The sequence below is a fragment of the Thamnophis sirtalis genome, unplaced genomic scaffold, assembly GCF_051295495.1.
Source record: "Thamnophis sirtalis isolate CommonGarterSnake01/CBP01778 unplaced genomic scaffold, rThaSir2_p1.2 scaffold_8, whole genome shotgun sequence".
Lineage (NCBI taxonomy): Eukaryota > Metazoa > Chordata > Lepidosauria > Squamata > Natricidae > Thamnophis > Thamnophis sirtalis.
Genome location: NW_028261388.1, coordinates 22,348,157 through 22,469,814, shown reverse-complemented (window position 1 = coordinate 22,469,814; position 121,658 = coordinate 22,348,157). Strand labels below are relative to the sequence as shown.

At 39.4% G+C, this 121,658-nt stretch overlaps 3 protein-coding genes across 10 annotated transcripts in view; 2 read left to right on the top strand and 1 right to left on the bottom strand.

The window, feature by feature from the left end:
* Positions 1 to 30,960: 30,960 nt before the first annotated feature.
* CDK8 (cyclin dependent kinase 8) lies at positions 30,961 to 99,643 on the bottom strand. 5 transcript variants are annotated; one of them, XM_087721237.1, is made up of 14 exons: positions 99,202 to 99,643; positions 85,880 to 85,955; positions 84,399 to 84,509; positions 82,708 to 82,848; positions 65,574 to 65,631; positions 63,414 to 63,545; positions 61,110 to 61,253; positions 57,538 to 57,607; positions 56,646 to 56,718; positions 55,922 to 56,019; positions 51,016 to 51,094; positions 48,956 to 49,114; positions 36,497 to 36,634; positions 30,961 to 31,189 (listed from the first exon to the last, which is right to left on the bottom strand). In XM_087721237.1, the coding sequence occupies exons 1-13, from the start codon at positions 99,333 to 99,335 to the stop codon at positions 36,530 to 36,532; spliced, it is 1,380 nt and encodes a 459-aa protein (XP_087577363.1). In that variant the 5' UTR covers positions 99,336 to 99,643; the 3' UTR covers positions 30,961 to 31,189; positions 36,497 to 36,529. The 5 variants fall into 5 exon arrangements, with proteins under 5 accessions (XP_087577363.1, XP_013908664.1, XP_013908663.1 ...); XM_014053189.2 differs by lacking the exons at positions 30,961 to 31,189; positions 36,497 to 36,634 and adding an exon at positions 42,390 to 43,846 and having other exon boundaries at positions 48,956 to 49,111; positions 99,202 to 99,633; XM_014053188.2 differs by lacking the exons at positions 30,961 to 31,189; positions 36,497 to 36,634 and adding an exon at positions 42,390 to 43,846 and having other exon boundaries at positions 99,202 to 99,626.
* A 4,212-nt stretch (positions 99,644 to 103,855) lies between these two features.
* Positions 103,856 to 112,349, top strand: RNF6 (ring finger protein 6). 3 transcript variants are annotated; one of them, XM_014053194.2, is made up of 4 exons: positions 103,856 to 104,674; positions 106,967 to 107,171; positions 107,770 to 107,862; positions 109,852 to 112,349. In XM_014053194.2, the coding sequence occupies exons 1-4, from the start codon at positions 104,513 to 104,515 to the stop codon at positions 111,120 to 111,122; spliced, it is 1,731 nt and encodes a 576-aa protein (XP_013908669.2). In that variant the 5' UTR covers positions 103,856 to 104,512; the 3' UTR covers positions 111,123 to 112,349. The 3 variants fall into 3 exon arrangements, with proteins under 3 accessions (XP_013908669.2, XP_013908668.2, XP_087577362.1); XM_014053193.2 differs by having other exon boundaries at positions 103,858 to 104,674; positions 109,501 to 112,349; XM_087721236.1 differs by having other exon boundaries at positions 104,547 to 104,674; positions 106,981 to 107,171; positions 109,501 to 112,349.
* Positions 112,350 to 121,124: 8,775 nt separating this feature from the next.
* ATP8A2 (ATPase phospholipid transporting 8A2) overlaps positions 121,125 to 121,658 on the top strand; it is a 379,008-nt gene continuing 378,474 nt past the window's right edge. For both annotated transcript variants that reach the window (XM_087721235.1, XM_087721234.1), the window contains exon 1: positions 121,125 to 121,201. In XM_087721235.1, coding sequence (XP_087577361.1) covers positions 121,126 to 121,201 — 76 coding nt within the window. In that variant the 5' untranslated portion in view covers position 121,125. The remainder of the gene's footprint in view (positions 121,202 to 121,658) is intronic.

The window sequence follows — 121,658 nt, the reverse complement described above, 5'->3', positions numbered from 1 at the left end:
ATGGATGGGGGGGGGAGGGGGAAAATGGTTCTTTACGAGCAGCAATTGCACACAGTTCCATTTGCACAAGTGATGGGCACTCACACATGCACGTGAAGCTCTATTTGCAGGCACAAATGCAGCTTCACACACAGCGCAAGTGCCCGCTCCTTCTGCAAATGGAGCTGTGTGCACATGCACGGTTTTGAATGGGCTGCAGCCCAAGGGTTGGGGGCTTAAATTTTTCCAGTGGGCATAGTATCATTTATCAGTCCAGATTTTGGAGAAATCTTAAACTTTTAGTACTCCTGAAATATAATCACTCTTTTTAAGTTTGAAATTGAACAGAAGTTGCTAATGCATTTATTTGGCTCTTTTATTGATCAAATTCATTTGGAATGTAATTGGATTCCAATTAAAAATGTAATTGGAAAAATTACTGCTAAGTATTTGGCTACTGTATTTTAATAGTTATTTATTTTAGAAATAATGGAAATTATTTCATTACAGGTACAATAACAGTCTCAAGAGTCCAAGCTGCTAACTTTTGCTATAAGGAAGTTTGATCTTTAATAGCAATAGCACTTAGACTTATATACAGTGCTTTCCAGCCTTCTCTAAGCGGTTTACAGAGTCAGCATATTGCCCCCAACAATTTGGTTCCTCATTCTATCGACCTTGGAAGGATGGAAGGCTGAGTTAACCTTGAGCTGGTGAGATTTGAACTGCCAAATTGCAGGCAGCAGAAATAGCCAGCAGTACTGCACTCTAAGCACTGCACCTCCACAGCTCATTAATATAATATTCTCCTAAATACCAGCTGGTGAGAAGAACATATACCACTGGTTTATGCAGCAGTTTTGGCCATACAAGTTTTGCAAGTCTTAACATTGCCTAACAGTAACATTGCTTAACATAACATCTGGTCATCATCTGATGGTCAAATCACAAACTTTAGTGAACTCACACACACAATCATTTTACCACATGACTGCATATATATATATATATATATATATATATATATATATATATATATATATATATATATATATATATATATATATATATATATATATATATATATATATATATATATATATATATATATATACATACATACATACATATACATATACATATATATATATATATATACATATACTTAAAGTCACAACCCCTGGTATGCCCAAGTGTGGGAGGAAGGTCACACTTCCACTCTCTGTCATTAGGCTCGTCACATATATATATATATATATTGCAGAAGATGGCTTTACTGCAGAATATAATGGGATTTGCCGGCAGAGATAAACACAATCAAGTGAAATAAAGATAAGCTAACCGCTAATGTACTGAATCTGCAAATCCTGATACAGAATCAATATTGTCAGCTCCCGGGAGAAACAAGGCATATTCTGGTTTACTGAAAGTAAATAGGAAGCTTATAGAGAAGACATACCCCACATGCCTCTAATTCTTTTTCCAACTATGGTTCTTCCAGAATCTCACTGGCAAGAACATATTAATTTACTAAGAAGTAAAGGCTCAGGTTACATGAATACCATTAACTGACATATTTCCTGACATATATCCTCAACAATAATTACATAGATCTTGCTCATTTTCTTACTGCCGTTCTATGACCTGGCAAACTGGTGAGTCTCTTTACTGATAACAAAAGAGCTTATAAGTGGCTGTCTATCAAACTATATCCTGATTTTTCATCAGTAGGGAAGAATTATACTTAACTGTGTCAGACAATTACCAAACCATTTTCAGACAGGGTTGTTGAAAACGTGATTAAGCTTTAACCACAGACTTTCTTTACTGAGACAGATTATTTGGATCCCTTCCAATCAGGATTTGTGTGTGGAATAGAAATTGTATCAACTCACATGTGGATGATCAGTGATAGCAACTGATCAGGAATGGCACATACTTTCTTAGTGGCATTCGGTATCAACAATCATGGTTACCAGAAAAGGTTAAGTACTGAAGATCCATTGGCCAGTACTGGACTGCGGCCTATAGGGAACCAGGCCATATAAGCGGTAGACAAGCGTGCGAAGTTCCATTTGTGCGAGCAGGGGGCGCACACGTGAAATCATCCCTTCTTCCCGCCACCGTTGATCCATGGAGCCAAAAGGTTGGGGACCATTGCTATAGTGGTTCAACTTCTTTCTGGTGTTATGGGAAGATAAGCCTTTGGACACCGTAAAGAGGTATACTTTAACAACAGGATTAACATCAAAAAAGCACTCTAGAAATAAATACTGGAATCAAAGAACTACCAACTCAAACGATCAGGTAGTAAATGATAGCCTAATCAAGGAATTACAAAGGAGAAAACATCCTTGACAGGGCAAACCACTATATATATAAACAAAGAGCAAACGCTACTCCCTTTTAGCACTGAAGAGAAAACATCCTTGACAGGGCAAACCACTATATATATAAACAAAGAGCAAACGCTACTCCCTTTTAGCACTGAAGTTATTACCTAGTCTACAAGCAAACAACCAAGTTCAGATGGCACAAAGGACTCCATAAAGTGGTATACTCTAAGCTTGGCCCTCCCCCCCCTTCAAGGATCAGACTAGTGGGAAAAGTTATCCGTTGTTTTGGATACATTTGCCCTTTTTCATTCTTGTCCAGTTACCTAAAGTAGCGCAGTGGTTAGAGTATTGCAGGCTAACTCTGCCCACATCTGAAGTTCAATCCTGACAGGCTCAAGTTTGATTCAGCCTTCCATCTTTCCGAGGTCAGTAAAATGAGGATCCAGAGTAATATGTTGACATTGTAAAGTGCTCAGAAAGTGCTGTAAAGTGGTATATAAGTCTAAGACAGTGCTATTGCTATTACCTCTTCCCTATATCTCATTTGGATCCAGTTTTTCCCCAGCCTTTTTCTTCCCTTCCTCTATGCAACTATCTTCATGTTTATGCTAGAAAGAAGAATGTGTGATTATGTGTGGTTTGCACTTGTGACAATGTTTTATATATGTAAATGAGTAACTTACTTTTATTAATGGTATATTTAAAATGAATTTTAATCAATAATTCAATTAATACACATTTATTTTTTGTCATTCCCTTACCCTTTGGAGCATATGGGAATACATGTGTATAAATTTACCAGATACAGTACCTACCTACCTACCTACCTACCTACCTACCTACCTACCGAGAGAGAGAGAGAGAGAGAGAGAGAGAGAGAGAGAGATAGTTTGTAAAATACAGTCTTTAGGATTGTTTTCAGCTGAGACTAATAGAACAAATTAACGAGTTTGGGGAGTTGAGCACTGCCCAGGATTTTTGAATTTTTAATTTGTTTCTGTTCTACTTTTTCTTTAAGCAAGGATCATGTGGCAAGATGGGCAAAAAACCAATTTAACAAACTAATAAAAACTTGAAAGACTTTTTTGTGAATACAATGCTTCCTAATACTAACGAGAAACAAGTAGAAACCAACAATAGTTAACAACTATGTTATACAACATATTCCTCATAAGTGCCTCACTTCTGTAATTACTACTACACTGTACAATCAATAATGCAGAATTAAAATATGTCAATTAGGGAATAACAAAATGCATTAAAGTGTCAAAAGTTAAGATAACTTATTAATTGTGACCGAGGAAGCATCAGAACATTAAATGTACAGTAAAGGTCTCATTCTTTTATGATGCAAAAACACCAGAGCTAAGGAAGGAGGTTTTTAGAACTAAAGCAGTATATTTCTGCGACTAAGTTCAATATGAAGGCAACTTATAAAAATTAAATAAGTTACTCTGGATTCACAAAGGTGCTTTTTCTTAAGAAAGTAAAGTTGTCTCTTGAAAAAGCACCTTTGGGACAACCATGACCTGGATGACTGAGAATCTCCATAGACATTTGCTTTCAATTCCCCTTTCTTCTATTGATAACAGACTTGGGATATTGGTGATTCATATTAGCAGAACAGATAACCAAACACATAGCGAAAGCAATACTGAAAAGGCTGATCTGTATGCATCCCATGATTAAGAGAAATTGTGAAGCTAATGTGTAGCCAAATATGCACAAAGGCTATTCAGCAGTGTGAACAATTTGTCCAAGTACTTTCAAATTAGTTATATAAAAGACCAAACACTAACCCAAGTAGCTCTGAATAGAAGCTTCCTCCAAATGAAAAAAAGACACCTGTGTAACTTCATTTATCTGATATCAACAGTATACAAACACACATGCACAAAATAAAGAACCTTTTTTCCACAAAACTTCTTCATGGTTTTACCCATCATGAGGTTGAAATCAGTATAATCAATATACAGATATTGACGATATCCAACTTTACATAGATATCCTCGCCACAGGGGGTCTGCGAAAGCTTGAAGAAATGTTATGATTTAAATCTTGAATTTAAATCATATTTTTGGAGTATAAGACGCACCTTTTTTCTTTAAAAAAAAAGAGGTTAAAATCTGGGTGCATCTTATACATCGAATACAGCATTTTTTGCCTCCTGAAGCCCCGCCCCTTCACAAAAATGGCCGCGCATACCCTTATAGAGGCTTTCAGAGAGCTCCTGGGGGCTGGGAGGGCAGAAATGAGCAAAAAAATGGGCCGTTTTTCACCCCCCCCATCCCCAGCAACGCGCTATAAGCCTCCATAAGGCTATGCATGGATTTTTTTGACAAAAAACGGGCCCGTTTTTGCAAAATACAGGCCATTTTTTGCTCAGTTTTGGGGGGGGCGGAGAGTGCTCCCCCAAAACTGCAAGCCCCCCCAAGGCTATTCATGCCTTTTATTTGAAAAAAAATGGCCAGTTTTCACGAAAAATTGGCCGTTTTGGGGAGGTTTGCAAAGTGCAACAACTTTTTTTCCCCCTTTCGGAAAGCTCTTTAGAGTGATTGATGAGAATTACATTGATCAAATGCTGTGCCAGCAGAAACAAGTCTTAGGTGCTGGAGGTTGCCAGCGATTTCCTTCTCCAGCACATGGATAAATACACCTGGAAACATCTACCTACCTACCTACCTACTACCTACCTACCTACCTAATTTCTCCCTCTCTCTCTATCCCTCTATCTACCTACTTACCTACCTACCTACCTACTCTCTCTCCCTACCTACCTACTCTCTCTCTCTCTATCCCTCTATCCCTCTATCTATCTATCTATCTATCTATCTATCTATCTATCTATCTATCTATCTATCTATCTACCCTCTCTCCCTACCTACCTATTTATCTCTCTCTCTCTATCCCTCTATCTACCTACCTACTAACCTACCTACTGTATTTCTGTCTCTCTATCCATCTACCTACCTACCTATTCTCTCTCCCTACGTACTGTATTTCTCTCTCTCTCCTTCTAACTACCTACTCTCTCTCTCCCAAACCTGCTGTATTTCTCTCTCTTTCTCTATCCCTCTATCTACCTACCTACCTTCTCTCTCTCTCTCTCTCTCCCTATCTACATACTGTATTTTTCTCTCTCCCCCTCTCTATCCCTCTATCTACCTACCTACTTTTTTAAAAAAAAATGCCTCTTCAAAACCTATTGAACAAAAGGGAGGCGGGGGAACCCCTGCAGGGCAGAGCTGAAGAATATGCCCAATTCTTAGCGGACAAAATTGCTCGGTTTCGGTCGGACTTGGACTCCACACCTGCAGTTCCAGCTTCATACAAGCACAGGGGGACCAAGTAGAACAGCTCTGGGTTGAGTTTCAGGACGTTACCCCCGGGGATGTGGACAAGGCCATGAGAGCTGTAAGTTCCTCCACCTGTGTTCTGGATCCGTGTCCCTCATGGCTGGTTACTAACTGCAGTGAGGTGACACGAGGCTGGATCCAGGCGGTTGTAACCGCCTCCCTTCGGGAGGGGAACTTCCCCGCCACACTGAAAGTGGCGGTGGTGAGACCCCTCCTGAAGAAACCATCCTTGGATCCAGCTGTTCTTAATAACTATCGCCCGGTCTCCAACCTTCCCTTCTTGGGGAAGGTTGTTGAGAAGGTGGTGGCCTTCCAGCTCCAACGGTCCTTGGAGGAAGCAAACTATCTAGACCCCTTCCAGTCAGGCTTCAGACCCGGTTACAGCACAGAAACCGCTTTGGTCGCATTGATCGATGATCTTTGGAGAGCCAGAGATGAAGGACATTCCTCCATCCTGGTCCTCCTTGACCTCTCAGCGGCTTTCGATACCATCGACCATGGTATCCTACTGCGACGACTGCGGGAGGTGGGAGTGGGAGGCACCGTGCTACGGTGGTTCTCCTCCTACCTCTCGGACAGGTCGCAGTCGGTGTTAGTGGGGGGGCAGAGATCGTCCCCTAGGCCCCTAAATTATGGGGTGCCGCAGGGCTCGGTCTTATCCCCCCTACTATTCAACATCTACATGAAACCGCTGGGAGAGATCATCCGCAGGCACGGGATTAGATACCATCAATATGCGGACGATACTCAATTGTATCTGTCCACCCCGTGCCAAATCAATGAAGCGGTAGACGTGATGAGCCGGGGCCTTGAGGCAGTCATGGACTGGATGAGGGTTAACAAGCTTGTGCTCAACCCAGAAAAGACCGAGTGGCTGTTGTGTTTTCCTCCCAAAGATTTGGCTAATATTCCAACACTCAGGCTGGGGGGTCAAATTTTATACCCCTCAGAGAGGGTTCGCAACTTGGGAGTCCTCCTGGATCCACAGCTGTCATTCGACCACCACTTAACGGCTGTGACCAGGGGGGCATTCGCCCAGGTTCGCCTGGTGCGCCAGTTGCGACCCTACCTGAATCGGGAGGCTCTCACAACAGTCGCTCGGGCCCTTGTGACCTCTAGGCTGGAATACTGCAATGTGCTCTACATGGGGCTGCCCTTGAGGAGCATCCGGCGACTTCAGCTAGTGCAGAACGCGGCCGCGCGAGTGATTGCGGGTGCACCTCGATTCACCCGCATAACACCTATCCTCCGCGAGCTGCGCTGGCTACCTGTCGATCTCCGGATGCGCTTCAAGGTGCTATTAATCACCCATAAAGCCCTACATGGCAGTGGATCTGGATACTTGAGAGACCGCCTTCTGCCAATTACTTCCCTGCGACCTATAAGATCCCATAGACTAGGCCTCCTCCGCATTCCATCGGCCAGCCAGTGTCGGCTGGCAACTACAAGGAGGAGGGCCTTCTCAGCAGTAGCCCCGACCCTTTGGAACGAGCTCCCCGTGGAGATTCGTACCCTCTCCACCGTCCAAGCCTTCCGCATAGCCTTGAAGAACTGGCTCGCCCGTCAGGCCTGGGGATAGGATAGTTACCCCGCCCGAATGATGAATGTATGTTGGTCATTATTTTCCTATATGTTGTTATCTTAATGTTTGTATTCCCCCCCTTCCCGGTTTTGTGTGAGCCGCCCTGAGTCCCCTCAGGGAAAAGGGCGGCCTACAAATGCTAATAAACCACTAAACCACTAAACCACTAAACCACTTATACTCTGATGCATCTTATACTCCGAAAAATATGGCAAGTCTTGAGTCAAGGTACAGTTAACGACTGTAGCCACGAAAGGTAGGTATTTAAAGAGGGTCTTTAAATAAATAAATTTGGTTTTATAAATTCTATTCTGTTTTCTTTGGTTTGACATTTTAGTTCTATACTTTTACTGTATATTGGTGGTGTGTTTTACCATATAAACCTTTAAGAAACCTTTAGGATTGATGGTCTATAAATGTGATAAATAAATATTCTTCTAATGCCATAATAACCATGTGAAAAAATGCCAGATTTTATTTTAAAGCTCTGGATTTTCATAGTTAAGTTTAACTACTGGTATGTAAGTTTAACTATTAAATTCATAACTCTTTATGAATTAAATAAATATATATCTGTCCCATATTCAGGTGAAAATACTTTCTGGATTTCTTGAACCTTCCTGATATGCTCGAACTTGAATCTATTTTTCTTTGAGATCACAATACCATTTGTTGAAAATTTTCCCTATAACAAAGCTGCTAGATACATTGTTGACATACATGTGGTGTGCCTTGGAAAATGTACCCATCAATCTATAGCACTCATGAATCACACTATCCATCATTCTGTGAGGTCAGCTATTAATGCTTCTGATTCTAATCATCAAACCTATCCATTTTGCAGTTTTTATTATATGTTAATTTAAAAATATGTCATCAAAATTCTAACTACATAAGACATGAATAATCTACACTGTGAATACTCAATGTCTCAAAAGTGTACTTATGCCATTAGCTGTATTTTAACTGTAGAAACAGGCAGCTACTTCAGATGTGTGTATGTGTAGAATATATATTATCCCTGTTGCAGTGCCTAGATGTAGTGATGGCAAATGACGGCAACATCAGAAAGAGGGAATATGAGAAGCTGGAGAAGTACCAGGGCCTGAAGGAGGAACTAGAGATGATGTGGAAAGTAAAAGCTAAAATGGTCCCCAGGGGTGGTAGGAGCACTCGGAGCTGTGACTAGAGAGTAGTCCAACAGATCCCAGGAACATCATCAAAGAGTTGTCCATGTATGTGTGTGTGTTTCCCTAGAATGGTGACATCTGTGAGGCAGCCAGTAGAAATAAGTGATGAAATTCCAGTGATTCAGTGCTGAACAAGAAGCAAGGTAATAGCTCACTTTGAACACCTTAACTTAACTATGTGTTGAGCAGCTCATTGCTCAAAATCCAAACTAAGGTGAAAACAATTTGTTTTCATTTTCTAGCCGCTCAGCAATTGCATTCGTGGCTTTCTCTGTATATTTCTCTACTTTTCCACAATTCTTTGGATGACAAACAGTAATTATAATTTTGACTTTGTTAATTTGGGCATCACCTGAAATCAGTTTCCACAAACAAGGAGTTACAAACAACTTTATGCTTTCCAGTTGTAACCTTGCCAGCTTATACAAAACAGAGTTTATCGGTTCTGACACAATACCACAACTTATGGTTAAAGTTTTCTAATTCTTATTAGGCATTTCTAAATTAAACTGGAAAGGTTAATCAAAATAAAACATTCTGTTTTCAGTAACAACTGCAGACGGAATGCACTTTGACTGTCCAGTCTCATAATCATAACAATGCACAACCTTGTTCTGGAATAACTAGAGTTATATCTATTACTAGGCAATTTAGAACTGATTATTGTTGTACTAATATTCTTTTTCCCACAGTGCTTTAACTCTTCATCAGTAGCCATTCCTAATTTATGTCTTTTAACATTTTAAAATGAAATTTACCTCTACAATAATTTATTTTAGCACCGGGCAGCTAACTTTTCCCATTCCAATTCACAAATTAAACCTACCTACTAAAGATACCATCATCTCATCCATTAAATAAGCATTACAAGGAGTTACCCTAAAGAGACATAAAAATCCAAAGTATGTGTAGTTTTGTTTACAGCTTAGGGTAGGTAGAGAAAACTAGTTTCAACAATTTAGGGTCTTCTACACACAGTATATCACAGGAGTACAGTACACACACCCCTCACATTTTGTTGCCAGCAGTTTATAGACATTAATGGCTGTGTGTTGCATTATTTTGAGGGGACAGGCACATTTACACTAATACAAGCTGTATACTCACTACTTTACATTGTAGCAAAGTGTCATTCTTTAGTGTTGTCACATGCAAAGATATACTTAGATATTTACAAAACGCGAGGGGGTGTACTCACGTCTGTGATATACTGCAGCTAGCAAACTTTTCCCAATACAATTTACTTCCCCTTGAAACTTAATCCGACCCAGTCAAACGCTTCCACGCTTTGTAGCGCCTCCAACGTATCGAAAAAGCAAGCGTCGATTTACCTCTTTCCCGTACTAGAGATTTACAAAAGCTGGAGAAGTCTAGCCGAGAGTATTTGCCCGGTTTAACTCAAAGGTTTTGTAGAGGGGGAAAAAAAAAAAGCTCCAGGATGGGGTTTGGGACGGCCAGAAAGAAAATGCTAATTCTTCCCACGGAAACCTAGTTGCAGAACGGGGAGGCAGCCCGCATAGCGGGTCACATAAAGCCCTGGGATGTGGGGTGGGGGGGTATAGTAGTCTTGAACGCATGGGAAAGCCGAGGCCACTTTGGCCGCAGGGCGGAGTCTCTCCCCGTCTCGTGTCCCCCCCCCCCTCTCCTGTCCCATCGCCGCACTTTTTTGTCTTGAAAAGCGCGGAGAGAGCCACAACTCTCTTTCCACGAGTTGCGAGGCGCCCTTTTCCCACAAGCGGATCACAAGATCGGCGGCAGGAAAAAAAACAAACCCGGTCGGGGGGGAAAAGATAGATGACGCCAAAGCGCTTCACTCTGCGCCCTTTTGACCAGCGCTTTTGATGTATTATCTCTCCGGGTTTCAATTCCCGAAGGGCTGCGGTGGGGTGGGGATATAGGAACCGAGGAATCCCCCCCCCTCCATGTCGCTTCCCTTCTGAGAGGGAGGGGGCCAAAAAAGCGGGACACGGGGTCTCTCTCACGCATACACACGCGCTTGCCTCAACTCTCCGCAATTCCAAACTCACAGAAAGGAGATTATGGAGGCGGCGTAGACACTCGCCACTTGGGATTAAAAACCCCTTACCGCACACCTCGCCTCTCTCCCGAGAATAACGCTGTTTTTAAGCGAAGAAGACCCGGCATTTGTTCCCAAAATAGGTTTCAGGGCTTTCTCCTCCCTTCCACACGTATCCCTCTCCCTCTCTCCCCTCCCCCACACCGCCGACCCCCGGACTTACCTCGCGCCACATTCCATCTGCTCGGTTCCGTCCAGCGCGCGCATGCACGACCGCGCGCAACCGCTAGCCGCGCTTGCAGCCAGCCAGCCAGCCTGTCTGTCCTTGGCGAGGATTAGGGGAGTAGAAAGCCGCTCGGCTGGGCTCGCCAGCCAGGCAATTCCCCTTCCTCCCTCTCGCCCCCCCTCCTCCTCTCCACGCGCTCCCGAGTATACAAGAACTTAGCCCCGCCCAAAAGGAGGCGGGCGCAAATTAAAAAAAACCATCCTCATCATTAATAATAATGCTTCGGCCGGAGGAGTGTGGGATCTGTCTGTCCGAGCTGCAGAACTGATTGGCTGTGGCGGTAAGGACCCAGCGAGAACCATCTTTCCTTGGAGGATTTAAGGAATAATCACAATAGTAATGACATGCACGGTGGGTTTGATGACCCCTAAGCCAGATTCCCCCACTCCTCATCTCCCTTGGTAGCTCTTTTAACTACGAAGTTGAAGTTTGCTCCTCCTCCAGAACAGAACAAAACAAAACAAAACAATGCCAGTGCTCTCACAAAGCGAACTGTTTTGTTGGAAGCCTTTTGAGTTTGGAGAGGACCAAGCGGGATTTTGAAAGGCTGGAAGGACCCGCTGCTTGAGGGAGGGGGGGGGGGCAAACGAATGTCTTTCGTAAAATAGTGCGAAAATCTGTTAATTTGTGCGAAGAATGAACAATTTTGTGATCGAAATCTTTTTCTCTGTCACCTGTCCTGTTTCCATGGTCTTTTCTAGTCCACGCTCCTGCCTTCCTACCTAACAATTTTTGCCTTCTTTCCCCAACCTATTGGCACACGCCAACAGCTTCCATCATCATTCCTTCAACAGTAACGTTATTGATAAAGTTATTAAAAAATGGACACACCCTCCTGTATTCATTCGAACAAAAGACGAGAGCTGTTTATACTCGGTGTGTTTTTCATGAAGAGTAACTAATAGCAGGAACTTCTTTTGTGTGTCCTTTCTCCAGTTTCCTAATCTTAATGATTTACAAATAAAAGTCTTTAAAAGAATACTGACAGATAGATTAAGACATCCATCCTTAGGCAACAGAAGTTTACTGCTGCACAAAAAAAGCAGGAACACATTAAATTGGTATACTTTGCTGCATAATTTACACACTAAAGCTGCTGTTTTGGAAGCCATCCCAAAGTGGGTGTTTTGGGACAGTTTCTTTTTAGTTTTGTTTTTGAGTTCAGGAAATGTGTAACCTCCTGGCAGAAACTTCTTAGAAGTAAGAGCTACAGTATTAAATGTAAAAAAAATAGGACACAGGAGTTGAGGTTATTACATATGTTTGAAAGAATACACTAAGCTAAATTAATAAACAGCATAGTCTTTCTTATAGTATAGTGTAGTCTAGTCTAGTCTTCATTGTCATTGTACAAAATAAATACAACGAAATTGGTTTTAGTCTCACTGGTGCAAAATTATATGGGAAACGAAAAAAGAAAGAAAAAGAAAAAACTAGTCATACATTTCCCCTTGTGCATTTAGCTGCAAAATCTATAATAAGTTAACAATAGAAACTTTAAAACAATTTAGCACTTGAAGAATGGCATTCAGATGTATGCTATGCCTATAGTTGAAAAAATTCATGGTTAAAATTTAGATTGTAAATGCATGGAAGGTGGAATCATAATTGCATTGAAGTTGGAATGCTTCTATAATACAAAGTAATAAAAGTGTAACAATATTGTGGCAATGAAATGTCTATTCCAAATATTCTGAACTTGGAATGTTATAGGAGTAGTATATAGTATATAAATCAAGCAAGATTTAAAGGAAAATGAAAGTTGAATATTTACTTTCCTCCCCACCAACTTTAAGCAACAGATTTTAGCAGGCACAATATTGTTTTTTTATACCTAGGCACGAAAAACCACAGGTACAAGTACAGATTAGGTGAAACCTGGTTTAAAAACAGTAACTGTGAGTCAGACCTTGGATTCCTAGTGGATGATCACTTAAACATGAACCAGCAGTGTGCGACAGCAGTCAAAAAAGCTAATGCAATCCTTGGTTGTATAAAGCCATAGAGAAAAAGAATCATAATCACATGAAGTATTAGTACCCCTTTATAAAGCCTTGGGTCTTTTAAAATTCATAAACGTTTTGAATAAAGTGTATTGTCAGTGTATATCATTTACAAAAGAAAAACAAAGTGAACAAAACAAAATATTAACACATATACTGGTAACAATAGTAATAATATAACAGAATCATTTTGGTTCAATTTCTCTTTATATTAGCTTATTCATAATTCTGTTATCTGTATGAAGCCTTAGTAAGGCCACATCTGGAATACTGCATCCAGTTTTGGTTACCACATTACAAAAAAGATGTTCAGACTTTGGGGAAAAAGTGCAAAGAAGAGCAACTAAGACGATTAAAGGTTTGGAGACAAAAACATATGAACAACAGTTTCAGGAATTGGATACGGCTATTCTAGAGAAAAGAAGGACTAGGGGTGACATGATAACAGTATTCCAGTATTTTAGGGGCTGCCATAAAGGAGAGGGGGATCCACTTATTTTCCAAAGCACCAGGAGGCAAGACAAGAAACAATGGTTGGAAACTAATCAAGGAGAGAAGCAACCTGGAATTAAGGAGAAACTTCCTAACAGTGAGACCAATTAATCAGTGGGACAGCTTGCCTTCAGAAGTTGTAGGTGCATCCTCACTGCAGGTTTAAAGAAAATACTGGACAGCCACCTGTCTGAAATACCTTATGCCTGAATACCTTATGCCACTAGCCTTGAAATTTTGGGCGTGGACAACCTAGAACTACGCTGACTAAGGTTTGACCTCAGCGTAGTACACAAAATTGTCTGCTACAATGTCCTACCTGTCAATGACTACTTCGTCTTCAACCACAATAATACACAGGCAAACAATATATGCAAACTAAAGCTAAACCGCTCCAAACTTGATTGCAGAAAATATGATGTAGGCAATAGAGTGGTTAATGCCTGGAATGTAATACCGGATTCTGATGTTACATCCTCAAACCCCCGTAACTTTAACCTTAAACTGTCTAGCGTGGACCTCACCCCTCCCCTAAGAGCTCTGTAGGGGGCATGTATAAGCGCACCAGCATGCCTACCATCCCTGTCCTATTGCCCCCATTTATTTGTACCCATTTCCTGTGTTCATGTCCATGTTTATACTTAGACCTGGTATCTCGTACATGTTTGACAAACTAACTAAATAAAAATAATAAACAAATAAATAAATAAATAAATGGCATAGGGCCTCCTGCTTCAGCTGGGGGTTGGATTAGAAGATCTCCAATGTAACTTCTGGCTCTATTTTGATTAACCTATTGCTACTGAGGGTGTTTCTATGATTGCAGATTGTAGGGCTCCTGCTTTGTGAAACTGGGGTGGGTGGGATGGAAGACCCCTACCTTGTAAACATTGTGAAAAGTTACAGTGGAAGTAACTTGGCTTTTCTTTCCTTTTCTCTTTCACAACCAACCATTCAACAAAGGCTTTCATCTATCAGTTCTGAGGGGAAAAATAGGTCAGATAGCATGAAAGTAAAACTTTCAAGAAGGGAAGAGGAATTAGCAACATACCAGTATTTCAACAAATAGAGATTAATAAAAGTTAAAATAACAATTTCGCCATCTTAAATTTCAAATGGTAATCAGCACTTTAGCCCATCTGAGACGTTGTGTCATTATAATCTTGTTCATTTATTTAATTGATTTGCTTGATTAAATTAATCCACTGTAAGGATGAATTCCTGAAAGGTTAAGAAAAAAGAAACTAAGTCCTAACCTAAAGGAAGGAAGGCACCTATTCCTAACCTTGTCTTGATACTTAAGCTGTTGTCTCTTTCCCTCCCTATTCAATCCCTCAGACAATAGCCAGAGACAACTCCATGGTGCTGCTAAGATTTTTCATCTTTTATAGAAGTTGATATAATTGAGAAGTCAGATCTCTGAAGTTGTATTTCTTCCACTTTGAGTTGTTTTTGTCTCTGCATTATATACAGTTGTACATAATGGATATTTTTTTTTGCAGATATCTATTACATCTATGTTTGTTGGAATTATATTCAGGCTGTATCATTGCATTCAAATGTCCATTGACAAAAAAAATGAAATGCACAGGTACAGTATAGGTGGTACCTTGCTCAATAGTAGTAACTGTGAGAGGGATCTTGGAGTCCTAGTGGACAACCATTTAAATAGGAGCCAGCCATGTGCAGCAGCTGCCAAAAAAGCCAACACAGTTCTAGGCTGCATAAACAGAGGGATAGAATCAAGATCACATGAAGTGTTAATACCACTTTATAATGCCTTGGGAAGGCCGCGCTTGGAATACTGCATTCAGTTTTGGTTGCCACGATGTAGAAAAGATGTGGAGATTCTAGAAAGAGTGCAGAGAAGAGCAACAAATATGATTAGGGGACTGGCTAAAACATATGAAGAACGGTTGCAGGAACTGAGTATGTCTAGTTTAATGAAAAGAAGGACTAGGGGAGACGTGATAGCAGTCTTCCAATATCTCAGGGGTTGCCCCAAAGAAGAGGGAGTCAAACTATTCTCCAGGGCACCTGATGGTAGAACAAGAAGCAATGGGTGGAAACTGATCAAGGAGAGAAGCAACTTCGAACTGAGGAAAAATTCCCTGACAGTTAGAACAATTAATCAGTGGAACAGCTTGCCCTCAGAAGTTGTGAATGCCCCACCACTGGAAGTCTTTAAGATGTTGGATAGCCATTGGTCTGAAACGATATAGAGTTTCCTGCCTAGGCAGCGGGTTATACTAGAAGACCTCCAAGGTCCCTTCCAACTCTGCTATTGTATTGTATTGTATTAAAAAGATGTGTCCATACACTTATTAAGTATATCGTTCTATTTACCCTTGGAACTTCTCAATTCATAATCATTTGAAAAGAAGCAAAGAGTGAATGAGCATGCAGGAAAAAAGTAGAAAAAAATAAGAATAAATAGTTGATATGGAGATAAAATAACATTAAGTGGATAAAGGAATTAATGAGGTTGTACAGGCATTGTTCAGTATATTGTTTATGAGAAATTAATCATAAACTATTTTAGGTGGAATTTTTTATTCAGATCTATTTTTTTATTTCAGTCAATGCAATAGATTATGATATATTCTAAATAAATTATTTACACCATAAAATATTCATGTAGCTAGCTATTGTTGGTAATCTAGCAATGGTTCAAAAGAGCAAAAGGTTTTAAGTAAATGAATTCTGCAGCTCAAATACAAATTGTACTTAACAGTGAGAATAATTAACAGTGGACTGGCTTCCCTTCAGAAATTGTGGGTGTTCCATAACTGAAGGATTTTAAGAAGAGACTGAACTGTATGGACCATGATGACGAACCTATGGCACACGTGCCAGAGATGGCACACAGCGCCCTCTCTGTGGGCATGCGAGCCGTCGCCCCAGCTCAGCTCCTTGCACATGCATGTGTACCTCCTGCCAGCCAGCTGGTCTTCAGATCTCTGCCGCAAGGCGGGGAGCACATGCAGGGGGCTGCGCGCATATTCGTGGGGGGCGGTGTGCATGCACAGGGGCCGCATGCACATTGAATTTTGGGGGCTTGGGCACGTGCCCACATTTTGGGCACTCCATCTGGAAAAGGTTACCCATCACTGATATAGGATCTCCTGCTTGGACTAGGAGACCTCCAAAGCCCCTTCCAACCCTGTTATTGTGTTACTGTCAGCTTCTGCTTTGCTGTTGCTTCAGCTGCCATGAAGCGGGGAGGGAGGGCATGGTATTTGGGAGGGGTTACTCATTGTGCTGGAGGAAGGTTCTGGAGTTCTCCGACTGGTTGGACTACGCACGCGTGGGTGTTTCCCGCCAGTACTAACGGCACCGACATTCTGTCTTCGTGATGCCTTTTGAAGTTATCTCACACCTGACATTTGGAAGACTTATGATTGGACTGGGACTATGATGCCAAGGGGTGGAGAATGGGCTATTCTATATATCAATCGCTTTCACGCCTAATTATTCAGACTTCGCTATGCTTTGCCTTTAATCATTCTTAATTAGTAAAAGTACACTTGATTTCCACACATGGAGTCTCGTGGTCTTTCTTTCCTAATTAATTAATGGAGAGGAGCTGACAGTTACTTTGCATTTATTTATTCTGATGGTTTAAATCAAAATCAATACAGTAAATATATAAATAAATAAGAAGTAAGTAAATAATAGGTAAACAATTATTATTCTACAGCAATTTGATTTTTTTTAAATTTAAAGGTAAATTGTAGAAAAAAATGACATTAATTTAAGAAAAAAATATTAGAGACTAATCTTATATATGTCTGCTGTACCAATTAGATTTTGATTGATTTTTTGATTTTTGCTCATTTTTTTTTATTTTTCAAAGTTGAAACGTAAGTCCAGTAACCTTGGTATATCCATAAGGGATCTACTGGTTTTGCGCAGATTTCTACATCCTTTCCAGCTTTAGAAAATCTCTATTTTGTTATTTATTTCCTTATTTATTTATGCAAATAAATATTTATGGATACCAAGTAACATGACTGGGTGGAGCGTGAAGAATACATTAAAGAGTTCCCTTAAAAAAATAATGCTTGAAGAATGAATTAAATTAACATTTAACATTTATCATTTTTAAAACATGGTTTAAAAAGTCCCTTAAGGTTTAATTTTAATTTTAGATTTAATTTAAAACTTAATTAGAGTATTTTCTGAAGTCTCATAGCAACACCACTTCTAATATTTTATTAGCTAATTATACATATATCCCATCACAAAATTAATAGTTAGGGTCCCTTTTTCAGGTCAGTAGTTATTGTGGCTACTACTCTATTTTACAATTGATCTGGTTTCTTGAATCTATATATTGCTGAACTACAATTCCCCCAATGCCTCCTAGCATGGCTAATGAAGTGGGGATGTTCATTTAGCAATAAAGAATACTTGTCCTGATTTAAGGTTTGGATATTCAATATAGATATAGTATTTAATAATTAAGATAAAAGTTAAAATACTCATGTTTATTTATCAACTGCAATATATTCATTAAAATAAGATTTTAAAAGATACTAGTTGTCCCAGTAATTTTGTGGGTAGTATGAAAAAAAGGGGGAAAGATTGGAATATTCCCAGGAAAATGAGAATGACTATGTAAAACATTATTATTTGGGATTGTTACTTTTGCTTGAGTATCTGAATTAGAACATTGAAAATATTTGTACTATACACAAGCTTCCTTTTTCATACTGAATTTGAATATATTTATGGTAAATTCACAAATTTGTTTCTGTGGTAAAACTTCATGACTCAAAATCATATATATCTTATCTTTGCTTGTTATTGAGTGATTAACTGAACTACAGTACAATCTTAATTAAAAATAATAAACTGACAATATCAATTAGATCTGCATTTCTTTAACTAGCGATGATTGTGAATTATCCACATTTCTATTGGATTTATATTACCTGTTACCAATAGCATTGGCCTTTTTTATGTTACTGTGCATTCCTTTCATTTATTAATAAGTAATAATTCAATATTATAGTGTTGTGCTGGAAATTGTTCAGCACCTTGGAGAGCATCATATCTTGTAGAGAAGTTAATAATATGAATCAGAACCACTTGCATTACTGTTCTGTATTCTATCAAAGAGAATATTTACATTTTCAGAATGGTTGGAATTAGAATTACAAGTGGGTGTCTTGGCATTGTTATTTCCCTCTGTTGACTTTCTTTCCTTGACATTTTCTCCCTTTCTTTGCTCAGAACTGATCAAATCACTGATCTTTTGAGCAATACACTTATCACAACAGACTTCTAAACTATTATTCTCTAATAAAAGAGGAAGCTAAAACTCTTTTACTGTATAAAGAGAATATAGAATTGGACTTGATCATTTTCCATCTTCCAAATTCATTGTATCAACAGAACCTAGTGTCTTTATAAATGGACATATTTCCATAAAGGTAACTGCTCATGTGTTCATTCTGTAGCAAATCTGTTAAAGTTTAAAAGGTTTTAGACCAATACAGCATTAGTTTACATTCATAATTTGCTTAAAATTGGAGTCTCCATGTATTTTATAACTGCAATTCTAATTAATTTTAAAATATAGATCAATAGCTTCCTCCACATTATACCATTTTTATTTGTTTGATTTTTTTGTTTATTCAATTTCTATGACCATGTGCTAAACAAGTCATTCTTTTATTATTGCTAAAAGCATAAAAGAAATTAAAAACAAATATATGTGGTCTCAATAAAAAATTGATTTGATTTGAAAAACAAATGTTCATCATAATAAAAAATTAAAGAGGAACGAGACCCTTCATTCACTCAGGGTCTGAGGCACATAACCAAGTCTTTGGGGCCTACAAAAGGCCAGCAGGCTCAGGGCCAGCCTAATCTTCAGAGAGAGGATGTTCCATAGGGCAAATGCTACAGCAGTACAAGCACAATTCTTTCCCTCCACCAGCCAGCATTCCCTGGTCAATGCCCATTCTTCCAGAATGGATTGGACAAGTAGAGACAGCTTGGAAAAGAAAACCCTTCCGGTAGTCTGGTCCCAAGATGTGAAGGGCTGTAAAGATGGTAACCAACACCTTGAATTGCACCCAGAAACAGACTGTCAATCAATGCAGCGCACAGATAATAGGGTTACCTTCGTGGAGTAACTGACACCATTTGCTACCTGTGCAACTGCATTCTGCACCAGTTGAAGTTTTCAGATTGCTCTTCAAAGGCAACCCCATATAGAGCTCACCACAGTAATCCAGATAGGAAAGCATGAGGACATGAGTGGCAGAAAGGAGAGCCTCCCAGTGAATGAATGGGTGCAACTGGCACACAACTCAAGGTCCCCCAAGTCCTTCCTAGTGTTGTGATCTGTTGGTGGCCTGCGGAGCTGGCAGCAGAGTCAGACAATGAGGAGGTTGGAGAGAAATATGGGATAGTCCTGGAATCTGGGGAAGGTTCAGACAAGGGCTCTGTGTCGGAAGCAGAGAGGGGGCCAGGGCCATCTGGGAGTTATGTGCTGCCTCCAGAGCTCCAGAGTCGGACATCAGCGAGGCAGAGGAACAGACTCCCCTTGTTCCCACTGCGTGTGTGCGCAGAGCTGCCAGAAGGCAAGAACAGTTAAAACAGAAGGGATGACTCAGGAGTAAGGTTTGGAGGTGATTGGCCCCTCCCATAGGACATAAAGGAGGAGCAAAGGCACATGAGCTTTTTCAGGAAGCAACTTGATTCATGCTGGTCAGTTTACCTTCTGAAAATACATTTGGACTCTTTGCTCCATGTGGCCTTGCCAAGCTAATTGCCAATTAAGTCTTTGGCAGTGTTTTCAAAGAAGATGAAGGTGAATGCTTATCAGCCTTATCCCAAAGGACTTTGGCAGCCTGCTGTAAATCTCTTCACTACTATTTGGAACTCATTACAGGCTGTGAATGAATATAATTCACAGCCTTTGAAATAAAAAGAGGGTTTTTGGACTTAATCCAAATGTTTTACTGTATCAGGAAGCCTAGGTCAGAAAACCTAGCTATGGCTTTTGCCTGCTTTTCCAGCAGAAGCCATGAGTCAAAGAGGACTTCCTGATTGTGCACCTGGTCCATCTGAGGCAGTGCCATTCCATCCATGACGAACAATGGAAAGTCTCTGGCACCAAGGCCATTTGACTGGGTTGAGGAGAAATCTGTTGCATCCAATCCAGATTCCCAAAGGTCATAACATGGAACAGGATGTCCACAGCATCACCCAGGAATCTTGCTTGGAAATATAAAGCTCCCCCAAAACCATCAGATCACCTCATCCATATTGCTCATTAAACAGGAAGAAAAAAGAACTGAACCTGTGGCACATCACGAAGCAGGAGCCATGGGCTAGAGCTATCCCCTCCTATCAACACTGCCTGGAACAAGCCCCAGAGGAAGGAGGAAAACCAACACAACCCAATGCTACCCACTCCCAACTCCCAAAACATATCCATGATCAATAGTAGTGAAAGCTGAATTATGGTGCAGTTAAATATGTAATATAAATATTTAATAATTGTACTTGGGGTCCAGTAAGAAATAGGCATAACTTGTAGGGCACTAATAATTTTACTTTGCACAAATAGCACATTGTGTTAATCGTAAACTCAACTGGTGAATGCCAATAGGATTGCAGCCAGAATAAAACCATTTAACAAGAAGAAGGTATAAAGTATGTTTGTGAAAATTCAAAAAAGAATGACAGAAGCTCCATATTTAAATCCTGGAAAGGGGGGGGGGGACCCTGCAACCCATTTAGGATTAGATAAAATGTCAAGTATCTACTAGGGGAGACAGAAAACCAGAACTGGATTGAAGTGGCATGGGAGATGGAACAGGATACACTGCAATTTTACACAGTGCAATATTTTATTGTAATTTAGTTTATATTATTTCCATCATGCCTATGTCTGTGAAAGAGTTCTCTATTGAGAAGATCAAAAGAGACATGATGATGGTTGCAGCACAAGCCCTCATCCCTCCGTATGTCATTCATCACATGGAAAGGAGCAGGATTCTCCCTCTCCCTCTCTCCCTCCCTCCCTCCCTCCCTCCCTCTCCCTCACACAGACACACGCACACACACACACACACACACACACACCATCCCTAAGGACCCTGCCAGACTTTGGTTGATCCTATTTGCAAGATTTCATACCAATGTTAGAAAAAAAACAAAAGCCCCAAACCTAACACAAAGAACTTTCATTAATGGATAAGACATGTATATATTTTTTAAAAGAAAAGGCACAAATTGCCCCTGTTCCCACAGTATGCTTAACTAGGTCAATGGGAGGGTATAAGGCATCAAGACAGCATAAAGATCCAAATAATCCAGTCAAATGAGATAAAGCAGATTAAATGTATCCCAGGACTGTCCCAGTATGCACAGTGTTAAATTAACTCTCTACTGTCAATTATATCATAGAAACATATAAGCCCTGTTAACCAGCCCTTTGGATTTCAGAACCCCTCGAGGAGAAAGAAAAAGAATCTGAAAAAGCATGCCTGTCCATTACAGATCCTACTGGGCAGCCTAGCAGTACAGTGACATGTTTTTCAAACATGATGGTCTGCAGTGATGCAGTGGAAAAGGGGATAGAAATATCATGTAACTCAGTGGTGGGATTCGACAATGTTTATTACCAGTTCTATGGGCATGGCTTGGTTGGCGTGCCATGCCTTGGTGGGTGAGGCTTGGTGGGGCGTGTCAGGATTCCAAATAGCATCCAAAATTAAATCAGACTCCAATGCAATTGTTATGGCTACATATCATCAACTCCATACAATCCCGCCTCCCATTTTCCCACAATAGAAAATGCATAGTAGAATAATAGAAAGTATGGCAGGCCAAAGATCCAACAGAAAAGATGGCTGCAGGCCTGACACAGGGGAAAATTACTGCAAAATTCCCATTTCCTCCCGATCAGCTGGGACTCAGGAGGCAGAGAATAGATGAGGGCGGGGCCAGTCAGAAGTGGTATTTACCGGTTCTCCGGACTACTCAAAATTTCCACTACCGGTCAGAACCTGCTGAATACCACCTCTGATATAACTGTGCCTATAATTTTCTAGTGCAAGGATTCATGGGCTATCAGGCGAAAATGGATAATGCTGCAATACCTTCCAAAATTGGTGATTTTTTATTTTTGAGTCAATATTTGTGTGCTGGAATTGTGGTTGTAGAGATTAAACTGAGCTAGTGGCTAGCTGGCTGGCTCATATGTGTGGTAAGAATAATGGCCATTATTAATATTTCAGCTGAAAACTCCTTAGAAATGTGTTCCAATGTCATCTTCCATTTCACTTCTCGACGCATTTAAAGGTGCATTCAAGATTCTCCAATCATTTCACTATTTGCACATTTGATTAGTATTGTCCTATCATTCACAGGTTTTCCTAAGTCACCCCTTGGGAAAATATGTCCTGTTGTGTGACACAAAGGTCAGACTTTATGGCACATCTCATAATGAGCTTTAGGCTGCACAGATTTAACAGCTAAAGCTCATTATATTGGAAGTTGTTGTCATGCCCTTTCAAAGGCTATTGTGAAAAGGTATTTTTTTTAAAGGAGCTTATCTTGCAGCTCAGAAATCTGTGAATGAGTGCTATAGAAGTCTTGAGTCAACTAAATGCACTAAGAGTTGGGCAGAGTTCAGTCTTACAAAGAAAAGAAATTCAAATCCTCCTCTTCTAAATGGAGAGCTAGCTGTAATCTGAAGCAAGCAGCTAAAGCATTAGTCACTCTGTGGAAACAGACCAAAAAGAAGAATCTTTCTTTCCCTTCAGAGAAGACACAGAAACCAACATAGTTGGAATAGGATGAAATTTTGTAGAGAAAGATATTGATGACTGACAATCTATATATATAAAAGCCAGGTATCACTCACTCATCATGAAATCTCCAGAACCGTAAAGCCTACAAACTTGAAATTTGGCATATATGTTCCTCTTGGCTTCTAGGTGCTCGCTAAGAAAGGATTTTTTGAAATGACCATCAGATCATTAGTATTTCTTATATAGTAATTAACACGCTTTGATGCTAAGGAGTTCTACTCCTCCACCCCACCTGAAAAGAACTCTGTTTCAACTGCCAGTTGTCTCACATTCTGTTACCTCAGTTCAAACTGGCAGACGTTCCACTCCTTCACTCAGGAGTGGTCTGGAGCTCCTTGCAGTACTAAAAGTCAATTCCTCACTAAAATGCCTATGCCTTCCACCCATGAAACTGCTTCTGGACTCAAGGTGGTGTGAGCGATATTCCCTTATATGTTTCAATCATCAACTGCCACTGTGCCAATGGATTGGGAACCGAATTTCTCCTGCATAGCCCAATCACATAGTTTTGTCGCAAAGCACAAGTATCCAGCTAGTTACAAATATTCCACACTTCAATCTTTTGTTAACAAGTATCAGGTAAATTTAATTTGTTCCATTAATTAAATGTTTTAAATAATGTTATCATTAATGTTGTTGTCATCATCTTATTTTTCCCCTGAGAAATATAATGTTTCCCTGAAAATAATCTCTACTCCAAAAATAAGCCCCAGTTAAGATCATCAGCCAGATGGACACAGTACTGTATTTCCCCCAAAATAAGACCAAACCAAAAAATAAGCCCTAATGCGCCTTTTTGAGCAAAAATTTATATAAGACCCGGTCTTACAAACATGAGTGGGTTGGACTGATCTCCAATTTAGCTCAATAGTTGAAGGGGGACTTAATCTAATTCAATAACAACACTTGCTCTTGGTTTAAAAAAGCTGTACAGTTAGTTCAAATGGTTAAAAAAAGTAAGAGAAAGATTGTGTAGAAACCTGCTGAAACTATAGAAGACATTAAGTTTTTTATGATATGTAATGAAAATTGTCTGGTCTACCATTCAAGAGAAAATCTGAAAGGTTCTGATTGCACCTGTACCAAGAGATTTTCAGATTCTGGTTCAGGTGCAATTCACAATATTTGGGGAGATGTGAAAGTCTCAAACTAAAGGAACACATTTATGACTGCACATATTAACTTACCTATACCATCTTTCCTCTAGTCTTAAATATTTAAACAATAAAGTTATCTTCATCTGGGTGTCCTTCAGATGACTGTAATCCTGAACCATAATCCTCATAAATCCCTATTAGCAAATTTTGGACCACGCTAACTGGGAATTATGGTCCAGCATTTATGGAAAACGCTGTTGGAAAATCTGAATGGCTCACAGCTGCAGAAGAGAAGTTGCAGGCACTCTACAATTTTATTGTCAAACAAAGCAGCAAAGAGCTCGGCAATTTATAGAAGCAGCATTGTTGTTGCTCCATTTGTTTTCTGGCATTTCCCACTTTATAGAGACTCCAAGCATGAGGCTATCTCATAAGCAAGCTCTGTGAAGATAATTCACATATACAATTTGCTCAAGAGATAGATAATATTGGGAGGGTTGTTCTCATCCTTCCTTCGGCACAAGCTCTAGTTAATATTGGGAGAGGAGAGAACTAACTGTAGAGCTCAGCAATATTCTGCTTCTTTTCCTTTTGACATCTATATGAAGAAATCTTGTGAGGTCATCTGCATGGATTGAAATATCATCAGGATACTAATGATACCCAGTTGTACATCTCTACGTCCAGGTTAACCAAATGATCCCACCAACTATCTTTTCTAGCATCTGGAGCCTGTGAGGATCTGGAGAAAAAATAGACTCTGGCTCAGCTCCAATAAGATTGAGTGGACATGGATTCTGAGCCATCATTCTCACCAGGGGTGGGTTGCTGCCAGCGTTGCTGCTGGTTTGCTGCGTGTGCGTGTGCAGTTGACTATAAATTGTTCTGTGCATGCGCAGAACATGAAAAAAATACTAAAAAACATAACAGCAATGGCATCGGAGACCAGGGAACCGATTCAGGGGCGTGGCCAGCCTGGGTCACTCTCCGTTTGGGCGACCAAGGCCAAAATACCACTACCGGTTCGCCCGAATCAGTGCAAACTGGTAGCAATCCACCTCTGATTCTTACATCCTGAGATTGTCCACTTTTATCAGACACAGTGGATCAACATATTAGGCTTTTGATTTGATGGCTACTGCTCAATGAGTGCCACCTATGGCTAGAAAGGCTATTCTTGTCTTAACTTCCTGATTGGACTGTTTGCAATGCCTTCTATGTGGGCATGTCCTGCTGAATGGCCGGCCCAGAAGGCATGCTGGCACTTTAAAGTGCATGACGCCTCGGCCGCCATTCAGCGAAACATGTCCTGGTTTATGGCTGGGCAGCACGCTGGCACTTTAAAGTGCATGCCTCCCGGCCACAAATCAGGACATGTTTCACTCTATGGCACGCTGAGGCAGCATGGCTTTAAAAAATAAAAAAAATGAAAAATGAAAAATGAAAAAAAAAATGTGCCAGCCCGCACGCCAGCCAAGACAGGTAAAAAAAAAACACACACACACACAAATAATAAAAACAAATTACAATCACTTACATTACAAATAAATTGAATTCCCCCTGCCTCCTCCCTCTGACCCACATACCTTCCAGCTGCGTCAAAAATGCAAGATTTGGTCTAGCCAGGGCCAGGCAGGCTAGAATAGTTGCTGCTAGAGTCACCACGTGGATGACTCTACTTAAATGTTTTTAAAAAGCCTCCAAACAAAGTGCCCTCTGCAGGAGGAGGCGAGAGAATCACGTGCCTCATTTGCATATGGAATTTTTCGCTTTTTAACCCTTGCTTAACTCTTAAAAGGCGAAAAATTCCTTATGCAAAGGAGGCCCATGGTTCTCTCGCCACCCCCTACAATTAGCACTAAGCACACTCAGAGTCACTGTGACTTGGAATCTGGCAGCAACTACCTTGGCCTTTTTAATTATTTTAAAAATTCTTTCCTTTTCCTCATGAGACTGGTGAGGCCCCACCTCCCCTGCCTCCAGTGACTGCACGTCACTATCCATCTGCATATACTCTTATATGAATAAATGGAAAATACAGTGGTACCTCAGGTGCCGACTGTAATCTGTTCCAGGACTTCAGTCGGCACCCGATTTGGTCGTGACCAGAAGCAAGACAAACTGCACATGCACACACGCACACACACACACACGCACAAATGGCGTGGCAGGGGAAATCACCACGGCTGTCTTTATTCAGCACCCGAGGATGTGTTCGTGATGTGAGTGAAAATCTAGCAGATTTTTCAGTCGGCACCCAAATAGTTCATCATCTGAGACATTTGGACCCGAGGTCCCACTGTAGGTTATATCAGACAAATAACTGTTTATATGAAGTTATATTATAAAAATGAGAAAACAATAGTACAGTCCAGTACAAATGCTCATATGATTGTACTTGGGTGAATAAAACTTTAGGTCTGGTCTTGCATTGTTCTTTCAGGGCACTCTGTTATATTCTGTGTTTTATGGTTTCACCCCATGTTCCTTTTTACTGACATATGTGAATGAAATGTGAATGTCCCATGTTATAAATAAATAAATGCTCAGTTAGGGAAGTCAAATTGGTTCCAATTAGCAAAAAAGTAACTGCAGACCTCTCTTGGTCTTGCCAAGTTTAGTAGTCTATTTGACCAACTATTCCGCCCAGATTATTTTAATTATCCAAATTCCCATATGTTCCTAGTGCAACTCAGTGGCAAGGAAAATATCAAATTAGGAAATTAGGCTTACTAACATTTTAAGCCTGATGTTCTCCAGATGAGTTAACACTCTAACACATCTAAAATTCAATCGGATGCTATCGCCTGCTAACCATATGTACAGCTGCTGTCAAAATCAGGGAGATCTTCTAAATGAGTTGTGTACAAAACTGAAACATTTCAGATTCCTAGGAATTAACATGAATATTTTAGGAGTCTGGGAAATATTCCAATATATAGGAATTATTCTGTTTTTAATCTAGCACTTTATTTTAGCCATACACACCCATATAGCCAAGTAACAAAAATGTGCAACATTTCATTGTTCTTTTTATAATTTCTAGATTCAAGATTTTGCCAATATAACACATTAAAGGCATTCTGTATGTTTTGGGTTTAGCTAATTATGCATAGTCCATAGTGAGTAGAACCAGAAAAAATATTATTAATTACACTCGTTCATTTTTACCTACTGAATTAATCACTAAGAAAAATACTTCTTTCAGTGCAATGGTATAAACCCGTGATGGCATGCGGAGCCATTTCTTAGGGCATGGGAGGTGTTGTCCTGTCAGCTCCAGCACGCATGCACGGACTGGCCAGCTGACTTTGGCCTTCTTTTAAGGCCATTTTTCACACACAAAAATGGCCTTACGGGCAAACCGGATGTTTGGGAACTTCAGGAGCCTTCAGGCAGCTTCCCTGAAGCCTCCGGAGGGCGAAAAATATCCCTACGAGCAAACTGGATTCCCGAACCTCCGGGTTTCCTGTAGTGCCATTTTTTCTCACTCCGGAGACTTCAGAGAAATGCTTGAAACGAGGGCTTCGGGGGGGGGGGGGGAGAGGCTGTTTTCACCCTCGGCCAGACAGTGTTGGCTGGCAACCCCCAGGGAAAGAGCCTTCTCTGTGGGAGCGCCTTTGGAATGAGCTGCCCCCGGAGCTTCGCATAATCCCCGACCTCCAGTCCTTCCGGCGCACCCTAAAAAGTTGGCTTTTTCAGCAAGCCGGCCTGGGCTGAATAGAATAAATTAAATTATTAATTTTAAATTGTTAATTTTAATCCTAAATTTGATTTAAATTGCCAATGGAAGGTTATTGGATTGCCTATTTAATCTTTTTTAACCTTTGTTATGTGTGTTTTTATGTTGTACGCCGCCCTGAGTCCTTTGGCAGAAGGGCGGCATATAAGCCCAATAAAACCAAAACCAAACCAAACCTCCCCAGGCTTCTAGAAGGCCTCCTGCTTTTGGCACACGATCCAAAAAAGGTTAGCCATCATTGGTATAAACCATTTTTTCCTTTTCTTCACCATGGTCCCCCTTTAAATACCTTTTGTGGCCACAGACTCTCAAAACTTAAATCATAACATTTCTTCAAGCCTTTGTGTATCCCATGTGATGAGACAACATGGTGGACACAGGTTGAGAACCACTGGTGTAATTTTTTCCCATTCAATTGAACAAAGTTGAAGTGAGATTAAATAAGGGAATTGTTTCTTACTTTCTTCACGTAATTCTTCCTCCAAATTAAATCAAAATTCCAAATTGCATAACAGCCATCCTTTCAAACATATCACTATTAAATACGATCAAATCCCCACACAAACATGGACATTCCTGGATATGTGTGTTTGTAAATGTATATACGAAAGCCAGTTTGATCCAGTGGTTAAGACATCAGGGTAGAAACTAGAAGACTGTGAATTCTGGTTTTACCTTTGGCACAAAGCCAGCTGCATAACCTTGGCCAGTCACTTTCTCTCAGCTCTAGGAATGAGGCAATGACAAATCATTAAAAAAAACCTGTAGGGGATAACCTGGCTGAGCCCGAGGGAGGAGTCAAACATGAGTCATGGGTACCTGCAAGCCTACAAGAGAGCTAAATCCAACCTACCTTGAGCTCTTTCTTAGTTCCCGCTAATTTCCCTTGACCATTAGTAGTTCAGATTCTTGTAGAGAGCTTAAACTTTCAAGCTCTCATTTGAACTGCCTGGATCTCCTGATTTTCCTAGTGTTTGACGAAACCTTGCCAAGAAAACTGCCTGTTGTCCAGGCAGTTACTAAAAATCGGATATGACTGAATGGATTTTTTTTTAAATGATACACACTCTGTATATTTGCATGAATAGATCCATGTGGGTCCAGAGAAGTGAAGGGGGTGGGGAAAAAGAGGGCAGCCTTAGAGAAAGATTAATTATCTGAAGCCAAATCCAGTCACACAGAGATCCCTTTTATTCCACTCCTCCAGCTTTTTAGCAGTTTCCTCGCTTCCCAGATCTTTTTACTTTTCAAACAGTCTCCATCTGTCAGTGTTTATGTAGCACTCAAAACTAAGCAAGAAGGGAAAAGAAAGAAGTTATTGAAAAAAAACAAGCAGGATAAACGCCACAAGAATCTCCTTGGATGCCACAAGCTCTCTTTATAATGCTGGAGGTTGCAGCTTCCGGCTCATCGTATTATCTCCCCCAAGGGATTGCTGACATTCTAGTGTGCTTTGTTCCTAAACTAGGGATTTTCTTTCCAACTCTCCCCCCTCTCGGGGGGGGGGGAGTAATAGTGCAGTGATATTTTCCAGAGGCCAAATACAGAACAATAATGGATGGATGCAGCACAACGGCATCTTAAAAATAGAGTGGATACTATTTGTTAATTTTTTTTTAACCTCTGGATTTATCACCCAGTTATAACATACTTCACCAAATCTTTTCTTCCTTCAATTTTTTTACAAAAAAATGCTTATCTTCAAGATGTCCTAGATCAGGGGTGTCAAACTCAAGACCTGGGGGCTGAATCCGGCCTGTCCTTAGATCTGACCCACAGGGCCACCCTGGAAACAGCGAAGGATTGGCCAAGGCTGCCTCTGCCAAATAAAATGGAGCTCTGTTTTTCCTGGCAGAGGGTTGCTGGAAGCCATCGCAACTAAAAACAGAGCTTGTGAGGGCTGTGTGTGGCCATCCTGGGCTCCATTTTCGCTGGCAGAGGGTTGCAGGAGGCCGTCGCAGCCAGAAATGGAACTCGGGAGACTGTTTTCTCTGGCAGAGCGCTCCGGCCACCAAAAGCGCCCCCGACATGAGTGACGTCGAGCAGGCCATGCCCACCCTAGCCATGCCCCCCCTCCCTGAGATCAAACACAACCCTGATGCAGCCCTCAATGAAATCGAGTTTGACACCCGTCCAAGATAGAGCTCCGGGATATTTTTTTCCAAAGAGCTCGTTCTATTTGATTAAACAAAAGAAAAGAATTTGCATTCAAAATTACTTTTAAAAGAAAAGAAATACTGGTGAGATTCTCATGGATAGAATCAGAGGTGGGTTCCTACCGGTTCGGACCAGTTCGACTGAACCGCTAGTAGTTTGGTGGCATGTGTCACTGGAACTGGCAGCACCCAGGCCTGCCACACACCCAAACTGGTTTTCCTGGCGGCGCCATAGGCACCGCCATCTTGTTTTTGGCTTCTGCGCATGCACAGAGCAATTTTTGTTTTACTGCGCATGCATGCACAGTGTGCATCAAGCACATGCATGCACGGAGCACATCTCTGAGCAAACTGGCAGTAGCGGCAGCTGGAACCCACCACTGGGTAGAATGTGGTGTACAGATAGTCCTCGGCTTATGACCACAACTGAGTCCAAAATTTCTGTGGCTAAGCCAGACATAAGCCGAGGACTATCTGTACACCACATTCTACCCAGTGGTGGGTTCCAGCTGCCGCTACTGCCAGTTTGCTCAGAGATGTGCTCCGCGCAAGCTAATTCTGTCCCATTTTACGACTTTTCCTGCCATGGTTGTTAAGTGAATCACTGCAGTCGTTAAATTAGTAACACGGTTGTTAAGTGAATCTGGCTTCCCCATTGACTTTTCTTATCAGAAGATCACAAAAGATGATCAGGTGACCATAGAGATGTTGCAAGAGTCATAAGTGTGAAAGATGGTCATAAGTCACTTTTTAAACTGCCCTTGTGACTTTGAACGGTCACTAAATAAACTGTTGTAAATCGAGGACTACCTGTGTCCTTATTTATAATGGAGATGGCCAAGAGGTGCATATCAGTTACTGTACCTGCCTTCTTTTTCATCCAGCAGCAGGTTGTGTTTTCAATGGCATTCAATTTCCCTGTTTCTCTGTTAAGTGCAAAGTAAAGGGTGCTGTCGGCCAGACAGTGTCGGCTAGCGACCCCCAGAGGGAGAGCCTTCTCTGTGGGAGCGCCTTCCCTTTGGAATGAGCTGCCTGCGGAGCTTCGCATAATCCCCGACCTCCGGTCCTTCCGACGTGCCCTAAAAAGTTGGCTTTTCCAGCAAGCCGGCCTGGCCTGAATAGAATAAAATATAGGATTAATTTGGTTGTTAATTTTAATTTAATTTTTAATTTTTAATTGTAAATATCAATTGGGGTTTTTTTGGATACTTTATTTAATGTCCCTTTTAATTTTTGTAATATGTGTTTTCTTTTATGTTGTTCGCCGCCCTGAGTCCTTGGGAGAAGGGCGGCATATAAATCCAATAAACCAAACCAAACCAGCCTAAAGCCACGGGGAGGTGGGGAGCTGGTGAGATCATTCTATTTCATCTCTCCTTCCCAAAGAAGGCAGCAGCAAGAGTTTGGAAATTGTGGTCCAATTACCATTCCATTCACTTTTGGGGATAGCTCTATTGACCAAGACACAAATGCCATGAATGGCTAATCCAAAATCTCCATCTCTCGGAGATGGGACATAAATAGTAAATGATTTTTAGCCAATTATAATAATAACAAGGAAATATTAATGGTCATTGTTTAACAATATATACATGCTACGGTAACTCGGATATAAATTCTAAACAGTGAGTTGGGGGGAAAAAGGGGGGGAGTTTTAGAAACTTTATTAATTGACTTTTATTTAAAAGATATCATAAAGGTGTAATGTTATTGGAGGATTTTTTTGAAATAGCTAATGAATGCCATCATGTGGTTGTGTCTTTAAGTATGAATGATTTGAGGTAAAAGCATGTTCAAATAATTGTAGTCAAATGAGAATTGTGGTACACTAATAGTAAGATATACAAAGATTTTTGATTTAAAGCGTATAATCTAATATGAACTATAAGTAATGACTATGGAAGAAATGCACGAAAGTTATCTGTAACCAATCGACACGCTTTCTACAAGATGTAATGAAGGATGATTCTTTTTTTGTGTTTTTGTTCAATTAAAATAAAATAAAAATTTCCCAAAATCTCAATCTCTCTCTGGACATAAGTAATTGCTTTCTGCTTTTCTTCTATTGTCCAGCTAATTTTCAAGAAACTGTGAGCAACTGTGTTGGTTCTCCATTCAATTCTCTATTTTGTCAATGAAACCAAGTTCCAGTTTTCTAAGAGAGCAAATATATGAGACCTTAAGGCATATTCAGAGAACATCACTTTTTTTTCATAACTTCAAGCATGCTTCACTTACCTCTAAATGTCACAGAATGTATTTTCCCTTTCTATCTCAAATATTTTTTCTATTATCTTTTGCCTGATGTTGAGAAAACTTTGGAACAGAAGTAATCTACAGACTCTGAATGTATTTTATATATATATATATATATATATATATATATATATATATATATATATATATATATATATATATATATATATATATATATATATATATATATATATATATATATATATATATATATATATATATGAAATACATTAAAATGCTTCAATCCTTATACAATTGCTTATTTCTAAGCACAATTCAGAATGTGGATAATACTGGTAGCAATAGCACTTAGACTTATATACCACTTCACAATGCTTTATAGCCCTCTCTAAGCAGTTTACAGAGTCAGCATATTGCCCCCAACAATCTGGGTCCTTATTTTACCGACCTTGGAAGGATGGAAGGCTGAGTCAACCTTGAGCCTGGTGGGATTTGAACTGCCAAATTGCAGGCAGTCGTGAGTCATTGCATAATATCTGAAGGTGGGCCCTTCAGATGTATGATTGATTGTTGATGACAAGGAAAAGATTCTTCTCAGACGCTATGCTAATCTTTGAAATCCCCGGCATCAAACGATCACACTTCAGTGTCAACACATCGCTTCCTTTTTAAGATGGAAGCCCTTCATATGAACTTAGTTAGATTTCTTTCCTTCCTTCTTTCCTCCCTTTGTTCCTTCTTCATTCCTTCCTTCATTCCTCCCTTCCACCCTCCCTCCAGTTTTGACTCCTGACAACTGCCTGCATTTCTCTTGGCAAGAAATAGTTTGCCACTGACTTCTTCTTCCCAAGGCTGTGAGAGTATGATTGGGCTGGCTTAGAGCTTTGGGCCTAAGCTAGAACTGGAATTCATGATCTCCTGGCTCCAAGCCTAGTGTCTTAACCACTACACCATTTGGTACAAACCCTTTCAGAGCCCATGAATAATGTGTTCCCTCATAAAAGAAAAGGAAACAGAAAAATAGGCAAATGCCATTCTTGATGGTCTCAATTACATCATTTTAATGCCCAAATCCCCACAGCTGTTTACCTCACAAACACTAAATTGCCCAATCTCCCTAAGACTATCCATCTGTTATAGAGGAGAAGTGAGAGGGATTGCAATTATGCATTTCATTAGAGTTTCCCTCTGCCCTTTTCTGGTCTACAGCTCAATAATTTACACATGGTGGTGCACGCTACTTTCCTGTGAGTTGTTTTTTTACATTCTTCTTCCAGACCCCTGAAGCTGCTGAAGATACTATACACCTACCCACCCTACATTCCAATCTGTCAGCAGAAACTATTTTGAAGGTGATGGGAAATTCTTTGCAAATATTATTGACTTTGCCAAATTACTGCTGTTAGAGTTCTTAGAGTTATGTCCTTTGACCTTAAAATAATAACTTGAAATTTGATCTCTAGTGAGTGTAATGTAATTTAAAAGTCTGGATTTTAAAAAAGTACAGTAATATTGATATTTGCCCCCTAGTGGATTCAGAAAAACAAAAACATCTGGAGAACTTGAAAATGTGAATGTGGAATGTGAACATGGAACACGAACATCATTGCTTTAATGGTTTCACTTCCAGGTTTATAATGGTAAAGTTACTGTCAGGGCTCCAAATAGCATCAAAAAGTAAATCAGAGTCCAAGGCAAAGTATTGCTTAAAGTTCCAATTTATTAAGAGAGCCATGTTGGCACATCTGGGAAAACCCAAATCTGAAAGCTTCCCGGTTTTCCCCGCTTAGTTGAAAGTTCATGATCTTGCCCCCACACCCACAAGTCCAACACATGGTCCAATCTTCCACAGCCATGCTGGCAGTTCCACCCATCCAGTTCTGGACAGGTGCAGAGGTGCAAAGACAAAGGATGGCCTTGGCTTTCTAGAAAGAATTTTGTTATGGCTACATTGCATCTCACTCCTACAATCCCCCCTCCCATTTCCCCACAAGAGAAAATGTATAGTAGAATAATAGAAAGTGTGGCAGGCCAAAGATCCAAAAGAAAAGATGGCTGCAGGCCTGACAGTTACTCTGGAAATCTATGCATGAGAGAAAAACCTTGGTTGGCTGATGCTTTCCCCTTTACCAGCTGCATAGACATTTTAGAAGAATTTGTAGGAAGAGACATATATTTGTTATGGTCGCAAGTAATTGGGAGCCTCTACCCTGATCAATGCATTTTATACGTGTAAACTTTTTAAATCCTACCTCCAAAACACTTAGAAAGTACTGTGTTGGGGAAAGCAGGATATAGCACTTCTAAAATATAAAATTTCATGTTGGTTTTGAGCAGGAAATTAACCACCTTTTTTAAAAAAAACTTGGCTTAATCTTAACTAACAGATCTGGACTGTTGAGCTTATTTTTTTCCCCTTTTGCCAGTGGGAAGAGAATCCAATTACTCTTTAGATTTTCCTTTCCCGCAGCCCAATCTTTGTTTTTGATTCTCCAGTCTAGGAGAAGGAGACCTTTAGCCCAGCCCCTGGATGCTATGTCCAGCACACCTTGGCCTCAGTCTGCTGCCATAGAATGCCAGATATATTGGCAATAAGGCTATGGTCTTTTTATTTTGGAGAGGAGCAAACAGACCAGGGATTCAATGCTGTCTGTTTGGACCAGTTTGCCCGAACCGGTAGTAAAAAATGCTACTGGTTTGGGTGAACCGGTATTTCCGATGATCAACTGGGCAACGATCAGCTGTGATGCGCAATTTACATTAGCTAGAATCATTGGATTTCCTGCTTTCTAGCTAATCTAAATCGCGTGGCACAGCAGATTCATCCCCCCCACGCTGTTCTACTTACCTTTGCAGATTCGAAAGGCTTCAAAATGTTCCTTTTTTAGTGCTGCACAAGCATGCTCAGGCTCACCGAACTGGTAGCAGACTTCAGAGGATTTCACCACTGAAACAGACCTGGTATGTATTATTAAGATCTGATTGGATGAGGATACAAGGAAGATGCTTATCTGAACTTTGCTAACTAGGATTTTGAATTAGATATGGGATCTTAAGATGCTTTGAATAAGACCAGAGCAATGATTCCAAGAATGAGAGGAAATTATGAAGACCATTGAGACCTTGGCTGATATTAAGGGAAGGAACCCATCCACCATTTGAGTGAGATTTAATTATTATGACATTGATATCCAGTTGTACCTCTGCTCCCCAAATTGGGCAGAAGATCTAGTATGAATTTGTGTCTGAAATCTGGAAGCAATGAGAAAGTAGATGGAATGAAATAATTTGGGGAAAAAGATGTTGGTGCATGTAACATTATATAGGTTGTGAAGCTCTCCTCTAGCTCAGGAGAGGAAGGAACACATTCTAGAGGAGCAGGTCTATGATATGTGATTTATAAATCTGACTGGGTCACCCAGGTGTGCTGGGCCATCAGTTATATCCCTTTTGACAGTGGGGCCATGCCGAGAGCAATTAATGCCATTATAAATCCATGATCAGGTTACTGTATCTGGACTTGTCCTTGAAGACCATCCAGAAATTGCAATTCTTAACAGAATTAAGCAACCTAAAGGCTGTCAGGAGAGATATAATTCATTAGGAAGACCTGTACAGTATGAAAGGGACGCGGTGGCTCAATGGCTAAAGAGATTAAGCTTGTCGGTCAGAAATGTCAGCAGTTCGGTGGTTCGAGTCCCTAGTGCCGTGTAACAGAATGAGCTCCTGTTATTTGTCCCAGCTTCTGCCAACCTAGCAGTTCAAAAGCATGTAGAGCCGAGGTGGCGCAGTGGTTAAATGCAGCACTGCAGGCTACTTCAGCTGACTGCAGTTCTGCAGTTCGGCTGTTCAAATCTCACCGGCTCAAGGTTGACTCAGCCTTCCATCCTTCCAAGGTGGGTAAAACGAGGACCCGGATTGTTGGGGGCAATATGCTGACTCTGTAAACCGCTTAGAGAGGGCTGAAAGCCCTATGAAGAGGTATATAAGTCTAACTGCTATAACTGTAAAAATAGAAGAAAAATAGGAACCACCTTGGTGGGAAGGTAACAGTGTTCCGTGCGCCTTCGGCATTTAGTCATGCCGGCCACATGACCATGGAGAGGTCTTCGGACAGCTCTGGCTCTTTGGCTTTGAAATGGAGATGAGCGCTGCCCCTTAGAGTCGGGAACGACTAGCACATATGTGTGAGGGGAACCTTTACCTTTCAAACAGTATGATGCAGGTCCTGCACTGATTACCAATAAATTTCATAGGGCAAATCAAGATGGTTGTGTGGAACTGAAGGCCTGTGGGTCTTGACCATTTCCTCCAAACAGAACCTGCCGAGTTTTGTTCTAATCTGGAAAATAAAGAGGAGAGAAGATAAGAGTCAGATTTCCATGGTGATCACTCTGGCCCTCTGGAACAAATCTCCTCTTGTGATTAGAAGATCTACTTTGAGTACATTTGAGAAAGAAGTAAAGATATTTCCCTTCCAACCAGCAATAGGAACTGAATGATCATCTAGAGATAAGGAGTTGCTTTTAACTGTTTTAACCAAAATTTTGCTGAGTAATATGTTTGATTTAGTGTTAATATTTTAGTGCTTCATGTATATTTATAAATGAATAAATAACCTACCCAACCCAATGTAACTATTTTCACAGGAAGGCAAAGATATCCCTCGATACGAATATTTTCGCATCTCATTTTAGTGCAGGTCAAAGAGAATTGGATGTGAACTCAAGTATGGCTTTAGAAATATCTTATATAATCTCCTGCAAAATAATCTCCTAAAACATTTTTAGATTGCAATGGATGACCTTTTCAGCCTAGTGTTCTAATTCACAAAGATCAGAATAGTTAAAGCTGGGTCTTTTCTACTGGCAAATGCATAAATGCAAAAGCTGGACGCAGAGAAAGAGAAAGAAGATAGAGACCTTTATATGTACTGCTATTTAATGTTATGAACTACAGGAAGAACTACTCAGTCCACCCTGGATAAAATTAAGCCTGGCTACTAATCGTTAAGAAAGCAGAAACTTACATATAGTACAATAGCAATAGCACTTAGACTTATATACCGCTTCATAGTGCTTTACAGCCCTCTCTAAATGGTTTACAGAGTCAGCATATTGCCCCCAACAATCTGGGCCCTCATTTTACAGACCTTGGAAGGATGGAAGTCGAAGTCAACCTTGAGCCTGGTAAGATTGGAGTTGTCAAATTGCAGTCAGCCTGCAGTCAGCAGAAGTAGCCTGCAGTACTGCATTCTAACCACTGCACCATCATGGCACTTGGACATGTGATGTGAATAGATGATGGGACTAACAAAGGTTGAGAGGAGATAATGGATGACAGCCATTAGGGTTGGCATGTGTTGGATCTCTTCAATTGAACAGTGAGAACCTTTATGATTCAGGGGATGCACCTTCATTATAGCACCTACACTCTGGAATGAACTGCCCTGAGATCCGATGTCCTATTTCAGAGCTCCTTAAGGACATAGTTATTCTTCCAGAACTTGAACTAGGGTGGTGAGTGGAATGTGCACCTGGAGAAGCAGTGGGGAGAGTTTTGGCAACACAGAGCTTTCCCAAAGAGAATAAAGAGACTAAATAATCCTAAAATGTTGGGGGAGGGGGGAAAAGGTTGAGGGTTGCCAACCCTAGACTCTTTCAGGATGTATCTATCTAGTTTTAGAAGTTTGTAGCTTTAGTTTGTCAAGATTCCGTCCACTGTGTGTAAGCAAATAAAGAAGTGAATTTGATTGGACTTCACTGTATTGTCTCTGGGCTTGGTCCTGACCCATGGTTGGATAATTTTTCAAGTTTTGTTGATACATATTTTTTGTATTGTTGGCCAGATTGTTTTCTATTTTATTATTTGTTTGGCTCGGGTGTTTTTTATGCATCCTACATAATTGTATTTTATTCTTTTATCATTGTGAGCTGTCCAGAGAATGGTTGGCGCTTAAATCAATTAAATTAAATTAGTGGTAGCCAGAATCAAATGGACTATCACATTGTCCTCGGGTGAACCATGAATTATTTGCAGTCACCATGAATTGAACCTGTCTTTATTATGCTATAATTAGCTGTTTTCTACCAAATGCTTTCATAAGCAGAATATGGTTGCCTATGAAGCTAGTATTCAAATATAGCAAAATTTCTAAGTCAACAGTAGTTATTAACTGTACATGCCACTAAATATCACATTATCTTTTGATACTGATTGGTACAGTCCAATTGCCTCAGTCAGGAAATAGATTGGCATTACTCATTCTTGAACCTTTTCATGAACCTGTTGGCTGTGTTCACTCTTCATTATTGAATGCTTTTTAACTGTAACTCTTGGGATTGCTGACTTTCAGGCATGACCTTACCACAATGAAATAAATTACTAACTCATTAATTTTCTTCTATTAAAAGCACATCAGGCATTTTGCTCATAACATAATCAATATATCAGGAACCTTGCTTCCTAAAGTGGCAATTTATCCCATGCCTCCATTAAACAGGAGCTCCAAACTTCCCTTGAGCAGCAAACATCACTGAAGTGTGGTTATCTCAAATATTTATCAGCAGTATGATTCTCTCCGTGACATTTCAGAATTAAAACCCCAAGCCAAATTCCAGGACTGCCTCCAGGTGCAACTGAACAGAAAATGATCTGCTCTTTCTACAGATTTTAAAAGTTATATGTCTCTGGGGAGAGGAGTGGGATGCATGCTAAAATGATTATGACTAATTTTAACACTGAGACTGTAAAACTGTAGCAATGAAATGAGCTAATATTTTATCACTGAATGTATGTTGCTATATTATACCTACCTTGATTATATGAAATTTATGCTGGTTTATAACATAGTCTCTAGGTTAGTGATCCTAATTTGCATGGAATAGAATCTTCTAGATCAGGGGTGTCAAACTCACGGTATTGTCATGTAACATATTTTGACTTTCTCCCCCTTCACTAAACTGGGTGTGGGCATGTCCAGCGCATGACACATTTGACCCGTGGGCCGCGAGTTTGACAGTCCTCATCTAGATTAAAGCTGGGCTCTGATTGCACTTAAGGTTTAGTGGCCAGAATTTGCCAAAATCATCCGATGTTGTCCTTATCACCAACAGGAAAAAAGTGCATATGGCAATTAGCATGCCTCAACCTGATAACATGACTTCCTTTTCCTCTTCCTTACTATGTGAAAGCCTCAATTAACCAAAAGCATAAAGAGCTGAGGTGGCGCAGTGGGTAGAGTGCAGTACTGCAACCACTTCAGCTGACTGCTATCTGCAGTTCGGTGGTTCAAATCTCACCGGCTCAACGTTGACTCAGCCTTCCATCCTTCCGAGGTGGGTGAAATGAGGACCCAGACTGTGGGGGCAATATGCTGACTCTGTAAACCGCTTAGAGAGGGTATATAAGCGGTATATAAGTCTAACTGCTATTGCTATTGCTATAAATGTTGGCAAAGGTGAGTATCTATGAGCCTATCTCGTGATAATCTGTTTCCTTTGTATTTTGTTTTTGATGCCTTCACATTTTAAATTCCTGGTGACTGGACAAATTCCTGCAGTTTTCCTTGGCAAGATTTTGGTAGTGGTTTGCCATTGCCTTCTTCCTAGGACTGAGAGTGTGAATGATCCAAAGTTATCCAGCTGACAACTGTATTCAGCAAACAAGAAATTTCCTATTATATGTACAAATCTAGATAGATTAAAATGCATATTGTATTGTATTATTTTAATAATTTGGATTAATGCACCTTTGATAGATCTCAGTATTCTTACTTCAACTGGCCTTTTTTTTAAAAAAAGGATGTTGGTTGTTTTTTTTTTTGCTTAGTATGCTCTCTGACTGGAGATATTGCCATTTATAAAATATTATATTTTGCTTTAATATAGTTGTGGTTTGTTCAATAGCAAACAATGATTTAGTGTAATGCATAGACTAAATATAGAATAGGATCATGACAATCATAAATTAAAAATTATTTTAGAAGAGGGGATTTCTCCAATTCTTTTCACTGCAACCAATTTAGGATTTTTGCCAAAACATTTACTTTCGCTTTTGACAAACATGTCCCCCATTTGAACAATGGCTTCACTTAACAATCACAAGATTCACTTAAAGATCAGGGTGATGTGCTTAACTACTGCTGCAAAAGTCATAAAATTGTCCGAGTCACATGAACCGCTCTGCAACGGAAGCAACTTATGACAGTAATGGACATGCTCATTACAGTTGTAAATTTGAGGATTACCTGTATATTGCCTTATGCTACAAGAAAGCATTACTGACTCTTGTTTGTGTGCACAATAACCAGCTGTTTCAAATCCTGCAATCCAGCATCTTAAGCTACATATCTGCTTTGACAGGATCTCTTCCATTTTTAAAGACATTTCTATCCCTATCATTTTTAGTTAAATCTTCTGTCCAGGGGAGGCCTTCAAAAAATTTAGCAAGGGGTTCTCTGCCCGGTTGCTGGCTGGGTGTGGCCATGGTGGGCGTGGCCTAGTCAGTCTCCTGCACTACAGCGGGTGGGGCATTTTTGCCCTCCTTGGGCTCCAGAGGTTTTCCTCAAGACTCCGGGAGAGCAAAAACGACCTCCCCAGGCTCTGGAAGCCCTCTGGAGCCTTCCCAAACTCCCATTTTTTGCCCTCCTCGAGCTCTGTGCGCACCCTGTACTTACCTGCATCCAAAACGGGCCACGTGGGGACTCCTGGAAGGGGCAAGGTGGGGTGGGCCAGCCAGGACTGGGATTTGGGGGTTCCCCAAACTGCACAGAATCTTAGCTAGAGGTCTTCCCAAACCCCTGCGAACCCCCAGCAGCCCACTCCTTCTATCATCGTTTGGATTGCTTTGTCTGTTCGCTGGTCTGCATTACACCTTATAGAAGCTGATTTTTCATTATATCAAAAATACAAATACTATACTTTTACAAACATGTTCCATGACCCATGGTACCAAACTCAAAGGTTGGTGTATCTACAATATACCTTTTTGGGTTTTAAAAAAAAGAGACATGTATATATGTGGCTAATTGTTGGCTGGGCTGAATTGGGTGAGCAGAATATTTGTTTTTTAAACTTCTTTAGCCACCCATCATATATATAGTTATGATCCTGTGCAGCTAACATTTAAAATATAAAAAACAAGATAAAGGATAGAACAATTCAAAAGCAAAAAATAAAAAAATAAAAATGTAGAAGCCACCACAAAATTCAAAAACGTACAGCTCATAATCCCATTCATCAGAACAATCAGTACATGCCCTGCACTGGCTCTACAACATCACTGGGTCCCTGTGTGCATGGCAAAGCCATGTCTTCAGGGCCCTGAAAAAAGACAGCCAGGTCGAGGCCAAACTGATCTCTGGAGGGATATTCTGCCACAGCAGAAAAGGCTCCTTTCCTGGTTCCTGCTGCATGATACACTCTGGCTGATGGGACCTGCTACAGGCTCCTCCTGCCCAACCTGATTGGAATTGGTAAGATGTTATTCGGAAGACGTGGTAACCTTCAAATAACCTGACCCCGTGGCCATGTATGTTTTCAGCACCAGGAACTGAACCTGGAACAAATTGGCAGCCAAGGCAGCAGAAATTTAACATGTCCAGATAATGGAGCACATATAATAGTTTGTACAGCTACATTTGAAATTTCTGAATGCTCTTCAAATGCAGATCTGTGTAGAGCACATTGCAGTAATCCATATGAAATAACTGAGGTATGAAGGATCATGAGCAGGGGGTCTCCTGGCCTAGGAGTGGGCACAACAACATTTATTACTTTTTGAATGCTTTTGGAGCAGAGGCCAGGTAGGGTTTTCATCAGGTAGTCCTCATTTAGGAACTGCCTCGTTTAGCGACCATTTGCAGTTATGGTGATGAAAAAGTAGCTTTGCAGCCATTTGTGGCCTTCTCGGGTTTGTTAAGCAAAGGAAAGCTGAAGTAAGATCATAAGCACAGCACTGGTGTCATTTAGCAAAGTCTTCATTTAATGATTGAGCTGCTGGTCCCACTTTTGGTCTCTAAATGAGGACTACCTATATTTTAATTTCTATGCAGAACAAATCGGTATCAGCTGATAAAGCACAGATATAATCCTATACAGATTTATGAAAAATATTTTTATTACATAACACCTTGTTTTCAACAATGTTGATTTCTTTTAAAATTCAGAATACCTGCATCATTCATGTAAAATAGCTTGATACAGTACATGGTATAGTTTTTCCTCAAATTCTAAGGTTCTCCTAACACCGTTATCCTTTATGAAGGGCGACTCCCCGCCCCTACCCACCCAAACCAGCCTTTCCCATCCCGGGGGGCCTCCATGTGACCAACTCCCCCAGATCTAGCCATGCTGGCTGAAAACATGTGGAACTGAAATCCAATTTGTCTGCAAAGTTCCAGGATGGGTAAGAGCGCCCTAAAGAAACGTGCGAACATCTTTAAAAATATTTTAAGAAAGTTTAAAATCCACTACATCAAGCCAGCTCTCAAAAAGTCATGACAAACATCTGGATGAATGCCGCACTGTGTGTTTTGCAAGGGAACATCATTCATGCTTTTTTTTTAAACTTCCAAAGCATGCTCACAAATCAGTTAACACCAAGAGGGGGGAGGGGGGGGAAACATTGCCTATGACAATCAGTATAGTTTGCTGAACCAAACAGCTTTATCTTAATAACACACTCATTACTATCAAATAGCAGCTTTAATACCAGTCAAGTCATAGATCTGAGAACAAAATAAATTTATGTTGAAAATTAATCTTTGGGAAGCTTGTAAATCTGCTGGAAAAAATGCGTATGTTTCTTTTTTTTTTTCTTTTCTTTATTATGTCTTTAAAAAAAATCTCTGCAGCAAATTTGTTGGTCATAAAACATTGCTCAATGTGGAAAATGGATCAACCCACAAAAAAAGTCACTAAAAATCAATGTATATCAAAAGTTCTCTCAATTGAAGCCATAGATAGTTTGTTTTCATCTCATTAACACATACTGTATACTTCAAATACCAGTTAAGAGATTTGTGTGTGCGTGTGTGTGTATTATTGGTCAGATAATGTTGTCAACATCAATAGAATTCACAACAACAAAAATGCTTGCCCCTAGCACATTTCACAGCTTCAACTGCTACAGACTGTCACTGAAAACAATGCATTGGTCAGTCTGAATCATGTCAAGTAAACTATGGAAGTAGCATATCCACAACACAAACTGTGCTAGTACTTTCTTTTCAAGTCTCATTCCATCCACAGGTACAATCTGTGGGAGGGGCTACTCCCAGCCTGTGAAAAGTAGCAGAACGTGGCTATCAGACGTTTTGACAGTTCCAGTACATTCTTGCAGCCCAAAGCCAGGTTCCAGGCAGACAGCAGCACGGCCAGTCCTGCAGTCTCAGCAACAGTGCATTGACTTTATATTCAGATGCAGCTCAGTACCGGTGTGTCTGATGAGAGTACTGTGGAGGCTGCTGGGAGGTAGTTGAATATCCCATGCTATTCTGGGGCTGTGATGTGCTTGGTCCAGGGTTAGGATAGGCAGCATGGGGGTTGGAACGCTGAAAAAGAATTACAACACACTTGATGTTGTATGCAAAGTCCAGTTCATGTTGAGAGGTGACAAAAACATGCTCGATCCAATCCGAGTTGGCTTAACCTTTTCTCCCAGGGACCGGCTCAGATTGGATTCTGCAACATTATCTTGGGACCCATACCGTGTTTCCCCGAAAATACGACCTACTTGGAAAGTAAGTCCGAGCTTTTTTACACGTGCACCCAATCTAAGCCCTACCCCAAAACTAAGCCCTAATTAAGACCCTGCCCACTCCTGGGTCCACGGGTAAAAATTAAGTTAGGGTGGGGAGGGGGGAAGGGTAGAGCTGCCCTACTTACCTCCGGACAGTTGCAGCCTTGCAACCTTGGCTCATTTCTTCTGCAGTCAGCAAGGCTGTCCTGAAGGCCTTTGTAGCCGATAATAGAGCTCCGGATCGATCTGCAGCTGTGTTATCGGCTGCAGAGGCCTTCAAGAAAGCCTTGCTGGCCAAAGAACTTCCTGAAGGCATCTGTAAGCTAAAAGGAGGCCATGGGCAACACACGCAAGTGAGGTGAAACAGTGGACATCCCCCCCCCCCTGAAAATAAGGCCTGGTGCCTTTTTTGATGTTAAAAAAAAAGATCTTATTTTCAGGGAAACCTGGGCATAATTACTATTATTCACAAAACATGCATTCCTCTAAATATTCACAGGAACACGAATGCTGAAGATTAATCCCCATCACAACTACATGTCCTATAACTGGTGTTCATATATGCCAACACAATGTTCATTTTCACATTGATTTAAAAAAAACACACGATTTCTTGCCTATCCTCTTTAAGCAGACTTGATAACAAATGGGTAACAACATTTCAGAAATATTTTGTCTGTCTAATGAAACTACTTCAAATATACTTTCCTGCTCTGCAGCATATGCTGAGTGTGGCAGAATGTGTCCTACTTTAAAATCATATATTTACCATATGGGAGCATAAAAATGTATTTGAATATAAAAAAAACCTTGAGAACTGACAAGGGAGTTGGATGGCATATAAATTTAAGATATTATTAATTTGTCTTCATTTTTTCACACATAGAGCAGATAAAGTAATTCTTTCAAAATTTCCCCAGTATCATTGTAATCATTGTAAGTGTTTAAGATAGCAGGCTGAGATCTTCAACTTGATTATATTTAACAGCTGAATAGGAAAAGGTAAAATCCTCTTTGATACAAAAAGCTATTTACCTATGGCACTCATATTTTACTCTAGCGACAGCTGGGATTTTAACTTGCTCATCTACTTGCATAATCTTTAGCTCTTATCACTATTTACTCCAATATTCCCGAGAAAGTGCTTTTCTGTGTTTGGCGCAAGAGATTTCAGAGGGAAGATGGTAAAACTCAATTCTGCAACTGGAATTCTACTTTCTCAACAGAAGAAGTATTAAGACTTAAGTCAATGCCTTCACACAGTCTTCCTGATTACTTGGATATCAAACATTTCCTTGATCTTGCTTGCATTTTAAAAGTGTAGTCATAATTTTGAACATTCAGATGTTGACTTGAAAGGTGATGCCACAAAGAAGGATCTTCTCTAGGATCATCTGTTCTCATCTTTGGTCCTCAGGTTTCCAAAGGTGTACTATTGCCAGTGTAACTGAGTTCATTCTCCTCGCCACCGGCTGCCCTCTTTCTTTCAACCTTCCCTGGTGTTACAGATTTCTCTAGAGAACTGGCTCATTACATAGTATGTCCAAAGTAACATAATTTGAGCTTGGGTCATTTGTACCTTCAGTGGCTTGATTTGTTTGCAATTCCAAAGGTTTTATTTCTTTTAAAACACAAATATTTCATCATTCGTCAATCATTAAAACATCGAAGTACAAGTGGCTTGATTTGTTTGATGATCCATTTGTTTTCTTGGCTATCCAGGTTATCATAAGCAGACCTGGGTAGTTTACAACCCCTGGGCCACACCCGGCTCTTGGTTGTCACTGTCTGGCCTGCGTGAGGTCAATTGGAAATGAGAAATTAAACTAAATAAGTGAACCACAAGGGGCAGGAGAAGAAGCCGAGTAAAGTTTGGCTCTGCACAGTTGCCATGCACTCCTTCAGTTGGATGGGGACAATGAGTGGGCAAGGAAAGTGCTTTTCTGTACCTGCGCAATGCTTGCCCCACACCTGGAGCTGCCTGAGACAGCAGCAGTCATTGTATAAGGGGATCAAGGTTGACTCAATCTTCCAACCTTCCGAGGTGGGTAAAATGAGGACCCAGATTGTTGGGGGCAATATGTTGACTCTGTAAACCGCTTAGAGAGGGCTGTAAAAGCACTGTGAAGCGGTATATAAGTCTAAGTGCTATTGCTATCTGGGCTCTTTCACCCACTGCCACTTCAGATGAAGTGTGACCTTGCGGGCAAGTAGACAGAACACAGCCAGGAGGCTACTGGTTCGGCCCTCCACAACAATCCCGTTTGTTCATGTTGCCCCTTGAGAAAATGAATTGCCTGCTCCAATGGCAAAGTTCAAAGGCATCAATAATCTTTCTATCCTTCTTTAAAAGCCCTACTTCCACTTCCATAGAATATCACAGGAAAAACGATTGCCTGAATGATTTTGATCTTTGCAAGTCACTGGGGCATCTGATTATGTCTTCCAGAGCCTTTAATGCTACTCTATCAGGGGCTAATTTACAGGGCATTTCTTGTCTGCTGGTTCCTTTACTAGTGATAGTTGACTGATAAAAAGCAAAAGATGTCCAATACTTTGGTATCTTCACTGGCAATTGATCTCATTTTCATTTCTAATGGCTGTAGAATATTTGCACCTGTAGCTATCAATACATAACTACAGCTTTACACACTCATACGCACAAAAACACCCCTCTCTATCGATGCTATACTAATTGGCAATATTTTCAAAATACACAGGAAAGTGAATTCTAGATTAGAAAAAGATTCTGAAATTTGATTATTTGAAACAATAAATTATTCACATGTCTCCTAGGAAGCCTACCTAGAATGGCAGACATGTAAAGAAATATATTCACTTTCTCCTTATTAAAACTGTGAAGTTATACTCCATGAATGATTTTAATAATTTAAAAATAAGAGTTAAAGCTGGTTAATCTTATGATAAGAAAAAAATACACACTGGACAAAATCCGCTTTAGTACATTCAACAGCCATATTTGTCACACATGACTTACATGCATGTTTCTTCTATTGAAAAGTAGTTGTATAAGATTCTTTTTACAGGAACAATATTTATAGAGGAATATTGTCATGGATAAAATGCTGCTCACTAATATTTTGTTTGATCTCAAAGCTCATCTTGTATTTTTTTTTAATTCAACACCTTCTGACTCTTTTTATGTACTTTCATTGATTCCAACATTTTTCTTTGACATAAGGTAGGCAGATGTGTGACAGTCTGAAACAGAAATATCCATTAAATGCCAAATTGCAACATAGCCCTGTCCTTTACTCGGAATAGAGCAGCCTGCCACAAAACGGCACATTCTTTTCAGAAGAAAGCAAATGACTTGTGAAAAGATGGGAGTCTTGACCTTCTTTTGTGTGCCTTCTGCAAATAATTTCTATTGAACAGAGACCAAACCAAGGATATGCTAGATAAAAATAGGGTGAACAAAAGGAAAAAGAGTCATGTTCGAATCTGTCTACTACATTAATAAATCAATCTCCTAAATTGTCAAAAGATTCTAGCATCTGAATATGTAACATGATTTTATTGAATAATACACTAGATATTTTTTCCCCAAAAGCTTTGCTTCCTGAAAAGCATTTGTTGATTATGATAGACCCTTTCAAGCTGAACACATGATTTCAGAACGACTGTATCAAGTGGGAATCTGGAGAAATACAAATTTAACGTTAACGACTGTAACGTATTTAATCGCATGTTTCCAACACACAGCATGAATTCAACAGGGCTAAAAGTGTTTTGCTGCTGGTTTTTGTTTGTGCTCAGTGTCTGATGCATCTCACTGTCTTGTACAACAACAGTCACTCAGCGCTGATGGATTCCAGTTGCTATGATGCTGTTTTTTTCACTGTCCTGGTAAAAAATTTAACCATGTTGTCACTGACTGCACCTAGATTTTGGGGGGAAATGTTCAAACGTGAATAGAGAAAATGAATCTTTAGTGATATCTTGCATTTCATTGTCTTATATCCATAAAAGTTTGTCAATCAGCTGAATATAGTTTAGCGACCTATGGGAGATGACCAGGATGAGATCAAATGCAACATAAACAACAAATCCCTGAATGCCCACAAGAGATCTAAGACCAGCGCATCTTGAATGCCTCTCTTATCTCCTGCTCATTTCCCTTGACCACCAGTTGGTCAGATCCTTGTAGAGAGCTTAAGCTTGCACTAAATCTTTATATTCCTTTGAACTGTCCGAATCTCCTGATTTCCCTTCTTGAATGCTTTCTAGGTGATTTTTCTTCTGGCCCCACTAGATTTTCGAACTATTGTCACTGATGAGGTATTTGATCTGTGGACCAACAAAAAAGCCTTCCTTAATCTTGGCATCAGTTATTCTTGGAAACATCTGTCTCAAAATAACAAAGCATTCACTTTCCTTCTTCATTGCTTTTACAAAATTTGTGCAAAAAATATTCTTGCAGAGTGGCCATTTCTTTTTAATGTAACATGACTCCTTGCACATGTAACTTGGTACAGCTGAGCTGCAATACAAGCAGAAGAGCCTTTTCATTCCAGTTGTACTTGGTGTAGCGGATGTGCTTCAACAACAGTTCCATGTTTTTGTTGGTTTCTTTCATGTGTGCAGCATAGCCAACGGGTACAGGAGGGTGTACATTGCTATTGCGTAAAAACAAGAGATTTCTATAAAATGGTTCGTGATAGATTAAATTCCAGGTTATTTTTCATGATTGGCAGCCAAAAATCTATTAAGATACACTTGTTTCTTGCGCTTGTTTCTTATTTTCAAAAGAAAATAAGACCCTGTCTTATTTTCAGGGAAACACGGTAATAAAAGTGGATTCAAACAGAACAATGATTTACATGAAATCTGTGCTAAAATAAATATTTTGCAGAGTAATATAACAAAGACAAGGAAAGAGAGGCAAAAAAGGGGATACCTGATAATCTGAGGTCATAATAAGTCCACCTGAGGTAGTGGTAGGAGGAACTACTCTCACTTTTTTCAAAGGAGGCCCTTGTGTATGACTGGTGTCTTGATTCCCTGGATGGCCGGTTCCATTTGTGTGGTTATTGCCCTGCTGCTGCTGCTGGTTCTTCTCAAGTGGTTAAAGAAAAAAGAAAAATACAACTCAGAAGCAGTTCAAAGGCTGGAAATATGAAATTATCTCTAAGATCAATGAGACACCAAGATGACACTAATTAAATATCAGTAACTGCACAGATCTAAAGCAAAGACAACCTAGGTAAAGGTTCCCCTTGCACATATATGCTAGTTGTTCCCGACTCTAGGGGGTGGTGCTCATCTCCGTTTCAAAGCTGAAGAGCCAGCACTATCCAAAGACGTCTCTGTGGTCATGTGGCCAGCATGACTAAGCGCCGAAGGCACACAAAACGCTGTTACCTTCCCACTAGAGGTGGTCCCTATTTTTTCTACTTGCATTTTTACATGCTTTCAAACTGCTAGGTTGGCAGAAGCTGGGACAAGTAACGGGAACTCACTCCGTTATGCGGCGCTAGGGATTTGAACCGCCGAACTGCTGACCTTTCTGAGTGACAAGCTCAGCGTCTTAGCCACTGAGCCACCGCATCCCGGTAAAAATGTTTACTTGGAACTAACTTGAGATTATCTGTATAGGTAGTCCTCCCTTAACAATCAAAGTATGATTGGTTAGCAACCATTTGAAGTTACAATGGGCTTAAAAAGTTACTCATGATTTATCCTCAAAGTTACAACTCCAACACCCTGGTCATACGATTGTATTTCAGGTGCTTGGCAACTGGCTTGCAAATATGACTGGTTGCAGCATCTCATGGTCATGTGACCATGATTTGTGATATTTCTGCCAGTTTCCAGAAAAACCTTCCCATTTGGGGGAATGGATTTGCTTAACAATCATGTGTTTTGTTAAAAGACCATAGTGATTTGCCTTACCACTGGTCATAAAAAAAAATTGTAAAATTGAATCAGGTCACATGTGACCTGCTTAATAACTGCGTCAACTTGCAACCAAAATTCTGGTCCCAAGTATGGTTGTTAAATGAGGGCCTTATATAAGTAACCATTTTAGATTTAGATATAATTTAGTCGATTAATAAGAAAAGAAGCTCTAGTACTAAGGATAATAAAAGCTCTTCCTGTTCTCCAGGTGATAATCTGAGTGCAAAGTATTATCCAAGATCTTCTATTGCGTAGCAAAGCCTTGAATCTTGTAAAATCGCACATTGCTGGGACCCCATGTTATTTGCAGCTTTATAAAAACCAATTGTTTTCTAGATTTTTAGATCTGTTTAAGATTCTTGCCACATCTTATCATCAAGCTGGTCACATTATCAAACGATCACGCAGTAAAAGATAATTACAGTACAAACTGAGATTACAAAATTTAGAGGGTTGCTCCAACTCTTTCTGCTACACTTTAAAGGTTTCATTTTGCTATTGTCCTTTGTTCTTGTAATAGTGGTTTGTTTTCACAGAGATTTTATACAACATTGTGAACTGTGCAACTACGCAAATACCAGCATTTCAAATCACATCCAAACTAGGCACCCCCTTCCCCCGCAACATCTAAAGAGTTACATTTGTAACTCTACAAATTACGTGAGTTGTCAAATCACTGACATTAAACTTTTCTATATTTGGTAGACATTCTTAAATTTCTCACTGTCATGTTTAGTACCGGAAATAACTGATAAACGTAACAATGTTCCCATATCATCAAATATTCATTTTGTTCCCACAAGTGATATTTAATTCTCATATTCTGACAAGGAGCAGTTCAATACAAGTAATTCCACTAAATATAGATAGAAAAATACTCCTTCGCATTCTTATTATGTGGCCTTCATATGCTGAATGATTTTAAGCAGAATTATTAATACCAATCTAATTCTCCAAATCACAGACAATTATAAACTATACAAGATGGGGTGGGTGGGTGGGGATGGGTGGGTAGTCTAAATGTACTTGTTTTGTTATACCTCTTGATGTGATACTTACTTTGTCTCCTTTGTCATCAGGCTCCTCTTCAGTTAAAAATTCCCGTTTTGGATATGGGATCTGACAGCCTGCAAACACACTGCAAAAGCCCATTTTTTAATATGTTAATGAAGAAATGTATGAAGGAGGATAACTACAAGTAAGTACAGGTAGTCCTCACTTACTGACTCTCTCATTTAGTGACTGTTCAAGATTACGATGGTGTAAAAAACAAACAAACAGCTTCGTAACCAATCCTCATATTTATGACCAGAGTCCCACAGTCATGTGATCACCATCTGAGCACTTTGCAGCTGGCATGTATTTATATTGTAGCATCCCAGTCACTTGATCGCAGGCTTCAACAACTGGTTTGGGACAAGCAATTGATGGGAGAATGTGGAATGAAAATCAGAAGTCATTGTCATGCAATATTTCTCCTTAAGACCATGGTGACTGGCTTAACGATTGAGTGGGAAGTGATATTGTAAGTCCCAAGTAGCTACATAATTTGTGGTGCTTAGCAATGGATTATTTGCTAAGTCAAATTTGGGGTCACTAAGCGAGGACAATCTGTATTCCTTTTCTTCCCTATAATTTGTAACTTTTATCTTAATAATAAGTTTCACCCCATGATTAAAAGTGGAAATAAAACATTTTTCATTGTGAACTAAGTCCCGCTTCATCAGTTCTTTGCAACTTGATTTTAGGGATTGTGTGTAATGATTAAGTGTTCAATGAGCTTTGAGGTCAGAGGTTAGCAGGCACATGTTCGACACTTAAGGGCTGCTGTATGGCAGGGTGAGCTCCTGTCATTCACTCCAGCTTGTTGAGGTGGATATGAAAAGAGGCCCCATGGGTGTCCCCCAGGCAATGGTGATGGTCCCTGGCTAATCCCTTCAAACCAGAAGTGCCTTCAAGTCTGGAGGGTGTGGATATAACTCTAGAGCAAAGATGGTATTCAGCGGTTCTCTCCGGTCTGGGCAAACCGGTAGTGGTGGCTGTGGAAGGCTCTGCCCACACACCCTGAATGTAGCCCCGTCCACCCACCGGCCCCCATCTTTTGGCCTCTGCCTCCCAGCAATTTACCTCCTTGCAGCAAATGCAAAAATGGGGCTTGTGGAGGTGGCAATAAGCTATGGCTGTGATAGCGAACCTATGGCACACGTGCCACAAGTGGCACGCGGAGCCATATGAGGGCACGCAAGGCGTTATCCTATGTCAGCTCCAGTGCGTGCAGCTGATTCAGCCTTCTGGAGGGCATAGAGAGGTTGTTTCTGCCCTCCCCAGGCTTCAGGAAATGCTCTGGAGCTGGGGAGGGTGAAATATGGACCTACCGGGCCCACCAGAAGTCGGGTAACGGGCCGTTTCCGGCCTCCGGAGGGCATTTAGTTCAGGTATGGGCATGCACACACATGCAATAGCACGTGCACATGTGCGCTTTTGGCACCTGAGGGAAAAAAGGTTCACCATCAGTGGACTATGGCAATGCCTGCAGCCTGAAACAGATGATTATAGGGAGGCCCATGCTGAAACTGAAACAGGCTGTTTGCTGCAAGGGGCAAATTGCTGGGAGGTAGAGGCAGATTTTTTTTTCTTCTAATCAGGCTAAATTGAAACAGGCTGTTTGCTGCAAGGAGGTAAGTCAATAACTATAAATGCCTACACAATGTTCAAATTATTAGACTTATTTTTAAAAGACTGCTTTATTATTGTTCTAGACAACTTAACAAAATGAAGAAGCTTTTTAAAATAAATGCTTGATCTGAAGAGGCCCAGTGCCTCTTCTTTTAAATAGCAGAGAATAATGTATACTTCCAGAAAGCCATGTCAATTTTAACAGCATCTGTACAAGTTTAGTCTGAAACGTAATACCACAAACAGTGTATATTGTCTTTGCTGTTTGCTGCAAGGAGGCAAATTGCTGGGAGGCAGAGGAAGTTTCCCCCCCCTTGTTTTCCTCCCCAAAAGCTAGGTGCATTGGAGCGTCTTATACTACGAAAAATACGGTAATAAATACAGGTAGTATATAAGAGACTTAAAATGCCAGTTTACTGATTTGTTACCAAAATACTTGTTTTTACAGCCATACTTAGATATCTGGCTGTTACCACTATAATTTTAGGATTTTCATCTACAATTGAATTACATTTGCACACTCCAAAACATCTCTTAGATTTAAAATAGATAATGTCCTGACAAAGACTCTTACAATATTCATGATATTGTATTATTCAGCAATTATTCAGATATTCAGCAATATGATCCACCATTTCAGGATCAGTACCATTATAGGGACAGAACATGTGAGAGATGGGATATTTCTTTAAAAAAATTACTGTATAGTATATTTGATGGCAACATATTTAAATCTGGCTTTTGAAAAAGCTGCTCTGTATTTACTAAAATATCAGCTATTCAAATATTTAGGGAATCGAAAAATATAATTAATTCCAAATGTTGCATAACAGGATACTTTATCCCATAGTCTGTTTGATACAATGAATTGCTGATGTCATATCCCTGGAGTATACATAATTAGGATCAATGTCAATCTGACTAATCTTTTGAGTTACCATGAGATACTTTATCTGCAAACACGTATCTAAGTCAGCATAGAGATTTTTCAATTATGAAGTCCTCAAACTTATTACAAATAGTTGGTAGTTGTCAACATACCAATCAGCTAGCCAAAATATAGGTGGTATATTGCTGCACAAAATCACGTACTATATGTGATGGATGGTGATATAAAAGGAATACATCCATTAAAAAAAATAATCTCAGGACGATACAAAATGCATTTATAGATATCATGGAAGCAATGAAATAACCTGCTTGTATTTATTGCCTGCTGTAGACATAACTGTATGTTTTAGTGTCAAGGTCCACAATACAATACAAAGAATGCTGATATGCCCGTGAAGACATTTTTAGCTCCTTGGTCTGTTAAATGGCTTGTCCTAGCAGCATGAGATGGTTCATCAGGTAGTCTGGACCTATGTCATTATGGGATCTAAAGGTCATAACCAACACCTTGAGCTGCACTCAGAAATAGACTGGTAGCCCGTGAAGTTCACTGATATGTTCCTTATGGAAACCATTTAGGGAGTAGACAAGCCCAGCCCGAATGCAATATAACTTTTACCAGATTAGAATGATTATGTTGATGGACTCCAGGCTTTCAGCCAAAGTCTCAACCCTACACATTGGAAAATTACCAGAAGATTCAGAAATCTATGAAGACTCCTTAGTTGTCTGGAGTAGATTTTCCTAGTTCTGGCAGACAGCTGATGTCTTAAATCCAAATCTCAACATTAGACAAAATAATGTCTTGAATCCCATTAATTTTCTTGTAATCTCTCTCGCGGATTACTAAAATCGCATTACATACTGAGTGGGCATGTTCTTACCAAAGACTATAAAAGCACTCCTCTTAGCTTATTAAATGGCATGCCATTTGGAAATATCTCAATAATTATTTTTTCCTCAACTGTTTTTCCGGAACAATTTCTCATTAATGAATCTAAGAATTTTGATAACATGAATACCTTGTCTTCATAACTTATTAATGCTTTTATCTTTTCTATTAAGATGCTAAGGAAGAACACTACTCTTTGGGACTTGAGTGAGAAAAGACAGGAAGTTGTCAAATTAAGATTACAGAAGGCTGTGAGAATCAAATTTAGTATTGCTTAATGTTCTTATAGCAGAAGTCATTGTTTATAATTCTTGTTTGGTTGCCTTTAGTTCCCAAAATGAAACTATCAGCATCTGGATGGAGTGCAATGAAAACTCTTCCCTGGGGTTTTATTGATTAAGAGGGAAGTTAAAAAAAACTTCAAAAATCCCATATATATCAGGCTATTCTGTTGGGGTGACTAAAATAACTTACAATTGACTTGAGATGTTTGCCTATCTATGAAAGTTATAATCTCCGCAAGTCCTTAGCTCCTGCTGACAGATATATAAAAGCTGCTTCAACAGAAATTTTATTTTTACTTGGTATTGTACAGGAATCTTGCATTTCCACGTAATACTAAGATATAAAACATGATCTTTTTACCCTGTCAATATATTTTTTTTCACCTAAATCAAGTATAAACAGCTGTGCTTTTTCAGCATTTAATTTCAGTCCCAATGAAGTCAAACATTAAAAAATTGTTTGTAACTTTTTAAAAATAATTCTTAACCTTTCATTTCATTGCTATCGTTTATATCACTATTCAGAACCAGTTTTTCTCAGGATACAAAGATCATATATCAATTTTACATTGCAGTCTTGAATGAAAAGGCAACATATAAGCCTAATAATCCTTATTCTTTAAAGTACAGGGCCCCATATAGACACAGCTCTTAGAGATTGGAGAGAAAAAATTCTATTTTCTGGGGCTGGTCCACCACTGAAGTGGGACAAGACTGTATAGTAAATAAACAATAACACTTCTGTGCTGAAAAATCAAAGGTCTACAATACCTCGACTAGAAGATCCCGGAAAACCTGAGCTAATTAACATTAAGAATTATTCATTTGGCTTTAATTAATCTATTTCTACTAAATTGCAATTTATATTGCTGAATTTATAAAGAAAAGATATAGCAATTAAGTAATATTTGATATTGAAAGTGGAAGGTCTATCAGGCACTTGGCTGTTGACTATAAATAATGTTATAATCAACTTGCCAACAAATAAAGGATTAATTTTACAAACCAACACAATCAGGGGCTCATAAAACAAAAGAATAAGACATTTTAAAAAAAATAAAAAATGGCATAAAAACATTTGTTTGTCAAGAGTGAAATATCATTCACTGTTAGTCTCAGGAATCCAGCTCCGCTCCCTAATCTTCTCCTAAGCATTTTAATATCCTTCCTAGTTTAAAATATCTAGGAAGCATTAAAGAAATATGAATTCTGTATCACTTACTCAGATGTCGGAAGTGGATCTTCTAAGAAATAAGGATCCTGCATAGCCTGTTCTGAGGTAATTCTCTTTATTGGGTCCATAGTAAGCAATTTCTGTAGCTAAGTACAATTAAAACAGAAGATCTTCACTGTTGTCAAACCCAGAAAATATTCCACCATTCTGTAAATATATGCATCTTCAGAATCAACACTGTCATCGCTGTCATCCTATATACTTTGCACACAGAAGATCCTAAGTTCAGTCCCCAAGATCTGCCTGAAACCCAGGACAGCCATGGTAAATCAACCAATAATAAGGAATTTTTCATTCCCCTCCCCATCTGAAGGTAAACAGAACCAATGTTCTGAGGAGAATAGCTTCTCTCCAGTTGTTTACAGATAAAATTTGGATCTAGCAAAACTGATTGCTTGTTATAAGGTAAAAATGAACAAAGATACAGTTGCTCAAAATTTACATTTGAAGATTTCATTCTCACTGCTCTTTTTTTGCATAATCTCATGCTTAACCAATACCTGCAAATAAGTATATTTATGAAACACATATCAGGGACACTTCAGATTACTTTTTTAAGGTTTCCATCACTTTGAAGTTGACAGCAAATGCATTTAACTCTATAATAAATGCTCTTCTGCAGATGTAATGAAAAGCACTTTAAACATCTCATATGATTGTTTTTTGGAAATTATGTCTGAATTCATTCCTGAGAGATCTGTTATAAACTTACCAAATGGAATGCTTTACTATCCGGCTTAACTTTATGTTTTTCCATATATTTGATAAGGCTGCAGTTGGTATATCTGAAAGAAAATACTGGTTCATAATAACCCTGACATTAAACTGAAGATAACATTTGTGTAAGGGAGTGTTATAGAAGGTAGTAGAGCTGGCTTCATTCAGTTTAATTGCTATGAGCAGTTTATCTGTATTTCAAAATGATTCCAGAACTCTGTGGAAGAAGCCTGAGGATGCACATTCCTTTATATGTGCCACATGGAAATGGCTTCCCATATCACACACAGACACACAAAACCAAAAATGAAAAGTTGTTAGCAGTTATTTAACACATTTGCATTTCTGGAAGTGAGGCATTTGATAATAGTTTCTAAAACTTATCAAAGCCAAGTCTTTACATTTTAAGTCTGCAAGCTAAAAAATTATACTTTTGTATGCAACAATTAATGTCTTATTAAATCAAAATAGTTTCAAAGTTATACAGATAGTTGGCTAAGCAGATGTTATACTCTGATTTGTGGGGCAAGTTCCCTTCTGATCTTTTGATCAGCCTTAATATAGAGATCAGTGTTTCTCAACATTGACAACTTTAAGATGGTTTGACTTCAACACCCAGAATTTCCCAGCCTATCCTTCCTACCTTCTTGACTGTTATTCTGCTTACTTTGCACTGGGCTTCTATAGAAACTATAGAGATATCAATACTATTGTTTCCAAAGTACACATTTATCTCCAATTTTTGGGTTTTTCAACAATAACATAAACCATCTTTGTTGTGGTATGAACAGGAAAGCCAATCATCACAGGGTAGAAATAAAGTTTGCCAAAAACCAATTTAATGATTGTACAAATTCATGAAGTTGTAGCATTGTCACAAAACTTACGTATTTCTTCTGAAATCTTTCATTAAAGTTGAATGTTCAGGCATCTTTTTAATATCTTCCCAATCTTTATCTATGAAGTGAATATCAGTATAATTTCATCTTTCTTAATACAGAGCTAGGATACCATCACTTAATCACTGAAAAGTGCCATCTTCTCTTTCTTCTTCAAATGCATAAGCTTTGCTTTCTTAGTTTTCACCCTTGGTGAACATCCTCTTCTCATAGTTTTTATTAACACAAGGACATGAATCTTCTTTTGTTACTTATTTACATTGCATATTTTGCTTTATTAAAAAAACACTACTTTACTGTAAATAAACAATATACAGGTAGTCCTCGACCTAAACAGTTCATTTAATGACCATTCAAAGTTACAATGGCACTGAAAATATGACTTGACCATTTTTCAGTTACGACCTTTGCAGCGTCCCCATGATCATGTGATCAAAATTCAGATGCTTGGCAACTGGTTCATATTTATGACTGTTGCTGTGTCCCAAGATCATGTGATCACCTTTTGTGATCATAGACACGCAAAGTCAATGTGGAATCCAGCTTCACTTAACTAACTTATTGTGAAAAGCAAGCTTTTCAAAGATCAGCGTTAGCTTAGCTTATGGAACATTGGGTGTGGGAATTGCTTATTTGGCTGGGGGCAATAAATTTCTTTATCATGGTTTTGCTCAGACAAGAATTGGCAGAGAGTGGTTGATATCTATGTGGTGCCCAATGAATGTATAGCCAATACAGACCCTGGAAATTTAAGGGTAAGCCCTTTTGTTTTACACATACATACCTTAAACAAGGGAGAGGCCTAGTTCATTAGGACAATGAAATTCACAGTGATTGCCTTGTTAGATGTTTATCAGGTAGGGATGAAGCCTTTATGGGTGTTACTTAGTTTTCCCCTTACATGGCTGCAGTATGCTTCCAGTCTGAGCCTGATAAATGTATATTCACAAGTGCAAGCACAGTTATCACTCATTGAGACGATGATGATGCCATTTGCATCAGATCGACCTTTGAGGAAAGCGTGCCAAGGTGCAACTGAACCTATGACACTGTTACAAGACATGCTGAGCTATCCTATAAGATGGAAACCATATATGAGCAATTCACAGAGCTGTATGTGACTTATAACCCTCCATATAGAACAGTGGTCCCCAACCTTTTTATCGCCGCGGACCAGTCAGCCTTTGGTAATTTTACCGTGGCCCGCTGAGCGCGCGCAGGGGTGGGGGGGCGTTGTTCGCGACGACACATTGATTGTTTATTATCAGATTGTTTTGATTAAACAACTTTTATTTTATTGTATTTAAACATGCCTTACAAAATAAAATACAATTACATAAATATAAAGTGCTTTAATATGCCCCCCCCCCACCCGGACAGACTTATGTTCCTCAAAGACCATCCTGAACCCTCAACCCGGACCAACCTTTCTGCCCGCCCTCCCCCTCCCCACCACATTCGGCGGGCAAAGAACAGAGCGCGCGCGCGCGAATGCCGTGGAGAGAGAGAAAATAAATATATATATAAATATATAACTGTTTGGGAGTAAAAGCAGGGAGGCGCACCCGGCCGGGGAGGGGAGGAGGAGGAAGGAGGGTGGGAAGGAAGCTGGCAAGCGAAGAACAGAAAGTAATTAGCAAGGATTAAAACGACCTGCCGGAAAAAGGAGAGGGGAAAAAAAAACACCAGATCTGACGGCTAGTGCAGCCTCCACCGGAGGGGCTGCAGAAACACACACCGCCAGTCCTGTCCTTCCTTTCCAACCAGTCTCTCTCCGCGCGCGCATACACACACATACACACCACACAAACACACACCTGCCGGCAGATATGCACGCACACACACTTTTTTTTTTGCAATTGGCAGAACTACGGTTTTCTTTCTTTAAAAAAAAAAAATTAAATGGAGGTGGGGGGGGTGTGGAGAGAAAGGGAGAGAAGTGGACACATAAAACCGAGCCGCACTCGCGAACCACAGCATGCATCTGGGTGACAAAATTGCAGGGAGAAAGCAGGAAAAGCCGAGGAGAGAGCAAAAAAAGAAAAGAGCCAGACCAAGCGCGGCAGGGCGGGAAGGAAGGCGATGATGATTGGGGGAGGTTTGAAAAAGCAGATCCAAGCGCAAAAGTTATTGAGTCATTTCAGCGGCGGCCGGAACAGTTTTCTTGACTCCCTCCCTCTCTCCCTCTCTCTCTCCTCTCTCACTCTCTCACTCTCTCTTTCCCTGGCGATGGATCGGTGCGGGAGGGGGGGGAGAGAGAAGGGAGGAGACGGCGAGGGAGGAAGGGAGAGAGAGCCGAGGGTGGGACCAAAGGGGGGGGAGAGAAATGTATTTAAGAGGAGCGGATTTAAAAGAGCGATCATGGCCCCCGGCCGCTGCGCGGCCCGGTGCCAGGTACTCCACGGCCCGGCACCGGTCCGCGGACCGGGGGTTGGGGACCACTGATATAGAAGATTTAGAATCATTGAGGAAGCCTTACTTTTCCCTTATGATGAAATCAAAGCTCCCTCGAAGCTTATGTTTCTGTGTGGAGGTCTAGGCCTAAAAGATTTGCCTTATGCGTTGAAGGGGAGATGTGCAATTGGATATGTTAAAAGTCATCCCCATATGAGACTGCTACAAATGAGGCAAAAGGGAAATGTGGCTGGACCTCTAAAGCCTGGAAGTCTTACACCAATAGCGAACCGAACAAGAGAGAGGGAAATGTCTTTTTGGATGTAATGCAAATAACTTTGACAATTAACAGCAGGAAATTTGGGCTCAATTGTGGTAATAAAATGAGGACAATCTGCAATCTGATATAATTTCCAAGTTTTGAATTGATTTAACATAAACCTTTAAAACTAATGCAGTAGTTACCAATGACTTCATTATGTTTTAAAGTTTAATTTGGCTCCCAGGATATATAATTTTGCAATATTAAGAGATTAAGATTGAAACATTTCCAAATGGTATTGATACCGGAAATAAATAAATATATGGGATCCCAAGTTTATTTCATATCTAAATCATTGGATCCTTTTTTTTAAATCCATTTTTGCTCTTTTCTGACTTCTACTCTCCTTCCCTCTTAAAATTAAAAATAGCAGTAATGGCTTTAGTTAATTGAACATGGTGAAATGCAATCAAGACCTTTCCGCAACTGCTGATGATAAATGAACTACATCATGATGAATTGGGGAACTAATGTGGTATTAGTTCCTGGGAGTTGGGTGGCATATACACTTAAACCTGAGCAATGATAAAATTTCTATCTGTCAATTAATTACAAAAAGCCACACTGTTTGGATCTGCATATATAGTATGCCAATATATCAGGACATCCTAATTTCTTCGGAATAATTAGATGTAAATGAAGGTCGACACCACTAAGCAATGGGGAGCTGTGATTTCATTTTGTTGCATATGTAATAGCAATAATATATTTACTTTAGCATTGCTTTTTGTTTCATATCCACCATTTGCAATATATTAAAATATTCATAGTGGTATTGCTTTAACCATTTGAAAACTAAAAAATATGTGTAATTTACATATATCAACAGTAACAGAATATGTACCTGCAGGAAATCCCATTACATTGAATATTCTGTCCAGCTGATCATGATGATACGGATTACTAGTTTTTATATCCTCTTGTCGGCAGTGGAATATTGGCTCTGATGTTAGCAGCTCTGCAAATATACACCCTATCGCCCAAATATCTTTACAAAAAAGGAAGGAGGAAAATCAAATAGGCATTTAAAAAAGAAAAAAAACAATGGTTTATAGATGTGCTCATGAAGAAATAAGTATACTTCCAAGCATTTCCAACTAACATTTCAATTGTTGTGCTAGTATCAAAGATTTTCTTGTATGTTCGTATTGCTTATTACAACACTAGTTATAACGGAAGAATAGACAATTGCTCAACTAGGCAAGAACTAGTAAATTTGTAACCTGCATAATTAATGCATTATGTCACCGTCTTCTGTTAAAATATTAAAACTCTCAAGAGAAAATTCTCAATTATAGCAAACATGTTACTATAAGGAAGATGTTTTAAAATGGTATTTTTAGATTCCCATGACTTGAAACTTCAACAATGTATCAAAAATGTAACAATTCCCTAAGGCGATTTCAAAGCTCGTATTTAAATCCTATGGGCATACAATACTACTATTTACAAATTCTCAAAACTGGGCCAGAAAATGTTCAATCTTTGTAACAGATAGCAGTATGGGGAAAGAGATACATTATGCTTGATTTCACTCACTCATACAATTAGGTATAATTCATTACTATGCAAAATTAAACTAACTGGGGATAATTGCAAGCTTGACAAGATTTTATTTTTTAAAATAAATCTCTTTAGAAAACTTAGCAATCATAGGATAAGAGGTCTAATTATGGCTTAAGGGGCTATGGCTGAGAACATGAGTATGACAATTCTCACAGACATGGCAATGAGCAATGCCCAACTCGAAGGATTTACAGTATAAATATTTTTGTTCGTAAATAGGGTTCCAGATGTCATCATATTCAGGACAGAAAGAAAATCTAGTTAGCTGCCTCCATACTGGGTGAATGGGGAACTTGATTTAAAGATAACTAACAGGTAAAAGGTAGTTACCCATTTAGTTTCACATAGTTAAAAAAATAATGAAAAAGACAAAATATTCTAAGAGTATTTGGAAGGGAAGTAAAGTAAGCAATATTGCCTAGTGTTATCTATAGAGTAATCTCTTTTGATAAATCAGTAAGCACGTCTAATTTCTTCATCAGAAATTATAAAGACTACCTTAGTAAGTTGCAGAAAAGCATACCAAAAATGATCACAAATTTAAACCTGGTGACTTCCCTGTAGGTGAGAACTAGTTTATTTGTGAATTTGATTTTGGACTGTCATGAAAAGAGACAAAAGTCTACAAAATCAGAAGTTATATCCAGGGAAAGGAAGTATTTTCCTATTCTTTTGTAATATCAGCAATTATGATTTTGTAAGTTGCCCAGAGTCATCTGGATGCTAATACATATAATAAAATAAAACAAAACTAAATGGTCATTCAATGAAATTATTAAAATCTATAGGACAAATGCATTTTACACAATACTTTGTAAGTCATTCTAGCAGAGACTTTGGGCATTACCTAAATTTAGATTAGGGGTGTCAAACTGGTGGCCTGCGGCCCAGATGCATTACACGCAGGCCGCGTCCACACCAGCTTCGTGAAGGGTAATAATGTCATAATACATCACATGACAGCAACGTGGCGTCCTGAGTTTGACACTCATGATTTAGATGAAAGATAAAGTTGAGGGAGAATTCAGAAACACTTGGTAATAGGAGGTTTTTTTTTTGGGGGGGGGTAATGTAATTAAAACGAAATATATTATTTTAGCTCTAGTAATCAGGCTATCAGAATCATCAAATCAATGGCTCCAGACATGTGCAAGGTGAAGAATGCTTAGAGCAAGGGCGTTTTTGCCTTCACTATTACCAATGAAGTAGTTTTACCTGCATTTGAAGGAACATACTAGCATTGTTTAGAAAATCTGAGGAAACTAAACATCAGCATCCAGTTTTTCTGGATTTGAATCCCTTTGCTCTTAAATCTGAATTCAAAGCCAACTATCTCCTGTCCTTATTCTATATAACACAAATCAATTTAAGTGCTAAATGTTAGAAACATTTATTATCAAAACATGAAACATATCAACAAATTAAATAAGGTTTTTGCTAATTAATTGTGGAGAACATGTCTAGGCAAATGAAAGAAGTCTGTGTAAGATCTGGCATAGTCTTTCTATGCAAAAACAAATTAGTAAGTCAGACTTAAATAATATGATATTCCTAATTTAACAATGACAATAACATTACTTACCAATAGCTTTGGTATAATGTCTTGCTCCAAGCAGTAATTCTGGAGCTCGATACCAGAATGTAACAACTACTGGATCCAAATCAGCTAAAGGCTTCAAAGGTGAATTAAATAATCGGGCAAAGCCCATGTCAGCTGTAAAATGAGGAGGGAAATTAAATTTTAACATATATGTTGCTTAATACATACGGTTTGAATTCAAAAAGGCAGAAAACCTATATAATTTAACTTTTAGACATATTCAATTTATTTTGAAATAATTGTACAGAATATGTTGCATGATTAAATCATGCTAATTTGAACTCTTGATCAAGCAGGATGTCACCCATATTCTGATCAGTCCTTGGAAAGTTTGGAAATCTGGAACTGAATCACTGGGGAATGGCAAGAATACTTTAATGCGTATAAAAATATTGATACATGTTAAGACTGAAAATATTTCTAATACCAACTTAGTAACCTGACAGAAACAGTTCAATTTGTAGCAACTGGCAATAAGGTAACTAGCAGATTAATAGAATTTACTATTCAAAGGTAGCAGGATTCTTCTTAAGCTAGGAAAATAACACATCTGAATTCCTGGTGTGTTCACTTAGCTAGCTAATTCTTCTCCACTTTGATGGATTTATTGCATTAAAATAAAAGATGCTGGCAAGTATTTAAACAGCAACAGATTGGTAAAATATACCACTTGCATAACAAAACTATTGCTGCAGCTAAGTGCAAAAATAATGCATTTTTCAGTAGAAATTCCAGTAGAGCTGAGAATCTGAGTTTGCATTTATAGGACACACAACAATTTAAAAAAACAACAACCCGAAACCTAAGAATGTTCTAGGAGGAAGATATCAAATTTTTGGATATTCCATTAAAAAAAATTCCATCATTTGCTCTACAATATTAAGGCTTCTTTAACTATATGGAACCCTATTTATTTATTATATTTCATTTAAAAAAATAATTTTGTTCTGCATTAGACAATGAACATTTAGCTGTTGAGAAAAATAAATGTTGATAGATCACTTTTGGCTCCATAGAAAATGGGGAGGAAGGAAAAGATAGTGTCCGAATATAAACATCTGAATTTTTTTTTAAAAAAAATCTAAACCGCAAAGGATAACATGATTATCGTTTATCAATCCTCAGCTTTATCACACTTTTGAAAGGCAAACTTGCTGTTAATGGCATTGGATGGCTTAACAGATTTGGAGAAATGCTTTTTAAAATCCAATACTAATGTGTAAACTGTTTGGGGGAGCAATCGTATATTTCAGAATTTTGTAAATAGTTGCAAGAAAAGTATTGCAATTAATGCTTAAGATGCAATCTGTCCTCTGCTATTAGACAATCATGTTTCACTGACAAGAGGACTTAAATCTGTTAATGTTAGTATAATTATGTATTTACAGATCTAAGTGATGGAGTGTTCAATACTGACCTAATTCTATTTCTTTCTAACTGAAACATACATTGGTTTCAGACAGGATCAGCTATTTTAACAGACTGCTGTTCAACAGTCTCGTTTAATTGAGATCATGTAAATTCCATGTAAATTCATTTTAGAAAAGGAATTTAGAGAAAGGGGAATTAAGTATATTTAAATGTTCTACAGTAAAGTCTGGATATATCACCTTAAAGATTCAGGATGCACATTAGGCATTTGCTGATGCACATGTCCTCAGGACACTGCCATGCAGTCATAATGTTTGGTTATAACATGTTGTAAGTTTTACTGTAGATGTTTTAATATTTTAAAAGAACTATTTAAATAGAATATAGAATTTCTATATTACAAAAAGCAGTTCTACCACAAATAAAAATGATATAATTTTCACAGCTTTTTCCTATTAAAAAACATGCTTCCTATGATTGAGGAATTATCAATATTTGCACGAGCACTTTTCTAACCATGACTGTTAAATTTATTATTAAATGTTAACACTATTGAGGAAAATTACAACATTTTAAATGAAAACAGGGCCCAATTTAGGTTCTCCCAGCAGCCTATAACCTGCTCTAACACTGTCCAACATGAACATATGTTACCTCTCTTCATTTGATCTGTGATCCGGTAGATTTTAAGGATAAAAGTATTGACCTATGCACTGTTAGAACATTCTGTCTTAAATGCTACACTGGGACTTATCAAAGATGTAAACATACCAATTTTTACTCTTCCTCGCTCAGGACCTTCACCCATAACTAAAATATTAGCAGGTTTCTGTGGAAAAAAAAAATACACAATACATATACCAAAGTAAACCTAAACATTTGTGGCTGAAATTAGCTTTACTTTCCAATTTTAAATCAAAATGCAGTGGAATATTAAAAGTGATAATGCCTGTAAATTATTAGTTGCTGTAAGGCTACACAAGCAGCCAAATAATTCCCTTCAGAATTTTTTCCACCTCTTTCAAGTGTCCTCACAATCGCTCCTCAGATGGGAAGCTATGTTCCAGAACACAGAGAAAAACGGTGTCGTTCCTCCTGCCTCTCTATCAACATTAGCCAAATACAGAAAAGCAATGCACATTTCCTCCCAGAAACAATGTAAATATACTGTGCAATATTTTATATAGAACCATATATTGTTCTAAACTTAATATAATATTTCATTTTTAGAAAAAATGGGTGCTAGTTTGGATTTTAAAGGCTTATTTTATGGAGTTTGTTTTTCTTCTAATGTTTTTTAGTTTCATCCATTTGCCCCAATAGATTTTCTTTGACAATATTTTTAGAAATTCTTGTAAACAACTTGTGCAATTGCTTTTGAAGTATTACAAAGCTATGCCAATATTAAATTGCTATTTTCTTATTAAAATGTTGCTAAATCTATTAAAAAACCAATACTAATTGAATTATATTGGTCCTAATGGTGTATATTCTGTTCATATTTTTATCTCTGAAACCAGTTTAAAGAAATGATTACTGGTCATTCAAGTAATCTGCCAGAAGACATAACACCTTGAAACACACTAATATTTCAACCTGCAATATTGAGGTAGCTTTATGGCAATATATGAATTTTAAGATCCATATTAACAATTAAATTGTTTAAAAAATATATGACAATAATAACATTACCTTTGACAGGAAAAGGTATACAACTTATTTGAAAAGGGTTATTTATGTCTGCATATTTATGTAGATATTCAAAGAAAGCTGTAGATATGTGTTCATACCTAAAAACTGATGGTAATTATCACAAGGCACTATTAGGCTATGCAGCTCTAATAGTGACTGATATGATTATTAAAAAAATCAAAGAAGAATACGTAGAATTGCCTTTCTACATCAGTTGAGGAAATAATAGGTCTTTGGTATTCCCTAAGCCTGATTTGTTTCCTTGCAGATGTTTCATTATCCAAATTAGGTAACATCATCAATGCTACCGGTAGTAATACTAGTATTGATTATCTTACCTAGTTTACTTAATGAAACATCTGTAAGAAAACCAACAGGCTCAGAGAACATCAAGGACCTCAAACTTCAACTCTCAGGTATAAATATTCTTTTTATAAGGATAAAAATATCTAAAGGTAAAATGTTAAAGTTAAAAAAGCTTTAATTTTTAAAAGTCTGTATATTAGTGTCATCATACCAATCTTAAGTTATAATTATTTTCATATGTTGGAAAAATTTTTTGAATTGCTTATTCATACTATTTCTATGCATAATTTTCATCAAGTTCATAGAAATGGGTTTTCCATCTATTTTAAAAATAGAGAAAACAAATATAAACCTTCTGAGTGATTAGTTAAGTATAAAAACCACAAAAGACTTTGTGATATCTAAGTGACTATTCCATATTCTTTCAGATGCATGCATAAAATATTACTTTCTGTCAGATTTATTTAATCACCAGAAGTAAAATTGGATGAGGAAAAAATCATAAACAGTGAGAATTATAAACCAATGAAATACACATGGAAGTCTCAGTTACTTATTACCAGTAATCATTCACAGAACAATGGCAAAACTGATTTACATGTCATGAACAACCAGAAAACTGCTATTTTGTGTCCTGTGAAAACTTTTGGTCCTCTAAATTTATATATTTACAAGCAACAAATTACATAACTATATATCAAAAGGGGTTTTGAGGAATTACTGAAAATGGTTCTAAAGTGCTTCCTAACAAGGTATTCTGAATGTTTTCATAAATTTGAATACAGGAGTACAAAAAGTTTAATTTAGATTAGAAATGAGTAATCCTTAAAAAATGTCAGAGCTTCACTAGCCAATTATTTAATATTTAATTATTTATAGAGATATATTAGTCGTTTTCTTCCACATCCCCAAACTCAAATGACACTGATTGTGTACATGTTGGGTTACAAATAGACAATAAGAGAATTAGGGGTTATCTTCAGCAATAATTCAACAACAATATTACACTGAACAACTACGCCATATGCAAAGATATGACATTATTCAGATGATTAATTTCTTCATTCAGGAATAAAATAGTTTATTTTATTTTATTTTCAAAGCCTCCAAATAATTTAATAATTTCTTCTGCATTGCATACGCATCATTTCTAGCTTTTTTTGCTATTCTATCTTAGCATAGTAAACAGATAGGTTTGCTAGAGCAGTGTTTTTCAACCTTTTTTGTGCAAAGGTACACTTTTTTCATGAAAAAAATCACGAGGCACACCACCATTAGAAAATGTTAAAAAAATTTAACTCTGTGCCTATATTGACTATATAGCGGGTGTTTTTCCCACGGCACACCTTACACTATGTCACGGCACACTAGTGGTTGAAAAACACTGTGCTAGAGTATTTTATACAAGTTGCTATCTATAATTACTGAGCTTTTCTGCATAAAAAGGCAAAGCCCTACAAGGCATAAAGAAAACCCCTAAAGCAAGATTTCAGTTTACAAGCAGACTTACATGAAATCTAAATTTATATATAGTTCTTTAAAACCGCACAGATTATGCTTACAGCTATTTCCAAACAAAACTCATTAACTAATTGAAAGCAAAACCTGGATTCAATGCAAAGCAAAATAAACATAAAAACATAAATAGATCCTCCTGTGTCTTGGATGCCAAACAAACATCAAGAAAGAACCACCATACTATTTATTTTATATCCTATAGCGCTGCCCAGGTTATGATTATGAATGACTTCTGAACTATGCATTTACTATTTACCATAACTTGATTAAATAGTCTTTGTTACTCTCTCTCCTGCTTAAATATCACTGTATCCTTATTTTTAGTTTATTTTGTGTAAGCCTATTTTACTTAATAACAAGAAATCTGATGAAGCATAATGCCCTTATCATGGCCACAACTTTCTTAAAGGTAATCCAGATGCCTATAGGGGCTGAGACACAAAATTAATTTGCAGATTTTGATGAAAAATATATTTCATTGAAATCTGATGAATAAAATAACTTGGATTATTTGAAGTTGGATTCTTCCTGGAGAATTTATATAGAGTCGACTGAGGAAAACTTGCCTACTCTCCAGAAGAGGATGGAACCTATGAGTCTTGAAGAAGTGGACAGGATCCTCAGAGATTGGGCGTTGGTTCTTACCTGACATGCTCATTCTCTGTTGAAGTGGAGACAGCAGCCAGACTGGATTTACTCCATCCAGTAACCAATGGGACTGAGTCTACACTTATGATGTCATCGGGCCCTTGTGGCTCCTCCCCATTTCAGACGAAGGAAAACTGTAGACTCAAGTGTGAATTGTGAGCAAAAACGTACATGTGTCCTCTGTTTCTCTCTCTCTCTCCTCCGCACAAAACAGTTGTGAATTGCGTGACGCACCCCAAGGTGGGGCTGGCTGCTGTTTCCACTTCAACAGAGAATGAGCATATCAGATAAGAAGCAACGCTCATTCTCCTGGAGACAGCTGCCAGACTGGGATGTACCAAAAACTGGCCTGTCCACTAGGGTGGGGATACTAAAGAAAGTCTGTTAAGGCACAAGCACTTGTTGCAGCACCCTGCGCCTAAAAGTTGCATCAGCCGACGCATACTTGTCTAACTTGTAATGGCGTATGAAGACCACGGGAGACGCCCATGTGGCTGTCCGGCAGACTTATTTCAATGTGGCTTGCAGTTGTCGCAGCACTATGTGTAGAATGGGCTGTAATGTTTAGAGGAACCTGCCAGGACTGATGTTCATAAGACAGTTTAATACAGGCTCTGATCCACCGTCCCAGACTTGACGACGAAGCCTTGTTATCCAAGGAGGCCCAGCGAAAGGATACGAAGAGAGCTTCTGAGTGGCGGAACGAAGCGGTGTGGTTGATGTAGATCTTGAGGGCACGTCGTATGTCAACAGTGTGCCACTTATGCTGCCTCTCATGATGAGGAGATGGGCAGAAATCAGGCAAGGTTAACTCTTGACCTCTGTGGAAGCAGCTATTCACCTTCAGTATGAATGTTGGGTCCAGTCTTAAAATGACTCAGTCTGGATGAAACATGCATGAGTCATGCCTGACTGAAAGGGCAGCCAAATCAGAAATACGTCTGGCAGATGTTATAGCCACCAAAAACAATGTCTTAAAGGACAACAGTTTCAAAGAAGTGGATTTCATAGGTTCAAAGGACGAGGAAGTCAGAGCAAGTCCCAAGTCAGATACCTATGGATGGCAGGATGACACAGGTTGGATGCTCCACGGAGAAATCTCTGGATCAAGGGATGAGAAGGTAGATGGTCGGAGGCAAGACCGTCTAGGACAGAAGCCAAAGCAGCCACCTGACGGCATAACGTATTAGTGGTAAGGCCCTGATCAGGTCCCCTCTGTAAAAAGTCCAATATCTGTGGAATGGATGCTTTAAATGGGCCAATAGTCTTGTTGGTACACCACAGTGCGAATGCCCACCAAGTGGCATCGTAAATGCGGTTAGTAGAGCTTCTGTGTGATGCCTGAATGGTAGCAATGACATTGAAGGAGATGTTATTGGCTGTTAAGGCTTGCCGCTCAATCGCCATGCAGTTAATTGTAGCCACAGGAGGTCGGGATGACAAACTGACCCTTGGGGTAGAGACAGGACAGACCGTGGAATGCGCCACGGAGTGGAGATTGACAGAGTCACTAGGTCAGCATACCAAGGCCGGCGTGGCCAATTCGGCGCTAGCAGCAATAGTTTTGCCTCCTGCTCCAACATTTTCTGAATTACTCTCTGAATGAGGGGAAGGGGAAGAAATGCGTACAGGAGACCTTTGGGCCAATGGCACCTGATGGCGTCTACTCCTTCTGCCATGGGATCCATGAACCGCGAGCAATACCTGGGTACCTGATTGTTGTCTGCCATCGCAAACAGGTCAAGGCCTGGGAGACCGAATCGTAGTGTCAGTCGATGAAACAGGTTCAGATGGACTCTTCCCAGCGGTGAGCAAAGAACGCCAGGCGGCCTCCGATCGGAAGAGAGTCCAGATAGTCATTTTCGTCGTGAAAATAGGCGGTTGCTTCCTCCACGGTAATACTGTCCTGGTGAGATCCCTGTCTGGGAGTGTAGGACTGATGTTGCGGACGGGAGAATGATGTTCCCCCATCCACTGGCCAAAAGGGTGACCTCCTGTAGTAAGGAGCGGGACGACTGTTGTGTTTTTTATATATGGCTGAAAGAACCTTGAGCTTGTCTTTAGGTTCCATGAGGTACGGATCCAAAGGGGTATCAAATAATTGAGTGCCACTGAAGGGAGGCTGCCAGGCGCCACTTGGTATGGACATCCGCCTGCCATGGCTTGAGCCAAAGCAGACGCCTGGCCATGACTGAAGAGGCCATGGCCTTGGAAGCGAACCTGGCAGCATTGTGAGAAGAATCAGCCACATATTCAACGGCTGCTCTAATCTTGTTGAGGTCCCTATGTGATCTAGAGCAGTGTTTTTCAACCTTTTTTGTGCAAAGGCACACTTTTTTCATGAAAAAAATCACGAGGCACACCACCATTAGAAAATGTTAAAAATTTTTAACTCTGTGCCTATATTGACTATATACAAAGTGTTTTTCCCACGGCACACCTTACACTATGTCACGGCACACTAGTGTGCCGCGGCACAGTGGTTGAAAAACACTGATCTAGAGTGAGTAGGAGAAATGCACTCCTGAAGCTATTCAATCCAGAGGACCGCTCTAGAGAAAAAGGAAGTGGCAGTGGAGGCCCTAACAGCCCAGGCCTGATAATTTTTGATTAAGGTTTGCTTGAGGACCTCTTCAGGGGGGCTCCAGAGACTACAGTAGAGGTTGAAAGTGCTGCAACCAGTGCGTCCACTGGGGGAGACTCGAAGAATTTGGTGAGTTCCGGTGCAATGTTACAGAGATGTTTGTCAAGGTTGGTTGGCTGTGAACCCATGCCCAGGGACTCCTACTGCTTCAGGATCACATTCAGAAAGATCTTGGGAACAGGCATCAGCTCCTTTTCCACAGTAGGTTCGGTGAATGGGGTACTGGGACACTCAGTTGTAGCCGGTTCTGCTGGTTTTTCCTGTGAAGTAGAAGCTGAAGCAGAAGATGGTAAGTTAGCAGCTTTAATGGCCTTAAGCAGTAGGGACTTAAAACGATCGGTTTTAAATAATTCGGCAAAGGCCGAGGCATCCGCAGTGACCATCTTGTCGCCAGACAGATCTGAATCCCACAGGTTATCTTGTTCACTACCAACTGAGGCCTGAGAAGTAGAAACAGAGGGATCAGGTTGTTGAGCAGCTGCAGAAGATTTATGCTTGTGGCTATGTGATGGAGCAGGTTGGGGTCGCTGTTGTAGGCCAGCAGCCATGACCTGTTTGATGGTTTCAGCAATGATGGTTCCATATCTGCAGGAGAGGTGTACATGGCTTGGGGAATCCCAGAACCATGTGCAACAGGGAGGGAAGGCTGCTCAAAGGTGCATTCCCTATTGAGAGGAACATTAAAGAAATTGCCTCTGTTGTCAGGTTCTATAGAAGAGAAGGACTCAGAAAAAGACAATTCCCCATCTGTAACTGCCATGGGAGGCAAGACAGGTGGATCTGGGGAGACAACCTGGAGACCCTCAGGAGGAGGAGGGAGGGCTGGGCAGTTAGAACTTCTTGTTGTTTTTGGGCCCGCTGAAATTCTTTCTCAAGAGCCTTCTGTCCTGGTAGTAGCTTTAGAGACCTTGGGATTTACCTCTGAGGAAGGAGCCTCTTTGGCTTGCCTCTTCCTACTGCTCTTCGCCCCCGATGTCCCTGCCTTCTCTAATCCTTTATCTGTAGTCACAGCTTGGTCAGCCATCTCCCCCGACATAAAGCAAGCCGCAATAAAGATAGGCAACAGTCTCACCCATTTGATGGCCAGGCGCTCCTGATCCGGTCCATCTGGAATGATCCTGGGTCGCTGGGCACTTGTAGGCTGCTGCAGAGTTCATGCCTTTTTAAAAATGTCCAAAATGGATGACTTTTTTTCTTCTGAGGCTTTTCCAAGCCTCAAAATGGCCGCCGCTATCTTCGCAGGCTTTTCTGACCCGCAAAATGGCCGCTGACAAGTGGTCGGGTGATCCACAAAATGGCCACCGATCTCGCCTGGAACCGCTGCACGCGCAATGGCTATTCGTGCATCTCTTCGAGTGCCCAGAGTTAAGGAGCACCTTGGAGAAACAGCTACGAAGCTGTAGCTCGTGAGCTGGCCGATCCGACTGCAAGGCAGGCTTCCTGAGCAAACTCGTGGCTGCAGGCAGTCAGGCAGCTGAAGAGAAGCAGCCTGGGACCAGTTTTGAATTTCACTCCAATTTGGTCAGAAGAAAAAAATGATTTAAAAAGCCAATTTAAAGGAAAAAATGACCAATTAATGCTATAAAGCTAAAATTTGGAGGAGATAAATTCTCACTGCTAGTCCTCGAGTCAGAACTGTGGAGGAGCCACAAGGGGTCGATGACATCGTAAGTGTAGACTCAGTCCAATTGGTTACTGGACGGAGTAAACCCAGTCTGGCTGCCGTCTCCACGATCACAGGAGAATTAGCTTTGCCCATTCTAGCTGGGAAGGATCTCCAAGAAAGTGATCAAGAAGTGAATTCAAATGATGATTTAATTTATCATTGATTATTGCCTTGCTTGCCTTGCAGCAGACAGTGGTTAAGTCCCAATTGTTAGATTCCAAAATTGTTAACCTGTAACCAAGGTTAAAATGAAAGCTGTATCGAAGGAGGCAGTACAGCAATTCTAGAGGGACCTGGAGAAAACAGGATAGCTCTTTCAGTAGATTAATAAAATACTGAACATGTTTCTAGATGAGCTTTGGTCGGACCAAGGTTGGATCTGATTTTCCTGGTCCTACTTGATTTCTAAGGAGAATATAATATCACCAATAATGTGGGACTTCTGGGAAGCCTAAGGGGACTGGAAGTGAGAGCACTGTACTGAGCCAGTTCTTCTCTTTCTTCTGAAGTAGTTTCATTTGATGTAGGTAGGTGGAAAGAGATTTAGCCCAAGGCCTTTGCTATTCAGGATCTCACAGTTTGATGTCACCAGTAGGTTGCTAAGTGAGAACATCCATCAGCGTAGGCTAAGACATTACCAGTATGCAGATGACACTGAGTTATACATACAATCCCCGCCTACATGAATATGCAATGCTGCATATCTCCTATCTATGGATGGAAAGGAATAGGTTTCGGTTCAGGCCTACAAAGAGTAAGTGGTTTGCTTTCAAAGTCTTTCCAGTTTAAGCGATTTACCATCTTGAATTCTTGATGGGTTTGTATTTTCCCAAGGTGGCACTCTGAGACTCCAACTTAATGAACAAGATGGTAGCCATGGCCATGAGGATCTTTACACAAATCCATCTTGCACGATCCTCTTAATCATTCATGTCTTAATAACTTCCAGTTTGGAGAACTGCAATATACTTCCTTTGATGATCACTTGAAAATTTCAACTGAACTAGAGTGCAGCTGAATAAATAACTATAGGCTTTCCACATTTTGTACATGTAATATCTCTGCTCTTTTGTACAGCACCAGGCTACCACAAGGCTTCAAGGTGCAATTCAAGATGCTGATAGTTATCAATGGAGTCTTTCATAGCTTAGGATCTGGTTACCTATGGGACTTCATTTCCCTTGACATGTTTGCCTTACCATTAAGATCTAGTAGAATTGCACAGCACTGTCACCTCATGGGACTCAAGAAAAGCACCTCCTCTGAAACAGCATTCCCTAAGGCCCATATGGCTCCACCCCTGCTGTGCTTTTGTAAAGTTGATTAAGCAGGCTTGATGTGATCCACTCCCTGATAGCATATCTTGATTTTATGACTGTGAATTAAAGCATGAGCTGGACAGAATTATTTCTCTGAATAAGACTGTACTCAAATCGATCAATCAATCAATCAGCTGTGGTCTATGAATGGTCTGGTCTAAAGCTCTACGTTTTAAGGTTGTTTTAGATATACTAAAACATAGGATGTAGACGGCACAGGGAACAGCCCTGAAGGACAAATAAAGAATGACTACCAAGGCAATAATAAGATAAATTGAGCATGGCTAAGAAAAGAACTTGAGAAAATGTCTCAACCAAGCCCCTCCCTAGATCACCTAAAGATAAAATGAGGGAGGGGGAAGCATATTCAACTTTAAAGTTCTGTAATTATAGCTATTACAATAAAACTCAACATATGGCATTGGTTTCTTAGTCAGGTCTATTTTGTAGGGCTGACACAGGACTTCTAACTGTTACATCAGAATATGTATTGGCAGACACAGTTCAGCAAAATTCCAACTAATCAACTATTTTGACTACCGTATTTTTCAGAATATAAGACGTACTTATCCCTCTCCCCCCCTAAAAAGGCTGAAAATAGGGGTGCATCTTATACTCTGAATGTAGCCCCGACCACTTGCCAGCCTCCGCATGTCTTCTCCCTGGGTGTAGAGATTGCTAAGATAATGGGGTGCATTTTTGGGCTCCGTGCCTCACATTTTCAGCCTCCAACACTCTGTTTGAGTTCTGTTCAAGGCTATAGGGATCACCAAAGCACACTGTCGCTGATCACCTACTCTGCGCATCAAGTTTTTGGCCTCCACATGCCCTGTTTCTGGCCTCTGTGTGTCGCGTTTTCGGGTGGTGTTGGGCAGCGATGTGGTTTGGCGAACCCCTCAGCCTTGAATGGCTCTCAAACGGAGCACTTAGAGGCTGAAAATACAAGGCACAGAGCCCAAAATGGCAACCTGGAAAAGCTGCTGCCTTGTCTTACCACTTCCACGCTTCGCCTGATTTAGTCACTGGAGCTCTCTCCGATGATCAGCTGAGATTCAGAAGCTGCTTATCAGCCCCAACGAGCATGCTCATAACCAGCGAACTAGTGTGCTGAAGCTGACCAGGCTAAGGACGCTAGCTGGATGAATACCTGGTAGGCAGAGACAGAATTTTATTTTTCCCATTTTTCTCCCCCAAAACTAAGATGCATCTCATACTCCGAAACGTCTTATACTCCGAAAAATATGGTTCCATCTTTGCTTTATTTGCTCCAATCTGATCTGAAATGATTTTGTATATAGCTTAATAAGTAAGACCAAATATACACTATATTGATAAAAGTATACGCTCACCTATCCACATAATCAGAATCAGTTGTGAGCGAATACTTTTGGCAATATAGTGTATGTTTACTCAAAAATTTGTTAGATCACACTAGCCAGGTCTCCTATATAATTAGCTATCCATGAAAATATTAGCATAATACAACAATGTTTATGCACCTTTTATTAGCTGAGTAGCAAACTTTTCCTGCCCAAGGAAAGTGAGCACGGCTAAGAAAAGACCCCTTTCACTTCTAAATTGTTCTTGACTTGGAGCGCTCTTTGAAAACTCTACAGTTTTCCCATATGCAAAATGCAACTGATCAGTTGCAAAATGCAGGGTCTAAGTGTTACAATGAATTTGTAAATGCTGTAATTACAGTCAATGTGTCTCCAACCCAAATAAAATTGTTAACATTTTTAAAAATTCTTATAACGCAGAGCATAAAGTTATTTGAATTAGATCCTGTGAGTACATGAACTCTTGAGAGCTATTATGGTGTCCTATTGATAAGCCTACTAGGGAAGATGGATCAGGATCAACTTTTCTTACTTGCATTTACATTACTAAGAAACTCTTTCATAGCTATTAAGTCCTCACTTATCTCACAGAAAACTGCTAAGAAAGAAAACAAAAAATATGCCACTTGGGAAGGTATTTGGCAAGGATGGAATTCTTGCAAAGGCAGCACCACAATCCTAACACATACAAAAAATAGAAAGGCTTTGTATACCTTCTATTATTTTACCATCAATTCTCTACATTTTATTATTTTCACAAATTGCAAGCACTTATAATGCTAAGTATAAAGCTTACTGAGCCTTGGTGGCACAGTGGTTAAAATGCAGTACTGCAGGCTACTTCTGCTGACTGCCAGCTGCCTGCAATTTGGCAGTTCAAATCTCACCAGGTTCAAGGTTGACTCAGCCTTCCACCCTTCCGAGGTGGGTAAAACGAAGATTGTTGGGGGTAATAGGCTGACTCTAGAAACCGCTTAGAGAGGGCGACAAAGCACTGTGAAGCGGTATATAAGTCTAAGTGCTATTGCTAATAAAGTAATCCTAACCCCATGCATGCCACAATCTTGTGTTAGAAACACCACAGAAAAATCCTGTTTGTGTTATTTGCTAGTAGTATTTTATATTATAAATCATATGGGATTGTGTTTTACTCTTTCTGAAAATAGTATTAAAATACTTATTATTTAAAATAAATAAAGCCTTCATGCCCAAGCAGTACTAAATTATAAATAATCTGCAGTACATATTATGTAATTCTTTAGGGAGTGAAAAAATGTCACAAGGATAACACCAATGATCCACCTTTGTAAGGTAGCAATTATTCCCATATTTCCAATCAGCTCATCCAAAAAGTGGGTTAAAGAAATTCATTTAAAGATGAAAGTATTTTTTTTACTGAAAGCGTAAGAGTATTAAGCTTTTATTTTAAGCGCTGCTGATTATTGATTACAAGATATATCAATCCCTGGTAGGAAATTGATCAGTGGAAGGTTCTTCTATAAATTTGAGAAACTGTAGGAACATAAGGTATTATCCAAGATTTGACTGCTATTAGTTGATTGTTATTAGCTGTTTAGGTACAATTTAAATGACTGGTTTGAATCTCTCAAAAGTTGAGCACATCAGTCTGCACATTTCACATGCAGATTTGATTTCTTGTGCTAGCTGAAGCAGCAAGACAAACTAGAAACACTGCTTTGTTTAGGATTGTATGCAATTCAATACTCCTGACTTGTTTTCCCCCAGTAAGCAGCTATAAACCCACTTGATAAACAGGAATCTGTTATGTTCAATTACATTGACACAGGAAGAAAGAACCAAGAAGTAGCAGTCTAAAAGTGTGCACAGAATTATCCGTGGCACGACATAACCGCGGTAGACTAAAGCGCGCCGACAACACCGCGGTGCTAAAACCGCGATGTCAAAACCGCGCCGACAACAGCGCGCCGACAGAAGCGCGATTTAACTTAAGGTAAGGTTTAGGGTAGGTTTAGGGTAGGTTTAGCGTTAGGTTTAGGGTTATGTTGCAGCGCGCTTCTGTCGGCACGCTGTTGTCGGCGCGCTGTTGTCGTGCGGTTTTGACGGTGCGGTTTTGTCACCGCGCTTTAGTCACACGCGCTTTAGTCACACGCGCTTTAGTCTACCGCGGTTTTGTGGTGGAACCGAATTATCAGTTGAATATTATTCAGTTCACCCTATTTTTAGATTTAATAAATCTAAAGGTTGGGGATCACTGCACTAGCATTCTTCCCACTACCCTGCCAGAACCTATGAAGCTTTTTGGATGAAAAACATGTGCAAAGGTTCTCCTACTCACAACTGCCTAGTTGAATCTAGGAGGACCTCTAGATTGTACACTGGGTCTATCTGGGATAGTGTTGCCCCATCCAGAACTAGAGACAGAAGAACCTTGTCTCTGGAAGTTCCAAATATCCACAGCCACTCCATCTTGCTAAGGTTGAGTCAGAGCCCATTTTGCCCCATCCAGGCCTGAACAGCTCTAAATACTGGGATAGGACATCCACAGCATCACTCAAGGGCCTGGAGTAGAGGTATAAAGCTTGGTGGACTTAGCATATTGATGATATATCCCCACAAACCGATGAGATATCTCACCCAGTGGCTTCAGCTAGGTATTAAATAGGAGAGGAGAGAGAACCAAGCCCTGAGCATGGGGTCATAGGGTTGAGAATGAGAGAATGCAATGTGCCCCAGAAATAAGATATCTGAGGCTCAATCCCCATGAGTGGCCACTCTCCCAATTTCCATCCTATTTTTCTCTACCTGTCATTACCTTGATTTTACGAATTGCTTACATCCCTTCAGAGCCTTCCTTCTCCTCCTGTCCATAGCAATCTATGTCCCCACCTGTAACTCCCACCTCACATACACAATCCAAATGAGGCTTTGCTGCCTAAGGTGCTTCAGCCTAGCAAATAGCAACAATGGACAATCAAGAAACCACTTCATCTTCTAATTACAATCATATATTGCTCAGTGAGTCTTTTCTCATTGGACTGTAGCTCATTCAAACATGTGCACACGCACGCACACACACTATCCAGGGCTGACACACATGAAGGAAGGCTGCTTTACCCTCTAAATCCTTCAACTAGACGTTAACAATCCAGTATCTTCTTATAGAATCCCTTTACTCTCCTCAGCTATTGACATAGACTAGGCAGAGATGTCTATCCTAATGTATTCAAGTGGTGGAGAGGAGCTGCAGCCAGGAGGACCCTGGTACCAGTCCAGTCCTTTCCTGTATCCACCACAACAAAACCTCTCCCTATTATCCTAACAGGGAGGCCATCCATGTTCCAGTTCTGTAGATTTTTCATTCTAAAGTTCATCTTTTTATGCAGGTTAGCCTGTTGGATACTACCCATGTTTTCCCGAAAATAAGACAAGGACTTATTTTCTTTTGACCCCTCAAATAAGCTCTTGGCATTTTCGGGGAGGTATTATTAGGAGATGGCGAGCGGGGTCACCTCATGGCTGCTGCTGTGTTGCAATATTTTCATGAGGGGCTTATTTTAGCGCATGCGCTCAAAAGCCTGATTGGACTTATTATAAGGGGAGGTCTTATTTTGGGGAAAACAGGATTGTTCGAAAAGTAATAAATTTGTAGTTGCGGGACTATATCATAATTAAGCCTGCAAGTCCCCTTGCAGCTGCCCAGGTATAATTTGAGCTTATCTCCAAACATATTGATAAACAGAAAACCTGTGCTGATAATATAGCTTTTCCTGCCTTGATTCAATATTTGCCAAATGCAATGGCGGTGCCTAGATGAACTGTGGCTGCCAATCCATTTCGCAACAGCCCAACATCCTTAAGTAGGACAAGCTGCTAATCTGCACTATATTCAGAAGTGATTAAAAAAGTTCTAAAAAATTCATCCATTTATTACATTATTCCAGGGGCGTCAAACTCAAGGTGCTTAGATCTGGCCCAGGGGCTCCCCTGGAATCAGTGAAGGACCAGCCTGTGGTGCCTCTGCCAGCGAAAATGGAGGTTCGTTTTCCCTGGCAGATGGTTGCAGGAGGCCATTGCAGTATACAACAGAGCCCATGAGGGCTGCGCACAGACCTCCTAAGCTCCATTTTCACTGGCAGAGGGCTGCATGAGGCTGTTGCAGCTGAAAACGGAGCTTGGGAGCCTGTTTTCACTGGCAGAGTGCTCAGGCCACTACAGGTGCCCCTGACACAAGTGACATTGAGATGGCCATGCCCACCCTGACCACATACAACCTCCCCCCTCCCCAGGTCAAACAAAACCCTGATGCAGCTCTCAATGAAATTGAGTTTGACACCCCTGCATTATTCAATGGGGGTCAGGGTAGACAATAACTGCACAATAAAAATTATTTTGAAAGAAATAGGTTCCTTTTTCCACACTATTTGAACATAAAGTTCAAAACAAAAGCTGTAGCAGTAGAACATAAATGTAGGCTTCACTTTGAAGGAAACTTAGAATGAATTCCAAGAATAGTGTGTCAAAAGCTCTTCATAAAAGTTGGGTATTTTATTTATTAGCTATCATTTTTATGCCACTGAGTTGCACAACACTATATGCTCTACAAGGTGCAAGAATAACCCAATTATAAAAATCAGTATCGCGTTACCTATATAAGTATTTATCTTCAGCTACAATTTCCTTCACTGAGAGGCCCATGGAAAAGGACTATTTTAACCCTCTTCTGAATGAATAAAAGAGCAGGACCTAACATGATCTCAGGAGAATAGCTGTTACAGAGGGAGGGAGCTGGCAATAAGGATACCATTCTCTGGGTCCAGACGCTGCTCATCCTAGATAGCTATTCGCAGCATTCTTTTTTGTCTAAATCAGTGTTTCTTAGCCGTGACAGCTTTAAGATGTGTAGACTTTAATTTCTATATTTCCTAGGATATCATGCTGGCTGAAGAATTCTGGGAGTTGAAGTGCAGACATCTTAAAGTTGTCAAGATTGAAAAACACTGGTCTAGATTGTGTAGAGCAGGCAGATTCTGGAGAAGATAGTCCCCAAAACAAGCAATTTTTTTTTGCTTTAAGTTTGTAAGAGTTCTTTAGAAAATATGGTTTTTAGAGCATTTGTTTTACTTAAAACATTTTTGATAGTGTTATTCTAAACATTTCTACCAACATAAAGGCCATGCATTCTCCTCATTCAAACATGTGCACTGTCTGGAATTCAATGGGCAAGTATGTTTACACTAATGCTCATTGTACATAAAGAAATGAGTTGCAATGTGAAAGCGATTTGCAGCAAAGGAAGAGCAAGTATTTTTAAATCAAGATTGACTTCTGATAACAACATAGATATTTTCATAAAGTTTTAAATACAGGTATTGGGTTATACGGGTTATGAGCATTCCCTTAGCGAATGTTCGAAGTTATGCGATAAGCGTCCCTAACGTTTACGAACAAGTCCCAAAACTACGAATCTTGCAGCACCATGGCAGTTATTTGTCCTTATGCAGAGGCAACATTTGTCCTGGACATTTTGGCCAGCAATGTGCCGGGCAAGTTGCTGGATGCCCGAACAGAGCTTCTGGGGACAGATTTGCCCCTCAAAAGCTCTATTTCAGTTGGCAAAATGCTGGACGAGGCCTGCAAAAACCTGAACAGAACTGCAGAGTGGTGCACACAGCTGAGAGGCCGGAGAAGAGAGTGCTTGCTAGATTTTCACAAGGTAAATGACATGGCATGGCAGGTTGGGGGGGGGGGGGGCTGAAAGCAATTGTGAGGAGCATGAAGTGTTTCAGTGGGTCAGGGAAGCCATGAGTGCTCTTAGGCAGGTGGCCTGTTCCATCACTAGACCCTACCCACCCAACCTTGAAATACCTCATGTGCACTTAATGAGCCTCACATTAGATTAGTGAATACATGGGCAAAAGGAGGGAGTGATCCCATTCAAGATATGTAATTCACTCCCACAAATCCTTGGGTTACGAATGAAATGGGGAGGCTCCATTACATTCATGACTCAAGAACTACTTGTACTGAAGTGATTTGCCATTAATTTTCTTCAACAGTTTGCAACCCTGGGATTTTCTGGTTTCTACTATCCAAATACTAAGAAGCTCTGACTATTTAAGTGTATGGTTTTCTTAAAAAAAAAAAAAATCAGATTAGATGCTGCACTTGCTGATAAATGGTGTCGGATCCAGGCAAGGAGGACATTTTTCTCAGGCAAAAAATAAATCTTAATACCCAAACATGCACTGATGATAATTAATTCAGACAGAAAGCAAAGAGTGGACACCATACGAATGGCTATTGAGCCCTGGTTCTAATTAAGTGTTGCCAAAAGCAAGAATGAGTACTACGCTCCAACTGCTGGAATGCTCGGCCAGCATAGTTTCAACCCATCTGGAGAATCTGATAGGGAAAGCCTAGACAGAGTTTTGGACTAATCCAATAAGGCAACATGTGTGTTCTTAAGAGATTCGCAGAAAATAAAAAAATGTAATTTAAGTAATTGACAAGTCAAATATGCAAGTTATACTGAATATGGCCCTACTCCTTACCTAGTAGGTTTTATGTTGTTTTTTTAAAAAAATAATGTCAAAGCAGCTATGCTGTTTCTGTTGCCAAATATCAAAAAAGTAACATATGAAATAAAAACACATATTCAAATAGACGTTTGCCTGCTAAGTTAAACTTGAAAACAAACTACGAATACTTTATATCTAATATATTGTGCAAAACATCATCACTAGATAAAAGCCTCATATCTATTTCTAATCCCCACTGTAGATCTACTTACCAAATCCCTGTGTAACACCCAGTTAGCATGTAGATAATGAATGCCATCTAAGATCTGATATAATAGAGATTTCACCATTCCCCGAGGTAACTGAACTGGCTTCTTGTTTGCCTTAGAAGCTCTGTGAAATTTTATTATGTGCTAAAAAACAAACATAATTAATCAGCATGAGTGGAAACAGTTTGAAACAATGTTTCATTATAGCTAAAATGTCTACTGTATTCATTACTGAGTTGGCATTTCTGAGATTAAAACAAGAAATACGTATATCACTTTGTAAGGGTTAAACCATCTTCCTTTTCATTTAATTTTGTACTCATCAGCTGAATTTTGATCTTAAATTTTATATATCTACAGTACATATATCTCTATCTGGTACATTACAAACTATAAGCCTTTCCAACAATACTTTCAAAGAATTGTTTCTAAATCTGTACTTCCTGCACATCTAGAACAGGGGTGTCAAACTCGATTTCACTGAGGGCTGCCTCAGGTTATGTTTGACCTCGGGGGGCTGGGGTGAGCAGCATGGCCAGGGTGGGCGTGGCCAGCTCAACATCATTTGTGTTAGGGGCGCATGTGGCAGCCAGAGCACTCTGCCAGTGAAAACAGGCTCCTAAACTCCATTTTCAGTTGTGACAGCCTCCTGCAACCCTCTACCAGTGAAAACGGATCCCAACCTCCGTTTTTGCTGGCAGAGGCATGGCGGGCCAGTCCCTCGCTGTTTCTAGGGTGCTAGAAACTCGGGCCAGATCTAAGCACCCCACGGGCCAGATTCAGTTCCCGGCCCTTGAGTTTGACACCTCTGATCTAGAAGATATGGCTATAATTACATTAAATAAGAAAAAAACAACTACACCAAGGTCAGATTAAAACAATTTATTTCATAAGATGACATATGTTCAATGTTTTCAATAATGGTATAGATCTATTTTTTATGGATCTACAACCATTTCTCTACCAAAAGATGAGGATATTGTTATCGTCATATAATGTACGTGATGAGGCACTTCTGACTTTCATACTATGTCTAAAAGTCTGAAATATTTTAAACATTTATTTCTCTTTGTCCTTCCCTCCCACAAATGAGCTGCCATTTACTTTATCCAACTTGTGTTAATTTAGGGAAGAAAAAAAAATTCTTATCTGCTACATTGCCAAGTACCAATACTCTAAAAAACATCTTGTGAAATCTTTAAATATCTTATGGGAAAATAGGGAAAGTTGTTTTGGACTTCCAGCCACTTTGAAAACTGGATTTAATCCAAACTTATTTATTTAGAAACACACCCTTTCCAACATTTCTATACTCAACATTTATAGTGTTTAGAGTATCATTGAAAAGTATAGTGAAAAACTGATGACAATTGAGTGTCATGCTTAAATTAAGAATTATGTCTTTTCAAGTCTCCTCCTGGAGAGGTGTCCATAACAGCTGTTGCAACTGCAAATTGAAGTTCTATCGCTTAGTGCACGGGTGTCAAACTCAATCGCATCACATGACATATTGTGGCGGGTTTTTTTGCCTTTGCGAAGCTGGGGTGGCCGTGGCCTGCGCATGACGCATCTGGATGCAAGTTTGGCATCCCTGACTTAGTAGGATAAGCAATACTGATGAACATGCAAAGGGACGGGGCTTCCATTTGTAGCTGCACTTGCCATTTTATTGGCTAATCCACAAGCATTCTTACCCAAAGGTCATGTTCCGCATAGTCAAAAAGGAGCCATACTTTTCTGTCAGCATGAGACAGAAACACCTTTTGCAGAGAAATTACATTTGGATGCTTGAGTTCCCGTAACAGCTGTAAAACAAATACCATACACTAGAAAAATGTGCAAACCTAAAATACAAATTGGCAATTCTTTTTATAACTTTAAAACAAATAAGCTTGTTTTTCAGGCTTAATCTGAAATCTTTTAATTCACAAAGGACCAAAAAAAGCAGTGTGGGATTCCTTTTAATTAAGAAATTCCAACCAGGTTTTTAAATTGGACTAACAGTTGGGTCAAGCGTACCTCCCTTAGGATGCAGATAACACTAGTTAAATTTGAACTGAAGGGATCTTCCACAATTTAAAAAATGATGCAACTTTAACCCAAAACGTAATGGCATAAGTAAACCGAATATACTTCAGGTACCTGGAACTTTTATGACTTATGCACGTTAGTCATAGAACTGTAACTTAAGAATCTGACAAATTAAATTGCTCAGTATATGATTCTTTATTAATCTGCAGGCTACAGATGAAGATATGCAAAGTGGTTTATTTCTTATATCACAAGTCATGCTTTAAAATTATTATTTTGTTCAATTGTTGATATTTATCTCTACACCTGGCAAATCAATTTGTTCCCTATAAAAATGGACTTACAAAAATAGTAACTTTAAGCTAAAAGATTTAAGATTGTTACAGAATGCTTCATAATTGAAAAGCCAGAGGTAGCATATGTTTAAAAAGTCTCTTAGAAAAAAAAAACCTGACCAATTAATGAAAATTTACAAATAGCTATAGTTTGTTACTTGACTTACGACCTCAACTGAACCCAAAATTTCTGTTGTTAAGTGGGACATCTGTTAAGTGAGTTTTGCCCCATTTTATGACCTTTCTTGCCAAAGTTGTTAAGTGACTCACTGCAGTTGATAAGTTAGTAACCTGGTTGTTAAGTCTATCTGGCTTTCCCATTGGCTTTGCTTGTCAGGTTGCAAAAGGGGGTCACATGACCTTATGACATAGCAACGGTCATAAATATGAACCAGTTGCTAAGCATCCAAATTTTGACCACATGATTGTAAGGATGCTGCAAAGGTCATAACTGTGAAAAATGGTCCTAAGTCACTTTTTTCAGTGTCGTTATAACTTTGAACAGTCACTAAATGAACTGTTGTAAGTCAAGGACTACCCGGGCTACTGAACTAGAAATAGCATTATAATCTACTTTCCTGTCCTGTTGAAAAACAAGATGTATAGTATCACAGTAACCAAATTAAAATTAATATGAACACTAAATGAACTGTTGTAAGTCGAGGACTACCCGTGCTCCTGAACTAGAAATAGCATTATAATCTACTTTAAACAGACTTTTCCCCATCCTGTTGAAAAACAAGATGTATACTACCACAGTAACCGAATTAAAGTTAATATGAATACTACTTAGAACTGAAGTTACTTACAGCTATTTCTCTGCATGCAGACATAGAAATCCCAGTACCTTCTATTTGCTTCAGAGCATAATCTTTATCATCTTTCCTATGTAGGGAAGAAAAAATAGTACAAAACTGCATTATAAATTCAAAAGAATTCTTATAAGCACCACTCTGGGTAACATTCTCAGTTAAATGTTCAGAACTATTTACATTCAAGTAAATGTTTGAAAAAAGATAAATGCTAGGAAGGTTCAATCAAACTATAATTTATATAATACATAGCCAAGACCCACATAGCTAGCTGGATTAGAGCATGACCTTTATACGACACATTTACTTTATTTGCTGTGAATAAATATACATTGAATGTAACTGAATCTTTGAGAATAAGTTAACATTTGAGTACAAATTCCATGAAATGAACAGCTTGAAAATTATTTTTAAGTATGCTATCAACAACTAGAAATAAAAATATAAGATACAAAATCTAACAAGCTAGACAAAACATATTACTTAATATATGTTTATGTATTTTCTTTGTATAAAGCAATTTATCTTCCAAATACATCAGAAATTGATATATCATCAGAAGAGCTAAAATGTAAACTTAAATATTTAACATGAATCCATTAGACTGTACAACCCATTTTCCTATTGAATGACCTGAATGACTTAGAAATAAAAACAAAATTATAGATGAAAGACTGATTTTGAAAGCTAAAGTATAAAAATTAGCAAAATAAATGTATTTTTTATAACTTTTATAAGTACAACCATTTAACTTGACATAATGAGACATGAAATGTATTGCACCAGGGACAGGGAATGCAATCTAAAGGAAGTTATCCATCCATTTTGGGAGATTTTTATGCCCAATCCCATTTCCTTCCTACATGTTCTCTTATGTATGGCAGGGGTTCCCAACCCCCAGTCCGTGACAGGCCCCGGTCCACAGCATGCCAGAAACTGGGCTGTGCAAACAAGTGAAGCCCCACCTGTGGGATTCAGGCAGCACATGAAATCACACAGACACACAGACACACACACACGATCCATGGAAAAACCTCTCTTCATGGAACTGGTTCTTGGTAGCCAAAAGGATGGGGGCCACAGATGTACAGTATATATACAACAGTCTGAATCTACAAATATTATATCTGATAACAATTCTGATACTTTCTACCAACACTACAAAGATGAATTAAAGGTTTAAAGGTTTCTCCAGTCTACGCTGTCTTGAGAGATGCTTCCGGTATCATGTGGCAAGCATGAAAATGCAGAACACAGTAACTTTCCCACCGAAGTGATATCTGTTTATCTTTTCCCATTTGCATGCTTTCAAATTGCTGTGGGTTAACGGGAGCTGGGATGAGTAATGGGAGCTCACCCTGTTATGTGAGACTTGGGTCTCAAACCCAGGCTGTCAGCTCTTCAGCTGACATGCCCAGTGTCTTGACTGCTAAGCCATTGTACCATCACAAAGATGAATAGAAGGTTATAAATAGCTTTGGCAACTGGCTGTAAGGTGAAAAAATCAAGCAGAAATGTTTAGAAAAAATTAAGTAACATTCAACAAAGCTTTGACATCTTTCACTGATATCTTCTAAGTCAGGAGTCTGCAACCTTAAACACTCAGAGCCATTTGGACCATTTCCCACAGAAAACACCAGGAGTCACAAAACCTGGGTAGGTGTGGCCAACTTGACGTCACTCACTCCCATCCAGTCACATGACCCACCCCAGCTACGTCTATCTAGGTTCTGTGGCTCCCGGTTTCTTTTCTGTGGGAAACAGGTACCTCTCTCTCTGCGTGTGTCTCTCTCTTTCCCTCTCTCTCTTTCTCTCCTTCTCTCTCTCTTTCACCCTTTCTCTTTTCTCTGTCTCCCTCTGTCTGTCTCTCTCCCGTGTGTTCCCTCTTGAACAATTTTCAAAAACAGGCGACGGTTGGGGTTATTTTTTCTGATGTTATTCGTTCTTCTTTGGGGGCTTTTTTACCATATGATTTAAACCAAGAGTCATTTCAGGTTCCCAGATGAATGAAGTTCTTTTGTCCCACTGCTGTGGCTTCCTGTTGGCTGCACCCACCACTGGCTGGTCCCTCACCTCCCCCTCCCAGTCACTCCTCGCCTGGCCTGAGAAGGTAAGGGCAACAGTGAGAGATGGACATTTGCTCCATATTCCAGAGCAGGAGCTGAGTCTCACGGGCGCTTCTTCAGGTCTATGTTGGCGCTGTGTGCAACTCAGTTGCTCGGGGAGACGCACGACTTACTCTCCACTCCAAGACACTGGCCCGGCCCAGCTGTGGCTGATCACTCTGCGTCGTAATGGGCTCCAGGAGGAGGAGGGTATGCGGTTTCCCCCACTGTGAAGCATGTTAAATTTAACTGTGTTGCACAAGGCGCTGCAAGAGCAGCGGGCAGGCTATGAAGGTGACAACTGCAGCGGCGTCAGAGGAGTATTAAGACTGTTCATCCCCATCAGTTATTTATAAAAATAAAAAAAGTGGGATTAAAAAAATGTTTTTAAAAAATCTGAAATCTAGTTTCAGTCATACATCCCCACCTTTGGGCCACTACTTCAGCCCCAATGCCAAAGAATATTGCTTCTGCGCCATGATCAGCACTATAGCATATATGCAGTGACCCAGTGGTTAGAATGCAGTATTTTGCACGCTACTTCTGCTGACTGCAATTTCACAGTTCAAATCTCACCAGGTTTAAGGTTGACTCAGCATTCCATCCTTCCAAGGTCGGTAAAATGAGGACCCAGATTGTTGGGGCAATGGGCTGACTCTGTAAAGAGTTTAGAGATGGCTACAAAGTACTGTGAAGCGGTATATAAGTCTAATTGTTATTACTGTTAAACCCTAGCCATCCCTGCCAACTCTGCATTCCACAGGTTTTGCCACACCAATCTGTCCTTTGGCATTTTCATTCTTAGCCTGGCCCAATATCAGGCAACTGCTAGATACGGCAGACCTTCCTCCCAAAGCAGCTCACATCATTCTCCATAGGTGTCGTTCTTGTGATGCTTCAGAAAGCCTTTGGAAACCTTCTGAAGCCTTACAAAGCATTGCGATATTGTTGCACCTATCATTCTACAATGTGGAATACCATTCTCAATGTGCATGTAATAATTTTGGTTGTATCACTTATTTAAAAAGTTCACTAGAAAATAAATTTAAATCTTGTCACTGGGATAAGGACCTGGATAGTTGGAAGCAAGCTGTTAAGATTTCTGAACAAATTCCTCCTGATTTTTAGCTATTTTGGATACACGCCTGTATTTCTGTAAGTGCAGTAATCATGTACTGACTGTAAGCAAAAAAGCAGGATTTTGAGTCCTATATACTTGTTATGATCAACCTGTAAAATCCTGCCCAAATGAATGAAGCATTAAGATTCACCAATGGGATCCACAAGAATTTGCCACACCTAATGGAGCCTGCAAGGCAACCTTGAGACTCCACTTGTAGAGTAAAGGCCAAGGGTTTTATGTGCAATAAAATCTACTTTTCTTCTTATCGAAATGTAGCTGTAGTCTTAGGCTCCTGGGAACTGGGAAAGAATCATCTTTTGCAAAACAATGCATCTTAAATTCTCTCCACCTTGTTAAGTAGTCAGCAGAGAATGAACAAATTCTGTGCGGTTAATAACCCTTGTCCATTGAATGCTATTCTGACTCCAGAGGTTTTTCTCCCCCCTGGCTTAGGGAAGTCTATTCCAAATTATTGGAGCCAAGACCAAATCTCTTAACCGCAATTTCTCTTATTATGAACACAGTAGAACAAAACAACTTTGGTTCAATTATTGAGTCAGGCTCCCAGGTACCTGAGCCAACAACAGATTTTTGAACATCATCATTTTGTACCAGTGTCTTTCTCGAATCCTCAACCAGTATACATACTGGCAATTAAAAGAGGTAGGGGCAAAAGAGGTGGCTCAGTGGCTAAGACACTGAGCTTGTTGATCAGAAAGGTTGGCAATTCAGCTGTTTGAATCCCTAGTGCCGCGAAACGGAGTGAACTCCCATTACTTCTCCCAGCTTCAGCCCACCTAGCAGTTCGAAAGCATGTAAAAATGCAAGTAGAAAAATAGGGACCACCTTTGGTGGGAAGGTAACAGCGTTCTGTGCACCTTCGGCGTTTAGTCATGCCGACCACATGGCTCCAGAGATGTGGCTCTTTGGCTTTGAAATGGAGATGAACACCACTCCCTAGAGTCAGGAACGACTAGCACATATGTGTGAGGGGAACCTTTACCTTTACCTTAGGGGCAAAATAAGGAAGGTTCACAATAAATATAGCAATTCTTCTTTCAAAAATCAAGAAGTGAAATAAGGCCTTGGGTAATCCAGACAATTGGATGCTACAATAATCTTAAGTGTGACACCCTGAGAGCATGAGGCAAGAGCTTGGCCATCTCAGCTGTGAGGAACAACAGATTATGCAAAAATCCATTTATTTTCAGAAACCAATGGATCTCCCCTAGAAAGCTGTATTCCAAAGAGGGAATAGAATGTTCGGGAGCTCTTGGGAATCCACGGTGATTTTGTATTTCTCTCATTTTAATATGTATAAAATGCAATTTAAAATTGTATAAGCTATCTGGAGAGGCACAGTGTAACAAACAATGCAAAAACATTTTACGTAAATAAATTCAATCTTTATGATGAAAAAAAAACAATTTGGACACAACAGGTGCAAGTTATGGGCATATATGAAAGCAGTTACTATAGTTGATCAGATCTGGAGCAGATCTGTTTAAAAAAGTGACCAGACTGCAGAAAATGTCTGCATTGGCTACCAGTCTGCTTCTGAGTGCAGTTCAAGGTTATAACCTTTAAAGCTCTTGATGGCATAGCTCCAGGCTATCTGACGAATCAATTTGTTCTGCTAGGACAAGCCTGCCCCATTTGTGCTGGCAGAGAGGGCCTACTGTGGATCCCATCAAAGAACTCCCAAGTATTGGAATCTGGAAAAAGAACTTTCTCTGCCGTAACAACCCTCTCTTTGAAACATTCTACCCTCCTATCTTCCATAAAAGTCTGAAGACCTAGCTCTCTCAGTTGGTTTCAGGACTCAATGGGGGAATACCACACTAGAGGTGGCTACTAGATTGATAACAAACCCCACCACCTCCCTGGCTTCCCCATCCACCTTTCTTTTATTTTCATACTAGTTGATAATCTGGCGTTGCCCAGGTATTTATTTATAGGGGGAAAATGTCCGTACCAAACATAATTTCTAATGTTGGATTTCTCCTCTTACCAGAGGGAGCCTCCTTGTGGAGCACTGTAAAGCCATTACCATGGCAACACCACTGCGCTGTACAGTAGAAGCCATTTTAAGGCACAACAGGCTGTATCTTAACAGAACACACACACAACCCAAGGGGTTTTATGGTGGCTTACCCCCACAGTATTTGTTTCCAGAGTGTAAATCATCTGTGTACCAAGTTTGGTTGAAATTAGTAGAGGCATTCCAGAATTATGCTGGAACACACACACACACACACACAGCTATATCTATCTATCTATCTATCTATCTATCTATCTATCTATCTATCTATCTATCTATCTATCTATCTATCATCTATCTATCATCTATCTCACTGTTTTCTTTTCCATTGTTTATTCTATTGTTCCATTATTTGACTACTGTTATGCTAATACTTCTTTTCATTTCTCCATTGTTATTGTTGTAAGCCACCTAAAGTAGACCCACACTAAAATAGGAGCAAATAAATTTACAAACTAACAAATGAACGCTATTGTGTCCTCATCCATTGCCAGAGAATGAAGGGTGATGTGGTTGTTGCCAAAAGCTCAGAGATAAACAACTTAAAGTCAGTAAGACACAGGTCACTTCAATTCTAGGAGACCTCTCTGTACTCCTAATATACTTTTCAAATTTTAAGATGAAGCCTTCTCTTCAATTTCACAATGTGAGAATAATTCCAAAGGGTGTTTTGTTTTCATCACTCAGTCTTTGGAAACATAAGTCTATAGACATAGTCCTAGGTATTTTTAGAATTGTGTCTTGCTATCTAGCAGGGGTAAAGTCACAACGAAACCTGGATTCGCCAGCCTTCATTGATAAACTCAGTTTCGCTAGGATTATAATGACCGCTCTAATCAGTATATCTATAATTTACTACACACCTCTCAATATCTTTTATCTTATCACTCTACTCTATCTATACTGTACTTCAACATAATCTGGAATGACCAGCCCTTGCATTAGCTCATACCTCTGCCAACCTTTAACTATCCCTCCTTGGCTCATCACAGCATAAAGGAGGGCATCACAGCCTGAACAAAATAAAGTTGGTTTTATGTGCAGTGGGCAAAATAAATTATATGAAAAAAATATATATGAACAAAATGGAGGTTGATGCCCTTTTCCTATCTTTTACCTATGTCCAAAAACAAATCAAGTCCATCTCTTTGCTTAATAGCAATAGGACTTAAGACTTATATACCACTTCACAGTGTTCTATAGCTCTCTCTAAGCGGTTTACAGAGCCAGCATATTTCCCCCAACAATCTGGGTCCTTATTAATTGTATCAGACCCCAATGTATTCTTCCTGCCCTTAGATATCTCCCGTGCAATCCCATTTAAACCAAAGCATAAAAGCTTCCTCTCCAGTTCACAGTACAGTCCAAGGGCAGCCTTTGCAAGAAAACTGAAAGCTAGATAAACCCCAGCTCTTCCATCCTCCATCAAGTGATGACCTCAATATGCCATCTCCTTGGACTTTCTCACAAGGACATGAGTAGGTTCCCCAAACTGGCCAGCAAATCAGATCCCTGGAATTTTCCACTTTGTAGCCCTCAACATCTATAAAAATCTTTTTTCCCCATTGTTCGGGATCTCTCTCTTATACATAATTAGGCACCCAACAGATAATTCCAATAAACGTGGTTATTCCCTTCAGTGTTGTTCTCCTTTTTCAGACCAAATCCATTATATAAACATCGTCTAAAGAGATAGCCCTGCATGGAAATTAATTTTCCACTCCCTAACAAAAAGAACATTCCTCTCTAACAGACTGGCCTTGTTATTAGACCTCTGAAGAAAAGAATCTCAACAAGGGTGAGACCAACCTGATTCCATAATATTGGTCAAAGAATTAAAAATTGCACAAAATTTACTTTGCTTTCCTCTCTCAGCAAAACTATTTTTAAGAACATAGTAACAAAGAGCTAATATCTAAGTTATTTTTTCTCCCTTATATATCATAAATTTTAGATTTTGTTTGAAATCAAATATTTTCTTATTACTCTTCTAGTATCTTGGGACCTTTGTTTACTTTGGCTAAAGAGGATATTTAATCTGGATGCAGAGTTTAATATAGTCTACAGACCTTGTTCATTTAATTATATTTTCAAAAATTATTTATTTTTGTTTACATTCCCATTTTTTAAAAAAAAGAATCACATTTTGTTAGTACCGTGGTACCTTGGTAGTCCTCATTAATTGGTTCCAGGACGCGTGTCAAATACCAAAAACGATGAGTACCAAATACTTTTTCCCATAAAGAGTAATACAACAAGTCATCATTTGTTTGCTATTCATTGCACAAGTTCTAGCTTGTGCAATGAGTAGCAAACAAATGATGAGTACTGGGACAAAATTTGTGCATCAAAATGTGTTGAGTACCAAATTTGATGAGTTTCCAAGCAGTTGAGTACCAAGATACCACTTTATGTGATATACTCATTCCCCCCCCCCCACTATTTACTGCAGCAACTTTCAATTTTGGATTTAATCTCCTTTTTACAAAATCTTTATATTGTTACTAAGTTGGAAATATGTGAAAATGTATTATATTTTAAATATTATAATCCAGGATACTGCACTTGTATGTAACTGCTAGTACAATAAGAAAAGTCTGGAGAAAAGTAAAGCATGGGGGAGGGGAGAATTGATTGGTTCAACTATAGTGAGATAATTCTATATTAAAAACTACAAAAAGAAATATACTTCCAAGCTGATATACAGGAAAATTGGGGGGTGGGGGGGACCTATTACTTTCCTTGTAATTGCTCTATTGACATGCATGTAGACCATGAATGGTCAACTCAGAAGTAGTATATATTATATTTAACTATTATCCTATTGAACAAGTCTTGAAAGCTTGTGCTTCATGCACTATGTAGTGATAGTTTATTAGATAATGTCTAATTTATTATTTATTCATTTAATTTATATGTCCACCTCTCTGATCATAACGAGTCTTGGGCAGCTAAGTATGGTTTACAATACAATACAATACAATACAATAACATAACATAAAGCAGGACTGACATATGTTAAAAATAATCTACCAGAAACTGAACAAATTCATGGATTCTAATTGCTTGAGTGTACATTATATATTTAGTCACATACAAAAAATATGTTGGCTTGGTTTTCACATTATATAAAACCACTGGAATTGGGGTGTTGTTTTTTTATTCTTCTCCTGAACTCATGCATTGGAGTGTTGGCTGGCCTTTTGGGGCAGTGAGAGTCAGATAAAGATAAAGAAAGTAGCCACTGCTTCTTACCAAATTCACTGATGGAAAGCTTTATTGGAGCAAGTGGGCACGGTTATCAAATCAGTCATTCATTATATTTACAATAATTGTTTTCTACTGGGGTAGTAATTTAAATTACTAAAAGTTTCACTCACAAGTTATGCATCACTCAGAACTTATGAAATTATCTTTAGATAATTTTTTAAATCACCAGCAATCATACAGCCTTTACACATATTAAACAAGTTACATAGTCACAGTCTAACCCAGCTTTATCTATGTTTTAATACCCTGTTTCCCTGAAAATAAATCCCCAATAATTAGCCCAATTGGGCTTTTCAGCGCATGCCCTAAAATAAGCTCTCCTTGAAAATATTGCAACACAGCCGCAGCCATGAGGTGATCACGCTGGCTGCCTCCTGCACTTCAAAAATAATAAGACCTCCCCCAAAATAAGGCCAAGACCCTGTCTTATTTTGGGGGAAATAGCCAGGATGGTGGATAAAAACGGACGATTTAAAAATAAATAAATAAATAAATAGGATTTTTTAAAATTTAAATATTTTTTTAAGTTAAATTGGATTTTTTTTATTTTTATGAAATTTATTTTAATAAAATGCTTTTGAAGTAAAAATCTATCTAAATATAGTTTTCTATTTAAGATACATTAATACTTTAGTTTATTCAGCATGAAATGAAGCTTAGTTATGTAGCATGAGGCTGCATATTCTGCAATATTAGGGCTATCGGTGAATCAACAGGGAGTCAGAGGAGGAGCCACTGCGGGACAGAGATGACAGTTGCTCTTTAAAAATTATGTTTTCAATTAAGTTGATTTAAATCAACTTGATTTAAATCAAATCCACCCTGTTAGCCAGTGTACAACTTACACTTGTGTTCTACCTATTTTTAACACTCACTGTGTTTGTGACTTTGTCATCCATTTTTGTTCAATAGTAACATTTATTAAAGCACTTTTCAATTTAATGTTTGATATATATCACTATCACTTCCATTTAGATCTCTAAAATAATTTAATATTTCCTCATATGTACCATTGCAAATGACATATTTTGAATTTAATTCATTCAAATGGTAGATTCTTCTTTACGTTGTATTTTATTTTCCTCTTTTAATCATTTCTTGTACTCTTTGACTATATTATCTGCAACGATATTTTACTTTTTTATATCATACATTATCTTCTAATCTTTATTTTTGCAGCATTTTTTCTATTGCTCACAATTTTTTATTCAAACCCACTTTCAATTCTCTGTTCTACCAAAAATCCTTTTACATATTTTCCATTAGTATTACGCTACTTTTTTTCTGGCAGACGATAACATAATTCTTTCCACTTTATCCCAAACAATTTTCACATCATCTATTATGTTCAAATACCAATCATCCTATTGGGAGATTGATCTGTCCTCTACTATTCTTTCAGTTACAACTCATACTTATTTCTTGTCACAACTGTTCTTCTTTTATTTGAAATGTCCCCTCCCATTTCTTTCATGTTCATTTCACTCAAGAACCACTCTTGGCATTACAAACAATGCTCGATCCCACATTCAGAACCTTTCATCCCCCTTGTAATCTTCATTTATTCTCCAAGCCTTCTGTCATAAATAATTATGTATCTGCAATATTTGTAGGCTAGTCTACATCAGATGCTGCAATAAGATAAAGTAAAAATGTGCACACAAAAATAGAAGAAAATGCATAAATCCAAAATCTATCATAATCAAGTATGCTTTTGAAATGACAGTCATTCTTTTTATACTCACAAGATACACATTCTATATATTTAGAAATATATTTGCTTTTGGTACTGAAAGAGAAGGAAATTATATTCATTTTCATTCTCTGTACAGTTTCTGAAGAAATGAATATTATAAAGAGATTTATACCTAAACTACATCTTCAAAACAGATCTTTTTCTAAGTAGATGACGTCTCAATTTTTTACTTGTTCCTGGATCTCTAAACAGCCCAATAATTTTTATGCATTGTTTCCTCCCATTTCCATATTATTCATGTTGCTTAATGAATATTTTATTCCACCAAATTATTCATTCAGAATGTTGAAAGTTAATATTTGAGTCTTACATTATCTACTAGACTCTTAACAATCATTATTTACTAGACTCTTAACAATCTACCAACCCCTATTTTTGTACATACTCTACACACACGCAAACACTATTCCTAATTAAATCTATGGTTTCGATTTTCTAAATGTCTTTGTCAACTAGAACCCACAAGATGATAACTTCTTTAGATCAACCACATCCTTCCCCTTTCACTTCAGATACACGAGACACCTAATTTCTTTCAGTATATTTATTAATTCGGGCTTTTTACCATTTATTCCCATTATATTCCAAGTCACAATCTTCCATATGACACCCTATCACTAGCTAAGCCCACAGATATTGACTTCTGCAACCAAACAGGTTTTGGTCAATTGAGGCTTTCATAGAGTGTTTTTTTAAAAAACACTGAAAAGGTATAGATCAGATTACTACCCTTGGCCACAATTGCACCAGATGTAATTTTCCCTGCTAAAGGTAAGGATAGTTTGGGCACTTTTTAACCACAAATATAACCAAAGCTGATGTTTATTTTCTGCAAACTCATCCTATTCTATAAAAGCTAGGATAAAGACTACGGTATCTTGCAAGCTAACATCCTGTTGTTCCACATTTTACAACTATAAGTGTATATATTGTATTAAGAAAACCTAGAGATTATTGATTCTTTTTAAAAAGTATGTCACTTGGTAAAATAATATGTTACTGCTTTAAATATGTTAAAAGTTGAATAACAATTCACATTAAAAAAAACATATCCTTTTTATGGTAGATGAAGGAATATATGTAGCCAGGAATTTTACAGTGACACAATATTATATCTTAAATTAAAATACAAAAATCAAATATAACTTGCCCAGAACTGATACAATAGTTTTCACAATATTAGCTACTATATTCAGCAGGGAGCTTTCTTTAAAAATATTACCCAAGATAATATATTATATGCTGGCTATTTGAAGAAGGCTGTATTTATTAGGGTGCTATGTATAGCATAAGATGAAGAGTGCAGGAAACACAACAAATAAAACCATAATCATTCATGATACCAGCTATGAACAGAAGAATACGCTACTACCGTAGTAGGATAAGGGACAAGAGGCATGTTAACATAAAAGCCAGAGACACAACGTTAAGAAGCTAAGTATGAAGAGAAGCTATGTTCTGGGAGTTATCTGTTATCTCATTTTAGTAATATATTCTCATCCCACTATCCAATGGTTTATTTATACTTGCAAACAGAAAAGCAATTACAAAGCATGACAGTGGTGGAGCAAGGGGAAAAGACTTAATCGGTTGATGATAATTATGTCAGTAATTAAATCCAACACTAAATAATATTGGATTACAACCAAGAGCATGGGAAGAGCTTTGCAAAAAGCTAGTTGGGCCGATAGTAAAATATTTCAAAGAGTAATTATACACAAGAAATATTAAAGAGAGAGAGGGGGGGAGAGAGAGAGAGAGAGGGAGAGAGAGAGAGAGAGAGGGGTGCAACAGACTTAGCGTAGTAGAGGCAGGCATGTTTCAATATGGGGAAACGGCATAAGGTGGTCACCAAGCATCTGTCTTGCCTGCACAAACACTCAGCTTGTATAAAAGAATCAGGCAATAGAGGATGAAAAAGACCTGGCTTTGCCTGAGATCGTGGAGACTCAAGTCATAAACAATGCAGGACTAGATGCATAAAGCAATGCAGTTCGGGATAAAAAAAAATCATCTCTCCGCTTGCCCAATGCAAAGAAGGGTCTTTTCGCAATATGATACAACCACCCACCCACCCCACTTGTGCCCCATCTTATTCGGAGATGGTGAAGCTGCAACTTGAATGTACCCCCCCTCTTTCCCCCAAAATAAGACCTCCCTGGATAATAAGCCCAATCAGGCTTTTGAGCGTATATGCTAAAATAAGCCCTCCCCGAAAATATTGCAACACAGCAGCAGCCATGAAGTGACCAAGCTTACCGCCTCCTGCACCTCAAAAATAATAAGATCCCCCCCCCCAAAAAAAATAAGGCCAAGTGTTTATTTCGGGTGTTAAAAGAAAATAAAGTCCTGTCTTATTTTGGGGAAAACACAGTACCTATGGAATACCTATTAGAAAGACTAAAGAGTCATTGCATAAGCTTCAACAGATGACCATACCCTTTTTTTCTCCCCATATGTGGATGCCAAGCCATTATATACACCAAAGCAAACTCCAGAGAAGAGGGTTTGGTGTCAGATTCTGATCAGAGCTCCACAGGTCTCGCCCAAAGCGGAGGAGAAAGTTAGGACATGCCTGTCACTGTCCGGGACCATAGCAGGCTGCGTGGCAGACCGAAAAACCCTCAAGAATGGCTCCGGGGCAAAGGGAAAAACCAACACACGGCCCCGACCCCAAAGGGAAGAAAGAGACTGGCGAAGAGAAGAGTGAGGAAGGGGGAGGGAGAGACAGGCAGACAGGCTGCGGCAACCTTTTCTAACTTGGCGACCTCCAGCCGGGTCCGATTACAGTCTAGGCAGCCTGCCCAACGGAGAGCGATGGGACTTGTAGTCTGGCACATCTGGAGGCCAGCAGGTTGGGGAAACGCGGCGTCCGAAAGTCAGGGGAGGGGGGGAGAAAGGAAGGGAAGAAAGAAGGGGGGAAGGGAGAGGGAGAAGGAAGGAAGGAAAGAAGGAAGGGGGGATGGGGGAGGGCGGGCATTGATCGGCCGGCCCAACCTTCGCAAGCGGCCCCGTCTCACTTACCCGTCCTTCCGCTTGGCCTTGTAGACGTGCCCGTAGGTCCCCCTCCCCACCTTGCAGCCCTCGTACTCGAAGAGGTCCTCCACGCGCTCTCGCTCCCCGGTCAGCTTCACCTTGAAGTCATAGTCCATCTTCATTCAGCGCCCGGGCTGGTCGCCTCCTCAGACGGCAACCCACCACCCCGCGAAGCCCCCGCCCGCCACCGCCGCAGGCACCAGGGAGGAGGAGGCCCCGCCGCCGCCGCGACGCGGACCATCCAGGTACAGTGGGGAGAAGAAGGGGAAAAGCGGCTGCGAGAGGGGCTGAAGCAAGGCGGAGCCCTCTATTCTTCCGCGCCTCCTCTTCCTCCTCCTCCTCCCCGCTGCCGGCTCAAGAGCCACACAGGCAAAGCTGCTCTACGCCAGCCGGTATCTCGTTACCCGATATACGGCAACCGCGCCTGACCGCGCTGCTGCAAAAGAGGAGCGTCGCAAAGCGTCGCCTCTCTCTCTCTCTCTCTCTCTCTCTCTCTTTCCGAGTCTCCCCTCGTCCTCGAGAGCGCACCACGTGGAATCCAACCGGCTCCCAGGCGGCCCCTCCTCCCCGGGCAGTTTCCTTCCCCGACATGCACCGCGCCATAGCTGCCAGCTAAAGACTTTGGCAGCAAGCAGAGCTACGGGGAAATCAACACGGGCCCGTATTAAAGAAACGTCTATTCTAAGCGCCTTGGGAGATGTCGTTAACACACATTAACCGGATATGGATTTGGTGAATGCTGGGAATTGGAGTTTTTACCGGCTGCGATTGGAGAAATTGAGAAGAGGAAAGCCAGGCGCATGCCGGGCGTTGTAGTTCACGTATGTGTTTGGTAAGGAGGAGGGGGGGGTGTCCTCTAGTTTCCATGGAAACCTATTTCTGGGAACTAGTTTTGAGGTTTGGAGTGCCATAGACTCGCGGTAAAGATTACGTCTTTAAGGTAACTGATATGTAACATTAACCAAGCAATTTTCAAAGCTGGTGTGGCATTAGGGCCGAATTGTGACCTAACCCAAACAAAATATTCCAGATTTTTTTTGGGGGGGGGGAGGGAGGAAAGGAGTGAGTAATAACTTAAAAGTTGCACTAGTTTGAAAACTTCTCCATCTCCTAACAAGGCTAAAAAACAAGAGGAACTTAACTCCTTTTATAAGCAAAGTATAAGTGATGTTAACAATGGTAATGTAATTGGGACTGGGAATTCTGTTGCTAAGTGAAAGCGCAACATCACATAAACACACTGACTTACCACAGCAGTTCTAGTTGTAAGCAACTTTCACAAAGCCATTAAGCATGATATTATGTGATCATATCTTGCAAGTTCCTGTTGGCTTCCCCATTGATTTTGCTTGTTGGAACCCAGCAACGAAGGTTACAAATAGCAATCCCATGACTGCAGGATGCTGTGACCATTGTAATTGCTGGCTGGTTGCCGGGTGCCTGAATCATGATCCTGTGACCACAGGGTTACTGCAACAGTTGCAACTCCGAAGAGCGTTTGTAAGACTCTTCATTTGAGAACTATCTGTATCGCCTTGTTGTGACCTGTCTCCTGTTGTGAAAAACACTACCTAAGCAGAGAGATTTCTTCTATCACTTTTAATGGTGAAATTACAGCACCAGTTTGTCTCAAAACATGGGTGCTATTATTATACCATAAATTGTTCGCTGCAGACTGTCTACAGTCATGTGCTACTTTTTTACAGAGTCTTGCCACAGGCTGTCAATTTTTAAACCAACTTCAAAAGTTATGCCTTAGCTGAAGAAGAGGTTTTGGTGCAGACATGAGCAAGCAGTAATGGTAATCACAATTCAGCAAAAACACTGCAGGATATTTTCATTTCCCTCCCTTCTCCGTGTCTGGTCAGTTAGATAAACATTTTATTGCCACTGTTTATCAAACTGAGGTAATTTTTGAAAAAAATAAATCATTGACTGAGGATTGAAAATCTTAAAACTACCGTAAGCATGCAAATTGCTGATTCACTAAACTGCATACTTAATCATTTTTTGATGATTCAGTTAAATAATACCTTGACTTTATACAGGCCATGCATATAAGGTAATTATTGATAAATGGGCAAGACTATCTAGAGAAAAATAAATTGCAGTGCCAAACAAAAGATTTCATGGAACAGTTACAAGTTTATTTTTGGAAACAAGCTTATTATGCCAAAACACAGAGTTCTATTATGTTTTTACTATTTTCATTGTGCTTTAAACAACACATTTTGGATTAATATCAATACTATTTTTTCTGTTAAGGTTTCATAATGCAGTCCTTCTCAAATTGGTCTTTCCCAATTGCACGTGGACTAGTTTCCAGAATTCCCAGACTTTCCCAGGTTGTAAAAATATTGTACAGTATCTATGATTGAGATCTGCTTCATCATTTATTATCATTTATTGAATTTGTACCTACCCTTTCATTAAGGAGTTTGAGGCAACATAGACTATGCTTTCTCCATAGAATAGAATGCTTGAAACACAAGGGCAGTGTTATAAAGAGAATGAAACATCTGTATTTATTTTGGAAGTATATAAGTAAGACCACATCTGGTTTGGGTCACCATATTATTAAAAATGTTGAAACTCTGGAAAGAGTGCAGAAAAGAGCAACAAAGATAATTGGGGGACTGGAGGCTAAAACACATGAAGAATTGTTACAGAAATTGGGTATGTCCAATATAGGGTGACATGATACCAGTGTTCCAATATTTGAAGGGCTGCCACATAAAAGAAAGGGTCAACCTATTTTCCAAAGCACAAGAAGGCAAGACAAGAAACAATGGATGGAAACTAATCAAAGACAGGAACAATTTAGAATGAAGGAGAAATGTCCTAAAAGTGACATTGGAATGGCTTGCCTTCTGGAGGCTTTTAAGAAGAGACTGGACAGCCATCTGTCTGGAATTGTATGGAATCTCCTGCTTGAGCAGGGGGTTGGACTAGAAGACCTCTAAGGTCTCTTCCAACTGTTATTCTGTTAAGTATCTATCTCTGATGTAATTAAACTGTTGCAATTTCTCCAAAATAAAATATTACTAGTAAAGTCACTTTAGTAGTGATATGACTAGAGAAAAGTACTTCTAACAATTGACTTGGGATGCTTCCATTTAAAATCATCTGAAAGATTATGAATTTGCACAACATGCTGGATCTTGAAATGACCCAGTTATATATGAGGCATGAATGCAGTACGGTTATTGATGAGTATCATGACAGCAAGCAATTGATAACTTGGCAGAAGAGGAGCATGTACATTTTTAAGATTAATTGAGTATTGACTAAGGCTAAGCTAGTTTTGTGATCTGAGAAAGCTTTACCGCTGAGCATCAGGAAACAATACATCTACCGGTAATTGTAGATATTGTAATACTATATTCCCCACTTTTGCTGCTTGCTTTTTGGTCTTGGGGTGTCTCTCTGGGACAATATAAGTACTTTATGATTCTTGTGAGTTCTTATTACGCATTATTGGATTTAGTATGAATCGTAAACAAATGCCTGCTTAAATTTAATGCAACCCAAAATTCAGTTAATTCAAGGCTAGTGTGTATGCAGTTGAGATCAATGCCTGCACAACTGCATTTGATGTTTCAGACGCTGCTAATCTTTATGTGCAAAATGGAGAAAAAGATTTCATCAGAGGAAACAAGTACAATTTCAAAAAAAAAAAAAAGAACAGGCTCATTATATTAGAACAAAAATCTGATGCAATTCAATGACATAAATATGATCGTAGCATAAAACATTAGCTGTTGAACTGTATGAATTTATGGTAGACTGCTAAATTTAAATTTAAGTATATTCTTTTACCATTTACTGTAATATTTCAGTATATACAAGAAATTATATTGAAAAAATGTCATTGCTTATTTCCATCAAGTTGGAACCAATTGCAGTATTTTCCATAGAAAATATTCCAATTTTCCACTTTAAATAGGACAAATTCAAAAAATATGACCACTTTAAGGAATTCATTAACTGAACTAATTGAGACCTGCCTATCTTTATATAACCTACTAAATAAAAAATAGTCAACCACACTATTGCATATGCATTGTGAACCTCAACAATTGATTAATTTCTGTGTAATTAAAGTGGCATGCAAATTCAGATAAATTGGGTTGAATTATTCTTAGATGAGTTAACCATTTTATGAACCTAGCAAGGGTTTATATAGACATCAGATACAAAGAAATAGCAATTATCTTCATGGAAATTCTGCAAAAACAAATTAGTATTCAGCAACAGAGTGGTAAATGCCTGGAATGCTCTACCTGACTCTGTTGTTACATCCTTTAACCCACACATCTTCAACCTTAAACTGCCTACCATGGGCCTCACCCCATTCCTAAGAGAGGAAGGCGTGCATACGCCACCAGCATGCCTACTGTCCCTGCCCTACTGTCCCCATTTATTTGTACTCATTTCCTTTGTTCATGCCAATGTTTATACTTATACCTGTTATCTAGTACATGTTCGACAATAAATAAATAAGCAAGTATGATCTCGGGTACTTTCATGAACATCCCATGGATCCAATCTTGCTATTGATGAATGAGATCATTTTAAATTTGCTGCCCATATAAGTACTTTGACATTGTTTCTTTCTGCTATTTCTTCCAGTTTCCCAGGACGGAAAATATCTAGGATTTCCTGGGTCTCCATCCTAACCGAAGATTAATCAAATCTGACCCCGCTTAGTTTTCTTGGAATCAGCCGTGCCCTTCTAAGCGCTACGTTCAATATCGTATCACAAAATCATAATTGTAAAAAAAAAATACATCTGCTTTTTCTCTCGGTCTCTTTCAGCAGCTCAATTCTTAACAAGGCGCCGGCCGCGACTCGGTTTCCAGGGTCCTTTCGCGAGCGAGCTGGCAGGGAAACGGTAGCCGCCGGTCCGAAAAGTCCGTCGCACTTTCCGCTTTCGCGAGCAACTTCCTGTAAACCCGCCGTTGCTCAGTGCGAGGAAGGGGGCTGCTCGCGCGTGCGCGTTCGCCCTGGAACCATGAGCTCCAGCGTCAGAACCCGACGGGATTGGTTTGCTGCCGCACCTCAACGCCTGGTACGGTAGTTGGTCTGGCCCCTTCCTTGGAAGCTGCTGCCCTGAGAAGATTAACGTAGGCTGCGATGGGGTTGTAAGAAAACCGGCCTTCGGCGGGCACAGCTTGGGGTGGAGGGGGGGATAAGTAATTGCCGCTTAACCTTTTCCTGGCGAAGCTGTGATCTCCGGGCTATTGGCTGCTACGGGAACTTAAGCTTTATAGACTGCCGGCCTAAAGGGCTCAATTGGATGCTGCTCAGCCCTGTTCCTTTCTCCAGTGGATGGCGGTTGGTCGTGGTGTTAATCGTTCTCTCCCCAAACCCTCACACACCCCCGCCCCTCCTCTTAAGTCTCCAGGCGAGGAGGGAAGAGATCAGCGCCACCAACGAAGACGGAGAGAAATCCATCCAGGTAAAGAAAAAGGAAACCCTTCATGGGTGTAGTCTGGTATACTGTGGATGCCTTGGGAAATGACCCGCCTGCAAAAGCTTGTGCTACAGTGAAGTTGCTGCTAAAACGGAAAGCGCCTTTGTTGTAATAGATTTAAAAAAATCTGTTTCTGGGAAAGAAAAAGGAAAGAGGAAATCCTAAATTGGTATTATTCCTCCATTTAGTCACAAGTTATACCGTAAGGTACCTTGGGAAAGGATCAGTCTGCAAAAAGCTTACCCTTCAGTGGCTAGTCCGTAAGGGCCTTTATGGTTATAGATTAATAATCCGTTCCTGGGGAACGTGTCTTTCATGGTAGGTGGAAGAAGAGAATTACACAATCCCGAAATTGCTAGGATCTTTGGATGAGTTATTTATTTCATAGTCCTTTTCCAGAGTTATCAACACCTCTTTGCTTGCTGTTTCCTGAAACTAGTCCTTGGCAAAGGAATAAGGAGGCACTTAATTTCATTTTGCTCTTAACCCTGTTCACTGGGAGTTGTGTAGCACAGGAAATTAGTAGTGGAATGTCAAGTTTAACGAGTTTTGTGGATTAGTGGCATATTTATTTGCTGGGATACTGTCCCAATCCTTACTATTCCTCCTTTTATTCACACACGAGAGAGGGTTGTCAAGATTTACTATTAAATATGAATATTTAATATGAATATCTGTAAAAAGGAACATCAAAAGGATTTCTAAGACTGTGCAGTCTGATATGAGTGGATCTTTACTTGTACTGCTTTATGTCATGACAGGTTCTTATTTCTAAAACTATACGACTTGTACAGATATGATATATCTGCTATCATTGCATTTTTAAAGAAGTAGTCATGATAGCATCTTCTAAAAGGTGAATCTATAGACATAATAGAGGAGAGACTGCTTGATGATCCTCTTGATCAATATTTTTTGCCTCTATAAATATTCAGCACATGTTTTTATTTTGTCATGAATAGGATTCATATATATAATCTAAATTCAATTCCCTGTTGAAAGAACTCTGGAAAACTGAAGGTGCCCAGTATACTTCAGAGGATTATCAACATTACACAGTGTTAAGATCATCATTTTCTCTCCTTAGGAAAACAGTGGGGGGAGGTAATGTTGATTTGAGAACTGCTTTAACTGTTGATTCTTCATCTTATGAACTTTTATTGGCTTTTAAATACCTGAGTGCATTTATTTTTAAGATAAATAAAAATATTCCAGTTCTGTAAATGAATAAATCTTACCCACATTTAATAAGTTCTTTACTCTCTTCTTAATTATTGGAATTAATTGTCTAATGAGGTTTTTCTGTAGTAGAATTTTGGTATTTGGCAATGGCTGATGGCCATATTACCTGGTAGCTTAGCAAAGAATTTTCACAATTCTTTAAATGTAAAAAGCATTTATGAAATCAACCTTAACAGGGTTTTGCAGGATATATAACTGTTGAAGGAATGATAACCAACACGCATTGGAAATCAAAGATGCTTCTCTGCATTTATAATGAGTGACATAGACTTGACATACTATGGTATAGTTATTAATAGAGGGTCTGCTGAAAGTTCCTTTGTGATGTTTGCAGACAAAGAATGACATGGCAGATTTTATCTATCTTATGGAATAGTGTCCAGTTTATGGAGTAGTCTCCCTGGAAGTATATGTAACCCTACTTTCTGCAGTTCTGCAAACAGGTTAAAACGTAGCATTTCAGTGCAGTTTCTATGCCAGCTGATTCACTGGGGGGGGGGGGGGCTGTCATCTGGAGTTTTATTTTTGTTTTCTATGTATATATTTTTCTTTTGATGCTACAGTATTCTGACTAGCTATTACTGACTTTTCCTTTTTGTCTGATGTTGAAGATGCCTTCCAAAAAAATAGATTAACAAAAGTGTAATGATATGTAATGTATTTAGTATCAACTATGATACTTTGTAGCATTGATACTGTAGCATAATAGCATTTTGTACTGTGAGTTGTTATCAGTTAGGGTTAGGCAAAAAAGAAAGCTTTTTTTCTAGCACTGAATTTTAATATCAAATAAAAACTTGAAGTTCAACTCTACACATGTTTAATGTGAAATAATTTATATTGTGTACATTGTGGAACTTATTTCACAATTCATGCTGTGCAACAAAGAAATTAAGTGTACAGTTCATTGCATGCTTATATTGAATTGACAAATATGTGAACACGTGTCATTGTTTCTTCTTTAGTAACTTTAAAACCATACGAACATTCAATTGATAAGTCACTTGCTTTTTTTTTCTTCCCTTTTTTAAATAGTTTATTTCTTCCAGAATGGCTTGTTCTAGAACTTGCTCAGGAGAAAATGGAGAACAGGCCACTTCGCAGAATAACAGTGGTGATAATGAGAGGCAATGGCAGCAGGAACGCCTCAACAGAGAGGAAGCTTATTATCAATTCATTAATGCACTTAGTGATGAAGACTACAGATTAATGAGGGATCGTAACCTTCTTGGGACTCCAGGTGACTCTTAGTTTAAAATACTTTACACATCTAATGTAATACTGAATTATCTGCAGTTTGATAATTAAAATGAATTCAAATAATACTTTAGCTTTTATGTTCAAATTGCCCACAGAATTTACTGTATCATGTAACATGGTAGATAAACAATATCATTTATTACTTATGTGCCCTGAATCTTAGTGAGAAATACATTTAATTCTATTTATTTAAATTTTATTTAATTGATTACCAGGATTTTTAAAATGTGTATTGCAAATTCTTTTCATTTAATCTTTTTAGTTGATTTGGGATAAAGCTTATAGAAAGTACATACAAAGTAGAGCAAATATAGTTTCTTAAATAACAAATCTCAGATTGCATAGAAGAAATACGCAATAGTTTGAGGTCACTTACCTTTTTAGGCAAATGAGATATAAATGCAAGGAAAAGTTATGAAAGGTTTTGCAGTTTATGCATATTAATACTTTTTTACCATTCTGGTTTTCCATTTATTTCTTTTTTTTAAATCTTCAATTGTAATAACAACTATTGTTTTGTTTGTTCATGTGCATTCAGATAATAAATAAAATTAACAGCATAAAACAAACTCTTTTAGGAGAAATAACAGCAGATGAGCTGCAACAACGTTTGCAGAGTGCAAAGGAAAATCAGTCATCCCAGTCTGAGCCAGAAAATAGAGAATGGGAAGGTAATACTGCTGGATGTAAACTATTTCTTTCTTTCTTTCTTTCTTTCTTTCTTTCTTTCTTTCTTTCTTTCTTTCTTTCTTTCTTTCTTTCTTTCTTTCTTTCTTTCATAGTTTTGGGGAAAATGCAATTTATATTGCATATATGCTTCAGAAAAAAAATATTTATTAGAATCATCAGCCAACATGCTTCATGAGCTTCTCTGAGGCTAAGGAAGAGGATTAGTTGTGGAAAACTGTAAAAGGGAATTAAAGAAAACCAGGGTTGGAATTTGGAAAAAAGTGCTTGTTGGAAAACATTTGATACTTTATTTCTAGGGGAAAGGCTGCAAAATATCCATGCTGTTGCTATAGTTAGCCCAAGGGATGCAGTGGCTCAGTGGCTAAGACGCTGAGCTTGTTGATAAGAAAGGTTGGCAGTTCAGCGGTTCAAATCCCTAGTGCTGCTGCGTAATGGAGTGAGCTCCTGTTATTTGTCCCAGCTTCTGCCAACCTTGCAGTTCGAAAGCATGTAAAAATGCAAGTAGAAAAATAGGAACCACCTTTGATGGGAAGGTAACAGCATTCCGTGAGCCTTCAGCGTTTGGTCATGCCAGCCACATGACCACAGAGATGTTTTCGGACAGCGCTGGCTCTTTGGCTTTGGAGATGAGCATCGCCCCCTAGAGTCAGTAACAACTAGCACATATGTGTGAGAGGAACCTTTACCTTTATCTTACAGTTAGCCCATTTGTTCATTTCTCTCCCCCCCCCTTTATTATTTTTATATATAACTCAAGGCAACAAACTTACATAATGCTCCTTCCTCTTTTTATTTTCACCACTACAACAACCCTGTGAGGTGAATTGGGCTGGGAGAAAGCGATTGGCCCAAAGTCACCCAGCTGGTCTTCATGACTAAGGCGGGACTAGAACTCAGAATCTTTTGGTTTGTATCTTGGTGCTTTAACCACTAAACCAAACTACAAGTTGGATGTGGCTGGTGGATGTTTAGATGGAAGGTGAAAGACTAACAAGTATACCTTGTTAGAAGGGATAGATATTCTGTGTTTTTTCAGAAGCATTAAGAATGCATATTGTTAAGGAAAAAAAACATCTGAAATAAATTGTAATTGAAAAATCTAGGGATATTTCAGATCATATAAATCTTTTACTTTTCTCTGTAACTGTCCATCTTATTATGAACTTTGCTTATTATAGGGTGGGATACTATTGTATTCTTTCTTTTTTTACATTGGACCAAGAGAGTACCTGAAGTTATTCAGTTAATTGACATGAAATTTTACAAACAACTCTTACTAATTTTTTTTTAAAAAAATGCTTATTCAAACATTGTTGATAATATAGAATATATAAATCTGTGCCTATAATCTTTATCCTATTTTGGGTAACCAACATAGCTCATGTGTTACAGTATTGAAAGCTGGTTTTACTGGTTTTTGACATGAAAATAGAAATTATATTTAGCTCTCTGTAGTGAAATAGTATAGTGTAGAAAAGAATAGTATATTGGATTACACTTCATATTATTTCTGCAAGGAGCATATATTCATATTATCAAGTGACACTCATACTTAATTGCCTTATCTAAATGAAATCAAACCAAAACTCCTAAAAATGTATTTCTTTAATTACTCACAGATTCAGAGACGCTTGGGGAAAACATAACCAGCAACTCCTTACTTGAGTGGCTGAACACAGTTCATCATACAGGAAATTCCACACATAGTGGCCAGAGTGGAAACCAGAGTTGGAGAGCTGTAAGCCAGGCAAACCCAAGTAGTGGAGAATTCCGATTTAGTCTTGAAATAAATATAAACCACGAACAGAACAATGATATTACTCCTGGGGAACAACTGAATGAGTTCTTACATGGCCATTCCAGTAGAATGCATATGGAAAATAGACCTGTAATTGCAAATAGCCCAGTAGCAAGCCGAACTAGGAGCAGGACATTAGCTAATTCTGTTGGCCATGAATTTGTCTCATCAGGAATTGGAAACGCTAGTGGTTTGCTGACTCAGAATGCTGAAGAAAATTCTCGATTCTTCTCTGGTAGACTTGGAGCTAGAAGTTCAGCAAGTTCAACACCTAACAGCCTTTTAGACGACAATGAACACAACATCATTAGGCAAAGGAGAACCCAGAGAGTGACGCCAGTAAGATATCACAGAGGGAGAGCTAGAACTCGAAGAAATGCAAGGCAAAGGACGGAGGTTTTAAGATTAAGATCAACTTTTAGAGGCCAATTCCAATCTCTTTTGGAAAATGGGCAACCAGTCAATATACAACAAATGCATGCAGGAGCTAATGGGGCGCACACAGCCCAGCCTTCTCCAGAACAAACTGAGGAACAAGCATCTTCACTCGGTGTAACTTTGGAAGAGGAAGAATCCGTAAGAGCCACAGCTGCATCTAGAAGGCATCCTAGTATTACATTAGATCTTCAGGTGAGGAGAATTCGTCCCAGAGAAAATAGAGATCGTGACAGTATTGCTTCCAGAACTCGTTCAAGAGCAGGCATGGCAGACAATTTGGTGACTCTCGAAAGTGATAACGAAGGATTTATTCAGAATGTTTCACGGTCCGAATATGCAGGAATACGGACATACGTTAACACTATACGGATACCTCTTCATAGGGCATCAGATACTGGACTTGGTGAGTCTTCATCAGTGGCTGTCAGATCAATTTTAAGGCAAATTATGACTGGATTTGGAGAGCTAAGCTCCTTAATGGATACAGAAACAGGTTCTGAAACGGAGAGGAATAGTCAGCACTTGTCAGAAGTACAGCCCCCAGTGCCTAACTTGGACACTTTAAATAATATTGATGTATTTAATGCAACTTCACCTAGGGATAGACTAACTGAACAAGATAGCAGGGAAAGGCAGGGAGAAACAAATTCTATCCAACATCATCAAAATAATAATACCCCAAATAGCAGAGCTTCATTTGTTGAAAATGGAACACTTCCCATCCTTCGCCTTGTACCTTATCTTTTATTAGAAGAAGATTCCAGTGACAACTTGAGAGGGTTGACCAAAGACCAGATTGATAATCTTTCCACCCGGAATTATGAGAATCCCCATTCAGAAGATGATGAAATAAGTAAAACGTGTAGCGTGTGCATTAATGAATATGTTGTAGGAAACAAGCTAAGGCAATTACCATGCATGCATGAATTCCATTTTCATTGTATTGATCGATGGCTTTCTGAAAATTCCACTTGCCCAATTTGTCGGCAACCTGTAGTAACTTAATATTGCAGGCAGTAGAAGAATCATCAAATCCAGAGGCCTCTTTTTTTTTACTGACTTTGAATAATAAGAGAGGATGTTTTAGATATGTTTAAAGTAGGAGAAAATCTCATGATTTGCTAAAGGATTGACCTAACGTCCAAGTACAGATATAAGAGGTACAAGAGTAAATATTCAAATTACCTTAATGAAATTATATTTTTCTATATAATTTTGTTATGCATAGCACTTGTGTAATTCAGGAGCTTACGTTATTAATCTTTTTATTGAGGTTTCCATTTGTTTTCTGCAGTTCTAAAGTAATGTTATTATTCTATAAACAATCCCCCTTTTAAGTTGCCAAAGAACAAACATTGGGGCACCTGGCAAAAAGGTACTTGCTATTTGAAGTGCTTTTCATATACAATGTATATTTTTATGGACTACACTGCACATTTGGCTTTATTTAAATGTTTTATAGAAGTTTTGCATGCTTTTTATACAGTTTCCCATTGACACATTAAGATTTAAATCTTAAAAGCAACTGAAATTTAATTCACTCGACTGATTTGGACAGTCCATATTTTAGCATATACAGCCATAAGATTAGAGTGGATGATAGCTAATCCATACTTGCCTCTTCTTTGGTCATTTCACAACATTCAGAAAGGAAAGTGTATATTTAATAAGTCCGTGGCAGCACTTTGGCTACAAAAAGGAAAAAAGATGCTTTGGAATGTTGCAGGAATGCTCATGTGGCCCTTGGCAACTTCTTGAAAGTGTGGTGTCTTTTCTTTGGTCATACACCCATCTTCATTCCAGATTAGCATAATCTTAGTTTAGCCTTGGGAAAGAAGCTCTAGTTAAATAAGTTGTCAAAAGATGATTGATACCCAATCGCAGCACTGTGTTCCTTTCAAATCCAAAGCACTCCACACCCAACATATTTAATGCATTTGACACACATGAAGACAGACTAGTTTTAAAAGAATTTTAATTTGTACATGAACAATGATCATACTTCCTTAACACCATGCATGGTTCCCTTTTTTAAAATAAGCAATACTATCAGTTTGCTGTGAACAAAAAGCATGTAATTATTGTTATCTTAAAATGGAGAACTTCCAGAGGATTTTGTTGTTAAGAAAAAAATGTATGTTTACTGTAAGATATCAGAAACATCTGTATGCTTGGGTTGAAGGCATATTATACCAATATCTGATAAAGAAATAAAACAACAAAAATGGAAAAGTTGTGAATCATTTATGTCATCTAAAATATGACAAAATTGATGTACTGCTTGTTTCTTTCTTGCAGCTAGTTGAACCTGTTGAGCTTGGTTTGTAGTAAATAGCCTAAGGACGAGTGTATATCAATTAGTTTTAGAAGTCTTGTGTGTTGTTTTCCCCATAGAATGGGGCAAACAGTCTAGGGAGCCAGAACATTTCCTGAAATAATTTTTCTCTTGCAGTAGTACATACGGTATCCTTTTTGATCACGGTAAACATGGGCTAGCAGTCTACTCCAGATGTTAAAATGATAAATAGCAATAGCACTTACATACTACTTCATAGTATGGGTGGATCACACACCATAGTATGGGTGGATCACACTTACATACTACTTCCACTATGGGTGGATCACAGATGTTTTTTCCTTCTCTCCTTTCTTATATCTCCCACAAAAATAATGCCCCTTTTATTGTTTCCTCAATTAAAAAGAAAGTCTAAACAAATGTTTCCTGTTCTTTATCTATACTGACCTCTAGTGTTTTCAACAAACAACTGAGTATTAAATCTGAATACAAGTAGAACACAGAAATCAATATAGGCAGGCCTTGAATTAGAACCACAACTGAGGCTGGAATTTTGGTTGTAAATCAAATCATTGTGGTGGTTGAGCATGTAACCTGACTCAATTTTTAAATTGTTTTTACAATATTGTTAAGCGAGTCACTGGTTATTAAGCAAATCACACGTTGTTAGGTGTTGCTGTTAAGTGAATCCAGCATATCCAATGAGCATTTATTGTTATTTAATACAAAACATCAAAAAGGTTGCAAATTGCAGTCGCACAATCCTGATTGCCAAGTGATCACGGGATGTCTGTGTGCGGTAGTTATAACATCAATGACAGGTCACAAGTAGCTTTTAGTTACTGGTCATTAAGCAAGGAGTACCTGTATGTGTGTGTGTATCTGTGTGATCACAATTCTCTCAAGCAAAAAGGAACCAAGTGGAATTCCTTGGAGGGGAAGGAATTAGGAAAATCCCTTTTGGGAGAGGATGTGGAAGGCACATTTTGCTGTTTATTTAGTAGTCAAGAATTCCTCTGGATCACCATGGCAGGTATGTCAACATAGATAGGTTTCCTTTTGCCCCCACCCCCCACTAATCAAGATGAGATTCCATAATTGATTAGATGCCACCAAGTCACTTTTGACTCCTAGCAGCTGCATAGATTCCTAACCTTTCAACCTGTGCCCCCCCCAAAAAAAAGTTGTGCACTCATTACCACTGTAACAGAGCCCAATGACCTTGTTGCTGGTTGCTCTCTTCTCTTTCCTTCCATCTTTCCTGCATTAGAGCCTTTTCCAAATAGCTAGGTCTTCACATAATATCCCTGAAGTAGGTTAATTTGAACCTCAATTGAGAATTCTGGTTGGTCTTGTTCAATGATCCATCAGTTGGTTTCCTTGGCTACCCATGGTATTCGCAGGAGTCTTCTAAAATTCACAGCTGTCAGAATCCTTCCTGTCCTGCTTTTCTAAAGTCCAACTTTAGTTGTCAAAATGAATATCCTGGTTTGTCCAGTTCCAATCTTTCTAGGTATGGACATCTTACAACATGTGAGCATCTTTTCCAAGGCCTTCATGGTTGCTAGTCTGCAGCTTGTTTACAAAAAACAAACAAACCAGAATGTAATTCCACTTTTCCTCTCAGCATTGTGCATGTCAATGTTAAAGGGCTTCTTTTGGGAGAAAGGGGAAATCTGACACCCGTTTAAGATTTAAAGCATTAAGACAATTTTTTAAAAATATCTAAGTCACTAATTTATTAGAGCATCTGTAAATGGACACACATGGTTTTAGAGACATATATGAGAGTTAGAAATTAAAAAGATAAGAGCTAGAAATCAAAAGACGCTTGCTCCTGGGAGGAAAGCTATAGCAAATCTAGACTATACAAAAAAGCAGAGACATCACCCTGACAACAAAAGTGTGTATAGTCAAGGCTATGGTTTTCCCAGTTGCAATGTATAGCTGTGAACAGTGGATCATAAGAAAATCTGAGCACCAAAAAATTGAGGCCTTTGAACTATGGTGCTGGAGAAGATGCCTGTGAGTCCCTTGGACTGCAAGGCGATCAAATGGGTCAGTCCTAGAGGAGATCAACCCTGACTGCTCTTTAGAAGGCCAGATCCTGAAGATGAGACTCAAGTACTTTGGCCACCTGATGAGAAGGAAGGACTCATGGAGAAGAGCCTAATGTTGGGAAAGACTGAGGGCAAAAGAAGGGGACGGCAGAGAATGAAGTGGCTGGATGGAGTCACTGAAGCAATAGATGTGAGCTTAAATGTACTCCAGAGGATGATAGAGGGCAGGAAGGCCTGGAAGAATGTTGTCCATAGGTTTGTGATGGGTTGGACACAACTTCGCAACTAACAACAACAAAATAAGAGTTAGGAGGGGACTAGGGAAGAAGAGTTCTTTCATAGTCTACACCAGGGATCTCCAACCTTGGCAACTTTATGACTTGTGCACTTCAACTCCCAGAATTCCTCAGCCAGCGCATGGGAGTTGAAGTCCACAAGTCATAAAGTTGCCAAGGTTGGAGACCCCTGGTCTACACAATATGCTGTTGGTGAAAGGTGTGACCAGCTGAGCAGAGGCCCAAGAATCCAAGGACAAAGAATGGAGGAGGATCAGCGGTCATCTTCAGTGGATTGGGAAGACAGATTATTTTTGGGAAAAGAACCCAATCAGTGTCAGAACAGAAAAATGCCTAATAAAACAATCCTACTAAAAAAAAAGTGGTTCAGAGGCTAGCTGGTTTTTTTAAAATAGAAAATTAAACTATTAAACAGAGAGCCTTTTGACCAGGCCAAAGCTTTTCTTCCTTGGAAATACAAACCAATTAAAGAGGGGATAGCTTTATTATACAATTGCAAAAAGCCTGCAATTAAGCAACTGGAGGAGAAGGGAGGAGGTGAAAACTCTGCATTTGACACATAAGAAACTAAGGGATGTTTAGACAGAGGCATGATAAATACATGCTGGATATTTTTTTATTAAGTTTCAATATTTGCATGTGCACACTGTGCTCAGAACAGGAACAAGACAGTATATACTATATACACACACACAAGCACTTTCTGTTCTTTATTGTAATCCTTTGTAAACAGTAATAAATGTCAACTGTGATGAACATCACACCCTGTGTGTGTTTGGACTGGCTTCTTATCCTTACAACACCCTCAACGGACAAATGAAAATAGAATAGAATTATTTATTGGCCAAGTGTGGTTGGACACACAAGGAATTTGTCTTTGGTGCATATGCTCTCAGTTAGCAGAGTGATGGCATTTGGGGGAAAACAGTCCTTGTGTTTAGTTGTTCTGGTGTGAAAAAAATCCTTTCCCCATCATCTTATACACCAAATCTGTATGCTTTTAATAATCCCCCCCCCTCTTCTGAATTCTTTTTTTTTGTACTGGGTATACAAATGTTTTACAATTCTTATTTGAATTGTTACATCTTAATGACTGCAAATGACTTGTTTTTGTTGTTTATCATTTATGTTACAAACAGTAGCATTTGTTGCTGCAATTACTGTATAAACAGGTAGAGTATGCCATGAGTATTGGAAATATATGAGTATTAGTGGAGAACATTGCTTTTGAGTGGTTACAGTTTAAATTTAGATAAAACAGGTTTTTAACTCGAGTAAACTAAGACAGGATGCAACAGAAATGTTGTATAAATTGATTTTTGGGGCACCAATAAAATATTTTGGGGAGGGAATGTAGCTGCTGCCAATGTAATGTATTTATTCCTTTATTTGTCATATTTTATTGCATACTTCTGATAAAACTCTAAAAGCAGCTGAAAATTCAAGTTAAAAAAGCAGGCCGTCCTCGTGCCTTCAGATAATCTCAGATTATCTAAAGACATGGCACTAAAATACCAAAAGGTATATAAGGCAGATTGGAAGAAAGAAAATTTAGGCACAAATGTTTACAGTTCCAATCCTTCTAAAGACTAGATGTGATAGAAGGAGCTCAGGATTCTTGATGCAATGGCTAGGGACAAAAGTGGTTACCCAGTAACAAGAACAAGCTGAGCCAGTTTGATGGAACAGTTCTGCTTCTTTTCCTTCTCTTTATTGCAAGCTATGGATTAGCTATTGTTGTTCCCAGAGCTGTTCATCAACTCCTCTTTATTTGAAGGAAGGGTATGCTAGACACATTATAAATAATACATAAAATTGAGATACGGTGATATTCATTTCATAATAAAGTTAATAATCTACAATGAGGATTTTGAATAGATCATTATTTCAAGCACATCATTACTTCAGTGGAAGAACAGTAGGCCCCATAGAAGAATAAACCACTTCAAGATATTATAGCTAGAACTTAAAATAAGGAGCTACAAATCATGTTTCCTTTGTTCAATTTCTGAATCAGAGAGCTTCTTCACTGCATAGTTCATCTTGAAGGATTAATTCTGCTGTTTTTTGTGGTTTTTGCAAATATTTCCATATACCTTTTAGAGACTACAGTTTTTTTTATCATACTTGTAGAAAAAGTGGAGATTTAAATCCCAACATCTGAAGAGTGATGAGGAAAGCGATATTAGCATATGATATTACTATATCAATAGCCATAAAACTGTTAAAAGAATATTAAAAAGTGGACGAGAAAGGTCATAGAATTACCAATTTGTTGCACCCAATATACTACTAGATCAGTTGAAAGATTTTCTTAAATGCCAAAGAATTTAACATTTAGCAATAGCAATAGCAGTTAGACTTATATACCGCTTCATAGGGCTTTCAGCCCTCTCTAAGAGGTTTACAGAGTCAGCATATTACCCCCACAGTCTGGGTCCCCATTTTACCCACCTCGGAAGGATGGAAGGCTGAGTCAACCTTTGAGCCGGTGAGATTTGAACCGCCGAACTGCAGTTAGCAGTCAGCTGAAGTGGCCTGCAGTACTGCATTCTAACCACTGCACCATCTCGGCTCTTATTTATGGCATCTTTCTATGACTTCTAGGAGTATCTTAGAGTTTTCTCCCAATACTTTTAAAAATTTCAGTTTCAGACCAAATCTTGCATGTTGAAGAACTTGCCCAAGATTTTACATCAAAACGCTTTAATCAGGAACCAAAACAGCTTATTTAATTTTCTCTTTTTCTTAGGCAATTGTTTCTTCCTCTTTGCCAGAGGGGAATAGTTAGTCTTGGAAAGTTCTAAAAGAACAGGCTTGGGACTGAAGACTCATTGATTTTAGACCCAGCCCAGCCCAACCCTACACCAACAATAATTGGAATCAAAATGTATTGATTCCAATACATTTAATATTGAAACCTGCTTCAGAATTGTTCTTTATTTAATTCCATGAGATTAACTACTACTGGAAGAACACCCTCCCTCCAAAAACACCCTAAGGAATTTAAAATAGTGATTTTGCGTCTTCTCTCCCATTGGTCTGCAGTCAGCAAAGCTTTAGGACTTGTTTGAGAACTCTTAACAGGACATTGCTTAAAATGCTTTCCTTTTAAAGTACTCTCAGTTTACAAATGGAAACGAGCAGAGCAAACATTACTGAAAATCAAACCCTTGATCACCTCCTCCAGAAAATCTGAGGTTTTTTTTGCCAGTCATGCCTATAAGATTTATTGTGTTTAGCCCTTATTAAAATTATGATTGTTGATTGCCTATAAAAAGTATGTGATATCCGCTTTGGAACAAAAATAAGTAGCACACACTGGATCCAACTCTACAACATTTAGAATTTGGTTTCTTTTATAAAATTCAATGAACATTAATATTAATCAGTGGGAAGATTAACGTATTTGTCACATGGAAGGAATCATTTTTTAGCAGTTCCCCTCTCCTCTGTGGCTATTGCACTGTGGCACCAAACACTAAAGAGTTAATGAGCCGAGGTGGCACAGTGGTTAGGGTGCAGGCCACTTCAGATGACTGTTATCTGCAGTTCAGCGGTTCTAATCTCACCGGCTCAAGGTTGACTCAGCCTTCCATCCTTCCGAGGTGGGTGAAATGAGGACCCAGACTGTGGGGGCGATATGCTGACTCTGTAAACCGCTTAGAGAGGGCTGAAAGCCCTATGAAGCGGTATATAAGTCTAACTGCTATTGCTATTGCTATTAATTAGTGCACCCAGAGAGTAAGCTGACTCCTCACCCACCATTGGCCTCTTTGTTATCTTCACCAGCACTTATTGCCTACCCCCTTAGTATGCTACTAATGGTAGTAAGTGTACTCCCCAGAAAGCCATCATCAGTGCTGGAGGGTAACCAAGGGATCAAATGTTGCATGTAGCATGATAATATGCAAATGACACAAGTAATTTATGCATCATTATGATTTCTATCAGATACCCATGTCTATCTTCATAAAAATATTAACAAATGAATCCTTGTGATGTGTTATTGTGAAAATAGGTTCTCATGTTTTCAAAAGTAAATAATCTAATACATGGTGGTTACTGTATTGATCATATAAATGCATTTATTATATTTATCAATTTTAGTGTAAAGCACTGAGTTATGGACTATTAATGTAAACAGTTTAGGGCAAGGTTGGATGAGGAAGGAAATTTAGAGGAAGTACAAGACCATAAAAAGAAACAAGAGGAAATATGTGAAAAGTGGTTCAGGATGAGAAGTTTCCAAATACCATGATGCCCATCTGTATGGAAATTAATCTTTTCCATTCCCAAGTGTAGTGATGCAAGTATGAAAATTTGATTAATTCAATAGGAAATTAGAATGTAGATTCATTGCAGGATGCTTTATTTGCTTTATCTATTGATAATTAATTCATCTGTATTGAATGTGGCCGGTGCTGTAGGACCAATGGAAATGGATATTAATTTTAAATTGAAGAAAAATCCATGTCCATTGGTCCTAGAGTACAAGCCTGATCATTCATTTCTGTTCTGCAATAAAGTAAATAACAATGTGCATAAATTTGTGCATACAAGGCTCACTTAAGTTGCATTGGGTTTTCTTAAAGAGTTTCAAAGTTTAATAGCATTTGTATGCCACCCAATCCCGTGGGATTCCGGGCGGCTAACAATACAAATCAAAAAGAATAGAAGGAAAGAAAAGATAGATCTAAAAACACACCATGCACTCCATTCCAAGTGGGGCTGGACCATATTTTGGGGTCAACAGCCCCAGGCCTGCCGGAACAGCCAGCTTTTAGTGGCCTTACGGAAGGCCGAGAGAGTGGGAAGGGTCCGGATCTCTGCGGGGAGATCATTCCACAGGGCCGGAGCAGCTACAGAGAAAGACCTCCCCCGAGTAGTCGCCAACCGGCATTGCCCGGTTGTGCAAGATAATGAGACGACAGTGACCCTTTGCAGGTTCTTGGGATACTTGGCAAGCACCTACTCTTGAATCTACTGTTCATTTACTGCACATGTGCCATCACATATAGGTGATCTTCCAGCAGGAAAGACTAATATATTTCTAGGGACACAGCCAAAAACTGAGCTCAGTGAGTGCTTCTCTCGATTTTGCATGGATTGGTTGGATCTGCTTGAATAGGAATACAATTATTTCCCGCTGCCTTATCACTTCTTGAGGCAATGAAAAGCTTCATAAGCAACAGTCTATGGCAGTGGTCACCAACCAGTGGTCCGTGAACCACTGGTAGTCCACAGAAAAATTATTTGCATTTTTATATTGCACTAAATACTATTTATCTTTTTAAAAAATTCATATTAGTGGTCTGTAGGATTTAAAATTATGAATTTAGTGGTCCCTGAGGTCCAAAAGGTTGGTGACCTCTGGTCCATGGGCCAACAAATATATATGTATGCTTTTTTTAAAAAAATCAAAAACAGTTCTTTTTTTAAAAAAATTCAAAACAGTCTTCCAAAGAGGTTAGTTTACATCAGTGGGTCTTTGGGCATCTTGAAGGTACCGCTGTTGAACATACAATTTACCGCACACCCAAATGATGAATGTTGTGTACTATTTTTACTTATGTATTGTTTTATGTCTTACTGTCTTGCACTCCCCTCCCTATATATTGTAAGCCGCCCTGAGTCCCCTCAGGGAAAAGGGCGGCCTATAAATAATAAAACCATAAACCATAAACCATAAACCACTTGCTTTTGGTGACTGTTCTCCCACCACTTCTCCACAGCAGCCAGGGATCTGACTTCCTCTGGGGGAATGATGATGATGAATATTCCTAAAATGCAAAAGGAAGTCTGGAAACCTTCCTGGTTGGTCTCCCAGCCCCCACACCCCCAGGTGGGGTGTTTGCAAGCCACTGGATCGGCTGCCTTTCCACAAGGCCTGGCCACTTCGGCGGATTATGAGAACCGAGGGGGGGGGGGACAGGGTCGGTCTAGGATTGCCAAAGCGAGCGCTTAGCCCAGCCTACAGGACAAGATGCGCCAGGTGCGGAGACAACCTCCCCTCTCAGCAGGGCCTACCGACTCCGGCTCGCGCTGCGTCCTGCGGACAAAATCCCCGGAGTTTCGCAGCTGACAAGCGAAGCCCGCACTTCAGCACTGAGGGCCGCGCCCCCCCCCCACCTCCCCAGCTGCTCGCCTCCTGCCGCAACGAGCGGGGCAGCCAACGACGCCAAGCCGCAGTGGCGACGGCGACTTGCCGCTCCGGCGCCGTCAGCGGGTGGGTTTGCGCGGGAGCGGGGCCGGCGAGGAGCAGATGGCGAGGTTACCGCTCTCTCCGCCGCCGCCGCCGCCGTCGTCAGCGACCAGCCCTTAAGCAGGCGCCGGGCTGAGAGCAGGCTCGCAGCATGACGACTCCCCGCCGCCTCGACAAGGCGCTGAAGATGTCCCTGCGGAGGAAGACCAAGATTCATTCGGCGTCTGGTGGGTGTGCGCGCGCGCCTGGTGGTGAATGGGGTTGGGAGGAGGGAGAGGGAGGCTGCGTCCCTCCCCAGCTTCTAATCCTAGCGGCAGCGGACCCCTGCCGCCGCCGCCCCCCCCCTCCATTGCGCATCTCCCATGCGAGTCATGTTGGGATTTAATGGCAACGTTGCGTTTTCCCCATTTCCCTCATTTGATGAATTTACGTCAATGTGTGTGTGTGTGTGTGTGTGTGTGTGCGCGTGGGCGCGCGCATCTCTCTCTCTCTCCGTGTGTGTAAGTGTGCGAGGCCGTGTCTCGCCTCCCATTTTCTGCGGTCCGCGGGAAGGAATAATGAAGGGCTGTTTTGTCACCAACCTCCCTGAATCTTTTGCGGTTTCCCGTTTCTCCTTTTAACGCTCTTGGTGGACCGAGAGGAGATTTGGAATATCTGTGGCCCGAGGCTGGTTTAGCTTTTGGA

Coding starts and splice junctions, on each gene's coding strand:
- CDK8 (XM_014053188.2), bottom strand. CDS start 99,335: ATGAAGATGGACTATGACTTCAAGGTGAAGCTGACCGGGGAGCGAGAG. Junction 85,956..99,201: donor AAGGCCAAGCGGAAGGACGG/GTAAGTGAGACG, acceptor TTCCCTACATAG/GAAAGATGATAAAGATTATG. Junction 43,847..48,955: donor TTATGACCTCAGATTATCAG/GTATCCCCTTTT, acceptor ATTCTTTTTCAG/CGTTCCAACCCCCATGCTGC.
- RNF6 (XM_014053193.2), top strand. CDS start 104,513: ATGCTGCTCAGCCCTGTTCCTTTCTCCAGTGGATGGCGGTTGGTCGTG. Junction 104,675..106,966: donor ACGGAGAGAAATCCATCCAG/GTAAAGAAAAAG, acceptor TTTTTTAAATAG/TTTATTTCTTCCAGAATGGC. Junction 107,172..107,769: donor TAACCTTCTTGGGACTCCAG/GTGACTCTTAGT, acceptor AAACTCTTTTAG/GAGAAATAACAGCAGATGAG.